The sequence below is a fragment of the Rousettus aegyptiacus genome, unplaced genomic scaffold (assembly GCF_014176215.1).
Source record: "Rousettus aegyptiacus isolate mRouAeg1 unplaced genomic scaffold, mRouAeg1.p scaffold_m13_p_15, whole genome shotgun sequence".
In the NCBI taxonomy this organism is placed as follows: domain Eukaryota; kingdom Metazoa; phylum Chordata; class Mammalia; order Chiroptera; family Pteropodidae; genus Rousettus; species Rousettus aegyptiacus.
Genome location: NW_023416290.1, coordinates 52,593,426 through 52,737,604, shown reverse-complemented (window position 1 = coordinate 52,737,604; position 144,179 = coordinate 52,593,426).

The window sequence follows — 144,179 nt, the reverse complement described above, 5'->3', positions numbered from 1 at the left end:
GCTGGACCAGATGAACTGGCCTCAGGTATAATGGATGTGAGATTTGAGCTGCTCATAGCTTGTTTGTATTTCTCTCTAAAGAACCAGCTTCATGCTTTCCTGTACTAGGTTGGCTTCTGACAGGATGGGGAACGCAGTTGCCAACAAATTGTAAGCTTAATCTATCACTCTTCTACCATCATAGAAAGTCTACATATCTTTTCTGCATTCAACCATCCCTGGGAAGGTCTCTGACTGGTGCATTTTGGGTCATATGCTCACCCCAAGCCCAATCCACTGTGACCACAGACGGGGGCAGGGTTCTGATGCATTGATAAAGACACAGGTTTCACCATGATGGTTTCTTGAATAAGAGAGAAAGGGCTGGAGTTACTTGGATCAAGCTCACCAGGACCATCATATTGTAGATATAACCAAGAAGTGAATTATCTAACTAAGCATCACTTCGTGCTGAGTGCCAGGGCTCCTTGTTTTATTCGACAGGCACAGTTAGGGGTCCTTATTTGAGCCAGCATTGCTGTGAGCACTGAAAATACAGGGGTGCTTAAGACAAAGTCCTGCTATCATGGAGTTTACATGAAGTAAGGAAGATAAAAGTATGTAAACAAATAAAGGAGAAAATCATAGGCAGTGATAAACACTAAAGAAAGTATTGAGATAAATAGTGCCAAGAAATGGGTGGGTGAGTACTTAACTGGAGTGGTAGGGAAAACCTCTGTAAAGAGGGGATATTGAGCTGAGAACTGAACAGTTTCATGGCAAAGAGCATTCGAGGCAGAGGGAAAAGCCAGTGTGCAGGCTGTGTGGCTGGTATAAGCCTGGCAGGCTCAAGGAATGGAAAGATCATAATGGCTACCGTGTTACAGTGGTGGCTCTGGGTTCAGCGGGTCTGAGAGGCTCTTTATCCTCTTTGTCCTTGTTGCCTGACTTTGCTCTGACTGAGGCAAGAACTAGCAGGGGAAGTTTCCCTGACTCTCTTTGTGCTTCAGAGAAATGTTGAGAATATTACATCCCCAATATGTATCTTAAGAGTCCACCTTGCATACTTTCAGCGACAGAAAACTCACTACCATTTCATTTTTAGACAGGCGTAGCTGTTAGAAAATCCTTTCCCTCTTTCGAAAACACAAATCTTATTTTACCTTATCATATTTCCTGCACATTGGAGCTCATGTTGCTTTTCTTAACAGGCAGGATGAAGCTAGTCTGTCTTCCACCCAACTGCCTGTCAAATATTTGAAGTCGATGACTATATCTCCTTCGGCTCTCTTCTTCACAAGGTGCACCTCCAAATATTTAAATGACTTTTTCAGGGGTTGGTTGTGAAGACTCTGGCCGCCCTGGATAATGCTCCTCTTTTAAAAGGCGTTGTCTGCAGGGTGTGGCCTGGGGATTGATACTTGTCTTGTTTTGGGCTTAAGATGTCTATAAGGTGACCTAAGGACTGAACGTTTGGGCAGCATTGACATCCTACTGTCCCACGTACGCCATCCACTGACACGCTTACAGGCTTGCCTTGCATTTCAAGTGCTTGTTTTTGGCATCAGGAAACTCTCTCTGGCATCCAAGTTTGGGAAATCAGCCTGAATATTCTACAGTCGTGATGCCTGCCCTGCTACCGCCACCCAAGCAGAACTGGTGGAGCACTGGGCTCCTCGGCTATGTGGGTTCCAAATCTCTAAGCCCCAACAAGCCAGGAGCAGAGGTCCTGACAAGGACACAAGCTGGCAGGAAGGCTTCAGAATATGTATTTTCACATACATTCATAAATGTATTATTAAACTAGAACATATATACTCACATGTACACACATACTGTATATGTTTGTGCACTTACATGGTTCAGTGTGGGTAATACAAGGGACTGAACCATTCAGTAATTAAAATTATAATCCTGACAATTTTCAAAGGTCACATTATTCAAGAGGACATCAACTGTTTTCAACAGTGGGTTTTGATGAAGTTTGGAAGTAGAGTCCTTCACATGACAAAAAATTGCAATTGCAGGGAATGAAATAAAAAGAGACGTTGGACTTCCAGCGTGAGCTTAAACATTTGAGTCAGTAGTGCTTGCTTCTGCTGCCTGACTTTATTCTACGACTCTGATTCTGGGGAAGGCGGGGGCGGGGCGGGGCGGAGATGAGGCGATGGGATGACACTGGTATTGACTGAGTTGGACTTGGTGCGTGGTCTTCCTTCTCACAGTCGCTCTTCGAAGGGGATTTTACTGCTCCCATTTTCCAGGTGAGGAAAGTGAGAATCGAAGGGCCCCAGACTTGACCTTGTCTGGGTGAAGGCTGCGTTCCCTGACCTGACTCGCTGGAGGGACCTTTCAAGCCTCCCACGTGTCAGTCTATGGAATGCTCTGTCAAGTGCTGCTTCCTCAGCTCCAAGGGCAGAGGTTGCCAGAGACGGACTGAAATGACTTCATTTCCAATTTCCAATTTTTCTTTGCCTTTGTCTCTTTCCTCCATTTCACCTTTCAAAATAATTTCTCCAATCACATTTTCTTTCCAAATTTCATCCTGGCCTATGCATCATTTCCTCTTTTATGACTACAGCAAATAGCTCCCATCCTAATCGACAAATTAGAAGAAATAAGCTATTCCCTGAGAAATAACTCTTTGTTAATTGTATATTTGGAAAGGATTAGAGAGAAGGCTTTTTTTTTAGCCTACCCAGGAATTGCAATATACCACTTAATTTATCAGTACAAAATGGTTTTGTTTTAGTGGATGTTTTAAGAATGATGTCAAAAGTGGCAAGAAGACCCCACTTTTTTATTATTTAAAATAATGTAATATTAAAAGCCTTTCTAAAGAATCAATACGGTGGAAGTTCTTTAGAATAAAATCCCTGAGATTTCTGAGTTTCTACATATTTTATTTTATTTAAATATTTATCAGTTGCTATTGCTTTAGTTTTGTGCTTGATAATATATTTTTGAAAGTCCTAAAAAATAGATATACCTTCAATGACAAAGCATATTTTACTAAATTCCTATTCTTTTCACATGGCATCTACACCTCCTGGTAAACTCATTCATTGACTTCAACGATTAATAAATATTTTTTAGACATCTATTGTAGGCCAGCCATGTGCTAAATACCAGTGACAGGGTAGTGATAAGAGAGATGTATTCCCACTCTTGTGGAGTTTACAGCCGCTAGGGAAAGAAGCTATAAGCAAAAATAATAATAGGTAATAATAATAAACAAACTATTACACAACCATGACAGATAAGAGCTATGCAGGAAATAAATATAGGAATAATGAGGTTGGGTTCATGCCACTTTAGTCAGGATTAGGATGTGGCATTAAGACTGAGAATAGAATGGGGTCCATCATGCAGGAGAAAAGCAAGCAAAGGCGTCCATCCCTCTTGGAAACAAAGATGAGGCCTTATTTAACAGGTGACACCAGGCGGCACAGCACAGAGACGACCACTGAATCTGTACAAACCAGCTGCACAGTGGAGATTAGAGACGTCAGAGATCCTGCTTCCTGACTCTGGCATTTTGTCTCTTCTCTCTAGCCTGTTTCCTGTTTTCCCTATTTTTGCTCTCTCTTGCTTTTTTTTTTTTTTGGCCTTTCTCTCCCTCCCTGCCGTCATCTCCAGGGTCCAGCTAGATTTCCCTTTTCTCTACCCTGGACAATATAGTTTGAAAAAACAAACTGAACAGGACAGCCTTAGACATGTTTATAGGGTGTGCTGGAGAATCTCAAAGGCAAAGAGTGACTGAAGCCCGGAGACCCTGGGCCGGGCAGGCTTCGCATTGTCTCTGGGCGAGAAGGCGGGTCTCCTGCTTCAGCTGGCTTGTGCCTGGTTCTCTAATAATGGAGTGTTATCTAATTGGTGCTTCCTTTACATAAATGGGAATAGGAGCACAAGACACAGAGACAAAGCCACATGTCAGCAGTTAAGTATAAGTGAGGGTTCAAACCCGTCATTCCAGGGGCTTTGCGGTAATATTTAGAACAAGCCCTAATAACTGAGGCATACATCCTTGGGCGGGTCAGCTTCACACAAGCCATCTGGCATGTGTTTTCTGGTCTAAAATTACAGCAGTCCCCCCTCAAGCAATTTATATTTCTAAGAAGATGGGAGAGAGCTATGACGAAATACCATCCCACAATTTCTTTGTCACTTCGATATAAAATAAAAATTAAAAGTCCAGAACTGTTATTATGTTAGGGTTTATAAAAATACACACAAGTGAAGGAAGTTTGCCAAAATGTTAACTGTAGATTTGTTTCACTTTCTTACCATTCTTGTGAATACTATGCATTGAGAGAGCATCGGCGAAGTCATGGTTTTTTAATTAAAGTAATTCCGGAGTCAGAGGATATTATCTGGTACATGAAAAGCTTGACACCCTCATTCCCCATTTTTAACCGCCTACAAACAATTAAGTCAGATGGTTCCTCTCTGCTTCTCTCTAAATCCTTACGAGAAACCTCACAGAGCAGAAGGCAAAGAAAATCGACCAAATGCAGGGCTCGCCCAGAGAACTTCCTGAGGCCCTCACGGCAGCTCTTAGCCAAACCTCGGTTGTCGTGAGCAGCTGCCAGATGGGAGCTGCACGGCATACATGTCAGCACTGGAAGGCAGGGCAGGGTCTCGTCTGTGATGGGCTAGGCCGGAAGAGAAGAGAGTGGAGGAAATGATGATGAGGACTCCTTTGGCATCGTAACAGTGGACGTCACTTCCTGCGGTGGACCCCGCTGTCCAGGAGACCCACGCTAACTGGCTGGTGATCAAGGTGGTTATGCTGAGCGGGAATTACCCTTCCAAAGACATCAACTGGATTAACTTTTTTAATGTTATGTGTGAAGGATCTACCCAGGAATCCTGTCTTGCTTTTTGCTAGCTCCCAAATGTCTTGGCTTGAATTGGCTAACAAGGGCGAAAAATAGAGGCATCTTCCCTAATGTCAGTGGCCATCAAATTTTGTTTCTCCTTAGAATCCTATTTCGAAATCTCTCCTGTCTCCATCTGTGACTCAGGAAGAGCAGGGCCACCTGGCATAGACCAGGCAGAGGGTCCGGTTCCACGCTATTATTTCCCCATCACTCACTGTCAGGACCCCTAAGGTGTCTTTGGGCATCTTGAATGGAGTTAGAAACTTTAGAGAAGTGCTGGCTTTCTGCTCATAGCCTTTTTGCCAGTTGAAATCAGTCAATATTTGTTGAGTCTTGTCTATCTGCAAAACACCGAATGAAGGTCTCGGGGGCATGTAAATGTGAAAAATAGCCTGAGCCTGTTTCCTATCCCCTCCTTTGCTCCACAGGAGCATTATAAACTTAGTCCTACTGTGATATCAATCCGTTTCCTCTCCAGGTCAGCTCCACTATGCACCCCATCACAAGTGGCTTTCTGCCTGGAGGTGTGTCCACATGCGTGGTGTGAGCGCACCCGCCACCAGAATCCTGTTCCTGGGTGTCTCTCCTCACTCCACGCCTTACACCAGTGAGCTCCCTCTGCTCTGCCCTCCGGTCTTGGTCCTGCCCTTCGGGTCATCCTTCCCGTGTCCTCTCCGATTGCTCCCTTGGACCTTGCTGTCTTTGCTTCCTCATCCCTTTCTCAGGACTCGGATACCAGTTCTCCTTTGCATTTTGACCAAAGATCAACACCAACTATTCCATGCTCAGTTCTGGTCCTCAGGACTCCAGCATGAACTTGGACCCATGGCTTCGCCTTTGCAGAGCAACCTGTATGCATAACAGGCGACCTGACAAACAAAAGTCATGGCCGGATTCTTGTGGTAGCATCACCACCTTGAGTGTGTGTGTGAGTGTGTAACTATCCCTCACTTTAACTATACATGTCCTTAGCACATTTTTCTTTTGCTTCTGAGATGACCAATAACTGTAGGATTGCTGTTAGAACATTTCAGAATCTGTCCCTGGGTCCGCGTTAGACAGCTGACTCACTATGAACGTGATCTCTCCTGGAAAGGGCAGGATCCATTGCTGGCAACTCCAATACTTCACGTTTTGGGAATTCTAGCCCACACCATTCTCCTGACACTTACAGGGTCTGACCCTCACCCACCTCTGCAACCACCTCCATGCCATTCTCCACTCTCAGTTCCTATGGTCCCCTCACCTTGTCATCTGTCAGTCCCTAAAGAGTTTGCTACTCTTCTGCCTAGAATGCTCTTTTGAAGAACTGGCCCTTTTCCTTCATACAATTTCAATTCAAAATGTCATCTCTTCAGAACAGTCTTTTCAAATAACCCCATCTAAAATAGACAGCCCCATCTACATTTTCTGTAATTATAAAAAATTTACATATATACGTATATAAACAAACGTATGTGTATAATAGGAAACTTGGAAAGTATAAACATATAGAGAGGAAAGAGACCTCTAATTCTGCCATCCAGATATATATATACTATTACTATTTTAATATCTATCCTTCCTTCTACAAATATCACTACATGGTATGGATATCTTAATTCAAATATAGCTATGTCCTATTTTTTCCCCCTTAATTTTTAATCATGGCTTCTCTGTACTTATCAATAACCAATTTTTACTTATAATTTTAATAGAGTATAATGTGCCATTTTATAGAATTATTGTAATTTCCTAACTATGCCTCTCATTTGACATTAATGTTGTTTTCACATCTTTTAGAAATAAATATATAGCACTGTAAAAAACAGCTTTGCATATAACAAAAAAGCAGCTAAAGATAAAGTCAGAGCCTGGTATCTCTATGTGCTGTTATTTGAATAGGACTGACAAGTTTTATAGATGATCTGTTGTAAGTGGAAGGTATATAGTCCTGAGAAAGCTCTTTGAGTTTAAAGACGTGTTTGTGCATGTGTGTGTGTGTGTGTGGGCGCACATGTGTAGTAGTAGTAGTAGTAGTAGTAGCAGTAGTGTATCAACAATTTAGAGTAAGAAATATTAACTCTGGTTATAGAATCTGATAATCTGAGAGGTCAATTTAATACATATGCAACTATATTAAAAATAACTACCTTTTTAACATAATTAAAAGAAAGGCAAATTTATTGAGAAGATATTCCAATGACTGAATTAATCCAATATTCATATCTAACTGGAATGGATGAAAACGGAGAAAGTATGTCTTTCATCCTAGTGATAGCACACATGCGCAGTTACTTGTACTCACCCACGCACTCATACAAAGAGCAAGGCCTTCACAAGAAGAGACATTATGCGTATTTCAGTTTATGGATGCTACTTAATTGAAATACAATTATAACATGATAATTGGAAGAAGGGATTCTGGAGTCCGAATGTCTGAATTTAAATGCCAGCTCCACCCTTGCTAACTCTGTAAACTTCAGCTGATTCTTTCACTTCCTTACATCTCAGTTGTCTCACTATAAAATGAGATTTAATGTTACATAGGTCATAGTTAATTCTTTGATGTAGATATAATGAAATAAGCCCTTGGCTCATGGGAACTCCTCCATTGATGGTAGCTATAATTGTTTTATTAGACTCACTTCCTCCATTATTTGTGGAAGATCCAGTTTTCACTTCAGTATGTGCTTTGATTTCTATAAGGCGAAATCTTCCAGGAATTACACCAACTAGCTTCTGCTAGGGAAAGGCAGTTGGTCTGACTTTGTCCTCCTCAACATCACTTTCCTCTTGAGTCATTAATTCATTCATCAAATGACTGTTGAATACCTGCTACGTTCTAGGCACTGTGATGGGTGCAAGGGGTTCATAGAACAATAAAGACACAGTTTCTGATGTTACAGAAGTTTCACCCTTTCAAACACTTAAAATATTCCTCAGTACACATCAGTACCTCTGTTTCTCGGAGTCATGCCATTCTCCCTTTAAAATCCTGCTAAGCTTGTGCAAAACTTCTCTGTGTTCCCAGGGCAAACATGAGGTTCAATGACATTAAGAAAAATACTTACTAGGGAAGGACATAAAGGAATAGAAGCAGAGAGTACAAGCAGTGTCTGGTTAGGTATCTTTCCAAAGAGAAGGCTGCTGTATTGAAAGAAACCATCTTGAGCCGCAGTCCTGAAAGCAGCATTTTGTCTAGTTCCCATCCTCTAAGACACCAGCTTGTTTCTCAGAGGTCACTGATTCCTGGCTCCTTCTCAGCCTCTAGCCTCCACGAAGCCAGTCATTGACTCTCCTTGCCCTGTCTCTAGATGCAAAAGACTTCCTCCCATGACTGCAATGCCTTTTCCTAACTTATTCTCCCCAGGATGGGTTTCCTGTGGTCAGAGAGCAGTGCTGCCAGATATCCTTCGAGTCCCAGTGATAACCTCTCCACCTAGGTTATCCGCCCACCCACTCTCAACCCGACCACTATGACACAGCTCGCCATCCCAGCAGGTATGTCTCTGATCCATCGAAAGGCTCACAGCGGTGCTGCTCAAGAGAAATATAATGTGAGCCACATGTGAATGTAAAACTTTCTAGTTGCTACATTAAAATAGTAAGATGACCCAGATAAAAATTAATTTTAATAGTATATTTTATTTTATTTAAATGATATATTTTATTTATTTGAGTATGTAAGCAAATATAAAGCATTGAGATATTTTACATTATTTTTTTCATACTAAGTCTAAAGTCTTGTTTGTGTTTTACACTTATAGTATATCTCAGTTCCGACTAACCACATTTCAAGTGCTCGGCAGCCACATGTGACCAGCAGCTACCATGTTGGACAGCACAGACCCAGGAAATTCAAAGTCCTTCACGACACAGCAATGCTAACATACATACTGCAAGAATTCTCCCACCCACCATTACGGGAGGGTCATTCTCTCATAACCTCTTACTTCCTTTCTCCCATGCGCCCTTCCAATATTAATAAATCAACTCCTTTTCCAAGGATCACATCCAAATGATGTTTTCCACAATGCTCCCAGGAAGCTTCCATCCACACAGCTCTGCCTCTATCTAACTCTCCCTATCGTAACCCAGTGTTTCACATTTTTATAGCAGATGCCTCAATATATCATCTTCAGCAAATACCATTGAGAACTGTGTTGTACATAGTTCTGGGCTAAATATTGATTACAATAAGTGAGAGTGGGATAGTCTACATCTATTTTTGATCTGATCATGTCTATAAACACAATCAGCTTTTCTTTGTCTTTGCTGATGGCTTCGTTCTGTTAAATATATTTTTTGCCCAGTTAGAAAACATTTAAAAGATGAACAGACACACAGGGTTGTTATGTTACTTGGCTGAATTGCTTGGTCCTTAAGTCCAAATAATTAAGCCAGTCTTGTGAGCAGATAAAAATTATTACCAAGAAGATCTCCTGGGACCCGAGCCCTGTCACACACTTTCACAGAGCTACTTCTCATTTTCTTTTTCTTTCATCTTATTTTTCTTTGAGAAAAAAAAAAAAAATGCAGTGGTCAAACAAGATCACATGCTAGTTCATGAGAAGTAGTTTGTTAACTTTCCTACTCAGGCTTCTCCTCTTCTGAGAAGCCTTGCCTTGCTTACCCTGGGTGTGGCAGGTCCCTAATCTGTGTGGCCATAGATTTCTATGCACATCTTCTAAGCCTCCTTCAACCAGAATGTAATGACTGAAAGCATGGATTCTGGAGCTGGGCTTCTGGGTGCAGTTCTAGGCTCCCTATTTATTAGCTGTGTGGCCTTGGACCTGCTGTTTAACTTTGCTGTGTCTCAGTTTCCCCACTCATAGTGTTTATTCTTAGAGGTGTTATGAGCATTAAATGAGTTAATAAACAAAAGATACTTATAATAGTTGTTTGATGAGTATTAAATGTTAGCTGTTATTACTTCAGAAATACTTTCTGGATTTTGTTTTCTCAATGACCACAGTCATCTTCAGATATAACTAGCTCAAATGCTAACAATTTCCAAACAAGACAAGTTTCCCCACAAGCTTTTCCTTGTTCTATCAATGTTGTCATCATTCAGCCATTTAAATTGACTCAGATCTTCGGAGGTGTCTTTGATCCCCCTCACAGTTCGCCCATGTTCAGTTTGACATTATGTCCGTTGATGTTATACCTCCTTAATTGCTCTAGGAAAAATCAACAGAAAGGTCACAGGATTTAGATTACAATGAGCTACCCTAGCTCTAAAATTCACGAGCTCAGTAATTTAGAGTAATTTTTCAGCCTTTGATCCTCAATCTCCCCTGAAATGAAGATCATTTTAACACCTCTTTCATATTTTAATTGCACCACATCTCTGAATACATGTCCAAGATATTTCCCAAGCACATGTACCATACACACATTAAAAATTGCTTTGTGTGACTCCCAAGCTCAGTGGATTCAGGGGTGGGAACAAATCACACTTCAGAATATTTTATTTCTTTCTTCCCTTCAGAATCCTAGAATCTCAGTACTTAAAACCACCTTAGAAGTTCAATAAAATAAAAAGGCAACCTTCTCCTGAATGGGAGAAGATATTTGCAAACAACACCTCCAATAACAGGTTAATGTCCAAAATACAAGATGTGGTTCATATATACAGTGGAATACTACTCAGCCACAAGAAAAGATAAAATACTGGCATTTGTGACACGAATGAATCTTGAGGATATCATGATGCTAAGTGAAATAAGTCAGAAAGAAAAAGTCAAGAACCATATGACTTCAGTCATATATGAGATGTAAAACTGAAAACAACAAATGAATAAGACAAGCAAAAAACTTATAAACACAGACAACAGTAGAGCAGGTACCAGAGGGAAAGGGGGTGGGGAGGTTGAGGGTAAAGGGGATCAAATATATGGTCATAAAAATATATGGTCATAAAAGGAGATCTGACTTTGGGTGGTAAACACACAATGCAAAATGCAGATGGCGTATGAGAGAACTGTATGCTTGAAGCCTGTGTAACTTTATTAGACAATGTCACCCCAGTAAATTTAATAACATAAAAAAGTTATCTATTACATTTTACTTATCCAGCGCTTTTATCTATCTATCTATCCATCCATCTATCTATCCATCTATCTATCTATCCATCTATCTATCTATTTTCTAAAAAGTTGCCTGCTACGTGATTTGTTCAGTCCCTGACTAGGAACTCTTTCAGCTTTCTCATCACTACGAAGCTCTTCCCCTACTCTGTAACTCATCAATGAATGGATCCACACTTCTTCAGATGTCTTTAAAAATGACATGCTACAATAACTACTGTATAGGCCACATGCTGTCATCTTAATGTATCTTAAGTCCAGCTCTGTGTACGAAGAAAACATTACCTACGTTGAGCGATGCCAGCCATGGGCACAGGGCTCAGTCTGAAGATAACTGTAGTAAGACCCACTGGAGTGGATGTTGAGGTGAGTGAATTGAGACAACATGACTGATCTTTTGGACTGCAACTTTCTTAGTGCCCAATAATGGTATTTATTCTTCAAAATTTATGAAAATATTTTAAGAAATGTAGCCAAGCCAAATGAGTCTCAGGAACTTTGTGAATTATTTCTACTGCCTATAAAACATGAAAAAACAGATTTTTCTCTCAAATCTCATTAAATTATCAGACATTTTTCTGCTTTTTCTAGTAATTTCTTAAGGCATGCATGTCTGTGTCTTGATAATCAGCTATAATGAGAGAAGAAATTCTGGAAAAGGACTAGGCAGTTTAATGAGAATTTGTGACATTTGTTTTCCAAGGCCCCACCATGGACTGAAGCAGCTCATTAAATTCTGGCGGTGCTACAAATTCAAAACTTTCTACCTCAGACCTGCGCTGGGTTGAGTCCTGAGGTTGCTAATGTTTCTTCAGTGGCCCCAACATTTTGAGTAGTTCGGTTTTGTGATCCGACCCTCTCAATTTCCCAAGACTTCATGGCGTCACTACATCCTGGAACCAAATCTTATGCTCTGGGAAAGGCGGGAACTCCTGGTATTTCGACCAGGTGTAAATGTCATCGTTTCAAAGGCATCCCAATTTTCAGGCTGAAGGAAGGGAGCTGGTGTGGTGGGATTTCGAGCACAGTTTTGTTGTAACCTTTCTGGTTCTTCTAGATGACTATTAAATCATCTGACGCTGGCTGTCAATGGAGTGTCTTCTGATCCCATTCGAACACTTATTTTCTGGGTCTTCTCTCGAGACCCTAACAGTACTTGCTTGGGTTGAAGTTCCAAACTATAACTTCAGGTGAGGAGCTGCTCTGCTCTCTGGTATTGGAGATATGTGGGGGGAAGGGCGTGCAGTGGATGCGGGTGCAGGGCATGATGACAGAAACCACGAAGAGCAGAAGTGAACAGGAAGAGGGCTGACAATGGGGCCCCGGACAGACGTCGCAACAGCTGCTTAATTACATGTTATGCCTTTTAATTTCTTTGCGTCCCTGACAGGTGAGCATTATCACCCCCATTTTATAAATGAAAGGAACAAGTTTAAAGACGTTAAATGACCTGCCTAAGTGGCGGTGCTGTGATTAGAAAGCAGGTCTGAGGAACTCCATGGCCTGGCTTTTCTGCCCACCCGATTGAACTTGCCCCTCGCCTCCCCTTCCTCTGAAAAGCTCGAGGCCACCTGGAGGGCTGCACCAGGACCTTCGGGTTACGGGCCCTCCTCGTAACACACATACGCCGGAAACCAGGCAACAGGGAGAACCGGCGCTCTGTCCTTCCTTACCGAACCCCAGAATTAAATGGGTGATAGGTTTGCTCCACATCAGGCTCTTCGCCTAGAAGGAGGTTTACTGATCTTCTTCGTCATAAATGGTCATAATTTGTCACAAATTATTGTTTAGAGAGTACACATAGTTGACCAATAGCAGCATGGCGTGCTGGATACGGTGCCACTGCTCTTATCTATTAAAGAAAGATTCAGCGCCTACGTCAGGGATGGGTGAGACCTAAACGAAATCCTGTCTGTAGCTCATAGGGGGAGTCCACTGAATGGCATGTAAGCATTATTATCATTAATAACATTACAGTGAGAAATGTTATGCTTACTCCGTGGTAGGCATCGTTCTCAGTACTTTATAGAAATTAACTCATTTAATCCTCTCAGCAACACCATGAAGAAGGTACTATGATTATCATCATCATTTCACAGTTGAGGAAACAACATAGATGCTGATGATTTGGAATAGATAGTAATAAGCTGCAATGAGTGATTTTTAATTACATTTAATGATTAACAATACCATCTCATATATTGTAAAGTAACCTCTCTTGGACCTACTTGATTTTATTTAATCATATAAAGTCCACGAGACAAGAAAGCGGGCAAATCCTAGCTACCACCTCATGTAGGGACTGCCCACAAAATTTTTTGGCAATTGGTCATTTGAATGATATTTGCTACTCTCTGAATACTAAAAAATTCTTTCTTTTATGTAATTGAAACTTGCCTCCCTGTTATTTCCGCTCAATATTCCTGGGTTTGTCCTCTAGACTACGTTATTTCAGTTTAATCCTTTTTCTTCTTGATGACACTTTAAAAATTTTTTAGATGGAGATTGCATCTCCCTGAGTCTCCTTTACTCCAGGCCAAATGTGGCCAGTCCCTCTAGCTGTCCCTCACACGGTGTGGTTACTGGGTTACTCAACATCCTGACTGTACTGTTCTGGCGCACTCCAGTTAAGCACCGCTTTCCATCTGAAATAAACAGGCTTCAGTCTCGGAGTGACCATCTCCATGTACAGTGTGAGCTGGGCAAGGGGGAGGGGCCGTGCCATTTATTGTTGTCTGGTGCTGGGTTAAAGGGTTCACCCTTCTGAGCCCGTCTCTAGGCTTTACATCAGGACTACTAGTTGGTTTGTTGTGACAGCGAAGTGAGATAATCAACTATATGAAGCCACCGATCCATAAAATTAATTTGATTCGTTTATTTATTCTTCAATAACAGAATAAAGACTATTCTGCAAAAAATCTGATGAGCCAATACCATCTCATTCACAATACAGACTGAAAAGATAGACTCTTTGACCTCGTGGGACATAATTCCCCATGTATTTAAGGTGGAATAATTTGTATTATATCAAGTGTCCTTACTATGTAATTGTCATTCTATTATTGTAATTATTGGTCCTATATATTCTATAAGTTTGTTATTCTCATTTTAAAACTGAATGTCAAACTTCATTTTTCTTTATTTCACGGAATCTGGGCTCTGTGAACAGGCCACTTGGATCATATCTCAGACAACTAACTGTATGATCTGGGAGAAGTTCTTTCATCACATTTATAAACCGGGGGGAATGATGGTCTATTCCAACAAGATTATAGTGAATATTAAATAAGAACATGTGCAGAGCATTTCGATCAATGCCTGGAACACAGTAAACACAAAAGAGTTCAGACATCAGCCATTTTTATGATTATCGTCACTGTCACTGTTAGTATTAGTTTTATATTGGCCAATTATTTCAGCCAATTATTTCAGCCTGTTGGTCTCCTTTGTTTGTTTTTTAATTCAATTACCAAACATTTACAGAGCTTCTTTGAGGAATTCTCATCCTGGTAGGACAATTGCTTTGTTCCTGATCTCAATAAACGCACCGTCTAATGGAGGAGACACACATATCATGTTATAAGCATAACAAAGGCATATGTGCAGGAAGTTAAAGGATGTGAATCAAGATACTGGTTACCTAAGTCACAGGATGATTGGAGCTGTCGAACTGCAGGATAACGCCTGATCTGTGTCTTACAAGGTAAATTAGAGTTGGTCCAATTAGGCTCTTCTGACTCAATAAATAAATAAATCACATAACAATGTAAATATTCCCAAATACGTATTTTCTTTTGAGAGCAGTTTTCTCACTGTGAAATGCCACTCTCACCTTGCAGGGACGGATCGAGTGGGTTTATTTTTACAAATTTATCTACTGGCTACCGACAGTCACTTCTCATTACACAGAAGATCAGTAAATGTAGAACACTGGCCTTTTTCGGTAAAAAAGAAATGCATCTCTCTCTTTATTGTTCTGCAGCCCCTTGAAAAATTTTGCTGTGAGATAATTTCCACAGTAAAATCTGTAGTGTAAAAGAAGATTTCTACAGCCATTTTCCATTTTATGAAAATATCGCAAAAGTTTTACCTATTGATTCTTATTTAAGAGGCACTGACTGCGTTCACTGTGTTCCATACAGCATTCTCTATGCTTTCCATCTCAGCTCTGATCCAAGGGCTTGTCCATGACGTATGCGGTAAATAACTTTGAAGTGTGGTGCCTTCTGCAAACTTAACACCATTTTCCCCCCTTCACTTCTCATTAGAGTGCCTGCTCTAACAATGGTTATATTTATACACTTCTTCCATAAAACATTGTGTTTATTAAGTTAGCTATGTGTGTGAAGGCATCTTTGCTTTCTAAGGTCACATGCGAAAATTTTTTACATATGCTTTAATATAAGTAAATGAGAACCTAGAATATTCTATAAACAGAAACATGTTAGAAACATTTGTACTTTCATTTCACAGGACAACATTCTGTTTTGCAATTGCTTGAATGTTTATTTCTTTAAATATTTAGCAATGTTGTCTCTGTATAGCATCATGGCATTTGCTGACAAAGGAATACATTTGTCTTGTTACCATGTTCTTTTCCAATTATTATCTCAGCCTTTTTCATTGTCCCAAAGTAATACATGACTTTTTATCTTCTAAAAATCAAGAAATTAAACTTAACCTTCTAAATCATTAAACTTACTAAAATTTCAGGAAATGATGAAATGAATAATGGATGATTTTAAAAATTCCTGAAAAATATAAACAAAAAAACCCTATTAAAATGTGTCCTCATATTGTCATGCTTGCTTATTGAATGCTTTGCTCATTGTGATGGCTTTGTACTGTTATTAACTAATATCTTAAGGCACAGATAGGTACCCTGGAGGGGAGAGGCACGGCTAATGGCAGTGGGTATAAATTCATATTTTAAATATACTTATGGATAATGTCAGTGTTTTGGGCTAACTTCCTGTCAGATCTGATTAGATCATCCTTGCTCTTCTTTCATAATTTGGATAATAAAACCTTGTTGCCGAATTAGGGGAGGTGCCAGCTCTGGAATTTTCTTGTTGTAGCTCGGTGCTCGAATGATTAGTGTTTTCCAGTTTCTCTATAGGAAGATTTTTAAGCCAATTGTCCACCTCGTGAGAGTTAGTTTAATTCAAACATGATAACAGTGTGTCTCAATTCCCAGAGCACAGCCCGGGTAGCTGCAGCGGGCTGGCAGGACCTCCGCTGGCTGCCGGTTATTGGGCAGAGCATTCCCTCCCCGACTGAGAACTTCCCTTATGCAAAATCTCATTAGACAAGAATTTACATCTGTATATTTTTTGGCAACGATGAACATGCTGGTTCCAGGAAATGTGAAGTTTATCTTGTCTATTATGGATAGAGAAAGAGGGAGCAAGGGTAGGAAACAATGATAAAGCATTGGCAGCACAGTAAAGAGCATTTTTTCTGTTGTTGTTGAAGCTTTGAGAAAGGCGATGAGGAAAACTAGAACCAGTGTTAGAACCGTGGTGATTTTTGCTATGGACTAGGTGTAGGAGGTGCAATTAGGGGCAGGTCCCAGGAGGCAGGCGGTGGGGCTGTTAGGACAGCAAGCATCTCTGCAGTTATCAGATCCAGCAAGCGGAGATGAGGCCGGCCTCGGGGAAAACATAGGAGAGAGAATGTCCTACTATGTGCTCAACCTCAATCAAGCTGAGGGCGTATTTGAAACAAAGCAGAAGTTACTTCCTGAAGAGTTTCCAGTGGCAATGAATTCTAACTGCCGATGAACAGGGAAGGATTTGCTATCACACATTTAAACTGGGTCAAATGTTAACATTATCTTATTTATGATATCCTTATTATATTGTATATTAGCAAATTAAATATTTATTCATAAGGAGTTTCATTGATTTATTAGCAAACTCAGTCTTTCATTCCACTATCCTTAGGTTCCCGAAATTAAATTAACTAGCTCTTTGCCAATTCTTACATCTAACTCCTATGTTTTGAAGGACATACTTTTTATCAGCAATATCACTAAGCACTTTATGCTCTTTAATTTAATCCTCACACCCATTTAGAGCCTAGGTGAATGTCAATCGCTAGTAAACAATTACTCTGCACACATGTGCTAAACTGTTAAAGTATGATTTTCAGCATTTCAGAATAGAAATCTGCGGTCTGGAGAATTTGGAGAAATACTAATTGAACGAGAATGTAATCTGTATTCATTTCCTGTGGCCCTTATGACAAATTACCATAAGTTTAATGACTTAAAACAACACAATTTTATTATCTTACAGTTTTGGATGTCAGAAGTCCGAAATAGGTCTCACTGGGCTAAAATCGAGGAGCTGGCTGCTTTCCTTCTGGAGGCAGTAGGGGACAATCTGCCCGTCTCCACTTCTAGGACTGCTGGCATTCCTTAGCTCGTGGCCCTTTTCCATCTTCAGGGCCAACGATTATATCACTCCGACCTCTCCTTTTGTCGGCACGTCTCCTTTTATTAATCTGACTTTCCTGCCTCCCTATCACTTATAAAAACCCCTGTGATGACACTGGGTCCACCTGAATATTCCAGGCTATTCTCCCCATCTCAGGACACTTAACTTCATCATATATGTAAGGTCCTTTTGTCATGCAAATTAACATTCACAGGACCTGGGGATAACATGTGGGGGTTTTGGGGGCCATCACTCTGACCAACATTTAAACCCAGATTTATCTAAAGGTAGTGCCTAAGAAACTTTTGTTACATTAATTTATCGATTCAACATTTTTCTCATTCACGCTTGCTGTTTGCAAGACTCTGTTCCAAGCCCTGAAGATATAATGCTGAACAACAAGACAGGCACGACCTCTGCAGCCTACCTGATCGTCCCTCACCTCTCCGCTCTCCCAGAAACTAACCCATAGCAATGCATCGAGTCTGGTGAATGGATACATCATGTTGGGCAAAAAGAGGAATGGAAGATGTATGAATTAAGATCTGCGGTATGGAAGATTGTTCAGTGTAGATGGGAAGATGAAACGCATACAAAAGAAGACAAAAGCAAACAGGAAAAAGCTATAATGAAAAAGATATTTTTGAAAGTGTCCGGAGTAGAAGAGATATAATCTGAGCTTGTTGAGGTCAGCAAGCAAAAAGGCTCAGAGAGGTACAGTTACCCTCATGAATAGGAGGAAAAATTATTAATTTGATCCTGAAAAGGAGGTAAAAACAGATAGAAAAAAAGAGGAATGAATTTGCCTCTGATACAAAATAGATTTGGGGTTGGGTTCAGGGATGTGCCTACGTTTGGGGTCAGGAAACCCAAGTTATGGGGAGAAAGAAAGATAAAAAGATTTGTCATCGTAAAGGTAAAATGAAGATAACTTTGAATATACTCAACGCCTTCAAAGGGTAAAATGTACCCAGTAGCAAACATCTGAATGAGGAGAAAACCTATTGCTTAGTTAGTGTTAAAATAATTTTAATGCCAGCATTTACAAAGCCTACTTGTTCGATCAGCAGTGCATGTTATAATCACGCTACTAGTCTCCCCTTAGCAAGTAAATGGGATTTATCAACTTTAAAAGTACTTCCGTGGCCCACAGAGAAATAAAATTTCCACAGGGAGGGAGAGGACTAGTCAGGCTGAAACCTTCCAGCTAAGCAGACTCAGTCCACAGGAAATCCCAAGAGCTAAGCCACTTCTGATTAAACATAGTCATGTCATCACTTGGAGCTCAGAACCTGCTTCTGACTGCAGGCAGGAATGTTTGCTCGTTTCTCTCCCTGAGGATATAGCAACTTTCGGAAGTTAATGATGAACTTGACAACTAACATCCAGGTGGAGAGCAAAAACAGCTTTATTAAACCTGCTGTTTAGAATACATGACACCGAACATCCAGATGTCTGGAGGCATCTGTTATTTGGGGTGAAGCTTTTCCCCTTCTACTCAGGGATCTAAGAAAGATCAGTCTAGTAATGGGATATCAATCTCCCTTTGGAGAATCTGACCTGGCATCTGACACGCAGGCAGGTGCGTGCAGTAAGAGGGTATTTGACTTTTGTACCTGGTGGAGAAGTTTTTGCTGATACTTTTCTATAGCAGACAGCTCAGGCTCACCTCTGGACTTAAACACATGACGCCTCTTACAGGGGAAGGCTTCCGATCTGACAATACGCCCATGCAAGCTGTGCTTAGCCTTTAGTATTTCATAAGTTCCAGGAAGCCTCTGCATCCAGAAAGCTACTCTACGCTGGACTTGCCTTGCTGATTTTTCTCTTTTCCGTGCATTCCTAGCACCCACTTTGCTCTCGATGCTATTGTCACATACCATTTATTGATTTCTTCCACCTACTTCCTTAACACTTCTTGCTACATGTGGTTTCCAATAACTCACACTTTCCATTAAGAAATTTCTTGTATTATGGGTTTCTGACATTACATCCGGGACGACAACAGGTGCTGGGACCAAAGCTCACTGCTTAGTACTACAGTATTTTGGGGGTAAATCTTGTCAAATGATAACATTAATTATAGTTAATCAATTAATAGAAAACATTGATTTATTCATTTCTCTTAAAAGTAAACCTATATCATAAAACATAGTTTTATTTACTAATGTAAATTTTCATATCGGCTTAGGCTAAAAATATATAAAATATCTTATCTGGGACAGGGGGTAGGATGCATGAGTGACATCTTCCTAACTCTTGTGTTTATCATTATTTCTTACAGAAAGTTTTGCTTTGGTATTTGGTGCTTGGATTTGCTTTCCACATGCATTTCCAGTTAATTGTGCAACTTATACATTAGTCTTGGCTATCATCAGTAGTTCTATATTTTATTTCAGTATTAGTCTATCTCTCCCAGAAGTATCAAAGTATTGAGTTTGCTTTACACTTTTATTATTATTATTATTATTATTATTATTAGCCACAGTGACTTTTCAACTGTTCTGAACATTAACTTGTTAAAAGGCAAATTCCCGACCCTCATCTCAGAGGATGTGATTTCTGACATTATGGAAGGTACCACCTTGTGTCCTCATATCACTCTGCGTTTCTCTAATCAAAGCATGTATCACCCCACGTTGAGATGTGCCCCTCATCAAACCATAGGCACAGGGGAGAAGGCTGGAATTTTTAGCTTGTTCAACATTAAACCTTCAATTCTGGAAAGTTCCTGGGGTATCACAGAAACTCAGAATATTTGTAGAATGAATGACAAATTGAGTGAGTGAGCAAATAAATGGATGAATGAACTAGTTATCAAATGAATAAATGAATTACTAAGTGAGTGAATAGATACACAACTGAGGGAACTAGATATTTTTTTTCTGAAGTGGGAAAAGTGAAAAAGGACAAAAAATTGTCTTAAGTACGGGAAAGATTATTTTATAAAGAAGGCAGTAGGTTTGTTTTGCTCCAGATGGCAGAGTTAATCCCTAAAGTAAGATGCTTGGAGTGAAGTTTCTGCTCAAAGAATTTTTCTAAAAATAGAGCAGTCTAACGATGAAGCAGATCGCCTAAGGTGGAGACACCTGCAGAGAAAAGATGCTGTCGGGGACGTATGGGGATAATCAGAGAGGGAGGATGGGAAACTAGGGGGTTGGGGATGTCTGCTACATTAAGAGGACTAGGGAAGGCAGCTTATTTAGTCATCGCTCATTCATTTACTGAGCACCTGGTCATCACTGGAGATTAAAAGCTGAATAAGATCCAGTCACTGGGATCCTGATACCAAAGCACATTCTAATGGAAAAGAGACACGTTGACATAGAACGTGTAGAAACAGCTACGATAGAGGTATCTTCGGGACAGTAGGGAGGCCGGGAAGAAGGGACCCTAATCTGCCTGGCAGAGACAAAGGAGGAAAGAAGATGCTGGGGTGGCTTCCTATAAGAAGAGCTCACTGTACTAATCCCCAAAATGTAGCAGAGTAGGAGCCAGCCGGGAAGGTGTGCTGGTAGAGGCAGAGGTGGTGACGGGAGGAAGGAGGTGGATATGGGAGGAACAGAGGAGAGAATTCCATTCAGAGATCAAAGCTTATAAAAACACTTTAGTGTTCTATAGTGACAAGGCCAAGGCCAGAAATCAGTGCCTACAAAGTCCATTTAAACTCACAGTTCTCTGAAATGTTAATAAGTCAGACAAAAGCCCCAAGATGCAAACAGCTGATTTGCTTTTTCAAGGACTAAATCTTGAGGGTTCAGTGTGCAAAAGCCTTAAAGAAGAGTCCTAGTCCAGAATGGATTCTGTCGGAGCCACCATAACTTTATTATGGCTCCTGTCCCATGCCCAATACTCTGAGGATGTGTGATAGAACAGGACATTCTAGCACCATCTATGAAAAAATATCTTCTAGGACAAAGGTCTGGCATGCACACCCTACAGCAACTGCAGAAGACGGGTGAATGGCTGCAGGTTCCAGTCGCCTCGGGATGTCAGGTGTTTGACGAGACCGTGGAGTTGTGAAGAGCAGTCTTCACGGTGAGCCTCACAGGCATAAAAATCAGAGGAATTACCAAAGCAGTGACTCCATCAAGGTGTGGTCTACCAGAGCTAACATTGTCCCAGCATAAGTGACAGGCACTGTTCTAAGTGCTTTACATTCAGGTCAATTCTATTTACCCCCATTTTACAGGTGAGGACGCTGAAACCAGGGCACAGAGCTCTTCCGCAGTAGAGCTCATTCTCACTCAGGCAGTCTGGCTTCATCGTCTAGCTTCCTGATTGCTACTGTACTCAAAAAGCTATCTCTTGGAAAAATAAAATGCCATCTTAAACACAATAAGCAAACCAGATTGGAATTGCAAAGGAGAGTCGGTCTCAAGAAAGGAACATGATAATCTGTCATATTCGTACACTGATTTGCAAAACACATTTACCTGTGTATCTCATTTGCTGCTCATGACTACCGTGACTGGTAAGGAAGATGTGGTCATCTCCAGGCAAGGAAAATGGAACTCAGAGAATCTGTTGGGCTTGCTCAAGATCCCGCAGTTTGGAATCTGTGTGACAGGGATTCAAATGCAGGATTTCTAACTCAGAAGCCCGAACCATGGCTTCCCGTGAAATCCAGTGGCCCTGTTTAGCAAGGCATCCCTGCTCAGGTCAGAAGGACTCAGACCTTACTAAGGCCACATCCCCTCTTGCTCCTCATGGCCTTCTGATAGGTTCTGGAACATGCCAGGCTCTTTCTTACTTCAGGGCCATGGTTACAGTTGCTCCTTCTGCTAGAATATCCTTCCTAAGCAATGCGTGGTTCCTTCTCAATTTTTAAATATCAGATGAAATGTCACCTTCTCAGAAAGAACCTCGCAGACCATCTTGATGTGCCCTCTCTAACTTGACTCTCTCGTCACAGCACTGTTTCATAAGCTATATTTACTTTCTAACGTGCAGTTTGCTATGGACTGAATGTTTGTGCCCCTCCCCCAATTTGTGTGTTAAAGCCCTACTCCCACAATGTGATTGTATTTGGATGTGGAGCTTTGAGGAAGTAACAAGATAAGCTCATAAGGGTAGGGACCCTATGATGAGGTTTGTGTCCTATAAGAAGAGCAAGGAGGCAGCTGTCTGCAAACCAGGAAGAGAGTTTGCCAGGAATCGAAGCTGCACGATCTTGGACTTTTAGCCTCCTAAACTGTGAGAAATAACTGTTGTAGTTCAAACTGCCCAGTCCACAGCATCATGTTATGGCTGGCAGTCCAAACTGACGGGTGCATAGTTTACCTGTACATTATTTGCTTCTCTACATTAAAACATTCCCCAGACTAGGCCCACACAATTCTTTAAAGGAAGACTTCACAGCTATAGTTTACCACTGTTTTCCCAGGACCTAGGAAGGAAGGAAGGCCTGCTCCTGGGAATTTATCTGCCTTGAGGGAATCTACTAAGTGATCTAGCTATCCAGTTATCTCCTCAGCTTCCCAAAGAATACAAGTTTTATGATGTTTAAGTTTTAAAATATCTGTTAACTCAAAAGGGATAGACTAGGTCATCCCCTGAACTTTAGACATCTCTTCCGCAACTTCCTGAATGTTAGGCCATCGGTTCCCAGAACTTCCCAACTTCAGCAAGCCTTCCCTCCACTGCACTTCAGCCGCCCTCCCCGTGGCTCAAAGCTTGCCCTTGCTGTCATCTGCAACTTTCTGATGCTAGAGTCTTAAGCACTGGCATCACTGTTTTGTACTTCAGCGTCTAACCCTTATGGTCTCTCCAACTCTCACTCACTTAACTCAGAGATTTCGGGTTCTTGCAAGCCCTCACTGGAAGTCGGGTCTCTTCAGATCTCAAATTCAAAACAAATCCGGCTCCATAATTAATCATCTATATCAAAGGCTGATTAACTATGGCCCACGGAAGCCTGCACCTGTTCTTGTAAATTAAGTTTTATTGGAACGCAAACGTGCTCATCCATTTACATACCTTCCCTGGCTGCCTGCATGCTCCAGCAGCAGCGGCCGTGTGACCCCCACAGTCTAAATTATGTATTATCTGTCCTTTAAGCTCTGATCTAAATCAATGATCTCCAAAGTGAACAGTGACGAATGATCCCTTGGTATCGAAAAGAAAATGTTAGAAATTCTATTTCTAGTTATTGCTGTCAAAAGAAAAAAGAAACAAATTGAGTTTTATTTATATTTAATTACACATAGGCACTGATGCTCTGAGTTCATCAGAGAGACAATCATTTGTCATAGAGGATAGAGAAGCCGCCTCGAGGGAAGAGAGGATGGGCTGCATCTGGCGGCGTTTCCAGAGGCATCTCCTTCCGTCAGTCCCCACCGCACCTTGTAACACTGCAAGGTTCACACGCGTCTCCGTACGCTGATTTAGATGATATATTATCTAGTAATATCTTAAATAAATGAACAAATATCTTTCAAATATTCCTGCAGGGAAAGAGTGGCTGAAGATTATACTAATGATGGAAAGAACAGGCAAATAATGAGAGTGCGGAAGGACGCAAGTGCTTCATCAACTAGAATATGAGGGAAAAGTCCTAAGTTATCAGGGTGACTATCTGATACATGAAATTGTATCTACTATAACTAATGTTGAGATTTGTCCTAATGTTATTTGTGCCTTGAGCAAGGATAGCATAAAGCCATTACTCTTAACAGGACAATGAAATTTCGGTATCCACAACATGAAAACAACATTGTATCATTTAGAGGTGATTTTAAAAATCACTTAATATTTGATTCAATATTTTATTAAATTTTACTATGCTTTGTGACATTTAGCAATGTTTTTTGAAGTTTCTTAATAAGACAGGAGTTCCTTACCACTGGTAAAACAATTTTTCTCCTTGTCACAATAAAAAAAAATGTCAAAATAATAAATGAGAAACAATATGATGATAAGCTAAAACACATTTCTTTTTCAGCAAATACTTTTAGAAAATTCTAATGAATAATTCTGTAGAAGTTTGCCATGTATGCATTATGTGAAAATACAGGTGTCTGAATATCTCAGCTAATAGTATTTTTTTCTAGATACTGTGTTAAAAGTAAAATAACAACAACACTTTTCAGAGTGCCACTAAAATACTGAAGCAAACAAAAGACCTACTGGCTACAGAAAATTACTTCTATAATAACAACGACAATAATCATAACAACGTTAATAATTTTTTCTTGCTCACACTGAGTTAAGTTCAATCACTATTAATGAAACTAAAACAATAGCAATTACAAATCCAAAGAAACCCAGGGGATATTTCCAGAGACACTACAACATTTTAAAAAACATTTCCTGCATCACTCAGATTCAAATGAGCCTGCCCCTCCCCCGCATAAGAAAGTCAGAGGTGCTCAAAGAAATACGAGAATCATTAAGGATGACGAGCGATGATGATATGAGTGCTTGAACATTCAGGTTCTCCTAAATACAGTTTGCAAAAAGTTTCAGAAACTGACACTGCGTATTAAAGATTTCCAACTTATTCTGAACAGAGCGTAACCAAATTTAGAAGATTTATTCCCCAAAAAGGTTACTACCTTAGAGTACTTGATATGGTTCCTAAGTCATTCTTCAAAGAGTCATTCTTCAACTAGTATATTCAAATCTGTTCATAGTGCAATGCTGAGTATTTTAATTCATCATCTGCTTCTTAATTGCAAAATTTTTAAAACTCGTTCAGTTTTTCTCTTTCTCTCTGTCTCTCTGTTTCTGTCTCTGTTTATTTCTCCTTCGCTACAATGGATCATTTTAAATACTCAAAGAAATATAGGAAAAAGTTCAACACGCTCCTACATACCCATCACTCACGTACAACTCCCATCAATTCATAGCCATTCTCGTCTCACCTGTACCCACAGGTACCGCCTCATCCCAACACTGGTTTATTTGCAGAAAATCTCAAACATCAAAACATTTCATTCATAAATATTTCAGTATATTTTCAAAGACAGAAGTTTATTTTTTAAAATATAACTATAATCCTATTATTACACACACAAAAGTAATAATTCTCCATAGATCTCCTAATCAAGTATGTAAGTTGTTAATATAATAAGGTTATGCACCACCATATTCATATTACTACCAAAACCCCTCAGATGATCGCATCTTTAGTGTTGAACTCTTTTACTGAATTTGTAATAGCATTCGCAATGACGTAAATTACCTCACTTTTGGAAGAATGCGCTTCCAAACACTTAACTGTGGTTTCATGAATTGGAAAAATAATTAGATGACTGTTGAAATGACTTTAACTGATTTTCTACTGGAAGGCTTTCATGACACGAGTATAAACCTGCTGTCTCTTTCTAGTTTACTAAGTTCCTATGTTCAGGAAATCAGTACACATACAGTTGTTATTCCAGTTTTCATAACTAACTGCACAGGAAAATACAGAATTGAAGACAAGTGAAATTAATACAGATAATAGAACCATTGGGTCAAAATGAAAAGCCATGCTTTTTATAATGATATATGTAAACACACCTTATTCATTTCAAGTGCATCTAACCTATAATTTCCATGTTTCCCACTGACCCTTTAGATAGCCTTTGGCAAACTCACAAGGTTGACAAAGGATCTGGGACAACTGGCTGGTATATCAGGTGACTATTGGGGGCAGCGTCCCTGAAGACCTCCGCTTCCACCAGGAGGAGCCAGAAGCAATTCGCTGCCCTCAGCCCTTCTGATCCAAGTGCAATTTATTTTACCAGGTTGTACCCAGATTGTGCTTGGAAGGAAGGCATTGGGAATGCTGGGCCAGCTGGAGAAGGTCAAGAAAAGACAGAGAGAGTGCTGTTCTCTGAGCGTGCACCTCACACCCCCTCAGAGGAGACCAGGCAAAGGGCGAAGAACAAAGCGGATGGCTGCTACCCTCATCTTGACTTACTCCAAATGCAAATTAATAATACTTCACTTCGGAAAAGGAAAACTCTGGGACAGATGCTAACTAAACCAGACAGGGCACTAGAACGATAGGCATGAATGAGATGGTCTCACGCAAACTATGGTGTATGTTCACTTACTCTTCAAATTTCCATGACCAAAAATGCAGAGATAGCTCAAACCAACTTGTTAAGCTCTTGAATGTAAGAAGCTGGATGTGGAAGCTATTGGTTACAAGGAGTTGTTGAGGCTTTCTTTGAACAACTTAATCGAAGAACGGTTGATTTCAATAAATATTAGGTACTGAGGAGAAAACAATGTGAATAAATTATTTCTTACTATAGTGAAAATGACTGTCAGATAACACTCCTCCCAGGGTCAGCTTTTCTCTAAAACCTTTTTCTTCCTTGGTGTAACTTCAAAATAATTTTGAGCAGCAATCTTTATTGCCATCTCATTTAGGCCCCAACTTTTGTTTTCCAAAATAAACCAACTGCACCTAAATCCCAAATAGTTGCAAATTCTACTGTGCTAGTAGAAGTTAAAAAAAAAAAAATAGTTCTCACTTGCTCTTCTATTTGTCAGCCTCAGGCTTGCTGGAATCTGCATCCTCTCTGAGACTGGTTCATCAATTCTTTTTAGCTTATTAGAAGTGTTTCTATGAAAGATGCTCCTCCACCCAGTTAACAAGATTCCTTGCTTGCTCTTTCCCTTCCTGCCACTTTTCCTACATTCCTTCCTCTTCCTTTTGCCTCATGGAGATTAATCCAGGATGAAAATGAAGCATCCAAGGAACCTCAAGGACAAAGGTCTCAGCTCATAAAAACTGCATCGTACACATAACATGCCACCACCACAAACAGGGACAATCCCTCCACCAGCGGGAAGCCATAAGTTTCTGCATTAGATCATCACCTGGTGGCAGCTTTGAATCATAAGGGGCTATTGCTCGGTAGATAGAAGAAATGAAAAGAAGAAGAGAAATAATAACATGCTGAATATACTCACTGATAAGTGACTGAGCATCATCTCATTTAATCCTCACAATTTATAGGCACAGTGAATATCATTAGCTAAATTTTATCAATGATGGGGAAGCCTTGGAGCCCAGTGTGAAATAGAGCAGGGGTCTGTCACAGAAACCTCCCATTTCCCTGGCCAGGGACTCATTAACATCCATTCGTGAAATTGTTCCTCCTCATGGGAAACAACTAGACTGTGACAATTGTGAATGTTACCCAAGACTTGTGCTTTTGCAAAAGAGCAACAGTAAAGAAATCCCCCCATCCCTTTATATTCTGGGAAATGGCTTATTTCAAAGATTCACCTTCCCCACCTGAGTTAAATAAGAATCACGAATATCCTCACTGTTTAGCTGTGACAAGACCAGATGCGCATCCTGTAACTCACAGTCCTTGCTTCATAAATGATTAGCTAAACTGTTTGTCCCCACTGATCAAATCGGACAAAATGCCCATTAACCTGACTTAATCAAATTTTGGTTCAGCTTTTTACTTGCCTCTCAGAGGCTAGAAATTTGTTCCATCTTCAATCTCAGGCAGCATACAGCCCTTCCTAAGGTCACCTTCCTGAAAGACAATGACCTCAGGGTAAGATGTTCTCTGACCTACTGTCCAATCAGACCACCACCTCCCAGCCTCTCACTTCTCCCCTGGGGTTCTTCCTAGTCCTGTTAACTCCTCCCTGATTTAGCGGGGTCATCACTTTGTGAGTTATAGATCTCTAATCGCTATGCTGTACAACCGAACCGAATATATGATTGTCTGCCAAATTATAATTAAAAAAAAAAAACTCATTGAATCGTATTGTAAATATGAGCAGCTAATTGTCTATTATATTTCAATAAAGCTGTAAAAAAAAAAAAAGAAAGCCCTTTTCTGCCTGAGTTTTGAGATGTTTGTAGATAGTAAGATAGTTCTCTCTATTGCAATAGTTTCTTTCCCCAACTTGAGATAATAATCCTTCAGACAAAGTCTCTACTTACCTAAAATAGGATTTGTTTTATTTTTAATAGATTTTTTTTTTTGGAGCAGTGTCAGGTTCACAGAAACAAGGAACAGAATGTATAGAAAGATTTCATCTACTTTCTGTCCCCCATTATCAGCGGCCCCACCAGAGTGCACCGCTGGTTACAAATGATGAAGCTACACGGACACATCATCCTCGCCCCAAGCCCACAGCTTCTGTGAGGGCTCGCTTGTGGGGGTGTATGTTCCATGGGTTGGGACAAACGTGCAACGGCACACGCCTGTCACTGGAGTGTCAGATGTACTTTCCCTGTCCCTGTCCTAAAAATGCTGCGTTCTTCCCACCCATCTCTCCCTCCTCCCTAACCCCTGACGGTGACTGATTCTTTTACTGTCTTCACAGTCTTGCCTTTTCCAGAATGTCATGTCGTTGCAATCATACGGTACGCAGCCACTTCAAGTGGGCTTCTTTCATTTAACGCGCTGGCTTTGTTTTCTTATTTGGTGATTGGCAATGAAGAACAGGGATCCTGAGTAGCATATTCTAAGACAGGAAGTTGACGTTCCTGCAAGATGCCTCATACGTATTGCAGCAAGGGAAGGGAGCATACAGCATTCGCAAAGCTCCTGTGGAAATGCTCTTTAGGCAGAAGTTGCGCTCACTTGCTGTGTGAAGTTTCTGTTAGAGATCGAAGGAGCCCCCAGATGAAAGAAAGTTCTGATTGGAAGTTGCCTCACGGCCAGCATTTCTGCCCCCGGGGAGGTAATGAAAGGGATGACTGGACTCGCCACCAGGTCATGCGCACAGTGCTTGCCCGTGGGCACAGGTGGGTTCGCTGTGAGGCTAATGTAGCAGAAGTTTCAAGGCCTGTCATTTTGAAGTCACCTTTCATTAAGACGGAAAGGGTGAAGTGTCAGTCAGATGAAGCCAGGAGTAAAACTTTAGAAAAACTCTCTCTACGTGAAAATAAAGGTGCCAAGAGAACAAAAATCTCTCCTATCACAATCCTTTAAATAAAACTGTGACCAAAAAATATATATATTAATATCTCCAATTTACCAATTTAAATAAAACAAAACACAAAAAATCCTGAGGCTATTGTGGATTTAACTCCTTGTCCCACGGTGACATTTATTAGTGGCAGAGGCTCCCGGGACACCCCGACCCTAAGGCCCAGGCTCCGGGGCTCGCGGCAGGGCACAGCGGAAGCAGGTTCATGATGTGCAAAGTGCTGCCGCCCTCACAGGCCCGATTCACTCTGCAGAAGCCCCCAGACACTGAACCCGCCGTCCCCGGTGGCGGGGAATTCTATTCCGGGCTCACTGGGAGAGGTAATGCTTATTTCTTTTTCTTCTTCTTCTTCTTTTTTTTTTTTTAAATTAAAATTGTTAGGGTGATATTGGTTAATAAAGTCAAGTAAGTTTCAAGTACAATTCAACAATATGTCATATGTATACTGCATTGTGTTTTCACCGCCTAAAGTTAAAGTTAATTAAAGTTAATTTAACATTGAGTGGCAAGGCTTATTTCATCGGGTGGCTGTAAGAATCGGGTGACATGACGAGCGTCACACCCCTGGCACACAGTGAGATAACACTAATCGTCTTCCCCTTCCCCACCATTTCATAGGCAGAGAGATCTCATCATTCCCTTTTACAGATGAGTAAACTGAGTCTGCGCAAGTTTGGGTCACGAGCTCAGAGGGCTTACGTCTGGGCTGTGAACTTGGAGTTTTTGAACAAAGTTCTTTCTGATTTTTCCATTCAGTCAAATAAATGCTAAGAAATATCCACATATATGGAACTGGACTTGTACCTTGAAAGATCCTAAAAAAAAAAGAATGATTCCCTGAATTTTGAGAAAATTGTTATGAAAAGTCAAACCAAAAGCTCAAATGGACCCCGGATCCTCTCTTTGCCAAGTCACAAGGGGGTGAGGTGAGGGTGGGGGTGCTAGACACGGCCAAGGCCTAGGAGCCTATCTCATCTTCAGTCTGTGTTTTGCAAATGGGGCCTGGAAGCTTCTGTATAAAGGAGATGGACCTTGCCCAGGATTTTTCAGTGACTGAACTGGGACTAAAACTCAGTGTCACCTGGCATTTTCCCAGACATCTGAGAGGCCTCTTCTTCCTTTAAATACTAGCACGTTTGGGACCCCCCTTTGCTCATTCATGTGCATATGCAGTGCTCCGGCAGAATGGTCCCTTCAAGCCGTCAGTCTGGCATTTTTCTCTCCTGTGTCCCTCACCAGCTCAAGGTGCTTCAACTCCTCTGCCTCTTCAGCCTTTTCCTAAATGCTACTGTGCCTTGGGATAGGCGGAGTAGCTTCGAGGACCCAAACATTTTATTCTCTAAAATTAAACTGTGAGGTTGAAATCCCCTTTCCCTCCACCAGGATCAGAGCTATCCTTATGGGTTCTAAACATTTTTAAGGTCATAATAATAATCAGATCATAATATTATGTTAATTCTGCTGAGAAAACAGATCACATGTCTCTACAGCATTAAATGCCTCTCGATGCTCCGTTTAGCTCTGTATTTCTATCACTGTGAAAGAAATTCCTTGCAAAACTATCCCCATGGACCATTCTGTCACCATCAAGCAGTATCCAAAGAAAATAGATTAATCAGAAACCTGCAGTTATAGGCTTCTCTGGGTAGTTCCGATGGATAGTTCATTAGGAGAGGAGAAAAAAATCCACCAGAGAAATTGTAAGATGTCATCTTTGGGGAGGAAGAAATTATTCTTTTCAAATCAATAACCTCGAATTTAATCTCTTGGCAAGGTACAGGATCAATTCAGGTACTTGGGGGTAATAGTATTCACTGTTAGGAATTCATAAGAAGAGATACAAAGAAAAGGATGTGTGTCTTGTATTTGTGGTTACTTGGTTTAGTGGAAAATGACATAGGCCTCGGGGTAAAATAGACCCGAGTCAAAGACTATATAACCCTGCGCACGTCTCAGTTTAATCATCCCTAAAATAGGTTTATTAACAGTGTATGCCTCTGAACCATCGAGGGATGAGATTTCATGTGCATATGTATACATTAGATTAAAGCCCCGCACATAGTAGGTCTAAAATAATTGTAGTTTCTCTTCTCTTTAGAAAGGTCCAAACTTATCTGCGGGTTGAAAGCACTGCTGCTAGTCTACTATATTAACTATCTCTCAGTTACCCCTCGATCAATTTATAAGGTGGACCTTATGGGGTTGGGGAGGGCTTCCTTTGAAGTTTAAATTCTTATTTCTATTCTGGAATCGCCTTCTTTGAGTCTATAGCTTACTTTAGGCCAAGTATTTTTTTCTGAGTATTTTATAAATATTAGTATGTTTGATTCCCTCTACTTTCAAAAGTAATACTTTTACTGTACCCATTCTTTAAAATGAGGAAACTCGGGCACAGACAGTAACGTGGCCAAATCATAGAGCTGGTAAATGGTGTGGTCAGAATTTGAATTCAGGAAGGAAAACTGTTCTGTATCACTACTTTGCTACTTTAATTGGAATTTCATTATGAGAAAGGTTAAAATTAATAGTTTTTTTTCTATTTTAATCTATTTCTATATCCTGTACTATATAATAATACTATATATTATATTTAGCTATCTATCATATGCCCAAATATTCAACCATTTTTCCATTTATGTGGTTGTCTACAAAGATTATTTCTATTTTGATTCCTTAATGTTTATTTTTATCTTTATGACGATCTTCAGCATGGACATTTAAAGCTGATTCGATCACTAGTAAGTCTCCTGGGGAAGTGAGAGTAATCAGCCTGCAGGCTCTGACCCCTGATGGAGTGGCTTGCAAGTGCACATACCACCCACGAACATTGTGTTCTTCACAAGCTTCTCGAATGTGCTGCACTTCAGTTTCCCCATCTTGAACATGAGAATAATACCACCCTCCATCTCCACACGAGATTGTAAAGACTAATGAGTTCATGCATTTAGAACTGCGCCAGGCACGTGGCTGTTCTCGGTAAAGAGAGTTTTCATCATTGTGTATATCTACGCCATTACTCCTCATTGATTTTACTGCCTTACTTTCATAGAGAAATATTCAGCTCATAAAGTGCTTTTACATACATTGACTGGATTTTCAACTTCAAATAACACTAAAAATGCACCTGTTTTTCAGACTAAATGATCAGAATATACTGGGGGTTGAATTGTGTCCTCCAAAACTGATGCGTTGGAGTCCTGATCCCCATGACTGATGATGTGGCATTTTTTGGAGACAGGGTCTTTACAGAGGTGATCAAATTAACATGAGGCCGTTAAGGTGAAACCTAATCCATAAAACTGTTCTTCTTATTAAAAGGGAAAATTTGGATGCAGGTGTGCACAGACAGACAATGTGAGGAAACTCATGGAGAAGACGGCCATCTAGAAGCCAAGGAAAGAGGCTTGACATAAGTCCTTCCCTCGCAGCCCACAGAAGAAACTAACCCTGGAAATATCAGCAAGATGGCAGGCGTGGAGACGCCCAGACTGTGTTCCCTCATGGAAGCGAATGTCTGACAGCTACCCACAGATCAAACTCTCTCAGTGGGAGCTTTGGGGTCCAGGTAGAAAAAACTTAGGAGAAATGGATAAATTCCATGAAAAATACAACCTGTCAACACTAACTCATGAAGGAATAGAAAATCTGAAAAGACCAATAATGAGTAGGGAGATTGAATCAGTAGTTAAAAAACTTCCAATGAAGAAAAAGCCAGGACCAGATGGTTATACTGGTGAATTATACCAAACATTTATAGAATTATAGAATTAATGCCACTCCTTCACAAACCCTTCCAAAAAAAGGAGAAGGAAACACTCTCAAATTCATTGATGAGGCCAGCATTACCAAGACATGTAACATATTGTTTTCATGTATGCAAATCCAGGCCTTGAAAATCATAGAATATAGACAGACTTAGAAATGATTAACGGCAGACTAATGAGATTGTATAAGCACACAGTCCATGAATAGAATCTTATAAAAAATGAACTGCTAGTCAGAAAATATTGCATTTTGCCTAAATGCCATTCCTGTAAGGGCATCATGTCCCATTATCGGCTCGGCAGCATCAATCACGTGGACACCATTGTCAAAGGTGTCATTAGAGTGACTCTAAATTCTGACAAGCTAAACTCGTCCTTTCACAGGGCTTATTTTAAAGCATCTTGGTTCTTTGTCTCATTCAAGATCTTGAGAGCTTATCTTAAAGAATGGTTTTCTCACACAGTGCAGAATCTAAAATCTGTTATTCTGAAAAATTCTCCAGTATTAGCAGAGGTTCTCTCGTTCTGGAGGGATGTTCGCACTGCCCATATGGGACATATATTTGAGTTCTAGGCTTTATTAGCTATCGTCAAAGAGAAGAGGGTTAGTCTGCTTGCCAGCATGTCATGACACTTGGCTAGGGGGTCAGAAGCTGGGATTCTTTTAGTTTCAGGCCCAAGATTGATGCCTTTAAGACAAGAGTATATGACCTGACTTCAGAAAACTTGGATTCTCACTCCAGCACTGTTATATTTTGACCATATATCCTTGGCAAATCATTTATGTATTTAGAACTTTTTCCCCCTAAAAATTTAGTTCAAAGAGTTTTGCATATATATACCCCTGTCATCCACACATAGATCAAGGCATAAACATTTGCATCACGGCAGATAGTTCGATAGTCCCCTCGTGTCCCTCTCCAGTCAACCCCCTACATCCACAAAGAGGTACAATTTTCTCACTTCTCTCACCATGGTCCATAGATTTGTTTTACCTGTTGTGAAACTCCACATAGTACGCACTCTTTGTGTCTGGCTCTTTTTTTACTCAATGTAAGGTCTGTGATAGCGATCTACTTTGTTGCATGACCAGTCACTTTTTCCCTTTTATTGCTGAGCAAAAGTCTTTTGTACGAATGTATATATCTGAACCTTTATTAGTTATTAAAATAAGTAGAATAATTTGAATTTGAAGCCTAGATCCGCTCTACTGGCTCTGTGACTTTAGACAATGTGTTTGGGTCTTCTGATTTGTTTCCTTGTCTAGAAGACATGGAGAATAATCTCACCCTTCTTTCCTTGTTTAACAGTTTGTAACAAGGATTAAACTCACCAAAGGCCTCTCCCTCACCACTGTCACCACACTAGTCCGTCCATCATCCTCTCCTGCCTGGACTACTGGCAAACCGCACACAAATCAGAGTACAGAACATTGCATCTCTACAATGTATAGAAATTAATGTGTAGTTTAGCATGTACTCTTTTGTGTCTGGCTTCCTGTATCTGTGAGATTAATCCATATTAGCCTGCCAACTGAAATTCCAGCTTCCCTCATTCTTTAATCAGAAGCCAGGATAAATTTTTAAATGGAATGTATCATTTCCTTCCTTAAAACCCTTCAAGAACTCCCCATTTCACTTTGAATAAAATAGAAAAACTTGCCAGTCCTTACCTGGACCTTCCTCCGCCTCCCCCATCTCGCCTCACTTCTTGCCATTATCTCTTCACTCAACATACTTTCTTTCTGTGTCTCCAACATGTTCCAATCATTCCCACTATGGAACCTGAAGAATACTTCACACATCACAAGTACGTTTGTTTCTCACATTTAGATATCAGTTTAAATGTCACCTCCTCGGAGATGCCTTCTCTGACCTTACCAACTCTCTAAGGCAGAGGGTCATGTTGGACACACAGAAATTTTCAGTTATTATTTGTTGGATTAATGAATGAAGAGAGTGAGAGGGTTTTGCAGACTATATAAAGCATAAAATGCATGAAAACATTTGTTTGTTTTTTATAAAACACTTACATATAAGATATACGCTCGTATCTTAGACCAAATCTTTGTGGTACTGAGAAAAAAGACTGGTATAGACCTTGCATTCCAGAAGCTTACATTTAAAATGTGGAATAATAGAAAGAAGGCTGGAAATTATCTAATGATTTAGAAATGATAACTGAAAAGTACCTGAGCAAGTGTTCTGAGGGTGGATGTATGACATGTGTGCATCTTCCTATAGTTATGAAGTGGGAAGAAGTCTTAGGGTTTGTAAGAAGATCGAAATGAAGTTTCATGAGATAATGGGTGGGCAATAACAATAAAATTATGACTGCCGAATTATTTTCCTTTTTATCTTTATAAATCGGAGTGTTAGTGTATAGATCATAAGTGAATAAAATGTAGTAGAATGGGTCCTAAATAAAGCCCACTTTCCTGCTCTTGAAGTTGACAAGGTATCGCTCTCCTGCCAGTCAGTCTGCTGGCGGATACCACCCACGCGCCACGCTCAGGCGGGCGAGCAGCTAGCCTTTAGTCCCCCTTCACTCCCATGAGTCTCTCCGCGCCAGGGAACTGTTTTTGATCCCAAACCTATGCATTCGTGTTTTACTTATGTTTTAGAAGTTGCTGAAATATGAGTATAAAAATGAGTTGTTGCCATGAAAACTAAGTCGAACATTTTGAAAAGAATCAATAATGGTGATTTGTCATTTTTCCCCCCATTGAAACGGTGCGGGCAATATAACTGTAGAAGATTTGGAAGGGGATTTAAAATCCTAGACGTTCTGCCCTCACACGGATTTATGTGTCTTTAAGATCTTCCATAGTTTAAGGAAATCGGAACAGAAATTCAAATATTTCCTTTTAAGAAAGTTTTTTCTATGCAAAGAAAAATTCTGGATTTACACCACAGGATTAGCAAACAAGTCTTCTGGTTAGGGAACCAGCGAAAGGTGTATGGGATGCTAGCGAGGGGCCGCGTGTTGACAGAGCAGTGCTCTACGCCTGAGGTGCTAACCCCCATCGCCTCACTCTAAGTTGTGCTGCTGCTTCTTACACGTTTCCTTTCCGATCTTCAGTGCAGAGTGCGACGTGTGCTGACTATGAACACACGATCCTCTCTGAGTCTCCGCTAAAGCAGAGTCACTGCTTCTCCTGAATTTCCTTGGGCACTGTAGAGAATGAAACTTATTGAATAATGCATTTCATCCTTAAACTACCTGAAAGGAGCTCTGCTTAATGCAATAGAAATTTTCAGATGATTCTTTCTGGAGCCAGTGATCAAAAGCACAGCTAATGGGAACAGGTGAGCTCAGGTGATTGATAACTTTCAAGGGACAGTAAACAAAATCCCTATCACTAGGAAAGAGGCTGAGTGATAAAACCAAGCGTGAGGCAGGCAGAGAAACCTTTCCCTCCATTTAGGCTTGAAAATAAATTTAGTCACAGTCCCCTGTAAACCTCAGACTAGACGTCACCATGTCTAAATGGATCCTACGACACAGGCATCACGTTTCTGGGGCTGAGCTGATAGTGCCTCGTGGTGTTGGTGAATGAAGCGGGCCAGGAGTGAAACTGACAGGGCCAGGAAAACCTCAGAAATCGCTCAGAAACACAGCGAAGGGGAAGGAAGCCAGCCCTCATCAGACAGAAAGGAGGCGATTCTCGCAGGGCTCCTGCATGTGTGTCCCTCGGAGGGACTGCTTCGTTTCACTCGGCTTCCATGCCAATCAAAATGCCCCCTTGGCAGCGGATAAAATGAAATAAGGAAGGCAGAAATAAATGCCAAAACAAATGCATGCACAGAATGACCTTCCAAATGCTGCAAGGCCCGGCTAAGCTGTCCTCTATCAAAACGAACTGAAAGGGCAAAGAAAAAAAAAATCTATAATTTAACTTCAACTAGGAAAATCTTGAAAATGAGCTGAGGTACAAATATGTTCACCAATTTCTTCTTTCTGATGTGACCTAACATCCCATGAACGTCTCATAATGTGCCAGGTATTTTAGATGCATTTTCTCACATTATTTCACAATCGCATTGTGAGATGGATGTCATTGTCTCTGGTTCATGTTTGAATAAAAGAAGTGAGAGGTTAAATAAATTGCCCAAGGTCATGTTGGAAAGAAGTGCATGTGAGATATTTATTTTTGTTTGACTCTAAAATGTATCCCATTTTTCTCCCATATAAGACAACCTCTCAAATTTGTATCAGAATAATAATAATAATAAAAAACTTCATTCAATGCTTCTAAAAGTTCAAGTCCTCTCTCCCCTTTGTTTCATCCCAGAAAAGGTACCGTACTTAAAATGGTTGACTGGATGCAAAATGGCTGAAGACAAATGTTGTAAAGCATACAGGTACATCTTTTACACATCTAGTTTAATTTAGGTACAAGAACATTGGTCCACAAGACTAAACTGAGGTCTAGTGGTCTAGACCTGTATCTTCAGACGTCACTCTGGAGAATCTACTCTCTGGTTCATTCTGCTTGGGTGCTTACCAGCGAGGGCAATACAGTTGAGGGCCGCCTGCCAAGACATATAAACAGCTTTCCATAATCCCGGCAGACAAAGCCATCAAGAGTCCAAGGGCGACTCAAGAAAAGAAAACCCCCTGTCAGCAGACCCATTGCATCATGTCAGCCTTGGAGAACGAATGCAGTAGTTCTCTCATCATTCCAGTGTGAGACCCTGGTGGAAATTCACCCTGAGAGGGGAGATGGCCTGTGTCGCCTTCCTGGGCTCTGTAGGGTTAGGTGGGGCGAATCGCTTAGCAACAGCCATGGTGATATTAGAACTGATGCAACTCTCTAGGCCTTTCTCCACAAGATGTCTTACCTCTCACGTGTTACCTTTGATAAGCAGAGGTGACCCCCTCCTCCAGCCCACTAAACAATGAAATGAAGAGCAAGAGGTTTGAAGAGTGAGTTAACTCAGAAGATTCCAGCAGTGATAGGTCATTAGACAAAAAAATGGAAAGCACGCAGGGCTTGGGGTCAGGCAGACCTGGTTGTAATCTCGACTCTGCTGCCAAGCAGCTGAGTGACATGGACAAGCTACTTAACCTGTCTGAGTTTCACAGGGTAGTTATGAAAATCAAACGACGTAATGTTTTGAAAGAGAAGCAATATAGCAAGTGGCCGAGAGCACTGCCTTTGGAGTAAAAGCAATCTGGGGACAAGTTCCATGACTTAACTTCCCCTGTGATGCTAAGCTTGGAAATTTAGTTTTCTTCAAAAGCCTCGAGTCCCTCGACTTGTGAAATCAGACTAATATGAATTCCTTGAGCCAGAGGAGCACAGAGCAGCATCAGTGGAACTGAAAACATAACTCTACCGAAGACATAAGAGACAGCTACAACATTGTCACCATTCACACATTGCACATTATGCAAGAGCCCGTTTGAACAAAGAACGCGTAAATGCAGTCGAACGGTTATCTACGGGATAGGGGAGAAATGGGATTGGGCACAGAAATAAAAAGGAATAAATGAATTATGTGAAAGGGGGCCTTGTACAGATAAATGCTTTTCAGTGGGGAGTGTGATTAACTCAACCCTCTGAATCGGAAGTCTCCATAAACCAACAATAACATCAGGGGTGATAACTGGGTGTCTTTCCCGAGGTTGTTGGGGAGTTAAGTACGGAAAAGCTTGGGAAGGGTGTAGCAGAGTATCTGCCACATGCCCAATGATGGTAGCAGTTCCGTAAGATCCTTTACTGTGTAGCAAGTCTCCTTTATTTCTCACTATGAAGTCTGGACTATTTTCTGAGGGACTTCCCTAGGTCCCTCTTTTTGAAATGCAAGTCTCCTTTCCTGTAGCCAAAGATGTCTATAAAACTCAGTTTTCCATCTTTTTCAGAATTCAGGTTTCCAAAAGTGAAAGACTACCCCCCCCCAAAAAAAATTCACTCATCTATTTGCAAAGGACATGGGCGAAACACTCTGGTGTCTCCCAGAAGGCGGGGCTGCCGCCTGTAAAACTACGAAGGTGATACCAGCTGAAAGTGGATGACGTTCAGTTGATCGTTTTTCATCTTTGATATTCAGAACGGCTTGGCTATGTTACATTTATTTATGCATCAGACTATTAAGGGGGCACAGTGGTCATGTCCCCTCTAATCCTTTATTAAACCAAAATAAAAAATAATTTCTGAATTCTATTATTAACATCCTCCCTCTGTGAAAAGTATCTCCCTCTGCAGGCCCTATTGACATTCAGTCTAGACGCTGCCGGAGGAACTCACTTCATGAATATCAATAAATGTGTGGCACAGAGATGGGAGGATATTAAATTATTGCCGAGCATTTGACAGTTGACGAATTGTTAGTATAATAATTAAAAGCGCAGGCTGTTCTAACGCGAGGCGGTGTTCCTTAGCGCGGCAGTGCACTTGGCCATGAGGCAGCACCTTTGTCATGAGGGAGCTTAAGGATGAAACCGGACCCTACCTTCAGGTCATTTTGGCTTTAGATCTTTACTTAATCCTACAGGGAAAGAGAGAAAGGGGCTTCTTTTCAAAATGTCACGGACAGCCTAATTTGGGGGGCGGGGGGAGGAATTAACGTGTATAATTTTTGCCTTCATTTTCTTTCTCCTTCCACAGCAGAAAATTTGATTGATTAGAGGACAAAAGAGGTCTAGATGGTTCTCCCCTTCACTTCCGCCAGCCATTCTAACCCTGATCTGATGCTCTCTCCCTTCCCCATATTCTTATTCACTTGTTTTGGGAAGAACCTGTGCTTCAGTGTCTTTTCAAAAGTTCCCGGGTTCTTTCTGATGTGCATACGAGGCTGATGCCTCATGAACTGGAGCACTGGTTCTCCAACTCAAGCGGGCCTAAGGTTCACCTGGGGTGCTTGCAAAAAACACACGTTTCTAGGATTCAGGAGAGTTCTTGGGTAGGATTACGAATCTGCATTAGAAACAAAAACACAAACAAAAAAACACCCAGAGATTCTGATTCAGGTTGTCCAAGGAACAGATACTGAGAAAACGGGACTGGTTGCATTTTTTATTTTGAAGCTGTTGAAGGAACGCAGAGCAAAGGGCAGGAGGACACTTTGCTGTTCTCAAGCCAAGAACAATTTGCTGAAAACATTTGCAGGAACCAGCCCAAAAGAACGTAGGGAAAGAGATCTAACATTTACCAAGCACTTAGTATGCTCCAGGCGTTTTCCAAATGTTCTCTAATTTAAGTCTCAAAGCATCCAGGTAGAGAGGTGTTGCATATCCTTCTTCAGACCTGGCTACTGAAGAGAAGAGAGCTGGAGTTGGCCTCATGTTCTCTCTAAATCCAACGTCCCTGGGAGTGGGGGGTATAGGGTGATGGGTTGGGACATCCAAATACTAGTCTCTGGTTCTGACTCTTCCTCTTCCCATATATTATGAGGCAAGCACCCAAACTCTCTCATTTTGTATTTCAGCATCCGTCCAGGTCAAGGAGCTGGGGATGAAGGGGTGGTACCTGCCTCTGCCTATGTCAGTAAGATCAAGTGAAGGTGACGATGCATGCATGAGTTGGTACATGTGAGAGCACTTAAGATTTGTTGTGGGGGGGGGGGTGGTGGAAACACTATGTAGATATAATAAAATTTAATTTGTAAAAAGAAAAATGCTAACATAGTTGGGTACCCTGTGCAATTCGTTCATCTGTTCATTTATTCAGTCATCAACCACTATTTGAACACCTATTATTCACAGAACTGTGAAGATTGGGAAAGGTATGGGTTCCTTAAAGGCACAATATTTTAAGTTAGGCGGGATGGGGAAGAGGCGAAATGGATGAGAGACGGCGAGGAATATAGGAGATCGAGTGGGGAAAATAAAGAGGGAGAAGAAAAGGAGGTGGAATGCAGGGAGAAGAGACTCAAGCAGGAATAGAATGTATTTATGTTTGTATAAATGTTTTACAGTTTACAAAATATATATATTTTTAATCTAATGCATCATTTAAACCCCTTCTTCTCAGACTTTAACATGTAGAAGAATCATCTTGAAGAATATTGTTAAAACAGATCCCTGAGCCACACCCCCAGAAATTCTGATTCGGTGAGTCTGTGCTGAGGCTGGTGGTTATGGGTCGGTGGTGGTCCATGGTCAGACCACACTTTGAGTGGCACTGATTTAATTCTCGACACAACACTATGAGGCAGGTAAGGCTGGCATTATGATCTCTATTTATCATTCCCATGTTTTGTAAAGAGAACATGGAAATTCAGAGAAGTTAGGAAACTGGTTTAAGGTACCAAAGCTACCAGGACGTTTTATTTCAAGTCTTGGGCTCTCGTCTCTATGTGAATGATTGGAGCTCAGTGTTCTTTGTGGTTGTGCATGGGGAAATCTGAATGATGGCCATGGCCTTCAAAGTGGTGAGAGTTGCCATGGATACAAATGTTGTCTTAATGGATTGTAAAGAATTCCTTCTAACAATAAATTTTCTAAGAAATAGTCCCAGCAAGATATAATCTATTTTTGCTCCTTAAAGAATCAACATTCCCACAGCAGGAGAAAGAAATCCCAGTTTTCTTTGTGAAAACAGACACAATCTATACTCTCCTTGCAGTTAAGTCTTAACCACCTCTGGGACTGTTGTGAAGATTAAATGAGGATTATCTTGATCTAAAGTACTTTTGGCAGCTCCTGACACGTAGTAGGTGTTCTATAAGTGCTAATTCCCGTGTTCCTCTTTTCATTAGTAATCCAGCTAAAAATAATTGAGCACTAGTAAAATAGTGAGAACTTAACGTATGCCAAGATGTAAACGAGGTACTTATTTACATTAACTCTCACTCCAACCCCAGCAAGCTGGTGCCATTAGCATTCCCATTTTAGAAATGAGAAGACTAAGACACAGAGAGAAAGAAGGTCGTTTCCTATTCTCGCACTAATTAGAGGCAGCGCTGGGAATTCGACCCAGGGATCTGAGTCCTGAGCCTGCTCTCCTCAAGCATGTTGTCAAGTTGCTTTCCCAGCTTGCCAATCAAGATTTTTCGATGAGTCAAAAGGTGAAAGTGAAGGGATGAGAGGAGCGCTTGGAGAGCTTGCCTGCCAAGCCCGACCTTTTCACCAGCACCAGTGCGTGGTTGGCAAAACAGTGCCCAGTGTGTGGTTTATGCTGTGGAAGCGGCACCCTGTTTATTTTCCTGGGACAGGGACCAAGGAAAATGGCTCTTCGCTTACTCCTGTTCTCACTTCTTTTGGTCTTGAGTCTTCTTGGCAGAAAGTACACAACTGTGCTATTTAATCCCTGCAATTCTTGTTACCTTACTTGCCAGCTCTTGAATTGACAACAGGATCTGTCTGCCATTTACTTATTCATCCTAATAGTTCTTGTAAGTTTATAGTTCTTAAGCGCTCTCTGTGTGTGGGCAGTGTGGACTTCGGAGGGTACGAGGCGGACCCTGTGCCAGTTCTTACAGTGCCTTCTATCTGGTGAGAGAGATAGAGAGACGTACTAAAGAAATAACTGCATTACTAGCTGTAGAATTTCAAGCTTACATAAGGATGCTGAGCAAAAGAAACATGGTTTGGTGAGAGAATATGAGACAAAAAGTGGACTTAGGTTGTCCATAAGTTAGGAAACACAGTGCAGAGGTCAGGAAGCTGTTCATGGGTGAGCGGGATTTGAGCTGAGATTTAAAGGGTGACTAGAGATCAACTAGGCTAAGAAGGGTAGGAGGAGGGGAGATGAGAGATGGAACGTCACTATGGTGTGAGGGAACAGGGCAAGTTCAATGAACTGAAATAATGCCTGCCTATATAAAAGAACACTGGCCTAAAGAAAGCCAACTTAGGAGAAAAATACAACCTCAGAATATGTATGTGTGTGTGTGTGTGTGTGTGTCTGTGTAAGTATAGTTTTGGCAGCTCCTGACACACAGTAGGTGTTCTGTAAGTATACACACACACACACACACACACACACACATCGTTCTGTTTTCTATATTACTTATATATATAACAGAAAGAACATAAGGTCTCTCGTCGATGTAATAAATGTGTATTGAATTTGCACCATGAGCCAGTATCTGTGCTAGATATAGGGGATGCTACAAAGATGAACGAGACATGTTTGGAACTTATTATAAATTCTTCTAGGACAGGGTCATGTTTTACTCATTACTGCACCTTGTATTTAGTAGGCTGCCAGTGAACATCTGTTGAATAAAAGAGCAAATCTGGTCACTACCTCAATTTTATTTATTGATCGAATAAACATCAAGCATCGATTAATCCATATTAAGTGCAAACGCGTACATATGTATTTTTATATATGTTTATATCTCACACACACACACACACACACACACACACACACACACACACGTACGTGCGTGCGCCTCACCCCAGATTGAATAAAGTTCAATCCTCAGGGAAGGAACTTTGGCTCCTGAATTTAAGTAACTGGAAATGATTCCCGTGCGCAGCTATGGTGAGAACCTGGTGGATGTCAAATTTAATTGAATATGTCCAGACTTCCACTGTAATATGCAAATATTAGAACTCAAACACATTTCAAGGGCTGTGGTTAGCCGTATTTTCCTACCCCCTGAGACTTGAGGAACGCCATCACGGAACCCCGGCAGCAGCGGTGAGCTCATGACCACGGATGGAGACTGGGAAGCAAGCCATCCTTTGGGGAGCACATCAAGAACGGTTTGGACTCTACTCCCCGGACCTCCACAACGGATCTGCTGAGGACCCTCACAGGAGCAAACGCCCTGGAGAGGAATTGTTTCTGCAGGGAAATTCACTTGATTTCTCATTTGCTCTTGTATCCCTGGTGCCCTTCATGTAAGCAAAACTTATGCCAACCAAACAAAATAAACTTTGACAATAGACATAGCATCTGAATCTTACCGAATGGATCTGCTTCTCTGCCTATGCCCTTAGCCTCCACTTTGTCTTTAGCCATGGCAGGCGAATGTTCATATGTAGCTTAATTAGTTACCATTACTTAAGTGTTGCAAGAGCTCATCAGCTTGGCATTAAAGGACAATTACCCATCAACACTGAATTCCCAGGGCACTTGATGAAGCTGAGTCATCTACCTGTCCATGAGCGGGGGAAATTAGGCCAGGGCACGGTGTTTTGCTAAATCCCTGGAGAACTCTTGAGCACACAGCATGGTCTGCCTAGCTTTTGAAGCGCAAAAAGCCAGTGGTGAGAAACCCATCCGGAGAGGCAAAAGTCAGGTGAAGCACAAACATAAACTTTCTTTTAGCCCAGTCTCGCCTCAGCCGTGTGAGCTCCTGCAATAACCTGGACCCGCTCCACCTGTGACTGGCTCCGTGCGTTTTACAGGAAACCTGCCTTTATGAAAGAGAGATGCTAAGCTTTTCAATGCCTCCAGCGAAACAAGTTAGTGCCTTGATTCCAAGGGTGTGGATCACATAAATCTAAAGGAGCTCTGGTTTCGGTGGGAATACTGAAACCTTTCTCGGCTGACGCATCTAGGAATTAGAGAAGCGTGACAGCTTTGAACCGTTGTCAAAAGCTGCACGGAGCCTCATTTCTGAAAGGGGTGTTCCATTTTCTGTGACTTAGTCTGAAAGCATCTCCTCTTAAATCCTGCCCTTGTTTCCTCCACCTACTTTATTTCTATTCTTTTTTTTTTTTTTTTTTTTTTTTTTTTGTGGTTCTGCCAGGAAAGATTACAATGTCAGAAACATGGACGCTGAAAATAATTTAGGGAATCTGATTATCATTACTTGGTGTTGGCAAAATGTGAAATTTCAATATTTTGTTAAGAGCTTGGTTTTGGAAAGTTTTATATGTCTACCTACATATATCTACACCTCATGTACAACTCATTTTTTAAATTTCTGGTTATTATTTTTTTAGAACAGGAAACTACAAGCTTGAGAAAGAAATCTTGTCACTACAAGTGACTATTCTAATTGATATGCTGATTCTCCTGTTGGAGAAAAGTATATTGTTGAAGAAAAGCACTAGCTTTTATATAAGCACAACTGACTGACTTTTCAACTTATCACTGAAAAAAGCCTTGATATTTTGTGTTCATTTGTTCTTTCATGCATTTGGCAAATTTGCATTTAGGGCCTACTTTGTGTCAAGACCAGTTTCTAGGGATAAAGAAAGTGTAACAGGCAAAAAGAATGGAACACTTTGAAGATCTTACAAACTCCTGAAAAGGAAGAACTCTGTACAATATGTTCTAAGAGAGAATATCGATTTCCCAGGAAAAGTACAGACAAGTGCTCTGAGCATCGGTCAGAGGGAGGCTCTGGCTAGGGATGCAGCAGATGGTTTCAGGCATCACTTCGGTGAGAGAAAGGCAACAGGCTAGGCCTCGAAAAACAGTAAAAACACAAGAATACTGAAATGGTACAGGAAAAAAAGGCTCCTGGAGGAATACCGTCAGGTCAGGGAGCAGAGTTGAGAAACTGATTGCTGTTGGTGACCTTGAACTTATAAGAACACCCATCTTATCAGTGAGGTAATTTATTCTCAGTATGCGGAATACAGGAGAAAAACACAGAAAAGGCAGCAGGGAGTCACCCAATGATAGGGTGAGTGTTGGCAAAGGCCAAAAGGAACAGACAAAAGGATGATTGAATAGGTGAAGTATGGAATCTACGATGGAGAGAATCTAAAAGACGTGGGATATGGGTGGATAAACAGCTTGTATTTAGAGGATTTTAGTGAATGTGGTATCTTTAAGGGTCAGCTAGATCTCATTGAAGGCCAAGAAGGTAGAAGTACAACAGCTGAGAGTGTAGATGGTCCGTGTAGTTGAAAAAGGGACATTCCACAAGACAAAATGAGAAGAAGGGGTAAGCGAAAGGGAAGAAACTCACAAAACTGCGGTGAAGAGGAAGTATAAACTGAGGGCCTCACTTCAGCGGCCAAGGGAAACTGCAATGTGGGACAAAGTAGTGAGTTAGTGAGATCAGACGACCGATGGAGATAATGAGACTCAATTAATAGATAATGAGTACTCTGCACCTTTAGAGGAGAACCGACAGTTCCGGTACGGACTTTGGCTTTCTTTCCTCTAATCCTTGGGTGAAATGGGTCCAGTGGAAGGTAAAAGAGAAGAGAATTTTGAACAAATAGTGCTCAGGGCCCTTGTGTGTGACAAAATAATGGCTCTCCAAGGATGCTCACATTCTAGTTTTCCCAGAACCTGTGAATACTTTACCTACATGGCAAAAGAGTCTTTGCAGATGTGACTAAGTTAAGGACCTTGAGATGGAGAGATTATCCTGGATTATGCACATGGGCTCAGAGTAATCATAAAGTTCCTTAGAAGAGGGAAGCAGGGTATTGGAGCACAGAGGTGATGTCACACCGCTGGCTTTGAAGATGAAAGGAGGGGATGTAAGCCAAGGAATACAGACAGCTTATGGAAGCTGGAAAAGTCAAGGAAATGGATTCTTCCCCTGAGCCTCCAGAAGCATTGTAGCCCTGTTGTCATTTTGATGTTAGCTCATAAGGCCCATAGTTGACTTCTGACCTCCAGAACTATAAGGTAAATTTGTGTCAGTTTAAGTAACTAAGCTCATGGTAATTTTTTTTTTCAACAGCAGCAACAGGAAAATAATATATTGGGTGTAAGTATAATGTTGAAAAACAAATTCTCAGGTAGCAAATCTTTGCATCAGCTGGAGCGAGGCCAGGCATAAGTGATGGTGAGCATATTGCTGGCACCAAGCAATGTAGGTGCAGAGGCTGGTGCAGCAGTAAGGGAGAAGATAGGGGTAAACAAGAGGTAAAATAAAAATGCTTATCTCCGATGCTCTGAGAGGTGGCGGGCAAAATTGCTTAGCACGGTAACCTGGAATAACATGAGTGCTAAACATGTGGTTTAAGAATGGGTGGTCAGAGTGTTGACTCTCCTGTGCGAAGGAGTTCGCTGGGAGGGCGCCGACCTCAAAGAACGCGTTGTGTGGTCCTCCCCGAAGACAAAAACTGCAATCTGTTGAATATCGAGGGAAGCCTTGAAGTGGGGAAAGACTTTTGTGCATGAACAGGAATGGGTAAAAGAAAGGACAGCAAATGATGGGCAGCTTTCTCATCCTGGTCCTACCTGTTTTCCTAGCTGACTGATTATAAAAGCTTCTTTGCACCAGCTGAGCATGTTACTTCATTCCACCTCCAGCTGCCGTCCTGAGTCATTGCCTAGTTTTCTACCCTGCAGCAATTGCCTGAGATGTCTTTGAGATAGATCCTGGGCTTACTCATCTCTCTATTGCCATCACCTAATACAATGACCAGCAAATAGCAGGAGCCCAATAAATCTTCATTAAGTAAATGAACAAAGGGACAGGGTTCTACTTTTAAAATATTTCAAGACTCATTGCGGTGAGAGGGTATTACAAGGCAGTGAGTAATCTTATGCTCAGATTATTCGTGGTCCAGATGAAAAGTTTCCAAAGGCTGATCCACACCAGTCCACCAACTGATGCCAGACCAGTAAAGATGCTTGGTCCCCACCCTGTGGATTATGATTCAGTAGGTCTGGGATAGGGCCTGAGCATGTGTTTCTTTGACAACTCAGCAAGCATTCTGCAGGTCTGTGAATTCTTGGTCTTGACCTTGAAGAAGAGAGATCATTATGGACTATATGGACTGCGGTGATCAGGGAAAGATTCATTGAGAAGTTAGGATCTGAATTGAGCCTTTAAACATGGGCAAGTTTGGGTAGGTGAAGAAAAGGAAAAACAGCAAGCACAGAGATACAGAGAGGCAGACATTATAAGAAACAGTATTCTGTATCGTTTGGCCTTTCTACTCGAAACACCATTCATAATCTATATCACTTATTTTTTGCATAAGTCACCGCAAAACCTACGGTCTTAAACAATAATCATCATCATTACCTTTCGGTTTATGAGGGTCAAGAATTTGGGAGCAGCTCGGCTTACCTGACTTGGGGTCTCTTATGAGGTTACTTTCAGATAGCGATTTGGGGCTGAGCTTATCCCAAAGTATTCTTTAGTCTGACATCTGCTTTAGAAAAACTCAAAAGGCTGAAGGTTACAAGAGCTGGGGCTCCTCGGGCATCTTTATCTCTGTGCTGTCTCTCTATATGATCTCTGCAGCCAGCCTGGTGGCTTCAGAGAGTTGGGCTTCTTATATGGTGACCTGGGGCTCCAAAACCACAAGCCTGAGCGAGTGCACTGGGAGGAAGAAAGGGAGACAGTGGTGAGGAAAGGCTAACTGGTGGTGCGCATATGCAATCTAAACAACACACGTGCGGAGGAAAAGACGGACAGCGATGGACGAGGGACACGGAGCCTTCAGAAGCACCGAGTTCCTTTAGCCAAGCACCAAGACGGTATTTGGTGCGTCTTACTGGTCAACAGGACTGTATACCACATAGAAGAGTCATCGTAAAAGATATTAACTTCAAAAAGCAGGAATAGGGATTTATCACAAGGGAATGCAATAAATTCTTCAATTCTTTAAGCAGTGTTGAATAATCACTGAAGGCCAAGAATCATATTTATAAAAGAGTTAGTTTTGTAAAGCTGACAGATCCCTATTAACTGAGGCAAATACTTGAGTCTCCTCTCTGCTACTTGACAAATTTTGTGATCCCGAGCAAGTCTTTAACCTCCTTCCTGATCTGGTTATGTCTCCAATTTCAGCTCCTTTTCTACCTTTCCTCAAGCTTCCAACCCAACTTTGTATACCACTTGCTCTTTCCCCAAAGCATAAAACTCATACCTCTCTGCTTTTTGTACATGCGTGCCTGTAACTCCGTCCTTCTCTATCTCTCCCTGTCTCTAGCAGGTACCTCCTCCTGCTGTTCAGCTCTAGTATAGTCACGACTTCTTATTAGATTGTCAAGCTGCCCACATGGAGGAGCCCACACTCTGGGCTCTACCAGTGCTTTGCGTGTATCTGTACAGTGCTCAGGTCTTGTCATTTTCACTACTATACAAAGAGTTCCTTCAAGACAGGTCTAGGCCTTAACAATCTCTGCCATGTCGGCAATGGATATAATTCTTGACATATAATAATAATCTGGCAGTAAACATGTATTGTGTTTAAGTGAATAAATGAATGCATAAAGGCAAGAAAGAATGAATTAAAATGCGGACCATTCATTCTTTGGCTTGATAGGATGCTAACGTCTTGGATTTCAGAGGACATTGGGAAAATTACTTTTTCATGGTTAAGGCATTGTCAAGATTGAAAATAAACAATAAGAAAAAAAAAAACTCGTGTTTGCATAACACAGCAAAGGCTTCCCTGCCCCCCCTTTTGAGTCTGTAATGCTTTTTCTTGCTGAGATTTCTGTGCAAGAATGAAGGCAAGCCTGGGGAGCTCCACAGCTGACTAATTTCTTTGTATCAAGTGCATAGCCCCATGTATGTTTTGGCTACTGGAGGTGGCACACAGCTTTTTCCACTCCAGAAAGATGCAACAGAAGGTGAACTCATTCTTGGTAAGCTGCGGATGCCTATCGAATAAAGGTGAATGGTAATCTGACTTCCATCTCACTCGACCTCACTGGGGTAGAGCCAGTTAGGATGGGAGGCCTGGCCCTATTTCTTTCCCACTCCAGCAAGGTGCTGAGATAGAATGCGGACCTGGGGCCATGTAGATGTCTGTTGTGAGCTTGCCATTGTCATTCAAAATAGCAATTTGATTTCACTTTTCAGAGTTTCAGTTTCTTCATCTTTTATTTGGAGATCGTGACCTCATTGTGCTCAGCTCAAAAAGAAATAAAAATAAAAAATGGAAACTGTTGTGAAGATTGAGATAAACATAGAAAAATACCCATATATAGTAGGTGCTCACAGATGTTAATCTTCTTTTTCATTCTCCCACTTGACCCTCTGCAGAAGAGAAAATTCTAGCCATCCATGATAAAGAGGTCACTACTGGCTTTCCTTTTTTGCTTAGTAAGGATAGGGTAGGGCTCTGGTATCTTGTGTATATCTCTATGGCTTGCATACCCAGGCACACCCATCCAGAGGGCTTTGTTTCTTTAACCTCAAGTTATGTAATGAGTAGGTGTAGGGCCCTGGATTTATTTCCACAAGGACCTGTTTCAAAATCCCTGCTGATGGCTCCAGGCTGTGAGTGTGTGTATGAAAGAGAGAGGCCCACACATGTTCCCTGCTTGAAGCGCCAGGCCTGAATTAGGTCATGCAATCATTGCATTTTTCATAATTTCACAAGCTGCTGCTATGCTAGCAGGTTAGGACCACAGAGAATAAAGCAAGAACAGGTAGTTGCTTAATCTTGCTCTGTATTTACACATACATGTTTGCAGGGAAATGGTGACTCATTCCCCTTGCTGGAATACAAGGGATAGGCCAGCTCCTAATGACTTTATATCAAAGGCTACGTTCCCCCACCTCCACAGCTGAATTTAATCTCTGGAAGGATGTGTTAGGAAGAGTAATAACCTGTTCTAAACCCCTAGGGTACTGTTGGGTAACACTTACGGAGTATAGAGGTGGTATCCACGAAACTCTCTCTGAACATGTGGGAAATGAAATAAACAATATTTGACGATTGAACTACTGACGATCATTCTCAGTCTTTGGTAGTGATGAAAATTACTACCTACTATGTGTCAGGTGCTTTGTCTACATTTTCTTTAATCCTTATGTCGACCCTGCTTATTTTGTAAATGATGCTCAGGCAGGTTAAGTCATTTCTCCAAGGTGCCAGTGTTAACAAACTGCAGAGTTGTGACTCAAATCCAGACATGTCCAAAGCCATGTACCTTACACTCTGTCACACCACCTCCCTGTGGTTAAAGCTGGGTGTCGTGACTGTCCTACTGCTCATCTCTCTAGAATTGCCATTACACTTGGACCTACCGAGACTGCCAGTCACAGTGCCCTCGTCCTCTCTCTGCCACTCACAGACTCTATTCTAGTATTCTGGATTTAAGTCTCACTTGTTGAATGAACATGAATTTTAAAATACTCCTTATGAGATTCTGTTTCCTTGGTTACTCTTCTGGATGCCTGGTTTTTCTCTCTTTCTTTGATTCTGGAAATTACCCGTAGATAAACTTCTGGTATAATCTAGTTTTCGTTTTCTTTTTAACTTACGTCGGCCTGGGACGGTTTCTGTTGCATGCAATCACAGCCCCTAATCAATAGATACACTGTGGAGTACACTGAGACGAACTTGGTTGAATGCAGCAGCTCCACATCTTAAGATGGTAATTCTCGAACTTTAGCAAGCATTAGACCAACCTGGAGGGTTTCAAAACACTGACATCTGAGCCTGGTCCTCCGAGTTTCTGATTCAGTGCATCTGAAGTAAAGCCTGAGAATTTGCATTTCTAGGAAGTTCCTGGATGATGCTGACACACAGCAGGTCTGGACCACACTTTGAGAATCACTGCCTTAGGACATCCAAATAAGTATTCACTAATGGCCTAGTGACTAGAAGTAATTGATAGGTATGGCTATGCCTTCCGTGTCATCAGTTCCTCTAAAAGCTATCAATAAACTCGTAAATTCAGAGTTAACTGCCAGAACTCACCATCACTCTGGTCTCAAACTTACGGACCCACTTTTTTGTATATCCTTTTTGTAGAAGGCAAGAGCCGGAGCTTCTTTTTAAAAATTCCAAGCCATATAATTTTTTTTTTTTATTAACAAACTTTACTTTTTAGAGAAGTTTTAAGTTCACAGCAAAATTTCAGAAGAAAGTATAGAGAGTTCCGTATATCCACTGTCCCCACCCCACACATTCCCAGCCTCCCCCACCACCCTGCGCCACAGCAGTACAGCAGGACGGTTAAAATCTAAGAATCTCTAACTCTTCCAAAAAATCGAAGAAGAGACAATACTTCCCAACTGGTGAATATAGATGCAAAAATCCTAAACAAAATACTAGCAAATCAAATACAACAATACATTAAAAAGATTATACATCACAATCAAGCACAGTTTATTCCAGGGCTGTAAGGATGGTTCAACATATGCGAATTGATTAAAGCGATACACCGCATAAACAATATAAAGGATAAAATTTTCATGATCATATCAACAGATGCACAAAACGTGTTTGACAAGATTCGGCATCCATTTATGATTAAAACACTTAATAGAATGGATATAGAAGGAAAATACCTCAACATAATAAAGGCCATATACAGCAAACCCTCAGCTAATATCATAACTAAAGGTGAAAAACTGAAAGCTTTTCCTCTAAGATCAGAAACAAGACAAGGATGCCCTCTCTCACCACTCATTCAACATAGTATTGGATGTCCCAGCTAGAGCAAGCGGGCAAGAGAAAAAAATGGAAAGCGTCCAAATTGGGAATGAAGAAGTCAAATTGCCACTTTTTGTAGACTACATGATTCTTCATATAGAAAACCCTAAAGACGTCACAAAAAAATCTATTAAAAACAAGAAACAAATACAGCAAAGTTGCAGGATACAAAATCAATGTACAAAATTCCATTGCGCTCCTATATAATCTCAATGAAATTTCAGAAACAGAAATGGGGGAAAAAACCCAGTTTCTTTTGCAATCACAACAAAAAGAATAAAATATCTAGGAATAAACTTAATGAAGGATGTGAAGGACATATACATGGAAAACTACAAGACATTATTAAAAGGAATTGAAGAAGATAGAAAGAAATGGAAAGATATTTTGTGTTCATGGGTTGGAAAAATCAACATAGGTAAAATGGCCATTTCACCCAAAGCAATATATAGATTTAATGCAATCCCCATCAAAATGCCAATGGCATTTTTAAAGAAATAGAACAAAAAATCACCAGATTTGTATAGAATCACATAAGACCCAACTAGCTGAAGCCATCCCGAGAAAAAAGAACAAGGCCAGCACCAGCAGTATCACACCGCCCGACTTCAAATTATACCACAAAGCAATAGTATATAGAATAGTTTCACTGGCCTAAAAAGCTATATGCGCCTATTCATCTCCCCCTCTCCCAACCCATGACAATGACTGATCATTTCACTGTCTCCATAGTTTTGGCTTTTCCAGAATGTGATACAGTTAGAACCCATCATATACTATGTAGCCTTTTCAGACTGACTTCTTTCACTTAGTAATATGCATTTAAGTTTCCTCCATGTCTTTTCATGGCTTGATAGCTCATTTCCTTTTGTCACTGAATAATATTCAATTGCCTGGATATATCACATTGTATTTACACATTCACCTACTAAAAAACATCTTGGTTGCTTGAAAGTTTTGGCAATGATGTATAAAGCTGCAATAAACATCTGGGTGTTTCATGTAAACATAATTTTCAGTTCTTTTCAGTAAATAGCAAGGAGCACCATTGCTGAATTGTATGGTAAAAGTATAATTAGTTTTGCAAGAAATGCCAAACTACCTTCTGGAGTGGCTGTACCGTTTCGAATTCCACCAGCAATGAATAAAAGTTCCCATGGTTCTACATCCTCACCATCATTTGCTATTGTCAGTGTTAAGGGTTTGGGACATTCTAGTAGGTGTAGTAACATCTCACTGATGTTTTAATTTGCAATTCCCTAAAACATATGTCTTCACAGTCACCAAGCATCCTGATTTCCTGGGGTAGAGTTCAAAATGTCTCCTTTACTTGTCAGCTGTTTTTCTGTAGTAGATGCAAATACACAGTGATTTTGAATTCTAAAGGAACATCGCCATCAACAAAAATGACCAATCAAATCAGCAAAAATAAATACCAACCACTCCAAACTGCATCTTAAAAGAAAAGATCAGAAAAGAAAGATGCCTCTGGTAATGTGTCATGTCCTCTGAGCTGAGTTTAATATATTAAAAAGTTACTGTCAACTGTCATCATTTGCATTAAGCAATAAGACTAGCATACTCAAGATCATTTGAGAGCATGCATGTGTCATGAGGTAAGGAGAGAGTGTGTTTGTGTGTTTTAATATCTGAGTCTTGGCAATCAAGAAACAGTAGTTAGTATGACTCCAAAAAGAGGCATTAATGCATTGAACCAAATGTTCTACCCCAAATCAATTCATGCTAAGATTATTCTTCAGCAAAGGAGCTGTAAGAACATGAAATAGTCTTAATAGTAGTATTATATATAACAGAACAACCTGAAGGTCCTAAGTGGTTTACAAATTATGGTCGATTGTGCAGTTTAAGAATAATAATCTTAAAGGCTGTGAAAGCATATAGAAATATTTGTAACACAATGTCAGGGAAAAATAGCAAAATACAATAATACACACACTGGAGCTCCAAATATATAAAATGGAGTGAAATGAAAAAATCTCATAGGAAGAATTTAATTTTCCCCTTCTCTAAAATGCACCACATATTACAAAATAAGCTTTTCAGTGTTAAGGAAAATAATGGATGTTCAATATAAAAGTCCCATAATTGCTGATGATGTTCAATTCTGGCACAATTAGCTCTATATTGGTTTGGAAAAAATACTTATCTGGTGGTCTCAGAAATTAGTATGAACAATTAGTTCTCTAGCCACATGGTTGTGAATGGATATCTCAGCCTAAGCCTTGGCAACCTTGGAAGAGAGTGAACTCACTACAGCAAATATCAAGGCCTACGCCTCTGCACAATCATGTCATGCTGCATCATCCCTGGATTGTATTAGCTTTCTTGCTGCCACCTGGAGACGGTCTGAGATTAAGCTCTCCTAAAATAAAAGAATAGTGAGAAATGGGGTTGTTATATCCCAAATGGGCACATTATTATTTCATTTTCTTGGTGGTGAAGAAATAATACAAATGTTCATTTCTGATGTGATTTTCATATTGGATCTAGATATCAGTTACTTGAGCAACCCCAATATTTCAGATTATTAAGGTCACTCTGTCCTTTATTAAATAAACAGAATCAAATCAAGACTTGGTATCCCATAGAGAGTGAAACCCAGTGTTCTACTCAAACCTAACCCTGTCACAAATATTTCTCAGATCATCATGGGGAGATTATATCTTCAGGAATTATACTTCTAATCACCTTTGTCTCATTTTTTTTTTCTTCCGCTCTGTGTCTTGTCTCTTTCTAGTAGTCTTCCTTTTGGGTTCTGTAGAATTTAAATGTTCCTCCTTCCCAACATATTTGACTAAAGTTTTGGGGCAACAGACATAGGGAATAGGAAGCATTTCACAAGGCATCACAACAAGCCATTTAGTGTTGGCCATCAGGCATCATAATTCCTCTGTCCCTAGGTTATTCCTGCTCTTGAGAACTTGTTGCTGGCTACCATTTCTCCCCATTCCATAATTTCCCATCATCTTGCTAAATCCTTCTGTTTTCCATCTTAATTTCCATATTTCTCATCTTTCTTGGCCCCTTCAACCCATTCGCTTGGACTGCCCTGAAGTTAAAAATTCTTATGTTAATTTTACACAACAATTTAATTTTCTTTGTATTCTTCCACCACCCGCTAGGTCATTCTACGAGGTCTCTTAAGTATGTGTACAGGGTGATAATTTCACAGATCATCAAGTCCTGGAGACTTTTGGCTTTATAATCTTCCTGCAATCTGTCTCTTCCCTTTCAGATTTTATTACAGGCAACAAGATGAAAGCAAGGTGAACTTTCAATATTTTGCTTGGAAATCTCAGTTAAATATCCAAGTTAATTATTTATAAGTTTTGCTTTCCATATAACTTCAGGACACAGTTCTGCTAAGCATTCTACCTCTACATAAGAAGGATCTTCTTCTTCCCATTTTCCAATAACATTTCCATCTGAGCCCTCGCCAACACTTTTAATATACACATTACTACCAATAATCTATTTAGGACAATTTAGGTATTCTCCAAGAACATCCATATTTTTCCTAATAGTTTGTTCAAGAAAATGTAATTTTTCTGTCATACTTCTTGAAATTCTTCCAGCCTCTTCTCATTGGCCAATTACAAAACAACATCCACATATCTGGTTACAAAAGTTATGATTTTTATCATTCAAAAGAGTCAGGTGTATATATTTTAAAGTATTTCTAATAAAAAATCCAGTGGTGATTTAAATTTAACAGAGTGAGAAAGGATAAATAAGAATATCTAAGAACATGTTTAAAAAGAATAAATGAGAACATTTCATACCAAATATTAATATAAACTGTAACATTATAATAAATAAGATCTTATTTCAGTGAATAAAATTAAAAAGGGAGTAGTCTAATAACAACGGTTAGAACTTATTTATCACTTAATGCCTGCTAGATACTATTGTTAAGTTTTTTTACACAAAGGAATACATTTAAAATGCATAATAGACATTTCACATATGCATATACATGTATCCCTACAAAAACATGGATAAAACAGACACATCCCTACAAAGCTTATAAAATCTGACTCAACAAGTAAAAAATTTGATTATTCTTATAAACATTAAAGAAATCAAACCAATAGTTTAAAAGCTCATTACAAAGAAAATGCGAGGTCAGATAGTTATCTAGATAAGTTTTGCCAAATATTCAAGGAACAAATAATTCCCATCTAAAATAAACTCTTTCGAATATAAAAAGAAAGGGAATACTTACAAACTCATTTTACAAGGCTAGAAACATATGATAACAAAACCTGACAAAACTAAAAGATTAAAGGGAAATTACAAGCCACATCCCTCATAAACATAGATGTAAGACCTAAACGAAATATCAGCCAACCTAATCTAGTAATATATAAAAATGAAAATGTATCATGACCAACTTGCTTTTATTCCCCCCAAGAAAACTAAGGTCAGTTTAACATTAGAAAATTAATTTTTTAAGCTTATCACATTAACAGATTAAAGGAAAAAAAATCTTATAACTTTCTCATTAGGTGAAGAATAATCTCTGATAAATTTCAATATCTTAACGAACTATAAAAGAGAACTTCCAGAACTCGACAGCCTAATGCAAACATCAGATAAGGAGCTATTTGGATTATATCCACAACAGATGATAGTGTCATGCATTAGGATGGTGGCCTATATTTGGGGGGTGGTAGAAGATGGGAAAAATAGATGTGGTAGAATTTATCATCTCTGCGATAGACCCATCACACATATAAGTTAAAAAGCAGCTGACCCAGGGCTCTGCACGTTAACAGGTGTCTGAACATGCTCATTGACTGATAGGTAAGGGAGTATCATGAGACATTGCCATCGTTTCAGTGTGCTGTAGCTTGGAGATTATTTGAGCCTCCAGAAGCTTCTTCCTTAGAGTCCTGGGTGCTCATTGTGCCAAATCATTATATTTTTCATAGTCAGCTATCAAGAGACCTCATTCATTCATAAACTCAAACTAGAATTTTTCAGAATAAATTCATTCTGGATAATTCCTTTCTTTGAATAAGAGCCATAATAACAGATTGCTCTAAATAATGTAATTTTTCTTTCAGTGATTAAAAATTATTGGAAAAACAGTTGGCCTGCAAGGGCATCATGAGGTGGAGTAGCAAAAGCACTAAATAATGCCTGAGGAAACTAGGATTTTAGTCCTGCCCGGGTTGTTAACCAGTGATGTGAACTTTGGTGGCCCCTATTTCATAATGTGAAGTGCACGACATGATTTATTTACTGACTCAACAAGTTAAGAATGTATTGCATATTGGGAATTATGTTCCTGCCTATGTTATATAGGTATTGGAAAAATCAACAGTACTAGGATTTATGAAAAGTACATCGTGGAATGTAACTTGCTATGCAAAAGGGTTTGGGAGTATGAGAACCCAATAGCTCCTGATTTATCAAATAAGTCTCAATCACCTCTTATGTATTTGCACACTGCTAGGCTTTAGGGAGATATCGCCAAAAAAAGTTAAGTAGTAAACTCAAAACCAGGACCATTCACTTTCTTTGCAGAAATAGAGGAAAAAGGATGAATCCTAGTCTGCCTTAACTACATGCATGACCTTAATCAAATCACTCAACTGTCCTATGATTTCCTGAAATACACCTTGAAACAAAAACTTGGAGCAATGAGTTTATTTGGAATTTGATTCCAAATGATGGAGGGGATAGAGAAAGTTAGACAGAGAGGGGAGATAAAGCAATAAAGAATGTCTGAATGATCCATTGTCACCATGGGCCTCTGGAGCACAATCCTTCAAGACACCGTCTCAGTAATCCTGTAAAATGCAGCTCAGAAGTGCCCTGTCAAGTGACAGAGCAGCTAAGAGATTTAGCCCCTAATTCTTTTCTCTCCCTGTGTGAGAACTGCCCCTGGCACTTTGAGGCTGCTGTGCGTGGGAACAAAAAAGTACTTGAGGTAAGAAGCTGTCAGCTTCAGGTGAACTCAGTGGGCTTTGGGGACATGGAGTAGGAAATCAATATCATCTGTTATAGTAGCCAACTTCAATTTTGATTTCCCGATCTACAAATAAAAATTCCTTGTACGTTATAGGACAGTAGTGGGTATTAAAATTTTCTATATCCATTTTTGTTAAGAAGGAAAGTTTGTCCTAAATGCTTTGGAGAAAGGGCGATAGCTATGAAAATATACAGCAGCGTGGTTCTCATAGCTCATGAATCCTGTGACCTAGGAAGCAGGGGTTACAAACTCGCGTTGTCTTCATGATCTCCTTTGAGCATGATCCAAGAAAAGATTTTGATAGGAACTTGATGAAGGAGGCCACATAGAATAGTTTGGGTTCGCTGCAAATGTTTATTTAACTGAGACACTTCAAAGGCATTTATTGGAGAAACATTTGCAGATTCATGTCAGATGAATCAACATCCTTCACCCATGTCAGAATCATAGCCTCCGGGAGTAAATTTAGTTAGCTAACCCACAGCTCACATGATGTGAGACTTGTCTGAGAAGCCTTGACAATCCAGGGTCAAGTTTCCAACTGCCTTTCTCATCCTGGTGCAGGAAGGGCAACCTGAGCTGGGCCTGATAAAGGACAGTGGTTCGAATGTTCATCAGAACCACCTGGATAAGATTTTAAATCCTGGATCGCTGGGCCCCACACCCGGAGTGTCTGATTTAGTGGGTCTGGAGTGGGGTCCAAGAATCGGATTTCTAAAAAGTTCCCAGGTGATGCTGATGCTGCTGGTCTGGGGGCCCTGTTTTGAAAACTAGTAGTTGAACCTGCAGGTAAACACAAACTGTGAAAGTGTACCTGTCCCGTGTCAGGCAGTTTTTCTCACACAAACCACAACCAAATTTAAAACCTAACTCATAAATGATATTCAAATATGTACTTCCTTACCTGGCCCAAGAAGGAAATAAGAAGAGCTTGGAAGGGGATTAGAAGGGTGGGGAGTAACTATGCCATTTGGTTGCAGCTCATTTGCATAGGGAAAAAAGATATTTGACTATGGAGTCCCTCGCACGTGTAAAAAAGGATGCCAGCCTCATTAAAATTGTGTAATCCAACCTGTAAATTAAAACGATGATATCTTCTTTACATAATTCAACACAAATTTGTTTTTCTTTTAATGATAAGCCCTTGGTGTTGCTAAAGTTAAAATCTGGATCTACCTAACTTATGCAAATTACCTAAAAATAAAGAGTATTGCATACTGAAAGGAAGGTGTTTTTTTTTTTTTTTTTTTTTTGAGGAGGGTGATATTTGATGAAGCAGTTTTCAAAGAGTGCAGAACTCCTTCAGTGAAGGAACTCAAACGGCAAAACATTAAAAATGAATTCCACATAGAAGGGGCTTGCCATCCAAAGCCCTTGCTCTCTTATCCTGGAAAGCATTCTGGAACAAAGTGTTTGTTATCTGAAATCATAGATGGGTGTGTATGTATGTACATGTGTGCACGCATGTGTGCGTATATATGTACATGTGTGCACACATGTGTATGTGTATATGTATATATGCTTGTATGTGCCTGTGGGCATGCATATATATGTGTATATGTATTGTGAGATGCATGCTTGTGGCAAAACTAGAAGGGAGAGCAAAATGGAGCTATTTTAGAAGCCTGAAGTCCAAAAAACCAAAGAGGCATCTACTAAGATCCCCTAATGGAGGGAGAAGAAACAGGCCAAGAAGGGTACAGGGCCAAGAAAGCAAAACCCGGGAAACAGGTGGAGAAGCAGCACGTGTTTCACGATGGGCTGGCCGGCGGGCGCACCTGGGTTCCTGCCTATACCACTTACAAGTCGCTCTGACTGAGAGAAAGTATTCCATGTCCCAGAATCTTGGCTTCTTGATTGGTAAAACTAAAAGAATAATACTAACATTATAGAGTTACTGTGATATGTAACTGAGATAATATATGTAAAATATTTCCACAGTTCTCAGGATCTAAATGCAGGCTGGTGTTATTGGGAAGTAAACAGAACAAATGCAAAGTAAATCCATTCTTTAAACTGCATTTTATGTGCTACTCAGGGAATATGGGATATCGGCCTGAATTAAAAGGCTTAGAGAGCAGCCGTATAATGTCACTGTGAGGTTTAAATAAAATTACACACACGAACACAATTATATATAATTGTCTGGCACATGGTAAGCATTCAGTAATCCGTAGCTTTTATTTTTATTAAGAAAATTTCTCTTGCATTATGTTTGTACTTAAGATTAAATATCATGCTAGAAAATGATCTTGTTATGAATATATGTCACAAAAATAAAAAATAACAAATGGATAATAAACAAGAAAAAACGTCCAACGAAAAATAAAGACAATGATACCATTTTTCACACTATGCAACACAGATTATTTTTTTCCTTTTAATGATAAGCCTTTGTGATGTTAAAATTTCATTAAAATAAGGGTGGTTAAACGTTACTTTTGGGAATGTAGATGGCAATTAGCCTTTGGAAAGTCACTGAGTAGTACATAATAAGAGCCTTCAAGTGTTCAAAACCTCTGTCCAATAACCCTATTTCTTAAAGTATAATCTATGAAAATAACATAAAATACAGAGGGAAAAATAAATGTGCTTTCCTGTCGTATTTTTTCCAATAGCAAAAAATGAGGAACGACCTAAATAATTAACAGAGAAAAAAATAGTGCTTATGAAACTTCTACTCTGGCACATTTATTCGATGAAATATTATGTAGCTATTAAAAATAATGCCAATAAGGAGTTTAAAATAACATATTAAAATAAAAGCTTACGATGTCATGTTAAGGATAAAAGAAGGGTATAAACTTGTTTAAATAGCAGGTTCACAGTATATAAAACACAGTATATTAAAAACTAAAAGAAAATATACTGACTTAATAGTGATTGTCTGAGGATGCTAGTAATTTTTCTTTGTTTTTCTGTATTGCAATGTTTTTCTCTAATAAGCATATATATTTTTTCATCATAGCAATAAAAGTCCAATGAAATTTCCTTTAAACATTCCAGCAGCAAGATTTTCTAGTACAGGGGTCAGCTAAGTACAGCCTGTGAATTAAATCCACCTGCCTCCTGCTTGTGTAAATAAAGTTTCATTAGAGCACAACTACACTAATTCACTTATGTTTATGGCTGCTTTTGCACTGAGATGGCAGAGTTGAGTAATTGCTATAGAAACTGTATGGTGCACAAAACCCCAAAGAGTTACTATCTGACTCTTGAAAGAGTCAGTGCAATGACCTGATTTAAAATGCTGCACCCAGAAGATCTGACATAGCCCAAGTAGATGTTATTCAACCCAAAGAAACATTTCATCATTCCAGTAAACACTACTTGTCCAAGGATAAAACAGTTGATTGTTTTAAGACTGTTGATTTTCCTTTCCTATTTTACAACTTCTACACAGATACCTATAGATTCCTCCATTTGAGACAGGCTACTGACATTATATGCTATTAGTCCATTTAGCTGGGCAGAGAAGCATGCAAGAGTGAGAACTGCAAGGACAGCTTTCACTGAAAGGTGAGGACGATTCCCAGCAGTTTCATTACCCAGATGTGTGTTGGTCTTGCTCAGGCATCCTGATTCCGAGGCCGGACAGACATTTAGAGGACATATTATGAAGAAAGCCCATGGGGATGGGTCAGTGCTGAGCTCTCTCAAATGTACAATGTGGGAAGAGGGGTTGAAAAGATGGAGTCTGGGGAGAGTTGAGAGTCAAATGAAGGATCCATCACTGACCACTTGGGATGGTTAAGCCATCTAACTTCAGTGACATCCTCACCACCTGACTCTGCGTCATCTGTTTACACACCACCAGAGATGGGGAACTCCTTTTGGAGGCAGCCCATTTCCACAAGCCACCCTTATTTACAAATACCAAAGAGCTTACCTTGTACTTTTTATACCCCTTAACCCTTGGCATGATCTTGGGAAGTTCCAATTAATGTCTCACTTGAAATGATTAAAGGCCATTGTAAGCTCCAGCATCGTCTCCTTCCTCCCTGCATCTAGCCCTGTGCGCCTGCACTGAGACTTGAAGGTGCGAGAGGAAAAGAACACAAATGTTTCTAAATGGTTAGTGTCTCTGCCTCTTTGGCAACACCTGTTGCTCTCCTTGGCCTGGCCTTAGGCAGGGCCCCAGTGCTGGCTTTCTGCAGGGCCTGAGTGAGTTCTTGGTCAAGCCTTGCAAGGCCTTCTACAGTTGCCTAATATAAGACATACCATTCAATCTCTTTAATCTCTCAGGCTTCCCTGTTGGCTGTACATCTTATAGCTTTTGATACTGTGGTCTTCTGGCCACAGCCCACATATTGCATGGCTCTTTGTACTCAAGGGACTCCCTTCTTAGTTCTCATCTGACCTGTTGGAATTCACACTAAAGGGTGATGGTAGAGGATGTTTTATCTTTTCCCCGGTCCTGCTCCCAGTTCTCCTACAGAGGTAGACACCAGTGCAGAACAAGGTGCCTAAGCAGCATTCACTATCTATGTGTGGTTTCCTTGGAGCCACTCCCTTCTCTTGGCTTCAGAAGGTATACAAAGACTTTACTGTACATTCTACTAATCCAGCAACTCATGACTCTGACAAATTTCCAACTCCTTTCACCTCTCATTCAAAATGTCTTCTTACATTGATTGATTTGGGAAGTACGTGGGACCTGGGGTGATGGTAGGAAAGAGAAGAACTGCCTAAGTGCCTCTTAAGAAACTGCCGAGGGACGTTTTTGTCTGTGATTATTTGTGGCTCTATATAGATCTTTCGGGGACCTAATGATTTCTTACGGCTTTGGTTCCTAGTCATAATTTTGGAGCAACAGGCAAAGTCTCGCTCAACAGTTTATTATGCCATTATTGACTGACCAGATCACGGTTCGCTAAAGTAAGCTTTAAGAAGTCCAGTCTCAGGAAATGCTTCACCCAGAATTCCCTTCACAGAAAATTGTTAAAAGGCTTTGACAAGTCCTATAATTCAGCTTTCTTTAAATGAGCACTATTTCTGTGGCCTACTTTGCACTGTATAAAATATTTTCCTTCATATATTGCTCTTGTTCATTCATCTATTTATCCATTTAACCACCCTACATTTATCGTGTACCTACTCTACTCTAGATCTGCAGTAAATGCATCTACTGAAATAGTTGTCTGCAATGTCATTCATTCTTCACTGCAGCACTTTGAGACAGAGTGGAAAATAATATACTATCTTTATGCCAAAGATGAAGGATCTGGATATCAGAAATGTGGATCACTTTTTCTAAGGTTATACAGCCTTAGAAAGAAAGGAAAGGAGTTGGAACCTCACTACTGTGGTATCCTAGACCTTGTCACACTACTGCTTAGGAATGTATAGGAACAACGCATATGTACAAGGAATTAAAGTACAGAGGAAAATTTGGGATTCTCATACAAGTCTGACATTAAGATAGGGTACCAGGACAACATGAGATTTTCAAACATAGTTCCAAGCTACCATTTTCATGTTGCAGTGACACAATTTAGTAAACACAGAGTCTCGCTTTAAAATTTTTTAATTCTTCTACTTTAAAAGAGTTAATTATATGATTATAAATGCCAAAAAGCTCCCTTTGGACTTTGGTTAGACTGAAAAACAAGCAAAGGAATGACAAAGATCAAACCTGTTTGATTTGGCCAAGCAACAATAGACAGTCTCCAAGCTATGAAGCCCTAACTGGTGTCAGGTTATTCTGGATTTGGTGAGAATCTTTGTCAAAGCAAATATCAGCCATAGGAGAACTCCAGAAAATCTCTTTATATGAAAGTATGAGTGTTGGAACTCAATAGCAAGGGTTGAAGATGTCTGAAACTGGAAAATGAAGTTTCACACAGAACTAAATATAACTTCCTGCCAGGCAGGTAGAGGCTGCTTGCCAAATTTTAGTGGTTGTCAAGATACAAAACTCATGAAGAAGGCCAACATTTGGATAACTGAAATTGCTTTCGATATGAGTGTATTTGTCCTATTTAAGAGGAGACAAGGGTTGAAGGAATGAGTTAATTATGTCTCACTCCAAAGCTTTCTAAACTTTAAATATAGGAAACTCATCATTTACTTTAGAATAAACAGAATCTAAGTCAAGATAATGAAATGACCTCTTAGGTTGACAACATACATTTCCATGGAAAGAAAACTTGGAAAATCCATTTGCCAAAATAACTTAAAAAGGAGATAAATAGAAACAGATGAGGAAAGCCCGATTGTATCAAATAACGTCAACCAAACAATGATTGTGAAAACTACTACTACTACTCCTGTTTTCTATTTCTGTCAGACAGCAACCTTTGCGAGGGCAGGCGAGAGATCTGCTCTCTTCCTTGCTGTATTTCCAGCACCCACGAAAGAGCCCCACACATCAATAGCAGCACTCTCATATTCATACCTGCCAGAGACCATGCCGGGGTAATTACTGAGTCTGAAAGTAGCAGAACGGTTAGTGTGACAGAGATGTTTACATTTACAGGGAAAATGTGTAGCACTGAGTATGGAGTCAAAGCATTCTTCATTTTTTCAGAAATAGAGTTTAGCTCCCCCCAGAAGGAAGGCAGGCAGGGGGGTTTCAGAGGTTAGCAAAGCTGAACTTCATTTGGCTGTTTTTTTTTTCCCCCAAGAGGCATTATCATCCCAAATACCTAGCTTCGGCAGGATGACCTTCTGAAGCTCAAGGACTGGGAAATTCAGTGCCTCCTGCTTCTCATTCCTTTAAAGACTTCTAACTCGCGGTTTCAAATTCAAGTGTGACACAGAGCTAGAAGAGATAGCTAACACGCTAGACGACAATATTAGGGTAACAAAACTATTCAGACAAGTCAGGTTGAAATGTATCACACGAAACAGATGATAATGGCCCACATTTTGATTTTTAAAAGTTTATGATTTAATATTAAAGTAGAAGACCAATGTGGTTAGCATGTTAGGTTGAAAAAATCTAGAAGGAGAAGAGGTGAGGTGTATATTTTACCACAAGGTGAAGCCAAGACTGAATGTAATATAACTTGGTAGAGACAGGCGGGGCAGGGGGTGGGGGGCTCTGGAAAGAAATATGCAGGACATTCGAAAATTGAATGGTCACAACTAAGACTATCACAAGGACACTTGCTCTCCCTCTTCTTGTGTCATGTATTATCTCTAGGCCTCAGGGTTTCCATCTATATAATAGGTATAATAAAAGCAATGGTGGGTGTTTTATTCCCAGTGTTATCGAGGAGATTAAAGGACATAATGAAATTAAAAGTTGTTCTGATAATTAGTGTCGTTTTTAACAATAATGATAAAATCAAAGTTTGAGATATACTAGAACAATCCAAAGAATATTGGAAGAATGAAAATGGATATAGATGATCTAGTTTCATAAAAGAAGAACTTGGTAGAATATGTAAATTATAAATGTAAATGTACATAATACAAGTTTAAAGTGTACACTGAACTATTCTTTTGATTGCATGGGATTTAACCTGGCACACAAGACACTTTGGATAGTTCTCTGTCTCTCCAACTTTCTTTTCAGCCATCTACTGCCTACAATTGATATTCCAATAACCATGATACCTTTTGCCTTTAGGCTATTCTACCATTGGACCCCTCCACCTGGAATATTCTTCTCTTACCCTTTGGCCTGTGTAGCTCTTCAAACTCCTCACCCCCAAAGAGAAACTGTGTGTACCGATTTATTTTGTAAGTAACCACTGGTTGTATATTTTAGATATGGAGAATCTGAAATAATTTTTGACCACTGGTTTTAGGTTTCTTTGCTGCAGAAATGCTATAAAACAGAGTTTCGCGATCTAAAATAATTACACTCCAACTTCCCACTAGTGTTTAGGAGACTGGAGAAACTCTGACTCACCATTTCCCACATGTAAAATGGCATATTATTTTGGAGAGAGCCTTGCAAGAAAATCTGAAGAGCACCTTTTAGCTAGAGAGTTTGAAAGCACTTTAGGAACATGAATACACTTATTCTTATTCATAAAAAAACACACACACATCTATTGATGCTGATCATAAACCCTTTTCTTAAGCATTCCTATGTGCCCACACTTGCTGATACCTTTTCTCACTGGAGTCCAGCCCCCGTTGTGGTCTCCTGTTCTGGGCTGTAATTCAGTAACTCTGCCCTTCAGAGTGTGCTTTGCCTGCCTCCAGGAACAGTGATTTCTCTGTTCAAATCAACAGAGCATAATGAAACATTGTCTGCTACAATATCAAACCTGTGAGGTTTCCGCTGAACTAATTGGTAGGGAAAACATTTTGCCTTCATCAAGTGGCAGGGCCTGAAGTCAGAAAAATGGAAATGGAAATGGGGTTGGGTTGGATGAGAAGGGTAGGCAGATCATCTGAATAAGACTGGAAGAAAAGTCTGCTGTAAATTGAAAAGCTTCAGCTGGGGGCTGAAATGAAGATACCGTATTTTGGTTGGTTCCACCGTCTATGATGGAGAAGCAGATTAGGGCTAAAGAGACTTGAAGTCTAGACAAGACTCTTCCACTAACTAACCTTGATTCAGTTTACTCTTTTGCCAAATTATAGTAAGTTTGTGTACAGAGACTCTTAAACACATAACTCTGCATAGAGCTCCCTCAGGTAAGGCACTAAAATAGATATTGAAATGCAACAAACCTTTAAAGCAGTGGTTTTCAATCCGGTTGGAATTAGAATAAAATCGAATTTACATTAGAAGCTTTTTGCTAAAACATACGCCCCATTTCCTCCTTCATTGCCTCCTTACCTTTGCATTAAATTTTAAAATTATTTATATGAAACATTATATGCCAACATAGTAAGAAAACAATAGCAATAACTTCAACAATGCAACCACATAAGACAATATTTTTTGGGTGTGTTCTATGTGTCTGGCACTGTGCTAAATCATTTAAATACATTGCATCATTTAATTCTTATCACAGCCCATAGGCTGTATGGTATCATCACCTTCAATTTCACAAATCAAGAAGCTGAACAAATGAGGAAGTGTGTTTAACTAACTACCAGTTACAGAGAATCACTTTGTACACTTCAAAAACTGGGAGAAAAATAATCACGTTCTTCATTTGGGAACCCCATACCAGGAAAATTATCTCAAGAATAAAGCTCAATGTCCAGCCCTGCAACTCTAAACTCCATCTCCTTCTGTCAATTAAAGAACACTGAAAAGTTTGCTTTACCACAACCCCTTCTTAAGAATAGCTCTGCTTTCAAGTAACTGAAAGAGAACTTAAACCAATGTTTCCAAAGATATATTAGTAGTTCACTGGACTGGGAGCCTGTAGACTCAACTTTGGTAACCCTCTTCTACAGATTGTGACCTTCAGTGGATCACTTAATGTCCTCAAGCTATGGGCAGTGGAGCGGGGGGGTCTCCTCTTCTGTAATATAAGGGGGCTCAGCTGGATGGTCTCTAAGTTTCCTTTCTACAATTAACATTCTCTGTCAGAGAATTTGACTTCTTGGTCTAGATGTTAGAAACCATCTGTGTCCCTATTATGGGATCAGATGGGCAGTAGGATATGGGAGGCCAGGAGCAAAGAGAATCCCAAACACCCTCATGATCTTACCATGTCAATGGTTTTCAGGTCTGCTTATGTGTCAGTTGGTCATATAAAGCAATCAAATTAAGAATGCAGAATGAGTCAATAAAAAGATAAAAGACAAAGGAATAATGTGAATTCAGGTACTAGCAACTCTCTAAGTCAAAGCAAGATAGTATCTAGTGGTTAAGGGAACGGATTTTGAGGATATTCTTGCAGCTTATAAGTACATAATTATTTTTATGATTACTTAATTAACATTTGTCTTTCTGTTTGAGCTATAAACTCCACATAGGTAGGGGTTATAACTGTTTGTTCACATATCACCCACATGCATAATGTCCAATACCAAAGTGTTAAGACAATGAATAATAGATTCAAATATCAGCCCTCCTTCCTACTAGCTATAAGAAACTCAACTAGTCATCTAATTTCTGCTATTGTCGAATTCACCCATAACACAAAGATCACACTAATGCCTACCTCTCTGCAATTTTTCACAAGAAAACAAAACACCTAGTTATAATAAAATGGTGGGTATAGCAAGAATAATACATTTAATATTTTGTCAAATTAGTCACACCCTCTGTCCATGAATTTGGAATGGAGAACTCTGCTTAGGCCCAAGAAAAAATAGGCCCCCATCTACTTCTCCCAGAAATGAATCAACTCAAGACTGGCAAAGCCATTAATCAACAGCTGGTCTCTCTTACCATGGGAAGAAACTCATGGCGTGCATTTGACGACTTGTCCATCCCAAGAGCTGGCTGGATCTGAAAGAGAATGGAAAATAGAAGTGGGTTACATGTGCTCAGGACAACTTAGCCAATCTCTCCCATGTCAATCGGTTTATACATTCTATGTCTCTTAATGAAGAGCGAGTAGGTGGGGGGAAGGGGAACAAGGACTTCAGAGCCTTCCTAATTTTCCCAAGAAGACAGAAGTCCTTATGTTATGAGTCTGCTCAGAAACACAAGAAGAGAGAAAATAAAATCAACCCCTCACAAATAAATGTACTAAATTCATAGGATTTGTCATTAAATTTACATTTGAAGTAGAGTTGAAGATTTTTTTTTTAATGCCTTCAGCACCTGGTCTTCCTAGGTGGTCTGCCATCCAAGTACTAACCAGGCCAGACCCTGCTAAGCTTCCAAGGTCAGACATCGGGCTTGATCGGGGTGGCATAGCCATAGACAATGGACCATGGTTCCACTGGTGTGTTAACTCAGGACCTTCTGTGTGTAAAGCAGACGTGCTAACTGCTACACTATGGAACTACGTCTGCAAGGTCCTTTAACTGACTTATTAACTCCTTAAACTATTCTGACTGAGTTCCACAATAACCTGATGCTGGTTTCTCTAGGCCAAATTCAAATATTTCTATTTTTAGCAGTTAAACTTTATCTGTGCCAACAATCAGTTCTATTGACTCCCAAAGTTGTCTGTACTGGTGGAATTAATGGATTAATCAAGGCTATGTACTTCAAAATATGATTTTGAAAAGAAAAAGGTTTCATTTCTATGAAAATAAGTGAATATGTTGGAAGAGATGAGAAAGCAAGATTCCAAAGTTGTATGTGCAATACTTTTGTGAAATATTGGGGAACACTTAATCTAGGAAAGTTTTGTCTTCAGATTTCTGTTCATGCTCTTTACATTTTCTTTCCATTCGAATGGAGCAAAAAACAAAAAATCATAGGTATTTGTATAAATGTATTATGGGTGTAGTTTAGGAAAGAAAGATGACCCAGAAGTCTATTTCATGAACCCATATCTGAAGGCAAGGCCTCAGGCCTTCATTGAACGGCTGGTGGAATAAATATTGACCTAAATGTTTAAAGTTAAGATATATTTTCATTTTTATGACTTGCTGAAGAAGGCTTCCACTGAATGCTGCAAATCATTTGTAAAGAGAAATTATAAATATTGCAGAAGTTTCAAGGAGTGACTTCCTTGAATTATATTCAAAGACAGTTACAAAGATCTGGCTTAGATACATTCACAATGCAAGAAGAGAGAATTAACCAAGATCACAACACCACAGATAAAAAAAATATATAGTTGATTTTAAAGTCCAGGAATTCAGAGAAACTCAGAAAAATTCATGAGCCTTGGAATGTCTTTGCGAAAATGAATCTCATTTGATTATGCTGGAAAAGTTCTGATTGTTTCAGAAAAAAAATGGCCTCTACTTTATTATTAACACAGCATTTGGTGTCTATCAAGATGTTAATAATGATATGTGTTTGTATATGGAGTAGTTCTTGCTGTATTTACCTTTGCCCTCTACCTAAATGCAAATTTTAAGAAGCTATTTTGCTGTCATGACTTTTTTCTTCATGTATTTCTCCTATAAAACCAGCACTGGTTATAATTGCCTGCCCAGAATAAAAATGTTCCCTTGTAAATCTATTTTTGAAGATGAATGATCACCCAACTGTTTACTTAATCTTTCCTCAAGTTCCCATGTGTCCATCAATGAACAATATTATAGCTGATCTGCTAGATCATTCCTTAAAGTAAGGTACACCATAAATTCAATTAAATTCCATGAATATTTTATGAGATTCATTCACTTAGTTATTTGCTAGGTTCTTATGATTTGAAAAGAAAATGAGAGGGAGGGAGGGAAGGAAGGAAGGAAGGAAGGAAGGAAGGAAGGAAGGAAGGAAGGAAGGAAGGAAGGAAGGAAGGAAGGAAGGAAGGAAGGAAGGAAGGAAGAGAAGGGGGGAGGGAAGGAGGGAGGGAGGGAGGAAAAAGAAAGAAAAGTAAACTGCTGCCTTCCAGAGCTTATAATTGAGCTAAGTATATCAGCATAGAAATAAACACCTGTAAGCTAGGGTTTTACAGAAGAGGCAGAATGAAGTGTAAAAAGTTTCCTGTGATTCTGACTCTGCCTGGATGTTCGGGAAGAGAGGTAGTTCAAAGATGGGCCAAGATTCTTTCAAGAAGAGTTTTTGGTTGTTTATGTTGGTCTTTCAGTACAAGCAGAATTTTGACTTATTAAAGTTAATAAGGAGGAACATGACATATTAAGCAGAACTGAGAAAGAACAGGGAATACATGCAGAATGGCTGTTGGTTGTGTGCCTGAATCGAGAAGAAGAGAAAGTAGAAGCAGTAGAAGAAGGACCTGGAAAAGCAATTTAATATTTAGTATTATAGTGTAAATATTGTAATATCCCCAATATATTTCTCACTATAGAATTGGTTTATCACCACACCTAGTGTTCTCAAAGTAAATCCCTAGACCAGCAGGATCAACATCGCCTGGAAACTAAGAAATGCAAATTAATAGACCCTATCCCAGACCTATTACATCAAATATTATGAGAGTCAGTCACAGCAATTCATGTTTTAACACATTACCCAGAGGATTCTGATGCAAGTTTGAGAACTATAGCTACAGGTAAAAGTATTATTTATAAAATATTAAATAAGAAAACAATATAGTAATATTTGAGTTTTCTAATAGTTTTCCTTGACCCTGCTAAAGGGAGAGAGAGCTTTAGAATGACCTGCTAAAGAATGACCTGAAAACAGTGACCCTGGAGTCAAAGTGAGAGTGGGAAGGGAGTAAACATGAGTGGAGGAAGCAAGGTGGGTAGGAGAGACAGGATTGAAGGTGTATAGTAGTCAAACCCATAAAACTTCCCTGCTGAATGGGAGTGGGAAATTAAGGTGGTAGAGAAGATGGGAGGGATCAAGTTGAATCTTCCTCCTAGTCTGAGGGATTAGATTGGTAGTTATACCCTTTAGGGGCTGCAGATAGAAGAAGGGAAGCTTCTTCAACTAGGTAAGTATGGAGCTCTTGCTCAGGCTCATTAGGACATGAACCATGAATGGAATCTACCTCACTATACTCGTTTATTCCTTTACTCATTCATACAGGTAACATTAATTGAGCATCCATTGTGTCAGCATTTTGATGGTCACAAGAGACAAGAGAGATGAATCAGAGCTTGATCCTTTCCTCAAGGAGCTTTTGAGCTGGCTGGAGAAGGACACGTGTAAGAAAGAGACAGATGTATAGCACAGAGGGGGCCAACCCACTTGGGGGACAACTCCCATTTAGACTGAATGTGATCATGCTCATATTTTTGTCCTTGCTTTTTATTCAGCTTCACCTTTACGTCAGGATCTCCTCTGAGGTGCACAGAAGGAATGCAAAGCCTGTTGGGAGTTGGCTGAGTGGGCATCAGGCACTCAGAGGTTTCTCAGCTTACAAAAGGTCAACAGCAGCATCTCCTATGGTCAGCTTTTCATGAGTCTACATTTCCTTCACCCCTTAAGATAATGGAGAGGTAAAAAGGTGGAATGGAAATTGCTCAGGCTCACAGATTAAATCTCAGGTAAAATACAAATTCTCATGCCTGGAGTTTATTTATAAATGAAAATATCCATTATAGGACCCAAAAAATCAACCTGTATTCCTATAGATTTATAAATCTTAGAGAGAGCTTTAGGAACTTTTGAGTATTATTTATCCATTTAAAAAAAGATGTTGATATTTATTACCATGAAAAGATGACCATGATAAATTGTAAAGTGTGAAAAAATCAGAGTACAAAGCAGATTGTGCAGTATGATCTTAAACACTACATTTAATATGCATTAACACAAATATACATATGTGTATTAACAATATTACTCTTAGGTGGTAGGTAGATTACTGATGATTTTACTTTATACCTTTCTGAATGACTGATTTTATTACACTGAATATGCAATATCCTTATAATCAAAAGAAGCAATCAACCCATTACCATTTTGAAAATGAAGTACATTAATAACTTCTAAACATATGCTAAAAGGAATAATATTACAAAAAAAAGGAAAACCTAGAAAGACCAGTATCGAAAGTAAAAAAAAAAAAAAAAAAAAAGATGAGAAAGAATCATTTCTCTTTATATAACATAACAAATGATCTCATATGACTTTCATGTTAATAGTTTTAAACAATTACTAATAATGATAATATAAAAATAATTTCTATCTTGATGGAAAACTATGCACTATGGATAGCACATTAGTCTGAGTTAACTAATTTTGCTTCTCCGGGAACTATTTTACAGCTCTGTATATTATAGATAACTGGTAGCAATGCAAACCAATTCTTGTCCATACACATGTAAGTTTGGTCACTTATATCCAGTGAAAGTCTAATTGCTTTCCTTCCCCTACTGCAGAAAAGACTAAATTTTCCTCCATTTACATGTTCATTTTAACATCTGATCTATAAGTGGGTTTGTTTTTTGAAATCTCCTGTGAAATGGTTATTAACACCTCACTAATTCCCTCATTAATGCATTAAATGAAATCTTTAATATGGGTTTATATCTACATGAGAGTCGTGATTTTACAATCTTTTGGAAAATTATCTTTTAACAATTATTATAATGTTAGTTAATATTTACTAAGAACTTCCTATTTTTTAACCCTATTCTAAGTCACGTGTAGGCCTGTTTAATTTCATTGTCGCCATTCCTCTGAGGAGCTACTGTCAACTCTGCTTTCTAGATGAGCGTCCAGTGAAGTTAAGCAATTTATCCAAAAGGAAAACAGGGGGTATGTGGAACAGAAGAATTCAAATCCAAGCAGAGTCCAGTATACGCTTAACTATTGTTCCAGATTGTTCCAGAACTGAACCTCAGCAAAGTTGGAGTATCTCTTACTTTTTACTTATTTAATAAATATTTTGAATACCTTCTATGAGTCAGACACTGAGCTGGAAACACAGAAATGAATAAGATAAGTAGACAAATTTCTTGACTTTTTATGCAGTCTAGAATCTGATAATAGATGACTGCAAGCCCAATGCTGCTGAAGCCGGACAACCTATTTCCTTTAAAAGTTTATTTTCCTCAAGCTTCTTTTTGTACCCACTTCCCGTCAACAAGGAACATTCAATGGACTGGAATTATAACTTCTAGTAAAAAACACCCTGATGTCATCTTGTATCCTCTTGTCACTTAGTGAAGAATGTATTCAAATAAATCCAGAAAAAGGAGATGACTAATGAGTTCCTCGCAAATCTCCAAGAAAAGCATCCTCTCCACTGAAAACACCATGTCTTCTGTCTGGAATGCACCTTTCTGGCCTCCCTCGTACTGGATCCCTGCTCGAACTTGACCTTCAAAACTCTATTCATTCTTCAGAAATTTTCTGTCATCCTCTCTGACTTTACCTCTCCCTTACCCCAACTTTATGTATTAGCTTTTCTTTTTTCACTCTAGCATCCACTACCTCTTAGTTATTTCTAGCTGTAAACTCCCCAAGATGACTTACTTATTTATCTTTGGCTGCCAGCACCTGGTACATTAAGGGCTTGGAATGGCATGAGGCAGTGACTGGAAAACAATTCTTCCCATACGATTTACGTGGATAAATTTTTACTTCTCCCAAAAGGGTTCTCTCATCGCTACATGTTTGTATTCACTGATCCTTAAGTCCAAACCTCAACTCCATTTTATCTCCTACAGTTCCTAAAGATTTCTGTTAAGACGTCAGCTCTTTCCAAATATTTCCTAACCTTGAATTAATTGCCTCTTCTGTGTACTGTCCTATGACCTCGAACTTCCCCCATTATATCAATTTTGCCCCTGGAGTATAATTCCCTACTTATATATATGAATATATGTATATTTGTTTGTAAAATTCTTGAGGGCAGGAATATATCTATTTCACTGCTGTAGCTTCAGATCCTAAACCAGTATAAGTATGTATAAACATGCGGTTATTAACATATATGTAAATATATGTCAAATGAGGAAAAAAAGTGAACTTATTCATGTTTTCTGCTACCTGGAAGGAATCATTCTTGGGGTTCAGCATGATGAAGTAGAAAGCTCAACTTTGGAACATGGATTCTACTCCTAGCTTGGTCATTTATTAGCTAAGTGACCTTGGGCAAATTATATTAATGTGTTACACCTTAATTCTCTTATAATTAAAATGAGAATAAAAATCTCTACTTTGTCCTTTTATTGTGAAGACTAAATGAGATAGTGTATGTTGAGGCCCTGATGCTAATTAAGCTCTCAATAAATATTCATTTCCTTCCCTTTCTATTTGTGGTGAGTGTTAAATTATAAAGACAGCATTCAGGCACATAACAGGATATCCCACCTGACCAGGAATGGCTTCCCAGGAAAATAGATGCTGTTGCCAACAATAGTGAAGAGAATGAGAGGAAGCTACCACATAAACGAACTTTCTCAAGGTTTCACCCTCAAGGGTTCAATGTAAGGTTCAAAGGATGACTTTGAACATTAAACAGCATCATGAAAAACCCAACAATGTTCCCAGGTGTTGTACTTAATCAACACACATGCCTAAAGGTGGTGACGTGGCTGAGTGAAAGGCAAAAGACGTGGAGTCAACACTAAGAGAAAGGTTAACGCTGATGCATGGTATGCAAAGCACATGCCAATGACAACATTAAGTCCACCTTCTTTCTACTCTACCCTTGCCCTGAACAGGGACTCAGAAAGAGTGGTGTAAGCTTCTTGTATGGGATTGTGAGCTGCATGCTCTCTTCCCTTCGGGAGTGTTTTAAGGCTTCCAAATTGTTATCAGGCTATTTCCTCTATAGCACCTTTGAAAAATGTCTACATGTTGTAACTATATGGTAAGTGACAAGCAAAACTTCTCCTGGTGAGTATCATAATCAGGACCAAAATGAAGGATGTAACTAAAGCAACGCTTCCGGGGCTGCTGAGAACCTACCTTTTATTTCCAGACAGTGGTCTCTAATCTTTCAGCTGTCTTGGTTTAAGAGAACCGTACTTTTACGCCTAGTGCGCAACCAGGCAAAATGTTGAATTCATGCTGAACAAGCCATACCCTCATTTTCTGGTAACAAAAAACTGGAGACTTAAACGTCTTGCGGGAAACAAGCTAGTTCCTGGAGGTGTGCGGTCCTGTTCCCAAAGCGTCTGTGCTGGCTGGGGCTAGTGTCACAGCTTGAGAATGTGCTTCTACAACACTGAAACGAACGCAGCGAAGTGGCAAACTCAGCCAACAGGGAGTTGGCAAAAGAGAAGTAGCAGGCTATGGCGGAAAGGCTACCTGACTAGGAATGCGGGGGCTTGGGTGCTTTCTATACCTGACTGTTCTGCTGACTTGGTGATGAGCTTGGTAAAAAGAATCACACATATTCATGGCTTACTTCACATTGGGTCCTATGTTATGTCCTTAAGTATACACTTTTTATTTTAATCTCTTGCCAACACTAATTATAATATCCACTCCAGACATGAGAAAACTGAGGCTCAGATGGGTTGATTAATGTGTCCAAGGTCAAAACTTGGTGGATCAGATTTTGAACCCGATTCCATTTTTTTTTCTACTATATCATGTTGCCTTGAAAATAACCTGCAATGCTTTCTGTTTTGTTTTGTTTTGTCTTACATCTTCCATTAAACACTAGTAGCCACCTTACAACCAACTTGAAAAAATAAAAAAACCAATCCAGTGGGCATGGACTAGGTAATGGTAAGGTAGACATAGCCCACTTTTACCTCCTGGATGCCTCACATGCATTTTCTCATTTGACTTTCAACGAATCACTCGCCTGGTCTGGGTCATGTTATATACTTTCGTGAAACATGAAACTTAAACTAAACAATTCCTTAGATTCCTTTCAACTGTCACATTCTACAGTGAAACGTAACCAGTCCAGTGATGTATTTCATACATAGGTACATACTTAGGCTCAGTGTTTACAGTGTTTACTTTTAAAAGAGATCGGAGTCCTCCTTTTGACTGTGGCCCCTGGTGAAGTTCATCCCATTTTCACTGTCCTTTCTCCATTCTTTCCCTCCTACCTGGAAGTAAAAGTTCTCGAATCTGATGTTTCCTCTAACTTCATCCATATCTCATCTTTGGCACTAACCACCCTCTGCTTCCTGTGATAGTTAGTCGTGGGCATATCTTATCTCCCCTACAACCTTGTAAGCTCTGTGAGCTTCCTCATTTCCTTACCCAAGCTGGTATTCCCCAGGACACCCAGCTCAGTGTCAACCTCGGGGAGTTGACAGTATTGATATTCTTCACCTATTTTTGTTGAAATAGAAATTGGGAGTATCACAAGATTTTTACCCAATTTACACAAGAGTTCCACACACAGTATTTTGAACAGGAAAGGATATAATTTGAGAAGTCCGATAACAGAAATTTCGAATAACAAATAACATGTCAATGTTATTTTACATCAGGGCTTTTCTTGTTGTCTGAGCTGAAGGATTCAGCTTTAAAAAATAATGTCCAATCTATTACGGCTTTATAAAGTAGAAGAAAATGAATTACTAGAAAAATTAAAAAGATATTAAAATACAAATTCAAAATCCGTATTACTAGATTCAATGGAAACAAACTACTCTGTCAAATTGCTATAAAGTTTCTAGACACTAGCAATTTCTGTACTTATTTCATGAACTGGCAGCAAATGGCTACTTATGGTCACCACCACCTGACAACGCTCGGAGGAACGCCAACTGCTTTACCATCTATACAACAGCTTTAGAATTGTGAGAGAGGCTGGATTATATCACCTGGGTGAAATTTTTAGGAATCACTCGAAAAAAACCTATATATACCTTCGGTCTTTCTCTCAGGTCTTTAAAAAGGAAGATGAAGGTAAAGGTCGAAAAATCAAGGGGTTCTGTCTTTATGCTTTGCAGTCCGACTGAAGACAATAAGAACAGAAATCACTTCTAATTAAATGCAGATCTCGCTAGGGCGAGATCAACAATTGATGTCTGTACCATATTCTTTAAAATTTTTTATTTTCAATTAGAGTTGACATTCAATATTATTTTATATTAGTTTCAGGTTGTACCATTGTCTTAATAAATAAAAGGATATTTATTATCTGCTTACGAAGTTATGAATAAATCTTACACTACCGGCTCATTTGGAAACTTTTCTCTGTTACTCATTTGTTAGAATTTCTAATTTATTACCCTTCAAGACACATTCACAAACAACATTTCGTTTAACCCTCCCCCTAACCCAGAGAGGTGGGTGCTAGCGATGTGCTTATCCTACAAGTGAGAAAAGTGCCTCGAAGCTGTTAAATGACTTACCCAGTTACTAAGCAACTGAGCTGGAATTCATGCACAGGCCTATCTGACTCTGAAGCCCATTCTCTGTCTAGCGAACCCATTGCTTCCCTGGCTAATCTTCTTGTGTAATACTGCAGACTTGAAATATACAGGGAGTTACAGGAAATGTGTTTTTGTTCAGTAAGCAGGAAGAAAATGTCTTCCCACAAAACCTTGAGACAAGAATCATAAACATGCTTTTTTGAATATTAGATGGTCATATAACCATTGTATCTTATAACTTTAACCTCCACGGAGTGAAATCAGATATATAAGCATCATACATACATTCTTAATAGTTAAGCTGCAAGTGTTACACTTGCAGTCTCTCATGTATAGCATCTGACCATCATTAATGGATAGTTAAGAGTATTCAATGTGATTGTCTAAAGCAATAGAAAAATGAACCCATTCATTATAATGATTCACTTGGTACCTATCAAGAAAACATCTAGTATTTTAAGTTCCTTAAAACTGACCACACATTGTCCTAATTTACTATTTAAAAAAAAAAAAAAAACATACCCATTCAAGAGACAAGGCATGTTTTCATTTGCTACTCATGTGCTGTGATTGATTTACTCTCCTTTCCACCCAAGTGCATCCTCAAAGAATGGGGTAAAAGTGTTTGACATAAGTCTTATGTTGGAATCTCTTTGTAGAGGCTCTCAAGAAATGATGATAACATAAAGAATGCTTCTTTCATGACACTGTGAAGAAAAACCGTACCCACGTGCTACTTCAAGAGTGTGGATTAGCTGCTATGATTGAAGGCTCTTTCAGCCCATACTTTAGGTCCCAGTACTATCTTTAGCAGATATTTTCCAACAGAACAAACTTCAAATTCTAAGATACATGAAATACAAAATATTTGGGTTCAAATGGGCTCCATTTATAGGTGAAAAAATTGAAAGGGGTGAACTGACTTTCTTAACATCATACAAAAACTACTTAAGGTGAATTGGAACTGTCTGACTCCACCTGCCAGGAAGAACCCAAATTTATCTTAAAACATAAACTGACTGCACATACCTCTATCTCTTATTTTTATTTGCAAAGACCGTATCCACTTACTCATTTCTCTATCCTCTGTACTAGGTACCATGTCTGGTACTTAATAGATGCTCATTAAACATCTGTTATATTGACTTAAATAAGCAAAAGTATGAAGGTGAAATCTTTTGGAACCTATTGTGATCATACACACCTGTCGTCTTGTCCGAGTGTTGATAAGGTGGGGTAGAAGCATGTATAATTCCTCCCACCTTTTATAATCTCTGTTGTGAAGAAAATATACTAGCACTCAAGATTCCTATTACCATTGTCAGAGGGATGAATAACTCAAACACCTATAAAGCTTAATGTACAATTAATATTATGCCTCGCTTTTGTCATGGGCTCAGTGTTCTACATTCTGACTGTCTAGACAGGTATCTCAACTTTGACCTTCTGAGCTAATGAGACTACAAAGAAGGAGATGCACAGAAGAAAGAAAATCAAATTATGGTAAATTTAAAAGCCAAAATGCAATGTCTATTACCATTCTATCCCTCAAAGAACCCAGAAACATCCTTTCTTCCATGCCTCAGAATTGAAACGGAGGCGAGGCTGAGACACTGTATACATCACATAGATATCCCAACAGCAGAGATTTTAAATTAAGGCGTTATTTAACCAAAGCAGCCACTTGGACTTGTCCAGATATGATTGGTTGTGTGTATAATAGTATATGTCACATGAAGGCACTTTACCTTTCTGACTGTCTAAGGGGCTATTTGTGACTCTTGTACAGTTTTCCTTCTATCCTCTTGGTCGAAGGGGATAAGTCAATGAGTACAGACACATACACAGATGTGCACAAACACATACACAGAAACTGAAAAAAGTTTTTAGGAAATACTTACAGTGAGTCGGAAACTATGAACCAAAGCTCACAGTGAAGAGGCATTTGATTTCTATCTGCTACTACATCAAATCATGTCTTCTTTTCCTGTTCTTAGAAACATCAGAGGACCATGTGCTGAATCAATAACAAAGCATATTATGAGACAATGTTGCAGGACACACACAAAAATTCATGTTATCTGAGACTTTAGAGGGGTTTTAGGTAATTCCGTACATATTCAAGAAAGAATCTACATATTCTTCCATGCATACATGCATACATTTATGCATCCATCATCCACCCATCTGTCTGTCCGTCTGTCTGTCCGTCCTTCAGTCCATCAGTCCATCCATCCATCCATCCATCCATCCATCCATCCATCCATCCATACAACATTTTTGACCCTCCACCTGTATGCCAGTCAGTGTGCCAAAGACAAGGAATACAGTGATGAATAAAGTAGAAATGGTCTTTTATTTCCAGGAAAGGCAGACAGACACATGGACATAACAAAATCAGGTTGTGAGGCTGATAAACAGGGACTATTGTGGGAGTATGTAAGAGATAAGTTTCTCTGAAGGAGATGATGTTTGGTCTAGTACCATGGATGAGGAAGCGTTAGACAAATCAAAACAAACAAAATGAGAATATGAAAAGTAAGAATATATTTGAGATTTCAAGTTTACTACACGTTTCATGTCAAATTAAACAGTCTTGAGAAAATATATTTGGGAGCTATGAAGAGTTCAGTCTAGGGAAAGGGGAGGAAGTAGCGAACAATAATGTGAAAAACACTACACTTGGGCTCTGCCACTGAAGCCAGTGTGTGAAGCTCAGGAAGTTTCCTTCCTTCTCTGGGCCTCAACTTCCTCATCTGTCAGCCACGGAGGCTTATTTAGATGACACCTCATATCCTTTCCAGATCCTGTAGTCTTATGAAATTTCTCACAAACAATGGACCTCTTGTAATATATTTAGCCTCTAAATAAACCAGAAAGCTGGCAAGCAAAGGATTCAAGTGAGCCTCTCAAGTGATTCGTTTACTAATCAAATTCACTGCTTCCACTTGCTTCATTTACAGAGAAAGATTTCCTTATAAAGGACTAGCTCTCTTAAAATTTTTCTTGTTGTTCCAGAGCTGTCTTGAGCCACTGCTGTGATAGAGAGATGGGGGATGGGAGGAGTGGGAAACAAAAGTCCAATGAGAAAGAACTCCTAAATTTTCTTCCGAGAAGAGAAAACCCAGAGGCAATCATTCAGTGGGGTGGTATTGGGGCAATGAATCTTCTTCAGATGTTTCTTTTCCCCTTTTGACCCCCCCCACCTCCCCTCCCAAATGACAGAGATACCTCTCAGTCTACAACATCCTCTTGAGGGCTTGGACAGAATACCTTGTTAGCACTTGAGCTAAGAGCCTTAGATTTGTCATGCACAGAATGGAAATGGCAAAACCTGCACCACAGGATTGAAGGAACATGGAAATCCATATGTCTATTGTAATATGATTTGCAATAGCAAAAATATGGACGCAACCTGGATATTCATCAATGGATGAATGGATAAAGAAGAGGTGGTACATGTATGCAGTGGAATATTACACAGCTATAAAAAATAATGAAACCTTGCAACTTGCAACAACATGGATGGACCTAGAGGGTATTGTGCTGAGTGGAGTGAGTTAGAGAAGAACAAGTATCATATGATTTCACTTACATGTGGACTCTAAAGAACAAAATAAATGAACAAACAAAACAGAAACAGACTCACAGACAAATACAGAGATGGTTGCCTGATGGGAGGGGAGTTGGGGGTGAGTGAAAAGGGGAATGGATTAAGAAGTATAAATTAGTAGTTATAAAATAGTCATGAGGATGTAAAGTAAAGCATAAGGAGTGCAGTCAACACCATTCTAATAAATATGCATGGTGTCATATGGGTACTAGACTTATCAGGTTGCTACTTTGTAAGGTATATACATGTCTAATCACTCTGTATACCTGAAACTGGTATAATATCATATGTCAATTGAATTTGAAAAAAGGAAAAAAAACTTTTTAAGAAGTAGTTATTTAAAAAAAATAATAAAAGGTTTTGGCCAGCTTCCCTTCATGGGGTCTCAGCTATTGGCTGCTACATGACTAACCCCAAGGCCTAATATGGAATCAGTGTACCACGCAGCAAGATCATTTCCACACTTCACCTCCCACCCTTCAGAATGACTGCTGTGCTAATCATGTTTGCTTTCCTCTTTGCATCAAAATGGTGGTTTTTATTCTAGATTTTTATTGTTTGTCGCAGCTTGGAGAAATTCTTATTCTGGTTCTGGCCTTGGCTATGTTTCAAAGGCTCTAAAACCTCTAGTCGAGCTGGCTTCATTCACTTTCATGCGTCCTTCCTCTAGAGGAAAACAGGCTCTCTATCCACACCTTAAAACAAGCTGATAAGAAGGGGAAAAGTTCTCCGTAAACTAAATCAGGAGTGAAGTTGGCTAGGCATAAAACAAATTTAAACTCTAATTCTTGTGTGGTAAAATTAGCTCAAATTATTATCTTCAGATTTCTTTTTATCTCCAAAATTAGAAATGTTACTCATCGATGTTATTCTGTAAAGACACTTTAGAGTTTACAATTAAAACAATACTTTTTGCTTCCACAGCACAATCCACCGGGAATTCTCGATGGCCTCTCTACACTGTAGAAACAGCACAGAAGGCACCTCTCGACAGCTAGCTGCCTGTGAGGGGCCCAGGAAAAGTCCCCATACTCCAATACTTGTCTTAATAATGATATTTTATAGGACCGCATAATATTTTTTAAAACCTCATTTAAGCCCCATCATAACTTTGTGGCACAGTTATTCTCATTATGCAGATATATCAAACTGAGGCTCAGAAAATCAAAGTATGTTACTCGAGGAAGGACCAGGCAAGACAATAATAATATCAGGTCCCTCTGAGACTGAAACTATCAAATTCCTCATATTATCCTATGTTGACACTTTCTTTTCACTCCCTTGAGAAGATTCTGATTAAAATGAAAGGCTAGATAATATTTATTGAACATATACTATGTGCCAGGCACCCTGCCAAGAACTTTAATTGATTTTAATTACTAACTCTTGACAAATAATTGTATGAAACGTTTACTGTGATAATTGCTAATTTACAGATGAGGAAATTCACATTTTAAATAATTTCTCAAGATATCACAAGCAAAATGTGGCCAACATTTCAGCATTTTCAAGAAATTTTTATATATCACCCTTGTAGTCAGAGGAGACACAGCTATAAACAAAGTAAACCAAAGACTTTTGCCTTCGTATAGCTTGTAAACTAGTAAGTGGAAACAAACAAAGTATGCTACTTAGAATGTCATAGCTTTAAGGACCACGGAGAAAAAACAAAAGGACGGAAAAGGGAGTTACAGCTGAACTCTCCAATAACTGGAATGCTACTTCTCTCTTCTGGAAGGTGAAGACTTATGAGCTGCTGATAATGTTATCCCTCTAATACAAGAAGGAATCATGTTCAAGATTGGATGAATGGAATGTTAGTAAGCCTGGCTTAGATGAAGTCCAAACCTTTAGAGTGAAATTGTAGGAGATCACACTGTAAAGATGAGTTGGGGCCATGGCCTCAAAATCAGGTTAAAGGTTCTGGACTTTATTTGGCAAACAAGAGGATTTTAAAAAATGGAATAATGTCTTTAAAAGAGTGGTGGATGAAAACAGAAATCTACCATGAAGAAAGTGTTGAAAATACTTTGGCAATTGATTGTGGGAAAAGAAAGTGAAAGTGAACACAGGGAAACAAGAGTAGAGGAACCATGAAGTTAATAAGTTTATGGATCGCTTTGTAAATTATATAAATGTCTAACCACTATACTGCACACCTGAAACTAATATAAAATAATACTGAATGTCAACTGTAATTGAAAAATAGAAGAGAAAAAAGAAAAACAATTCACAGCCACTCAGTTGCATAGACCACTTCTAAGGCCCTGGCAGGGACCCTGTCAGTGTTAACAAGTGCTGCTAATTCAAAGGATATTTAAGATTAATTACTTCAAAAGAAAAGGTAAAATTCCATGAAAGAATTTAGATATTTTTTTCAAATTTGACAAAAATTTCTGAAAGTTTACATGACATTATCGATGTGTCGAGATGTCAAAAAGACTCTAATAAACTATAGGTTACAAAAACAAATTGCTATCAATAATGGTAAAAATGACAGAATGATTACATGATAGAAATAACACTAAGTTATATTTATTTTTCTCTTTATGCAGCTAAAAATGTAAGAAAATATACCACAGGTATGTGTCAGGAAGTTAAAAACATAAGCTATATTTTTCTGCATTGTGTGACTATAGTGTTTATCCAAATTTTGCATTTTTAATTTGTTTTAATTACTTTCCTCATTCTAAATATTTACTTTTAAATGTAATTTGTATTCTTTATGCTGTATTTTTAAAAATTGTTAAAGTTTCAGACCCCATAAAACTTGGCTCTACCGATGTAGAGAAATCATAAGTCAATCACCTAAGTAACTAGAAAAATGGTAACAGACATGTTTTGAGAGAAAAATAAATAAATTTCAATGCTATGCATGTTGGGCTTAGGAGCATGTGGGATCCTGAGGAGATGGTCAGTAGGCAGTTGGATATCAGCCTTTCAACTCAGTAGAGATGGTGAAAAAGATGAGAATATGTGTTGTGGGGAAACCACATGGTGTTTATAGTTGAAACGATAGAAGTAGCTAAAGTTTCAAAGATAAGGTTAGAAAGAGAAGAAATAACCAGCAGGGACGAAAATCTTCCTAAGATTTTATCTTACGTCATAAATACAGCCAGATCAAACACCTCCAAGAAACTTAGGTTACGCCTAAGCTAGCTATGAATGAAATCTGGAAAATTCAATCAAATATCCAAATTTGTGTCTGTATAGGCAAAAATGAGGCATTTTAGGAACATCTGGATGATTTTTAGTCTCAAGCACCAATGCGTACCACTGTCTGGCCTTGTAATTGAGCCAACATTAATTCAGAAGATGAATTTCACAAACCAGTGCAATGGCAATGACATAGGATTTGAAGCTACGGAGAAGAGATCTCTGTTTTTATTTAGTAATTCTGTGGGCAGGGGGCAAAGACAATGCACTGTGTTCATTAGACTCATTTCCTTTTCCTCTTGGTTTCACAGACAGACTACATTTGCTGGATTCCCCGGCAGTGAGATGAGCCCATATGACTGATTCTGATCAATGGAATGTGGGTAGAGTGATCTGGACCAGCCTCTTCCAGCCTGGTCCTACCCAGAGTTTTCCAGGAGACTCACAAGCCTCTCTCTTTCCTATCTGCAGACCTAATGTGAAGGATCCTCTGGAAGACTCAGAGTTCCTAAGATGTTGGAGCCATTAGGTAGAAGGAAACTGGGTGTCCTTGCATCTCCACTTGGAAGGCCGCCTGCCAAATATCCCATCCCATCCATCAGACTGTGATCTGAGAAATAGATACTTTGTTGTGTGGAAATATTGAACCTCTGCGGTAGTTCGTCATAGAAGTTAGCCCGCATTGACTGCTAGAGCAAGTTGCTTAATTTCTTTGAGCCTCACTTTCCTCATATGCATTATATTTCATGAGGTCCTCATACTGACTGGAATATGTAACATTGTCTAAATATAGTATATTCTTTGTTGGCTCTCATTCTTTTTTAGCCCGTGTTCACATTTAGATTTGGTCAGGGCTAGCCCACTGAACACCTCCAGAGGGCACTATTCATTTCTAATTGATGAACATATATGTCAAATATATAGGAACCATGTCTGTTGGAGTTGTATAACTTAGCCAAGCCTTGTGAGTTAAAATAAAAAGCACATTTCCTTCCAAAATGCCCATAACAAAAGAACTCAATATTATCCTTAGTAAAAAGATTAAAGCAACAATGATTTGAAAGGTAGAATAATTTATAGCTTTCCCATCGTGGTTTTATAACCTCTTTGTAACATAAAAAGGAGATTTAATCTTTTCTTTAAATTGTTTGCATCTTTTTTCTTATCCTCTGATTAAAAAAAAAGAAGAAGACAGAGTTTAAGTGTCTCAGCTGATAGAAGGTAGGCAAAAGAAAATCTCCTGATCAATATTCAGCGTTGGCATTTATGTACATTTTACACTGATTGGGACTTAAACCCCTACCAGCAGCTCACACTGCCAAAATCACATTTTCTCTTCAGATGCCTGAGGTTGGAATTGAGTGTGTACCAACTGGAACTGATTGCTTGAAACTTGAATAGTTCAGAGTTTAATTTCCCTAATTTGGGTAAATACTACCTGCCACCAGGCTGTCTTTATTTTCAAGTGTTCGTAGTCACACAGGAGCCAATATTTGAGGCAATGCATAAGGGAGGCATTGCCACAGTGCCGTGATATTCTGAGAGATGGTGGTGAGCCCTCAGAGAGTATGTAAACCCTCAGAAACAAATCAGTAGAAGCAAGTGGAAAGGAATGCGCTGTTGGGAGCTGGTTCCTCCAGCCATTTACCTTCCATTTACATGAATATCTGAACAGGAAAAAAAAAAAAAACGACAACATTATGAGATTGTGACATCTGGAAATTGTGAGGCATATAGTTTCTACACTAATTTAACGCATATTCTCACATTACAGTTGTATTTAACAGTTACCCGTGTGTCACTCAAAGAGATGCATTGTATAAGAAGAATTTTGGCAATGTAGAACCTCCTAGCTGGAGTATGAGGTAACAACAAATGAAACACTTTGCACAGACTGTCTACTTAGCATTAAATCACAGCTAGCCTCACAGAATGGCAGAACAAGAAGAGGACTTAGAACCACTCAGTTCTAACGCTTTCATCTGAAAGACCCTGAGATGGGAAGTGACCTGCCTGACAAGGGGCAGAGAGAAGTGTTGTTAGAAGCAGCTCTATCTGCCCAGTCCAAGATGCATCCCATAATACCATCCTATTTCTTTCAACAATTGCAAATTCTCCTTTTACTGCTGCATTTCCCTTTGGACACAGACCAGACAGAATCAACGCGGAGGGTAATTTCAGGTCAGGGCTCATTCGCGTTTCTTATTTGATTAGGTGAATGCCTGGCAGGAGGTGGTTTTTACATCTCAGCAATCAACGATGGAAAATGTGTAGCATAGGATCATAGTTTTACATTTTTAAGACAGTTTTACGACCCACGTGCTGTGAATCTCTCCCCACCCCCAAATGTTTGTTTAAGTAATGGAAGTAATGGGTGAACGGGTGTACTGTACTAGAAGCCAAGAGACCTGGTTCTGAAAATCAGCTATTAACTAACCAGGTGTCTGTGGGCAAGTCCCAACTTCTCTGGGCTATTTTCTCACCTGGAAAATGAGAAAGTAATTCTGAGGATAGCTAGGGTCCTGTGAGATTTAAAATGCCATAGTTAAAAAGAGTTCATCTTATATCCATTCCACTACATACACACTTTTCTAAAGTAAATGCAATAATTAAGGTGTCCCAGCACTAAGCTAGGAGCAAAGGGAAGGATGAAAGAAGCAAGACCTAGTTGTAGTAAGTGACAGTCCAGTGGGACGAAATAACAGACTCGTAAAGAGAAGTGTTACACGATTACGTGCCTAGGAGAAGGCCTTTGGAGCACTTGCCTTGTGTTTGGACAGATTCTAATCAGAACTAAAAAGTAGAAATTAATTTCACTGAGTATTTATTACCTGTGAGGCATTATTTTAAGCATAACACATGGAAAAACTCATTTATTATTCATAATTGTATGAAATACATATTATCATCCTCATTATGTATATAAAGAAACAATGGCAGGTAAAGAATAAATAACTAGCTCCAGGCCACTGGGCTGGTTGAGCAAGGATTCAAATCCAGAAAATCAGCTTTGGAGTCTACTTAGTTTTTAATCACTCTGCAAAGTTCCTGTGACAAGGAAGGGACAAGGAAACAGAAGGAAGAGGCCCAGACAGCCACCTGGACTGAAGCAGTATTATAGTGATAATAATAGCCACCGAGCATTGGGCATTTACTTGGTACCATGCACCATGTTCTGTGGTTTACCTGAATTACCTCGTTTGATCCCCCACTTAATCATTCATTCAACAAACATTTATCGAGGGCCTAGAATTCAGTAACCATTTGTCCAAGGAACTGTGAGGAAAGTTCTGGAATTATTCACATTTAATTGATGAGGGAACTTTAGCTCAGAGATATTATGTAATTCACCCAAGGTTAAGGTCCAACCCCGATGCCTGGGCCTCTGCTTTAGACCAAAGGCTTTTTGATGTAAATGTACTTCGTCTACAAGAAAAGAATTGTGAGCAGCCCAGGTCCTAAGTTGCCTCTTTGGAGGGCAAGTTCTTGATCATATCAGCAAGCAGCACCTCTGCCCCACCTATGCCCAGTTCCTGGAAGCTGCTGAAGTCAGCCTGAGAGGAGATGGGGCCTGAGGTGAGAACAGAAGCTGGAATCTGGGCACAGCAATTGCCCTCCCTTTTCTTTTCCATGTTCTCTTTAATTCCCACTCCTTGGCTTTGGCAGGGACAGCTAACAACTTGGAGGTGGGGGCAGCGAACTGTAAAGGAGGAGGAGGGCAAGAAAACAACTACTGCTTTGTCCCAAATGCCAGCGATGGAACCTCTTCGCTTCCTGTGGGCGGGCACCTGAGCGTGAATCAAAGGACAGGGCGTTCAGCTGCGATAGTAAATAGATGTGCAAGCACATCTCGATACCTTCAACACTGGGATGTCCAGTGGTTTCCTACTGCCTGCCATGCACACTTAGAAAGGCTTCCATACATGCATATTTTAGAGTTCCCTCGAGATAGCTCATTTTATGAAATATTGTTTTGTCGCATATTCTCGCTTTCCTAGCACTCTCAGAAATATCTGAAATAGAGGACAATTGCTTTTAATCTTCTACCAAGTTAGCATTACCAAGTATTAAACCTGTAGATATTAGGGATTCCCAGGGGACATCGGTGTGTAAAACGCTTCTGTCTCGCTCACAACCACCGGTCTGCATTCATTTAATGGAAGGAGGATGCCAGCTATGAAAAGCTGCTGCTGCTTCCACTGTCCCCACCTCTTTGAATTCTCCAGAACACCAGTGCATGGTCTGAATTTTGAGAGTAAACGGGAATTTCTCCTTAGCTCAGGGGATGGAGCAGAAAGAGATGATCAATAATTGCTCATTAAAGTAAGCCTCCTCTCCTTTCTAAAGCACTAAGAATTTAATGTTAACCCTTAATAAGATAATTTGCATTTTATTCAAAAGGTCATGGAGAGAGGGTCAATGAAATACAGAAAACTGCTATGAGTGGAATTTCAGAATGACATGAAAAGACCTTCCTGGTATTTGTCAAAATCATCTTGAAGCGACTGGTGTCTTAGTCTAGATATAGGACTGCCATTGTGTTTTGGGATACTAGTGGAACGAATGGGCTTAGGTTGACTGCTTTATTTATCATTTTACTTATTTATTAAGAAAATTCAAATCCCCATCCATCATTTCTAACTTGGAGGTGTTCGGAACTTACCAAACCTTGTGCTATGAACTTTCATACTCTCTATCATTTAATTTTCATAACAGACCTGTAAGAGAGGAGTAATGTCATCCCAGAATCACAGATGAAGAAAACCAGAAGTTCAGTAACTTCCTGAAATCATCTGGCTATTAAATTCAGAGTCAGATCCGACCAGGTCTTTTGTGTCTTAAATCTAATGTTTCCACAGGAGACCCTAGCTGTCTCCCTTAGAAATCAATCATATTCGTAGCCATCTTTTCCATTCATCATCATCATCATTATCATCATCATCGCCATCACCATAATCTTCATCCACAGGTATCATTTATTAATTCTGTGTCTTACAGTGCACTAAAAATATTTCATAAAAAATATTTCATAAAAAATTTTACTTTTCCTGTGGGAAAGGAAATTTTTATCATCTCCATTTTGCAGATTAGGATATTATGGCTCTTTTCCATTTGATTATGTAACTATAACTTTATTCTGACATATAAGAACCAATAGACATCCATTCTTGGTCTATTTCCATATCTTCATAATGTTGGCAGTCATACCAGGTAGATGGCTAGATATAGCTTAAAGATTTCTAGATATAACAAAGAAATTTTAGGGCTCCTTTTCCATGCTTTCTGCATAAACAATTTATCATTTGTTGGTTCTCTCTTACTTTTAATCAAATTTTCTCTCGCTAAAATAAAAAACCACTTCATCTTGTTTGGCCCCCAGAAATGGCAGAATTTGTCATCCCCTACCTTTCTTTCAATGGTAAACTTCACATGTGTTATTGAGCTACACTTTGGCTCGATAGTAACAGCCCCCAGGCAAATTCAGACTATGAATAAATGTAATACAAGAAGAAAAGGAAGAAAGTGCCTAGCTTTCCTAACTGGACTGAAAAGTTTTGGGTAACAAACAGAGCATCTTTGTTAGGGGTCATTCTCTAGAAATCTTTTGTGCTGCTTTTGCACCAATCAAGAATGTGTGGGCATTTCTTTGCATCTGCTGCGGAAGCTCTGGAATTGCTGATCAGTCTATATGATTCTGCCCCTGGCACTCAATAGACTAGAACAGAAAGTTTGCATCTTGGGCTCTCCATGGGAGTATTCATTAGGGCTCTTGTGAAGGATCCAGAATCCCCCTACCAAAACTGCAGGTGTCCATGCGACTCCTGTACTCTTCTCACAGCCTCTCAGTGCAGAAGCTGGGCAGTGTCAGAAGTGGTTAGTACTGAGGTTAAAAGACACAAGTCCCACTCGCCAACTGTTCAAGGTCTAATGATCCAATTTAACTCAGTTCAACAAACATGTTTTGGGTTCATATGCTGTGTCATTCACCATGTCTGCTTCTGAAAGTAGAGAGATTAACAAGACTTAGCACCTGTTCTCAAGGAGAGAGAGAATGCATATACATGTGCGCTAACAAAAATGCAAGGGAGGGGGGAAAGGATAAATGTCACAGAAACATTAGATAATGTGCAACTGTCACACAGTGAAGGAGTGATTAACTCTGAGTTTGTGGAGGAGGAATTTGCAAGGGACCTTGAAGAATGGAGAGGATTTCAGCAGTCAGAGACAGAGAAAATATTCTAGGTGGTGAAAATAGCAAGAACTAAACTGTTGAGAAAGAACAGCCTGAGGCACAGTGGGTTGTGTGATTTGGCTGAAACGCCCTATACTGAAGGGATAGAGCAGGAAAGCAACTAGAGAGAAATGCATATGGAATCTCCTTATTTTTTCCTTGAAGGCAGAGTTAGGAGTTCGGATTTTATTCTATAGGCAATATAGAAGCCATTAATAGCTGGAAAAAAAGGGAGATATATAGATATATTATCAATATACCAGTGTGCCTCCAATATAGCTCTATATACTGAAATACAGCAGTAGCGATGTGGCTTCTCAGCCTCTGAACGTTTACGCCAAAGACAATGAATCTTCGAGCTGCACAGGACTTCCGATTCTATCCATCAGTAAGGCATTCTGTGGGCAAACAGTTGAAGGTTGGAACTGTGGGGTTTTTTTTCCCTCCCTTAAGAAATCAGGAGAAGAAATTCACATGCTAAAGGGGTGAATTCAATACATTATTTAAATTAACCACCTATTGGAGTTGATGACAGAGATCAGATGAACACAGTCTCTATCCTTCAAGGATTTTCACTTCAGTAAAGAAAACGGATGTGTAGACAGATATTTATCACCAAGGTTCACAGAGCTATGATGGAGTGATGGAAAATAGTGCATATTTGCAAGGCACAGAGCACGAGCCCAGTGGAGACAAAACCAGATTTTGCTTGAGGATGGTTCCACAGAGGGGGTGACATTTAACCTTGATCTTGACAAATGAATAATGCCTAGAAAAGATGTCCCAGGCAGGAGGAACAGCTTGGGCGAAGGCTTGCCTGATCTCTGCTCCCAGCAAGCATCGGCAGCACGCACCAACCAGCGAACGAGTCACGAGCACCCCACCTGCACGTGGCGTGCAGAAGCGGAGACCCGCTCCGCACCTGCTGGCGGTCTCGCGTTTGGCAACTCACTGAACCAGTCCTAGGCTCAGTTTCCAGATATGAGTTGTTCTTCCTCTTCTTAACCCTGAGCATTTTTGAAATGGTATATAGAAAGTGCTTAACAGAATACCGATACATAAGGAGAGTTTAATCACATTACTTCTATTGGAATGCATCTCCAGGCATTTGTTCAAAAAAAAGAAGGTATTGATTCAATGCCTGCATATCTAAGGCACTATGAAAATAAGGTAGAAGAAACTGATCCTCAATTAACTTAAAGTCTAGGTGTGGAGATAAGCCACAAACATATTAATCATTAAAAGATCTAAAATAGAGAGTAGGCCAAAGTAAGGTAGGCTAAGGTAGATATAAATTCCCAAATGAATTACACTGACAGTTATGACTATAGGAAGAAAGTATAATATAAAAGGTGAAGAAAACACTTAAGAGCTTAAATATTTAATAAATATATTTTCATTCTGAGAATTAAGTCATTCTCTGCTGAAAAACAAGGACTGTCATTAATAAGATGATGGACTCCCATTCTACCATGATTGGAGAAGGTGGGGAAGTAAAGCCTGCATTCTAGAATCAATGCAAAGGAAGAAAACTCTTCAAAATTAATTCCCCTTGAAAATCCATTCAGAACTTTGGGAACTGGTATACCTACAGTTCCCAGTTCTATTATATCCAACAAAACCATTTTTTCCCTACAGTTTTTCAAGAGATTGTCGTATCTTTAATTGAGCAATGAAATAGAGGGCTTGACTCTGTACCCCAAAAATGCAAATTGTAAGACACCAGAATGGTACCAAGAGGCAGATGATGGCCACAATGAGAAACCAAGTGGGCCTTAAGACAAGATTACAAGAGGGAAGGACAGACTCTAAATCATAGCTACACTCACTCTAGAAAACACTTGTGGAGTTAAGTCAAGGTGGCATTATTTGCCATTTTTAAATGACCAATTTCTTTCTGTCTTTTTTTTTTCTTTAACAAATGCTGAATGAATATGGTTGTGTCTATGTAAATTACAATGTATACAAGAGGCAATTCTACAGTATCTCAGTGCAGTGTTATAGAAAGAATACTAGGCTTTGAGTTAGAAAATAGGGGTGTCTTACCAGGAACAAGTAAATTATTTTGGATATACGATCTAACCACTCTGAATTTCAGACTACTCCTCCACAAATCAATGGTTTGTGATGAGATATCTAGGCAGGCTCTGATCCCAGGTATTCAATGACTCCCTCATGTTATCGGAACATTTTCTAGTGATCAAGTCATTGGTTTATGTCCTATACTAGAGCAATAATAATACCGGGAGTTACATAGAACATTTTCTTCCCCCATATTCTAAGGATATATTTGGGCTCTAATCTCCATGGCTTTAAATTCACTGGCACTGACAAAGAGAAATTCTTGGAAACTCTGAAAGACAGATGTTAGATCACTGACACCCACAATCATGCCAGAATACAGACAGCTGTTCTAAGAGCACCAGTACACTAGCAGTCTATAAAAAGTGATGGTGGGGAGCCTATCATTTAATTCACAAAAATTAGGCCCAAGAGGAAGCTATGGGTTTGGGAAACAGCTGTGGTGCAGAGGCTGGAGCCTGGAATCCTGAATCCAACATCCAGAATCTGATGGCCTGGTTAGAGTCCCAGCTCTACACACCTAGCTACATGACACATGACAATTTACTGAACCTCTTTCAGTCTCAGTCTCCTGATCTATAAAATAGAATTAATGATGATAATGATGATCATGATGGCAATAATGACAAATGACTCATACGGCTGTGGTGAGGACTATATAAAAAGAGGGACATAAACAATCATTATAGCAATGAGAATATCAGACAGTTTTAAAGGCAACAATCCCCACAAGTCCTAGCACTCAGTAAATGTTCATCAGAAGTTCACAGATTGATGACCTGGCACACAGGCATGAGAAAAGATGCTCTTCTAACTTCCTTAAACCTAGCAAAATACGTGGACATTAAGCAAAGATAATTTATAAACAGAAAAAAAAAAAAGGACAAAAGGGTGTGGGAGGAAAATGAAATGACGGATCTCAAACTTCCCTTTAACACGTTTAAATGATGTGCCTCTATGTTAAACTGAGTGAAATAAGTCAGACGGAGAAAGCAAACACCATATGATTTCACTCATATGTGTGGAATCTAAAGAACAAAATAAAGGAACAAAACAAACAGAAACAAACCCATAGATACAGAGAGCACTTTGATGGGTGCCTGACGAGAGAGGGGGTTGGAGGGAAAAGGGAAAGAGGTTAAGGAGTGCGAACGGGCGGTTAAAAAACAGTCACGGGGAGGTAGAGTACGGCATGGGGAGCACAGCCACTAACGCTGCAATAACTGTGTGGTGTCAGACGGCCACCAGGTTTATCGGGGTGGCCGCCTGGTAAGTTACATAGCTGTCCGATCACTATGTTGTACACCTGACAGTAATATAATATTGTATGCCAACTGTAATTAAAAGATAAAAGAAATCACTAAGACAAAATAAATCAATGAATGAATGAATGAATGAATGAATGAATAGACGACGTGCCCCTAACCACGATGACAATGACCCTGTTTCTGCTGTTTCTATTTTCAGCAGTCATCACCTGCTATCTGGAGCGGAGATAGCTAAGGAAGGATAAGGACAGGAAAAGGGCTTCGGGTGGCGTAGATAAAGGTGCATTGTGTTTGTCAGGACCCCATCTCCACAGCATAGACATCACAATGGGTGTTTTGGTCGGCCCAGACATGAAGTCATTTAGTGATGCTGACAGTGACTTCTCTTCAGAGAGTTCACAGAGAGTTAATTCTGTTTGTAGCACGATTGCTACAAAACAAAACAAAACAATAAAATTTAATTTAAAAATTAAAAGGTTTAAAAAAAGGTTTTCAGGAACAATTTCTTAAACGATAGATAAAGTGTTCCCCAAATATAACAACATTGGGATATATAACTATATCCCCCATCAAAAACCTGAAAGATTGTTTCGGAAAATCATGTCAAGGAGATGGTACACCTTTACATGCCTCTTCGAATCGAAGCCCCGGGGGAGCCGTTCCAAGGGCAGCATGGGGGGCCTGCCCCACCTCACTTCACTCCCAGGCTCCCGATCTTCTCCTCCTGTACAGCCTTCTCTGCTCCCTGCATGCAACCACGTTACAAAATGGATACAGGCTGTGTTTCACGGCACTCTGCTTCATGGCGCTTCACAAGATAGCGTGATTTTTACATGTTGAAGGTTTGAGGCAACCCTGCATGTCAAGCGAGTCTAACGGTGCCATTTTTCCAGCACACTCAGGTGATAGTGAGCATTTTTTAGCAATAAAGTACTTTTTAATTAAGGTATATACTTTTTTTTTTTTTTTTAGGTATAATGCTATTGCATACTGAGTAGATTATAGTGTAATGCAAAAATAACTTTGATATGCACTGGGAAATCAAAAATTTCATGTGATTTGCTTTATTGCAATGGTCTGGAACGGAACCCACAATATCTCTGAGGTCTGCCTGAATTCTTCTTTTTTACAGAAAAGATAAAACAATCCTATGGCACAGAACGTGGCACAGTCTAGGTCAAGGGTCAGTGAGCATTTCTCCTAGGGGCCGGACACTAAGATTTTAGGCTTTGTAGGCCATAGGCCTCTGACAACAACTCCTTCTCCTCCTCCAACCACTTAAAAATTCAAGAACCATTCTTAGCTCCCAGGCTACAGAAACACACAGCTAGTTCTAGCCTGCGGACAACTGTTTGCCAATATCTCACCCAGAAAGTAAAATATTAAAAAGTAATAGTGGCAATATGGAATTATAGAATTCTAGTTAAGTTGCAAAAAGTTGTGAGAATTCATCACTCTCAGTGTAACAATAAGAACAAGCTGTAAAAACGACACAATTATAGTTGGTACAGAGATCTCAGAAATCGGAGGATGATAAAAACCTAAATGACCTAAATTCCAGATAGTAACAAGTCCTCCTAAAAGCAAAAAGTGCCTCTGTTGCTTTCATCTATGATGCTTGGCAAGAGGAGGAAGAATCCCCATTGAAGAATAAGGAGAAAGCATCTCAAAGTTTAATTAAGTTACAATGGTAGTGTAAGCTGACGTGAAGATTTGGAACCCCAAGGAACCTCAGCCACAGAATGAGTCTGCGCATACCACCAATGTTCAGGGTGAGAATGGAGAAACCCTTCTGAGCCATTTCAAGCTCACAGAACGTATGAGGCAATGGATGACAAAATCTGAGCAGAGAAGGAAGACAAGGCAGAGGTGTTGAAGGCTGGAGATCAGGCGAGAGACAGAGATTTCCTTCCGAGGCTCCTCTCCAAGCCTTCACAGCATGGAGAGGTCTCTAAAGGCTGAACAAAGCAGCAGAAAGAGAGTAACTTCCCCCAAACCAGATATCCAGGAACATCTTTGAAAGAGAAAAGAACTCCCCCAGAAACCTCCAAATCTGGCAGAATATAATACAAGGAGAGATTTCCCATGGTTTGAACAGCTGGAGGGCGGGCTGTAAACCGCAGAGAGATCTCCAGACTCTCCAAGGTGCTCAGATCCTCAGCCAGCTGAAGTTCCTGATCCTGACCTCAAATCATTAGAAGCCAGTGGTGTTCTAAGTTTAAGCAAGACAAACGAAAAGCCCAGGCCGAGCTCAGCTACAGGTAGAATAACTCAGACTTCTAAATTAGCAGCCTTAGAGAAGATATGTGCCCTTTTCTGGGGGTGGAGGGTGGGAAATTGTTTAATTCCATATCTACAGTTATTTACACATATCTGACATATAATAACAATTAGGAGGCATGTGAAGAATCAAGAAAATGTGAGGTGAATGTAAAAAAGAGTCAGGATAAAAAAGATGCAGGTCCAAAGATGGCAGATAGTAGATATAACAGATAGACGCTTTAAAATAAATATTGTAAAAGATCTAGTAGAAAAATGGACATGTGCTTAAGAAAGAGAGTCATTAGAATAGAAAAATGGGAATAACAAAAATAAAAATTAGAAATTTAATATGATATTATAGATGAAAATTTATTTAATGGGATTATCAGCAAACAGGGTTAAAAGGAAAAATGATGGATGAACCTACAGGCAGATCAGTTGAAACTATCTAAACTGAACCAAAAGAGCAAAGGAGAGGGACAAAGCAGACGGGACATCATCTGTGGGACAACATCACAGGGTCTAACCTATGTGTAACCAGAGTTGCAGAAAGGGAGGGGAGAAAAAGTAGGACGTATTTCATGAGATTATGAACAACGATTTTCCAAAACTGATGAAATAGATCAATTCATAGTTCCAATAACCTCAATAAATCTGAAGCAGGATATAAAATTTAAAAAATACACAGCTAGACTCTTCATACTCAAAATGATAAAAACCAAAGGAAATTCTTAAAAGTAGCAAAAGGAAACATACACAGATAAGATTGATGGCTGAGTAAATGTATGAACATTCATTTACTCCAGATCCAGTTGTTAAATTCCCAATCCCATTTAATTTACTTGTCTACATTTTCTATCCATTACTGAGGTGGGAATGTTGTAATCGCCAAATCTGACTGTGAATTTCTTTATTTCTATTTTCAATTCTATCAGTTTTTGCTTCATGTATTTCAAAGCTTTGATTTTAGGTGTTTATATATATCTAGAATTATTCTGTTTTCTTGATGGATTGACTCCTTCATCATTTTGAAATGTCTCTCTTTACATCTGGTAATACTCCTTGTTTTGAAGTCTACTTTGTCTGTTATTAATATAGCCACTCCACCTTTTTTTTGATTAGTGTTGTTTAATGACAGAAACAAATTTTAAGTTTCAGCTATTGTGTGCAACCGGCAAAAGATCTTCACTCTTTATACATCATTAAGCAGTTAGAAAATAGATCTACTCTTACTTCCTCTGAAAAAATTATGCAATCTGAACTTATCTGAGAAAATCCCAAATGATGAGAAGGTAGACATTATGTCCTTCCCACTCTTCTGTACATGTTACTGCATTTAATCCTAATAACAAATGGAAATTAGGTGCTATTATTTCTACAGATGAGGAAATTTGGGCTTAGAATGGGTTAATTAATTTGTAATCCATCCCTTTTTCTCTTCTTGGTAGCGTGACTTCCTAGGACTACCTGTTTTGGTCCTCAAATTAGTTTATCATCTTTTGAATCCATGACTTTCTCATTCTGTCTAGATTTTACCAAAGCTAAGAAAGAAGCCCTAGACCACCCCGGGCTTAAATTCAACCAAGAAAGGCTGAAGTAAGATCTAGGAAGCCGGCCAAAGGACATTGCTAAGAGACTGCCTCTCCTTTCCATGCACTTTTATTTGAATTTTCACAAGGATCTTTCTGTGCCTGGGTGGTGAAGATAGAATGCTGTAAATGAGAAACTTTCATTGCCGGCCAGGAGAAAGGTGTGCTAGAGATCAAACACGCATACACACAGCCCTCGGGTGCAAAAAGAACAAAGGAGCAGAACTCCCTTCCAAGCCAAAGAAGAGAGACAGTGCACAGAAGAGGTGCCTTCCAAATCTAGAAAGAAAAAAAAATTAATTAAAGCTTGAGACCATGGAGAGGAAGAGTCCTGATAGGAAACTGGATTGAAATGGAGACGACGATGTGAGAGCCTTCAAAGGTGATGAGGAGAGATTCAAAAAGAATAGCAGAATATTCAGCTCTCTAGACATCAGTGGGGTTACTTAGCCATCCATTCATTCAGCAGGCACTTGCTTAATAATCTGCTATGTGCAAGGCACTGTGCACGTATTGCCGGGTTGTCTAGCATTGGCCCTCCATAAAAAGACTACCAAGTAATGCTGCATTTTCATAATTTTAAACAGAAGTCACTACTGATGCTATGATCTTAGTCATTAATATTGATTGATGGAAACTAAGTCCTAGTGATGCTATTTAGGTCCAAACTTGAGGAGCTGAAAGCTAATTTTATAATTTCATCATTTTGTCTCCCAGTTCCACCATACGGCCTCTAGGGACACGAGCACCTTGTACTGGACATTGTGATCCACTGCCCAGATTCCCCTTCTATGGACAAAGTCTTATTGTCTCAGCTGCTGGAAGTGCTGGGACACACAGCCCTGATCTATCAACCCTTTTTGAAAGCACCTCTGCCTTGCCAGAGGTATGCCTCTTCCTGAAGGAGACGACATGCAATGACTTAGGATAAAGTCCTATCCATCATGTCCACTTCAGGACACCTCTGAAGGGTTATCTCCTCTAGAATCCCTGCAGGGAAACCTGAAGATTCTATTGAGACTGCATTGCAATGCAACATCTCCCATTTCCGAATCCTACTTCCTTCCCTTTACCTGTATAGATTCCAAAACTACTTCGTAAGAAAACATCTGCAGGCTAATTTCCACATCAGACTATTTCCTGGGGAATCTGACCTATCATACATTTTCTCGATGACTCTGGGTCATCACCTCTGGAACCTAGCCTACTTTTCTTCTGCCTTGTCCTTCCTTCTCTATGTTGGCTTCCTTCTCACTGATGTGTCTTTGTCTGATTATCTCAACTCATCTGTTCTATTCTCTTTTGTTCTTTTTTCCTACTATCTCTATCAAAGGCTCATGTTACTTTATTTTTTCTCAGAAATTCATCTCTTTTTTTTCTTATTTTACCTATCAAGCCAGCTACAAAATCTACATTTCACATATAAGGGCTTATAAGAATCTGTATTTTTTTTTTCTCAGTCTCAGAAGATCCCTGAAGTCTGGAGCAGGGGCTGCTATAGGGAGAGATGAGATAGAGTCTCTAGAGCTTTCTGCTGAATGCCCTCAAATAGCTCTAGAAAGGCAGGTAACGGTTGAAGATAACAACTGTAACGTGAGAGCGAGCAAATTTCCGTTGAACTTCAAAAGCTGAGAATGACATGCACGAAATCGCGGGAAGTTGTTTCAGGAGATGGAAAAAAGGACAGCGTGAACAAGACACAGAAAGAAAGAAATGGAGTATGTAGGGCACACTAGCATGATGAGTGGAGTGTACGGTAGACAGGAACAGCAGGGAAGCAAATTGAAAAGATCGACTGGGATAAAAGTATTCTAAAGTTTAAAAAGATATAAGTGGATAGAACTTAAAAAATTCTGTGTGAAAATATGATACCATACTAAAATTTTAAAATTGAACAAATAAAGCTGGGAGAGGTGTATGTTATACTCCTTTAATAAATAGAATGGTGAATATTTCTAATGATATTTTCCCCAACCCCAAGGATTTCCATTTCCAAAGTGTGGTTGTAGTAGCCCTTTTAAAGGGCATCTCTTGAGGTACTTAGAGAAGTGTAAGAGCAGACGCGGGACCCCTCCGGAGAAGGATACTAGGCTATTTCTCTGAACAACAACAATACCTCCTGGCGCCACCATTCACCCACTCACTTCACCTCAACTCCTCAAATTAACTGAAGCCCCTCCTCTTCTGAATCTGGCACGCAAATCTCTCGGCCGGCCGTAGACTCGCGCTCCTTGCAGGCAGGAATTGTGCCTGAATCATCTGAGTAATCCTAACATTTAGCAATACTAAAACAGAATGAGCTCACTGAAAATCAGCTTAATAAATGAATGAATTGCATGACCCGTTTCATATGACTTGAACTTCAGGACAAACAACCAAAAGAACTACAGGGACTTCAGCGTAAAGATGTTGTGGCCCTTTTTGCTCGGGTGATGCCACAAATGTGACTGTTCCTACTAATCTCAATCCCTGCGTCTCTCATTTTAATGTCGAATTCCTAAGTGGGAGAGTCTGACTGCTCCATCTTTGGTCAACAAATCCCTCTCCTCAGTTCAGCATAGCTGGGGATCACATGGTGAGGAGGACGTAGCCACAGTGAGGAATTATTTGGATATAAGCAGCTACCCTCGAGAGTGCCTCCTCTGTCCCACTTGCCCAGTGAATGAATACTCTCACGCTCTCTCCCTAATGTGTCATGTCTAACACAAAGGGTCACTTCTTAGTGTTTTACATATACTGAGTCCTATAATCCTCCTAACAGCTTACAATGTGGGATAATTGTTTTCATCATTTTAAAGATATAGAAACTGAGGTACAAAGAAAATAACTTGCCCAAGATTATCTAATAACCATTTGTCCAAATCCAGGCTTTTTTTTTTTTTTTTTTTTTTTTTTTACTTCAGAGCCTGCACTATTAAGCAATATGCTGGAAGGCTTAGAGTCAAAGCCATATTATTTTGTACCTAGCATATATGGTCTTGACTCAACACCAGATTATAAAGTCTTCAAAAGCCATCTCACATCTTTCTTCTCTTCAAGTCCCGACAGTACAGAATACAGGGTTGGGTCCTGGGAGGCTCTAAATAAAACTCGCTGACTGAGGCCATAAAATCATGCTCCACCCACCTTGTTAAAGCTCTCTTCACAGCCTTTTCATAGCTGCATCACATTCTTTCTTTTCATTAAATACTGCTGTGAGCAGGTTTCAATCCCCCCTCCATCACATCTATTTCCTGGAGATTTCCAGAATTACACTGATATTTACAAAATGTAGGTATATCTTTTAGTTATTCATTTGTTCATTTCAATGTGACAACTAAGCGCCAAGTAGCTAAAAACTGACAGGAAAAAAAACAAGGTTAAATAAGTCTAAGCCATTGTCCCAAAGGAGACAATATAATCCGACAGGGGAGAACATGTAACCCCAATATAACATGAACTTCTACCGCCTCCCACTCTATATCCACCCACCCATCAGCATCTGTTCTCAGCGGTGAACATTCACGTTCCCTGTCAATACAGACGAACTGACTGTGCATTCCCCAGGCGAAGGCCACCCCTGCACCTTGGACAGACTAGCTGTCTCACCTACCCAAGGGTGTCACTCCAGAAATTCAATACTCTCTCTTCTATCATCAAAATTTTCTTTCTGTTGGATTATTCCCTCCAGCATACAATATTATTCTTTCTTTCAATCAAACAAAAATAACAACAAAACTCCCCCCACAACATATACACAAACCCCTCTCTCTTAAACCCACCTTTCCTCTCCAGTCATCCCATACTTCTGTGTTCCCCTTCATAGCAAACCCCTAAAAGGTATTCAGTTCCTCTCCCCTTATCCTCTCTTACACTCAGTTCCATTAGGCTTTTGCTCCATTGAAATCTCCTTGTTAAAGTTATTAGTGAGCTCTATCTTGGCAAGTCCAAGGTTCAATTCTCAGTCTTCATTTAACTTGATCTGTTAACATGCTCCTCACAAGATCCTAAGGCAGATGATTCTATGGTGGTTTTGTTTTAGCTGTCAGAATATTTCCTTTAAAGAATTGAAATCTCCCTACTTAAAGCTGGTACCAGTTGGACCCTGCTCTGACTTTTGGAACATCGCTGAACCAACATACTCTCTCTTTCAAAGGCATATTTTACACTACTTGAAGTCAGCTCTTACGTCCCAGTTCTGACATCCCTTCTACCTAAACATCACAGGTACTTAATAGAGTCAACTATGATCTAAATGCAAAGAGGAAAAGATTGTTTGAAAACTATTCATTTATTTGTTCAACAAACAGATATTCCTTGAGTGTTGACGTGTGTCAGGCACAATTCTTTGTTCTAAGGACATAGCAATGAGCGTGGCAGACATCCCTCAGGGAGCTCATGCAAATTCTATGGAAAAGTAATAACACCCTGGGTTATTCTGGTGTTTTATAAATATTAATTTTACATTTAGTGGGGCAATGATATGAATTATGACCAAAAACATTTTTTGTCACCTTTTCCCTTCATTTCCAAGCCACAGGCTGAAGAAAGATGACAGAAAATAATCCAGAAGGAACAATGAGTCAAGGAGATATTTTACCCCACAACAAAAACAATAGTCATAAAAAATTCACTATAGCCAAGCATTTGGGAAATTTCCCCCAAATATACATTTAAAATAATAAGAGAAAAATCTGTTGAACTCAGAACAGGGAATCTATGTATGAAATCTAAATGGGAGGCACCCCCACTTACTGGAGTGTCATCCAAGCTTGCAAAATCATTTTGAATTATTTCTGTAGGGCTCTGGGAGAAACTATGGAAAGTCTCCTACTCACTGGTGAGGACACGGGGACCTTTGACACCAATGAGCCGTAGGGTTTCACTGCTGCCACCGAGCTGTATGCATGGAACTCGTGTCCCCACAAGCACAGACCTCTTCCTCTCTTGTTGGTATTCTGTGCCTTCCATTCTTTCTCCAGTTTGATTATTATTACTTAGAACTCTGTAGCAATTAAGAGCTACATTTGAATTCTAGTTCAATCACACTCTAGCTTTGTGACCTTTAACAGGTAACTTATTTGCCCTGTGCCTCAATTTCCCCATTGTGATCAGTATACCTTCTTCACAAAGCTGTTGGGAATATTGAATAATATATGAATTTGCAGGGCTTAGCTCACCACCTAGACTACAATAGTCAATAAATTTCATGTTTTAGTGGTAGTATTAGCTTTATCTTGTGTGTGGCATATTTTCGGTCTACTCCAATAGGAGATCTGATCATCATTGACAACTCTAAGAAAATTGGTATGGCCAAATTTAAGCAACCACGTACAGCTAAAATAGCTCACTTCTCTCTGGAAAGATCATCGCTTCTGTTAGGTTTTCTACTTAACTGCTTTTTTTGTTGTTGTTATTGTGAAAGCTCTATAAAAGATACCTGAGAAATTTTCTCACATGCCAAATCCTCCAAACTGATTTCCCTGCCTCCTGTCTTATCTCCATCTCATAACCTCTGAGTAGCCACAAGAGTGACCCACCTGCAATAGGACCAAGTCATGCTACCCACATGAAATCCTTTAATAGCTTTCCAACACATCCTTCAGGCAAAAGTCTAAGTTCCTCAGCAAGGCAAATACAGCCTTTCGTTATCAGGCCCCAGCTACCTTTCTAACTTCATGTCAATTCAATCCCTGCCTTTTAATCTATGTTTATCTTTCCTTACATTAAAAAAAAAAGTTGGTTTTTCTTCTTGCTCCTTTGCTCATGTTGTTCTTGCCACCAAGAAAGCCCTTCCTCCATTTTATGCCTAGCTAACTCATTCATTTTTTAAGAGCGAAGTTAGATGCCACCTTCTACGGGGACCCTTCAAGAACCCCCGGGGTTTGGTTGTGTTCCTCCCCATCCGTGTTCCCTTAATTAATATCCCCACTTTGAATCCCACAAAATGTACCCAAATTATCTGATTACAGATCAATTAGATTGGGAGCCCCTGGAAAGCTGAGACATGTCTTATTTTAAAGATATATCCAGTGTCTAACATAGTAATTTACACATTAGTAGTTATTTAGTAATAATTTTAAAAGCTCTGGGTCATGCATCAGATAACCTAGTATTTGGTTCTACCTTTTTCATTAATTAATCACATTATTTTAGTTAAATAACTGAAATTATTTGAGGATATTTCCTCCCATCTAAAATGGGAATAATTTCTTTAATTTCCCACATCTTATCTGGTCTCCTTAAGAGTTACTGTGGAAAAGTTAAAACAAATTAGATAATCTATATTATTTTAAATAATTACAAGATGTTATGCAAATACAAAATATTGCTAGAGAAAATATTTAATTTGGTTGAAACCATTTGAGATCACTGTAAAAATATGTCATAGATGTAACTTAACACTCATTCCTTTCAACTGGAATTAGGAATAACAATAAAATCAATCACAGAACTAGAAGCTTCTCAGAATTTGCAAAACTCAAGTAAATGGACTGTAAACAGGAAGGTTCTTAATAACTACCTGTCCCTGTTTCTATAGGGAAGGATTCTGAGATTCAGAGATACTATGAGACTGCTAAGGGTTACTACACTGGAGCATGTATAAGAACCAGGGCTCTGGATCCCTGCCTGGTGTTTTCTATGACAAACAGAGCTAAATCTAGATTAGATGTCTATTAATTCATGAGTGAAGAATACCATATAGGATAACTTTTATGTTTTGAAAATTCTGCAGTCTTTTAAAATGTCACACTCTAAATCAAATAACTTTCAATGGCTCACAAATACTCTATGAGGAACTGATACTTTGATATAAGGTCCCAAGGATGTGTCCTCAGAGGGCATCAGTTTGGGACAGATTTACCTTCCTAAGCAAACAGTGGTCACATCTTGTAGAAATACTGTGAGTGATTTGGAAACAGAGTATGTTTTTCAGGTAACGACTGCCTTCACTGTGGCCCTCAACCTCTATTCACTGACCAGGCTATTCACCATCATCTCACAGGGCAGCCAGTTTTCCTCATTATAGGGAGTCCCATGCTGAGCCTAGTCCCTGGTGCCTTAAGCTTGTGCAAGGGGCTAGGAAGCTGAGGTCAAACATCTGCTTTTGGTTAAAATTGTCTGGCTTCCAGGAACTATTTACACAATGAGCCCCTATGAAAGTCAAAATGATTTTTGACCATTCAGTAGGTGGATTGTGGTTGTCAGGATTCAATCATTGCATCCAAGGGCTAGGTATTATTCTGGGTGCCAAAAAAGAGAACAAGACAAATGAGGTTCTGATTCATGTCTGGCTTGTTTGCAATGACTTATCTGTTTATCAGCAGTGAGTCTGAACTTATAGATCAATATTTTGATTCTAGTTTTGCTATTAACCATTGAAAGCCTATGTGACTCTCACTTTCAATTCACACATCTATAGAGTAATAATTATAATCCCCATTTACAGGGTATCTGTAGAGATCAAATAAGATTCTTGGTGTTTCAATTCTCTGAAACACAAGAAGAGTTATAAAATAGTATGTAAAAGCCTTACTATATATTATTCTTTACAAGTTTACCTCTGAGTGTATTTTCTGGGTATATCTACTTTTGCCTTCCCAGAGAGAGCTACTCTTCAGCCAAACCCATTTTCACTCTGCATTTCTTTACTTCTTATTCTCCATTTCTGCTGTTTTCCCTTTCTACCATGACCTTCCTATTATTTCTAATGCTCTATTTCAAAGGTTGAAAATTTAGTCCCCATAAGAGCTAGGTAGATAATTTTTAAAAAGTCAGCAAAGACTGTCTCATATAAATGAATAGGGAGTTGTAGGAATAGTAGTAAAAGAACATACACATTTTACGTAGTTGATTCTCACCACCTGTTAATTATTTCCAAGTGAATATCAGGCTCAGTAAGACTGAATATATTGATACAGTTGATGATGTCTCACAGATCTTTTAACTGTAGATTTTCATTCTTTCATTATTTTTTCTTTCTGTTCCTCAGACTGGACAATCTCAATTGATATATCTTCAAGTTTGCTGGTTCTTTCTTTGATAATTTCAAATCATTTGTTAGGCTCTTATCATGAATTTTTAAATTCAGTTACTATACTTTCCACCTCCAGAATCTCTATTCGGCCTTTTTATAGATTTAAAATTATATTAAGTATGTTCTCTGACAATAATGGAACAGAATTAAAATTCAGTAACAGAAGGAAATTGGGGAGATTCACAAATATGTAGAAATTAAATAAGACACTCCTAAATAAACAATGGGTCAAACAATAAATAAATAGTGATATTTTAAAATACTTGAGTGAATAAAAAATCAAAACACAAGATACCAAAAATTATGTGATGCAACTAGAATAGTATTTACAGAGAAACATATAGCTCTAAACACTTGTGTAAGAAACAAGAAACACAAAAGAAAAAACATCTTAGATAAAAATCCTAACATTACACTTCATGAACAAGAAAAAAAAACAAACTAAATCCTAAATAATAAGGAAGAAAGTAATAAAGATTAGAATAGGAATAAATAAAATAGAAAATAAAAAAACAGACACAAAACCAAAAAATTGTTTTTCTGAAAAAAATTAACAAAATTGACTAACCTTTACCATGACATAAAGAAAAAGAGAGAGAAGACTCTAATTATTCAAATCATAAATGAAAGGATCCACCATAACTGATTTTACATAAATAAACTGATTAAGAAAATGATATAAAAATGTATGCCCACAAATTAGATAACCTAAGTAAAAGGGATACATTCCTGGAAAGACACAGCCTACCAGAATGGACTCAAGAAATAATCAAAAATCTAAATATCTCTATAACATATTAAGGTACTGAGTTATTAATTAAAAAAAAAAAAAAAACTTACCACAAAGGAAAGGACCTGCCATATGTCATTATAGGTGAATTTAATCAAATATATTTTTAATACATTTCTTCACAAACTCTTCTAAAAATTAGAAATAGTTTCCAACTCATTGTATTATACTGATACCAAAATTAGATAAAGACACCATGAGAAATAAATTATAAACTGATATTCATTATAAATATTTTAAAAATCCTCAACAAAATACTAGCAAAACAAATTCAAAAATACATAAAAAGAAGTTTGCACTATGACAAAGTAAGATTTATTCTAGGAATGTAGAGTTGCTTTAACATATGAAAATACATCAATGTAATTCACCATATTAATAGGATAAAGGATAAAACAAGTACATGATCATTTTAATGGGCATGGAAAAATCATTTGACCGAAACAACACCCCTTCGTGACAAAGTATAAACTAAGGATAAAAGAGACCTTTCTTTCTCAATTCAATAAAGGGCATTTATTCAAAACCACAGCTAGCATCATATTTACTTTAATAGTAAAAGACTAGATGCTTTCCCTCTAAGATAAGTAAAAATAAAAGATTGTCTTTCCTTGCCACTTCTATTGAATATTGTACTGAAGTTTCAAACCAGGGCTATTAGGATAGATAATGAAATAAAAGACATCCTGATTGAAAAGAAAGAAAATAATCTCTACTTTCAGATGAAGAATGTTTTATATAGGAAATCCTAAAGAAACTATGAAAACTATTACAACTAATGAATTAGTTCAGCTAGGTTGCAGGATATAAGATTAATATACAAAATAGAATTTATGTTTATATATTAGAAATGAACAATCCAAAAATTAAACTAATAATTTCACTTACCACAGCACCAGAAAGAACAATATACTTAGAAATCAATCTCACAAAAAAAGTGCAAGACTTATACACCAAAAGCCACAAAAACATCATTAAAATAAATTAAGAAATATATGAGCAAATGGAACAACATCCCATGGATGTTGTTTATAGATTGGATGACTTAATAGTGCTGTGACGGAAGCATACCAAGTGGATCTACAAATTCAACATAATCTGTACCAAAATCCCAGCTGTGTTATTTGAAGAAATTGAGTACTGGTGAATTCCGGTCAAGATGGAGGAGTAGGTAAATGCTGTGCTTGCCTTCTTCTGTGACCATATTAAAATTACAACTAAATTATAAAACAATTAACCTGGATAACCGTCCAAGACTAAGTGAACAGAAGTCCTATAATTAAGAATATAAAGAAGAAGCCACCTCGAGACTAGTAGGTGTGGCAGAGACACAAATGTGCTGGCCCCACATCCACCTGTGGCAGTAGAGAATTGGAAAGATTAACTCAGTTGCGGAGTATCCCTCTTGAGTGAGGGATCTCAGCCCTACACGGGGCTCCTCAGCCTGGATGGAGCACCAGTGCTGGAAAGAGGAGCCCACACAATTTCTTGGCTGGGAAAATCTCCAGAGATTCTGCATGTCAAGGTAAGACGAAATGCATCTGGAAACCTAGGTGTCCTCTTAAAAGGCCCACACACAGACTCTCACTCCAAAGCACTTACCCTCAGCTCCGGCAAAGGGGCTGTGGCTCAGGAGGTTGCAGAGATATACAGAGTGACTGAGTTGTGTGGCTTCAGGGCAAGGACTAGAGGGAAAGCCATCACTTTCCCTGTGTTGAGCACTACTCCCAGGAAGCTGGCAGGCAGACGCCATCTTTCCTGTGTTGAGTCCTCCCCCGACACGGCCAAATCTGAACTTTCATTGGCCTAATGAGCTCTGGTCAGTTCACCCTGGCGATTCTCTGTGATTTCATCCCACTCAGTTTTGCAGCTGGAGGGAGCCAATGTTAGCTAGCCCATGCTGTAGTCTTTTTTAGACAACTCACAAAGGTCCACAGGCCCCAGGAAGGTGGCAGCTGGCCTCAGTATGCTCCGAGATTTTGTGGAGTGAACCAAGGCTCAGAACTGGTATTAAATGTGAATCTTCATTACCTGCTGAATACCACTCTCCCCGTGTTGGTGAAACCCCACTGCACCCACCTCACACATCACTGGAAGCTATTTCCATGGCCTGCGGGCAACTGCAGTTGTTGGCCTTGGCTGCAGTCTTTCTTGGAAAACTTTTGGGGAATCTGCAGGCCCAAGCAGGTGGTAGCTGGCCTCATCATAATATAAATGCCAAGGGTTAAAGACAAAGCAGGAACCTTAAAAGCAGTAAGAGAAAGGCAGTTAATTAGGGAGCTCTCATAAGACTATCAGCTGATTTCTCAACAGAAGCTTTGCAGGCCAGAGGAACTGGCAGGAAATATTCAAAGTGATAAAAAGTAATGAACTACAACCAAGACTACCATACCCAGCAAGACTATTATTTAAAATTGAAGGACAGACAAAAAGCTTCCTGGGGGGGGGGGGGGAAGCTAAAGGAATTATCACCAAAATAGTATTACAAAAAATGTTAAAGAGATTTATTTAAGAAGTAGGGAGTGGGAGAGAGAATATAAATATAAATAAGAAAATGGCAATAACTATGTACCTATCAGTAATCACTTTAAATGCAAATGGAATAAATGCTTCAATCTAAAGACATAGCATAGCCAAATGGATAAGAAAACAAAATCCATACATAAGTTCTCTATGACAGACCCACTTCAGATCGAAAGACATGCACAGACTGAAAGTAGAGATGGGAAAGATATTTCATGCAAATGGAAATGAAAATAAAAAGCCGGGTAGCAATACTTATATCAGACAACATAAACTTTAAAACAAAGGCTATAATAAGAGACAAAAAAAAAAGGATATTTCATAATGATAAAGGGATCAATTCAACAAGAAGATATAACTGTTGTAAATATTTATGCACACAACATAGAAGCACCCAAATCATAAAGCAAATATTAACTGACATAAAGGGAGAGATTGACAATAATATAGTTATTGTAGTGGACTTTAATACCTCATTGATATCAAGGGATACATCTCCCAGACAAAAAATTAACATGGAAATAGAATCTTAAATGACACATTAGATCAGATGGAATTAATTGATACTTTTTACAGCATTTCACCCAAAAGCAGCACAATATACAGACTTTTCAAGTGCACATGGAACATTTTCCAAGATAGACTACATGATAGGCCACTAGGCCACAAAACCAGTCCCAATAAATTTAAGAAGACTAAAATCATACCACAATGGTATAAAACTAGAAATCAATTACAACAAAAAATTGAAAAATACACAAACACATGGAGGTGAAATCACATGCGACTAAACAATGAATGAGCTAACAATGAGATCAAAGAAGAAATCAAAAGATATCTGGAGACAAATGTAAATAAAAACACATTAACCTCAAAATAATGAACACGGAAAAAGCAGTCTTAAGAAATTCATAGCAATACAGGCCTACCTCAGAAAAACAGAAAAATCTCAAATAAACAATCTAACCCTACACCTAAAGGAACTAGAAAAAGAACAGCAAACAAAGACCATAGTGAGTAGAAGGAAGAAAATAATAAAAATCAGAGCAGAAATAAATAAAATAGAGTCTAGAAAAATGATATAAAAGATCGATGAAACCAAGAGATGGTCATTTGAAAAGAGAAACAAAATTAATAAACCTTTAACTAGAAAAAAAGAGAGAACTCAGATAACTAAAATGAGAAATGCAAGAGGAAAAGTGACAACTGACACCACAGAAATACAAAGAATTATAAGAAAAAACTACAATTATATGCCAACAAATTCAACAATCTGGAAGAAATGGATACATTTCTAGAAACATACAATCTTTTGACACTGAATCAAGAAGAATCAGAAAATTTGAACAGACCAATTACTACTAATGAAATTGAATCAGTAATCAAAAACTCCCAACAAACAAAAGTCCTGGACCAAATGGCTTCACAGGTGAATTTTACAAACATTCTAAGAAGAATTAACACCTATCCTGCTCAAGCTATTCCAAAAAATTCAAGAGGAGGAAAGGCTCCAACTACATTTTATGAGACCATTATTACCATGATTCCAAAGCTAGACAAGACATTACAAAAAAATAAAATTATAAGTTAATCTTTCTGATAAACATAGACACAAAAATCCTCAACAAAATATTAGCAAACTGAATTCACCAATACATTAAAAAGATCATACACCATATTCAAGGGTCAGGTTTGGTGGTTTAAAATACAAGTATCTATTCTAGTTCTTATTCTAGAGTGAAGAATAGAGAATGGTTGACAATTGAAATAATTCCAAAAAGAGTTTAATGCTTTTGGACAAGTGACAAGAACCTTTTCTGGTACACAGTTACTTTTGTCATGAGTAGTTCTGCAAAGGTGAGAACCTCATGCACTATTAACTTATGCCACAAATGTACTCATATGTTTCCCAGTGGGCACTATTTAGGATGAATTTAGCTTTCTAAAAATAATAAAGAAATACTTGAAAGTAGAGAGATAGAGGAAGATGAGTAATTAGCAATGATGAGATAGGCCCACAATAATAACATCAGTCTTGTCTTATTCATGCAACAACTGTACCCAACATGCATAAGCCAGGTTCACATTAAATATATCTTGAAAGAAGGCAAATATTGAATGAATTGAATACTTATTCAAAGAATCCATAAAAATCCATGAGTCTTCTGTTTAGAGACATAATCTTTTCATCAAAGAATCCATTTCTGGAAGGGATTTTAGAAGTTATCAGACTGTTTCCCATTTGCTTTAGGATACCACTTTCTCTAACCCCATTAAGTGGTAACCTAATGCATACTTGATTGTATTTCTTGACACTAAATTTATTAACTCTCAGGATGGTTCATCTTTGAAAATTTGACTATTCATCCTGCAGTTAAAAAACTAATGATTACTGAGGTCCTCCTTCAGGCCACTAGGCATTAGAAACAGCTGCACATAAACAAGACAAAGATCCTGCCTTTATGAAATTTCGTTCTAATAGGGTAGGAGGGAGAGACAGAAATAAGTAATTAAACAAAATATATTTTGGTTGATTGTAAAGGCTATGGAAAAAATAAAACAGAGTAAAGGGAATAGAAAATGCTGAGGGATGGCTGCTGTTTTATATACAGTGGTCAGTTCAGGACTCTGATAAGGAGACATTTAGGCAAAGATAGTTTAAATATTTGGACTAAACCTAAGTCCTGCCACTAATTCACTGTGTGGCCTTTGAAAATTACTCTCCCTCTCTAAGATTCAGGGTTTTCTTGTATATAAAATAATTAAACTCTAGGTTCCCTTCTAGCTCTGATATACTGTTGTTCAAGGGAAAGGACCATTACTCAAGGACAAGTGAAATACGAGTAAATACTGTGGCTATATAAGATGTAGGGAAAACTGCTGATCAGTTTCCTGGTCGGTAATGAAATCTCTTTCATTCAATGTCAGTATAACTCCCTTCTCTCCCTTCTATTTCTCCTTTGTCTAGAACATTTCTGTCAACAGCTTGCTCAACAGATGCTTCTGTCTTGGTGGATTTTTGTCCTTTCCTTCAAGGATACAAATGGCTTAATTTCTTTTTTAAAAAATTTTAATTTTTTTAATTAAAATTATCTGTGGCATTGGTTAACAAAATCAAATAGGTTTCAAGTTTACAATTCGATAATACTTCATGTGTATATTGCATTGTGCATTCACCATTCAAAGTTAAATTTCCTTCTGTCACCACATATTTGACCTCCTTCATCCCTACCTAGCCCCCACTCCCCATGCCTTCTCTCGGTAATCCACTGCGTCCATGAGTCTCTGTTTGTCATGTTGTTAATTTTAAGTTCAGGAATTGGGAGTAATTACAGCATGGCTAAATTTCTTTGGGAATTAATACAGTTTGAGAGGGTCTCTGGTATAGTCTAGTTGCCCTCGAATTTGGCTATATGTATAAATCATCTGGGAAGCCTTTAAAAAATCCCAATGTTCAGGCTGTGCCCCAGAAGGACTAATCAGAATTAAAGTTCCCCAGGTGATTACAATGGACAGCAATGGCTGAGAACTCTGGTTTAAGAAGAGCTTGGTTTGGACAATATGCACATCTAGGTTTAACATCTGATTTCAGCACTTGCTGCATGTGTGCTCCTGGGTAAATGTCTTAACTTGATTCTCATTTTCCTTAGTTGTACAATAGAAAATATATTTAACACCAGATAAATGCCTAAACCAGAAGGCAATCAATTATTGATATATATTCACTAATATTTAAGTTCTTACTTATTAAACTCCTAGCTTAAGAGAATTTTGTACTAGTTCTGTGCAGATAAATGTATAAGCCATATTCTTAGAGCTAACAATCTTTATAGAAATGAAAAGACTTGGAGAAGACAGAAGGACAGTGTAAACAGATGCCACTGGCAATCTAACTATAAAAAAAGCACATCATAATAGCCTTACTATGGTCATAATTTTCAAAGGTGGATGTTTCCGTTATCTATTGCTACATAACAAATTACCCCAAAACATAATGTCTTGAAGCAACAATATTTATCATCTCAGTCTGTAAGCCAAGAATTTGAGAGCGATGACCTGAGTCTTCTGGCTCCGGGTCTCTCACAAGGTTGTAGTCATCTCAAGGCTCAATTGGCAAGGCTTCTGAGACTGTTGGACTGAGGCCTTGGTTCCTTGTAGTTTGTTAATCAAAAACCTCCCTTGGTTCCTTGCCACGCGGGCCTTTTCATAGAACATCATACAACATGGCAGCAAGTAAACAAGAGGACAAAAGAGAGTGCCAGTAAATGAGAAAGTGCTATCAGGATGGACATCATGGCATTTCGGGAACCTGATCATGAAGGCGACATCCTATCACTTCTGCCATATTTTATTCATTAGAAGTAAATCCTGAGATCCAGCCTGCATTCAAACAGAGAGGGTTACCCAAACCCATGAACCAGGAGGAAGGAACCATTAAGAGTCATATTAGCAACTACATAGCATAATAGCTGCCTGGACATTTATTTTTTTTCTTTTTAATCAAAATGTAATTGTTGGTTCTCAGAGGGGAGATTAACGACAGAAATATCAGTATTACTTCATTCTCATTTACATTTCCAAGAGCCAATGCCCTTCCTCTCCCATAATTGTTATTGGGGATTCCATTTACTGAGCCCCTACTGTGTACACAACATAGTTCTAAGGGCCAACAGGTGATTTTAAAATGAATAAAATAGTTGCCTTCTTAAAGCTCACTAGCAAATGAAAAAAATAAACAAAAAGTCATTCCAAAACAAGATAGCAAATTTTACTATAGAGAACCCATGTGCTATGGTATTGTGGCATTGAAGAAAAAAAAAATATGACTATTTTGGAATGAAACAAAATTTAAGCTATGCCTTAAGGATATAAAGGACTTTGAGAAGTGTACATTTGAAAGGGCAACCAAGGTGGAGGGTAGCTGAGCGAAGGTACAATGAAACGAAAACTAAGGGAATATTTCAGGATTTGTAAAGATGAAGCATAGGAATCAACTTACCAAACAGAGAAATAAAGCTTGGTCTAGTTAGCAATGACAAAGGTGAAAACAGTGGAGGGCCCACTGAGTATTTGATAACCAGACATCGATCTAACAAAACCCCTGTTTAGGACAATCAGAATGGCACCAGGTTAAAAAAGAGATTGGAGTAAGGACCACTGGTGGGGGTGGGGATGTTGGAAGCAGGGAGACCAGTTAGAGAATCTTTGAAATCATTTGGACAACAGATAAAGGGGTCTCTTCATAAATGGGGGAATTAGGGAATTAGGAGTGGAAAGGACAGTAAAAGCTTAGGGGGTCACTGTGGACACAGCACCAACAGGATTTAGGAAGACCTTTGAGAAAAATTTAAGCAAGAGAAGTCAAGGATATTTCTTGGTGTTGATTTTTGAATCACCATACAATACTATAAATGTTCATACCTGAGTGACTAGATTTATAATAGTTCAAGGGGAGCATTGGAAAATATGAAGTAAGATAAAGGATATATTATTTGATACATTCATCCCTTTAACATGGTTCTCTTATGAGAAACAAGCTCCTCTTTTACCAGGGAAAATAAGAATTAAAATGTTACGGTGGATTGTGTGTGCTGTTATTTGTTTGGAGAGATAATAAAACATACAGCAGATTCCAAACCACACGGGGAGGGTGGTGAGGCAGAGTGAGAAATCGAATTTAGGTCTCTTTGATCCTTTCCACTACTTTTGGACCTTTGGATCTTTGGGGTCCTTGATCGTCACACTGAGACTATATTATGTCCCATAGACAATGAGTAGCTAAGGTGACTATATTTTTTTTTCATCTTTGTGTTTCATTTTATGAGGACTTTATTTTGAGTTGGTTACAATTTCAGAGCTTCATAGGCATAACTACTCCATTGATGGATTTAACATAGCATATCTAATGAATAAGAATTAACACAAAGATTGCAGGAGAAAGGAATGTCTGTTTTCATCCAAGGGCATTTGAAGAAGCCAAGATGGAATTTCGGTTTGGCTCTTGAGAAAGAGCATATGTCTTTACTGTACTGCAAAGTCGCCATGCAGAGAGAAAAAGAATATTTGGCTGGTGATTCAAAAACCAGCACCAGGAAATATCTCCATGGAAAAAGCAGAAAGGAGGTTGAGAGTGGAATAACTGAGTGATTTAGTTCTAGAAAGAGTGGAGCTGGTACGGAGCACAGGGTTTTCCCAATGTCCAATGCCCGGGCAACCAGGTGACCTAGTCAGATGTGTACAGACTGCGGAGTGTCACCAGAGAGAAAGAGCTGCCTCTTTATATCCCCACGCCAACAGGAGACCAAGTCCTGTTCAATCTACCCAGAAAGTGTTCCCATCCAATCTTTCTTCTCTGTATCTATTTCATGACTTTGTTTAGGCTCAACTTCTCTCCCTTTCTGCATTACGTTTTCCCTGAAGTTAAAACGTAGAAAGGATTTACAGGCAAAGAGTTTATTTCAGAAGTGATCCCAAGAAGCACTGGTAGGGAGTGCAGATGTCAGAAAGGGAAGTAATCAATGTGTCCTAAATGGCAGGTTACCTCCATAGGCAATTGGGGCTCAGTTACTCTGAGGACCTCTGCGAGGTAATGTGGAACAAGTCTCAGTTACTCCACTTGAGGAGGCAAGGAAGCTAAAATATTTATCCTCCAGTTTCTGTTAATCATCAGTTTGGGGTTACTCTTGGAGGATGTCAACTTCTCAGCACTTCTGGCCAGCCCCATGCAGAGGCTGAGTGCCGTGAGGCCAGCCCAGACGAGGGGAGTCCCAGATGCTTGCAGCTGGAAGCCATCGGCATGCATGGCAATGACTGGTGACAAGAGGACGCAGCAGAGCACCCACAGCTTCAGTTCCACTTGGCCTAAAGGCCCTCCTCAACTGACAAGGCCTAACCTGTTCCTCTCCAACCACACATTTATTAAGCACGTACCATGTCACAGCCACTGGATAAAATGCTAAACAAGGCAGACATGCTCCCTGCCCTTATGGTTCCTACATTCAAGTAGAGAAGACATATAATTAAGCCAGCAAGGATAATCAAAATTTACATTGTAAAATTTTTGAAATGTACAGAAAAGTTGAGAGAATTTTATAATGGACACCCATTTGTCCCTCATTCAATTGGATGGCAATTGCTAGCATTTGTCTTATTTGCTTCATCTTGTTTTGTGGCTTTTGCTAAATTATTTTAAGGTAAATTATAGATATTATAACATTGATCTCTATGTACTTTAGTGTGTATCTCTCTCTCTCAAAAAAAAAAGAGAACATTTCCCAGTATAACACAATAATGTTACATCTAACAAAATCAAAACCAACAGGGCCTGGTATTGAATATTCAGTCTTTCACATCATTTGGCATGCAATTAAGCAAACTCAGAGAATGTACAGACTGGTCCTCTTGTTCAATTCAATACTCTAACTTTATGTCCTGTAACTTATGTTATGTTTGTGGTGATGGGGAGTTAATTTGTCTGAAATGGGAGTTGGAAGATTTGTGTTTAAGATCCGCCACTCACTTGATGACTAATCAATTTTATCAGAGATCAAACTGATTTAAACAAAGGATAGAATTTACTGGATCATATAACTGAAAAGTCCAGTTAAAACAAGAGTAATAATAATAATATTAACAAACAGTTTTTTAGCACTTACTACAGGCCAAGCCCTGCTCCGAACACATAGACACACACACAGACACACACACACACACACACACACACACACACAATCATTCATTTCTCACAGCAACCTTGCCAGATAGGTTTACATTCATTATCTTCATTTTACAAATGCGGAGATTGAGACTTACACAGATAAACTGACCTGCCCAAGGTAGCCACGGCTTGTTAGTGGCAGAGATGTTATTCTAACTCGGACAGTCTGTTTCCAACATCTAGCTTAAGAAATGCTGGGTCTATGGACTCAAATGATATCTACAGGACTCAATCTTCCTCTCACACCCTGCTAGTTTACTTATTGTTTGGCTCCATTTGCAAGCAGAGCTTTCTCTCATGACCGAAGCTCGGCTTTCACTTACTCTACCTTTAATGTCAATCACCCTAGTAGAAACTATGTCTCTTTTCCCAACACTCTCAGTGCAAAGGTTTCTAATTGATTTTCTTTGTCTCCGATTAGCCTAGCTCGAGTTATGACCCATCCCTCAACAAAGCACTAAGTCTGTGGAATCAATCGTTCACTCCCAGAGCTGGGACTGTGGTCAGCTCCTTTTAAATGGATGAAAAATGAGAGAAGCATGGGCTTTCCAAAGAAAACCAGAGTGCTGTTACCAGATGAATGGGAACTGAATGCTGAGTGGAAAACTGCTCAGAAGCAACACTGGATCCCAGCAAGACCTTGCTGCACAAAGCCTCAGGTTTGTTTTTGTTTTTGTTTGTGTTTTTGTTTTTGTTTCAGTTGCAGAGTGGACGTAGTAGAACACCATGATTCCTAGAAAAGCCTTTTAGGTCTAGTCATCTAAATTCTATCCAATTTGGAAATGAAGGCTAAGGGAGGAAGAAGTGATTAATCAAAATGATAGAGATAGTGGTTGAATATGAGTTAAAATCTGAGATTCAAAACTTCCAGTCCAGGACCTATTTCTTTCCATTTCATCTCCACTGAAATGTGCGGGGCCCTCTCTAACACTCTATATGCAAAAGATATAATTGTTGGCCTCAGTTGTAAGCTTGAAGGAGCTGTGGCTTTGATAAAGAGGGAAAGACTATGATGTCTGAATGATAACTTTTAGACCAACAATTTTTAAGAGTGCCCAAAATATACAAAAGGAATTTTTCAGAGAATCCTCCAAGAAGAACCTGAGTTTCCACAGGAATGCAGGGCTGATATTGCCAGGTAATACCTGTCTGATATCATCATAGTAGCTACAGACAGCTTCACCTGGCTCAGCATCAAAGCTGTTGACAAGCAAGCGAGAGAAAGTCGACCCAAGCTCTGCACGTCTGGATCTGTACAAACTCGTGTCGAGCTGCATCTCTCAGTTACTTTGAAGTAAACCTTCCTAGGTAATCTACTTAGGGACCACCTCTCACCTTGGACTTGAGAGAACAGAAGTCAAACTGCCAGCTTTAAAGAACAATAGGTAATGGGGTATTGCAGCTCTGCCCCAGCCTTCGGTTGGATGGAAGACTTTTGTAAGAGATGAGATGGGGAATATTGAGGCAGAGGGATTAGTGAACTCGATATGCTACTAAGATTCTTGTTATTTAAAAAGCAGGAACTCACTGGAGCCACAAGATAAAGGCCTTATGACAGCACGTCTTCTCTTTGTCCATCAACTCTAATCTCCCTTGGTTGGTCGACTTCTATTAGCTCCGATCACAGAGGAAGCAGGTTTGGTACTTGGTAGTTGTCAATCACCCTTGACATCAAACCTCCATCCTTAGATAGAGGCTATTGTTGAGTCAGCTACCCACCCACCTAATGCTAGCCATTCTGTACCAAGTGGAGTCTAGAGATTCTTTAAAAAAATAAAAAAAGATGTTATAATTAGGGAAATTCAAATGGAAATAGATGTGAGAAAAGATAAGACTTTGTGACAGTTTGGTATACCTACTCTTCTTCAAGCACAAGCCAAAAACTGATTTTCATTACTTTCTTCTTATGGCCATTTCTAAAATATTAAAACAAACATCTACATCAATGTCTGTATCCTATGCAAGCAAGAAGCATGTAACATCTGGTCACATTGTGATGCAGACATTTTCCTTTCACCCTTCCAGGTCAATAATGTTTTGGTGTGAATATTCTTATTCTCTTCTTCTTTATTTCTTATATAAAACATTCAAAAATATGATGTTTACCAGTTCCACACCTCATTTGCAATCAGCCCTACTGCCATTTACCCCTCACTAAAGTACAAAATTATACGGTAGGAAGGAAGTAAAAGAGAAACCTAATATTTATTAAGCATCTGCTCACTATCAGAAATTATGCTATTAGGTCGTTTTCTGTCTCCATATATTCTAACAACAATCACAAAGTAGATCTTATCCTTCTTATATAGATGACGAAATTGAGACTCAAAAAGTTAGTCTTTCTTTTTTTTTTTTTTTTTAAGATCACATAGTTCAGCCCTGGGATTCAAATTTGTCTATATAGCTCACCATTTATGGTCCATCTGCACATTATCTACTTCTTTTGCGTCTCTGCCCAGTGTCATGCACAATGCCAGGTGTTAGGAAAATGACTATAAGGATCAGGAACACATCAACACCAGCCTCTCATGACTATCTATACAAAAAGGTTCTGTGATCAAATGAGTTAAATATATCTGCATATAATATTTCTCCCATAAAATTTGTAATGCCATTGGCATATTAAAGATTCTAAAATGCCCTAAATAATACAGTTCTGTTTCGTTTGGCCAGTATTTCCTAAGTCAACTTGATCTCAGAATGCTTTTTCAGATAATATCCATTAACATCTCATGGACACAGGATTCCATAAAACACTCTTTGGGAAACATAACGTCACATATTGTTATTGTCCCTTCAACTTATGAATGACAATACTGGCTGAGAAATAAAGTTGTCATTTATGAGTGACAAGAGTGACTGAAAAGGAAGGAATAATTTGTGTTGGGTCCTACAGCTGATGACTGATGGAGCTGGGGCCAGAGGTCAGAGCTCCTGGATGCTAGCAGTCACATTAATGAAGACTTGGCATAAAATAGTCATACATCTTTGTTCCTTTTTCCTGTTCTCCTTCCCCTGGATGCCCTTCGTAACATACTCTCTCTCACTCTCTCTCTCTCTCTTTGTGTGTGTGTGTGTCAGAGTGTGCATCCCTCTCTCATAAATTTTTAAATCACTTAGAGAAGAGCAGAAAAATAAAGAAGGAAAAACAAAGTTACTCCTCCATTTTGTGCTGAAGGCTAATTTCTCTATCAAACAGGGCACTTCGTGTTAAATGTAGTCACAGTTCGACATGAATTTCTTACTACAAGTTCACAATATTTCAAGTAGCCTTCATAGACCCTATCATACTGACATGCAAGAAAAAACATATTTGCCATCTCAAATTTAGAGTACAGTTTTTTTCTATTATGTGTTGCCTTTCCCCTTCTCTGTTTTTAAATTTTGTTCATAAAGGCCAAAGAGACCCTATCTTTGTTCTTAAATTTCTCAGGGTACTTAACACATGGTGGAAAGTGTTATGTAAAATTACGGACTCAAATCATAACATTTCATAGTGCTTAAAGAGATGGTAACATCAGAGAATCAAAAAAATTTAAATCTAGATAAAGAGAAAAAGAAAAACTGTAACAAAGTGTGAGCCAAAGACCTGAATATACAGAGAACAGGCATGGTAACAACAGAGTTAGAGTTTGGGGCCCTTTGAGCACCAACGGCCTAAGGAACTTGGAGATACAATTGCTTCCTCTGTATTTCTTAGCAGCAGGTGAGTAATCCACAGGAAAATGAACCAAGCCTGCAACCTTTCAAATTCCTCTGAGACTAACATGAACCTCTGGGATTTGTCACTGTATTGGTGGACGTTTTCTTCAACCTATGACCCCCAAACAAGTAAGTCTCTCTCAGCACTTTCCTTCCCGCCACAGCATACTTTCTCTTCCTTCTAAACTTTCAAAATCCTACTGAGAACAGACAAAGGATATGAACATCCACTTATAAAATACCCCAGCTCTGAGGTACAGGTTGGAAGAAATGGTTTTAAAGTCCGTATATAAAGCAAATAGACCCTCCAGGTTCCTCTCCTTGCCAGCTAGCTGGGCCTGGGTTCTCTCACTCTTTAAAACCTTGGGTTGAGCAATTCTCCCAGAAGTAGAACTAAAAACACCGAGATAGAGAATGGGAGAGAAAACAAAATGAAAAAAAAAAATGATCCAGTAAATTAAAACATTTGAATAATAAAAATTCAAGAAAGAATTATCCGAGAAAGTGGATTAAAAGAAAACATAATCAAATTGTGAGAAAATTTTCCACAATAGAAGGACACGGGTCCCCAGGTTAAAAACCTCAGTGCTCAGTACAAAAATGTTGAAAGTACCACTCTGAGACAGGTAATAAAGAAAATGTGAAAACACTGGAAAGAGAAAACTGGAAAGCTTTTTTGCCAAACCCACAGCCAATTCTCAATTATCAATCTTCTTGATCCATCAGTTGCATTTGACGTGACCGATTATTTCTTCTTCTTAAAATGTGTTTGTCAATTGTCTACTATAACATAGTTCCATTTTCATTTCTGTCCTATCTCTGTCTCTTTCTCCTTTCTCTCTCTTTCTAGGTCCTACCCATACTCCTGAACTTCTTGGCATTGGTAGGTCCTTGGTGATTTTATCCAAGCTCACGGCTTTAAATGCATCAATGCACTGATGACCGTAAATCATTCTAGTCCTCATCTATTCCAGGAAGTCTCAGTTCACATATCCAACTGTCTATTTGCGTTTCCACTTAGATAATGATAGGAAGTTAAAATTCACCATGTTCAAGATGAAACTCTTGATTCCGCGTGCCCAAACCTGCTTCTTAGCCAGTGCTCTCCATCTCTATCAACAAACCCACCTTTCATGTTGTCGTCCGAGTCCAAATAAGTCAGCTTTGATGCTTCTCACTCACACTCCACATCTAATCCATCAGCACACTCATTTAATTCATCCTTCAAAATATATCTTTAATTGGACCAAATCTCATCACCTCCACCACTACCACTTGTAGTTTTATTTTTCATCTGAGATAATATCTCCGAACTGATGTTTTTACTGCCACTCTTGGTCTGTCATACCTCAGAGCAACTACAGAAACTGCAGTAACTAACTTCAATTAAGTCTAACCAAATACTGTTCAAAACCCTCCAACAGTTTCCCATCAAGCTTAGAATAAAATGGGCTTATGTGAATAGATACCTTGGGGTTTGAATAAAATATCAGATGATTCTTCAACCTCGACCTACAAGACCTAGGTAAATAAGTGATGAATCTCTCACAAGCTTTCCCTTTGTCTTGAGACATGCTTATTTTCCTTTTGGTAGGTTGTCAATTAGTAGATGTCACCCTTCGAGAAAGCTGTGACTCAGCCACTCAAAGCTGATAATATGATCCCGATTTTGTTTATGCACAAAACTGACCATCTTTGATGTAGTAAAGTCAGACAGGGAATCGATCAAAATGGTCCCTTGAAAGTTCTAGGAAGTCAGATCATATGCAGAAGGCAGTAGACCAACACTATTCAATGTACTCAAACTCATACTCTCTTCCCAGAGCAAGTATTTTGCAATGCCTCTTTACTATCAGAAAGACATTTCACAGATAACATATTCTCACTCATACTTTTAAAAATCTAACATTATAAAGATATTATAAATGGGAAAAATGGAAAATGATTTAAAATAACAGGTACCTTCCCATGGAAATACACTATAAGGCATTATGAAGTAGTAAGATACTTATAAATATTAAATCACCAAGAATATAACCCTGCACAGGCAGACCGATAGAAGGAGGCTGCACTGGCAACCACTATTTTCCAAAATAGTGAATGACTCTTGATAAATTCTGAACAAAACAATGGTGATAATATGTCTATAGCAAGTAAGGTGTGCTTGCAACTGTTCTAGGCACTCTACGTGTATTAGTTTAGCCCCAGGATATCCAAATGACATAGTTACTACTATGATTCTCATTTTCTATGTGAAAAAATTGAAGCCCAGAATAGTTAAGTTACTTGCTTAAGGTCACATAGTTGGCAAATAGTAGAGCTGAGGCTCAAACTCTCACAATCTGGTTCCAGAGTCTGTGCTCTTAACCAATAATCTGCCTTTCTTGATTGACACTGAAATTTCGTTTCCGGGAAATTCTGTGTATACTGAAATTACACATTAAGAATAATGTACATGTAAGATGTATGTACATATAAAATGGACATATGTTGCAGGGTCACTCAATTACAAGTGGGTTTTTTAAATAACCTAGTGAGGGATTCAAAGCTCAAGGGGGACACAGGACAATCATTGATTGTAACTATATCACAGCATCTCTAGCATCTCTGACCTCCATTCACTAAATGCCACTTAGAGTCTCTCCTTCATTAAGACAAATATCCCAAAATGTCCCCTCCCAAATTCCAAAACAGTTCCTGCAAGTGCTACCTCATAAGATTAAGGCCACAAGTTGTGACTTGTTATCCTCGCATTTCGCCTAACCCAGTGCTTGACCTTGGACAAGTCATCATCCCTTCCAGGCCTCAGTTTCCTGTCTTCTCATTGAAGGTACTATACTAGTTCAAGGGTAGTCGAATTAAATGCCAATGGGGAAGACAGATTAACATAAAGGGTGAGTCAGATGTAAAGAAAATATCACACAGTTTGGTTCAAATCTTATGACCCTATTGTCGATAGATGCATGGGTAAGAAAAATAATTATTATCTTAAACATTAAAACATAAAAACATCAGCCACAGTGCAGAGGCAACACAACGGCACAAGGGGCAACTGACCCTTGGCCTCGATGCTGGGGACGCAGGGGGAGGCGTGAGACCAGGTAATGAGAGAGGCTCTGCTCCTGCAGGAGGCGGTGGCTACTGCGCGGGACCTAACTGCTGTTACGAGGGGCACTGTCAATCCAGCATTGCCCTCTCTCACTTTTTCAACATAATCCCAAAAGTCAGATTTTTAAAATATGAGATTTATAAATAATTAAATGTTGGTTCACGTCCTTTAAAAATCTCACTCGAGTCAAGCAAGACAAACATATAAGATTTGCCTCAGAGGTCTCCGGTTTGCTCCCACCGCCTTTCCTTCCCTCTCTGAGAATCATTCTAACTCGAGCCCTGTTGTGTTACCTTTCTAGAGGAAATTCCTGGAATTATAAAACAAACAAACAAACAAACAAACAAACAAACAAAAAACCAAAAAACATTTGTTACAGTGATAAGAGGTTAGTCCAGAAGGCTGGAATTTGGTGCCTTTCATTTCAACATGAAAGCCAGAAAGTCAGCTCCAAGACTGTTTAGAAACCAAACGGCTTATCTGACCATTTAAATTCGCCAGCATGCCAAGGCGGGGTTGCAAAATGTGCAGGACTTTCTTGTGAGTTTATTTTACTTTTTTTAAAGAGAAGGGCAGGATGCAAGGCTTAAATTTCCTTTAAATATAGCACCACCCCTGACATTGTTTATACTTTCCCCTTTGCAAAGCTTCCAGACACACTTTAAAGGAAAGCGATAAGAAGAAAGGAAAAGGGAAGTCACTTAGGCTGGAGCGAGAGGAACATTCGGAGTCTGCTCCAGCGGGTGTGGATGAAGCCCTTCAGCTGCCCTGGCTTTATTTATTTATTTATTTTGTTTTGTTTCGTTTTGAGGGCCATAAACTTCACCCTACATCTGGGGTGTGCATCCTCGGAAGTGTGGGAGTGCCGTGAGTCTTCCCCGTTCAGGGTCGCAGCGTCGATGGGGCGACGAGGCAGGCTCGGCACCTCGGGTCTGCGGCGTCCAGCCCGCCTGGTTATCAGCAAGCGGAAGGAAGCTGGAGTGCCGGGATGTGGGCAGGTTAGAAAATAGCTTATGGGATGCTAAGAGACAATGCCCAGCTCCCCTGGAAGGCCGGTTTTCCTCAGACTTTTCCAAGTTCAGACGAGGGGTCTGTTCGAGCAGGGGCCGTGGGAGGGAAGTCGGCCTATTTTCAGAACAGCTCTTTTGTGCCCGGCTTCCCACTTCCAGCTTGGACAGGCAGCACAGGGCAATGAGTAGACACTTTAGTGCTGGGCGTACGTGAGTTCAATTCCTGAATCTTCTAGTTGTCGGCTTTGCGATTTGGGAAAGTTTGTTCATTTCTTATGTAGTATATATTATTTCCTCACATGCAAAATGATATGAATATTTGCAAATGTGGCTTTGTAAGATTAAAATGCCATAATGAATATTAGACAGAAAGCATATTCCCTGATAATAAAAACTTAGACTTCTTTCTTTTTTTCTCCTTCGAAGAGCAAAAAGAATAGATTTATCGTAGATACAGCTGCCTGGGTAGTACGTGTTTTGAGAGGTGATAGGCAATACACTTAATAACAGTATCTTTAACCCAGGTTTCCATCGTTATGGACTCAATACTTTGTCAAATTTAATGTCAGAAAAGCTTAAAATTGGGAAGGTCACTACATAGCATCTACTGCAAAGTTGTATCTTGCCCCAGACCCTGCTTGCCCCAATCTCTTCCCAACTGACCTATAACGAGGAGGTGTTCATAGTATCCCTATTTTCCCGACAAGAAAACTGAGGCTCAGAAAGCTTAAATAACTTGTCCAAGGTCACATAGCTATTAGGTAGCTAATGTCGGATTACAAACCACATCAGTCTGAATCCAGGGTTTGGAGACATGTCATGCAGATCAAGTGGGTTCCCATTTTTAGAAAGGGGGGTCTGAAAATTCTCAGCCATGCCTTTACCTGGTGGCATATGGAGAAATCATTTGGCCTTCTGTGAGAGTATCATGTGGCAGCTTCTCTGATGAGTCCCTAGGTCAAAATCCCCATCCAGTGACTTCACCTTCTGTCTAAACCCCCAGAAACTGTTCACCCTTCCAGTTCCTCTGAGAATTGAACCTTTAAGCCCAGCTGGTTGGCTGGGAAAATGGTGTTCATATCCCCACTTTCCTATAAGCCTTCTCGGTTTTAATCACCCTTCCCCACAAATATCGATCTTCAAATCTGGGGACTAAGGCCTGCATTTCTCTTGTAATCCATTCTAAATGTGAGCTCTCTCATGAGGCTTCTGTAGCAGACTTCCGCCCTTCCTTGGCACAACTGATTATCACAGAGGACAGAGAATTTTAGAAGCAGACAGCCCTGGTTTGAATCCTGACACTACTAACTGCTAGCCATGCGATGCTGAGTGAGATGCTTGAGCTCTGCACGCCTCCATAGCCTCATCTGTAAAACGCTGCAATCAGTCTCAGCGGGTTGATGTGAGAATGAAACAATTATATCTTTTAAGATTTTATGTAGTGACGGTCACTTATACGGTGAATGTTATCTAGCTGAATCGTTAAGTCAAAGAAACCAGGCCAAAAAAAAAAAAAGTGTATGATTCAATTTATATAAAATTCTAGAAAATGCAAATTAATCTACAGTGAAAGAAAGCATATTATATTTTGCTTTGGGATGGGAGTGGGTAGGTAGTCGTGAGGGAGGCGTTACAAAGGGTCATGAAAAAACTCTGAAGATGATAGATATGTTAATTATCCTGATTTTTGTAACAGTTTTATGACTATGTACTAATGTTAAAACTTATGAAGTTGTCCAATTTGATAATGCACAATTATATGTGTATATGTAAGCTAACACTATTATTAAGTGGTAAAGCCATCATTTTAACCAAGGCTGACTCCAAAATCCATGGTTTTGGTCCTATTTCTTTTTTCCTTTTTTGGCCTCATTTGAACCTTGCAACGTCTGAGTGAAGATTCAGCATGCAGGAGGGGAATGAGGTAGTGGAAGGGGAGCCGGACTGGAAATGAATCCATCTAGCAAGGCTGACTCAAAGGCATGCAGCAGGAGTGGAAAAGAAAGAACGGGAGCCCTGAAGAGAGTTACTCATCACTGAGTTTCAGACACCTGACAAAGCGTTTTTGAGTGACTGGGGTCTCGGCTCCCTTCTTCCCTTTTTGGGGGACCCTCCCAAACACCCAGTACAAGTGGCCACAGACACCATTCATAACCATCTCGGGAAGGGCACAATTAAAGACCCTATTTTGTTTCCTTCATGGCACTTAACCTCATCCGAGAGTGTCTTGCTTATTTCCAGGTTTACGAACTCGTTTTCTGTCTTGCCCTGCCAATTCCATGACTGTTTTCCAGTGTGGCGAGCCCTGCCAGCCACATGGGAGGCGCCTGCCGAATAAATGTGAGTTGAATGAATGAGTAAATGAATTCATCCGTTGCTATTTTAGGTCTTGCATTCAGTTTGGGGCTTGACAATCTCCCCAAATACCATTTGCCAAAAACTTTTCCCATTAATTTCTAACCCCACGTCTGTTAACAAGGAAATTAAGTCCAGATGTTTCTGAATCACCGACCCTGGACTCGCCAGAATCTGGCGTTGGAAGGAGGGAAGATGCAGTGTGGAACTTTCCCTTTGGTAACCCAGCGTCCGGAGAGGGAGACGAGCAACCCCCAGGGGTACAAGGTTAAAGAGGGGAAAGGGAGCTTGAACGTTTCTATAGAGCATCTCTCGTTGGATGGGAGTTGGTGGGGGTGGGGATTGGGGTGCGGTGGGAATGGCGTCTAGTTACCTCTGCCCTTGGTTTTCTCTGCCAAGGCAGAGCAGTGTCCTGGGGGCCACCTTGCTAGGAAACCTCATGTTCTCCAATGAACAGTGAAACTTTCTGCCCAAACTTTTTACTCTCAGATAATGTCGGGGCAGGTTGCCATGTCCCATCCTCATTATAAACTTTACTTGATAACATTCCTTTGGGGGCGGAAATGTGGTTGAGATGTCAAGATATGGGTGTCATCCGGTAACAGATCTTTCAAGGCAAGATATAGAAACAGAGTAAGTCTGTTTGGAAACAAGTCTATTTGGGAACTACCAACCCAGCAAGAACCTGAGGGAAAGAGCAATAAGGCAGGTAAGTTTTGGGAAAGGGTCTCGAGAGGAAAAATTATCATAGATCCTGGGTCACAGGAAGGAAGCTTGGTCTGAGTGAAGTGTGGCTGTGATGGGCCCTGAGCTACCAGGCAGTCCTGAGAGGACCTTGGACCAGAGCTTAAGGGGGAATCTGAGTACAGATCCTGTATGGCAATCTTTCATTTTTGTTTATGTTTTTTCATTTTTTTTTTTAATTAAAAAGAAAGAAACCTGTATATTTACTGGTTACGTGATATTGGGCAAGTCATTTACCCATTCCCATTTGGCTAAGTCACCTATAAAAAGGGAGCTGTATCGGCAACTTCTGGTGAGTTTCCGATGAGGTAAGGTGTGCGTTTGAGACTAGGAGAGGTATTACTTCAATGACTGACTGTTTTCTTACATTTCTTTCTCCTTTGTAACTTTTTTCTGTAAGGAGCAAATGAGAAGACATGAAAGTGTTTCATAATGAAGATCGTCAGACAGGTAAATGCTCTGTGTGTGTGTGTGTGTGTGTGTGTGTGTGTGTGTGTGTGTGTTAGTGAGTGGCAATGTGGACATCTGATTTCAGCTAAGTAGGCAGAAGAATGCTTTTTACAGCCACATAGTTGTATTTAATTCCTCAGGATGTACCAGGCTCACTTAGAAATCCCTTGGCCCCTCGTGTGGAGCCCGTTTCAGATGCTGCACTTTAATGAGGCTCTGTCTAATCCTCCCTGCAGAAACCAGTCCCCCTCTGCTGTTCTCAGCACCTTCCTCTCTGCTCAAAGCACAGGTCCTGGGCCGCCCTGTAGCAGCTCTCCTGTTGGACCTGGGTTGGCAAGCTTGATTTTTTTGGGGAAAAAAAGGCCACCCTTGAAATCCCTCGGGTTATAAAAAGTTATTGTAGGAAAACGCTGTAAGAAAATCCCCCAGAAATACAGGGATCTCGACCAGGTCTCACGGGAGCCAGAAGCAACCCCACGATCTGGCCTCCAAGAAGAACAGAGATGGTCACACATTAAGGCCTCTGAAAGATGGGAACACCTTTGGGAACATGAAGGTCACCTGGATCCCAGCAAACACTCTTCACACAGACAGTGTGCACACCCGGGCAGCCCCCCTGGCCCGGAGGGTACTGTGCCTCTGAAATGAGGTTGCCTGTGGAGGCTCTGAGCCTGAGCTCCCTTCATTGCGACTCTTCCACTCTCTCTGTGCCCCCTCTTCCTTTTCTGCTGCCTGCTCATCTCTAATGGAGAAAAATCTGACTGTCGAGGTGGTCGCCGTTGTGCCCACTGGCCAGCCCTTCCATAGTCTGCCGTCCAGTTGACTGTCCTTGAGTTAGGTGTCTACCCCAAGCAAATCAACTTTGGCCCAAGTTCTGGACTCAGAGCTGGCACCAGCAAGACTTGTCCTCTGAGTGGGACCTGTCTGTTTGGGGACTCTAACAAAGGTGGCTGTGGCACAATAGGCATCTGAAGCCAGGACTCACTAGTGAACAATCTCATCTCCATTACCTCCCTCTAAATTCCTTTTACGAAATAAGCTGTCTCTTATATATCTCTGCATCAACAACAGCAGCTAATAGGTACCATAGGAACACCTTTAAAATCCAATTTCACTGATTTCTCACTAGATTGGTTTTAGCTTTTCATTCATTCTGACTCTGGTTGAATAAGGGTCTACTTACTTGTGCATGTGATATGTGTGTGTATGTGTGTGTGTGTGTGTGTGTGTACATACCACAGACAGCGTGAAACACATTAGAAAGGTATTACATCCTTTACAGAAAATCAAACAGCAAATAAGGGTCTGATACAGTTTAAAAATAAATTTTAACAAGATGCCTCAGGGCGACTCATCTAGAGACAACTTTGAGTAGACATATAACATCTTCCTTAATTTATATTTTTCTTACACAGCTGTGAAATACACTGATGGCTATGGCCCAGTTTCTATAGTTAAAATGACAGTCATTTTACATAAAAAACATATAAGTGTTTGGTATTCATGCTTCACCCTCTCGGCCTACTTCTTAAAGTGTTACCTTAAATGCGGTCAGAAGAAGAAGATAATAAAATGAGAAAGAATCCCGATACGGGAAGACTGGTACATCCCAAAGCCTCGGAGGCTGGCGTTCTCAGCTGCTAGTGGTGGTACCTCTCCAGGGTGATGGATGGGAAAGAACACCTACAATCATAGTTACACCGACTTTTGCTGTTCTTATTACACTTCATCATAACATGATTAGCACATCTTCAATCACACTAATCTGCATCCTTCATCTTAATATCCCCATCATAATGCTTGCTGCATATGGGGATTCAGTAAACCTTTTCTGAATCGTTGAATCTTCAAATACACAAATGCGCTAATGAATGAATGAAAGAGCTTTGTCACTTTGTTATCACTATTCATCGTAGCCATCACCTTCTTGATTTCACAGGTTTTGCTCTTGTTCCCTACCTCACATTTGTCTAGTCACACCAGATATAGCCAATGCAAATAGGGGCCACCCAGTTAAAATGGAGTTTCATATAATTAATGAAAACAAGTTAGTGTAAGTATGTCCCATGTGAATTTCTTGTTTATCTGCAATCCCAATTAAACTGAGAGTCCTGTATTTTAACTGGCAACCCTAACACATGCCAACAGCCCCAATCATTGAAGCCTGTTTTCATGCCGCAGTTCTCCACATGCCATTTCTGACCACCCGCGCCCCACTGTGGTCCTGGCGCTCGCGATGACCACATGAGGCTGGAGGGTCAGCCTCCAGGCTCCTGGGAATGGCTCTGGCTTTAATGAAAGGACATGTGAGCTGTCTGCGCCCCTCCAAAAGTGGACACGGTCTCCAAGAGCTTCCTAAAGAAAACAGGGGCCGCCAAGGAGCAGGGAGGCACCCTGACGGAACATTCGCCTCTTTTGTCTAAAACAAAGAAAAGCGCTATTCAGCAACCAAATTGATTAAAATTGAGGGAAATTGCCGGACCATTGATAATTACAGCTAAAGGGCAGTGGTCACTCTGACTGATTGTCACTTCAGAGGGAGCTGCAAACCAACAGCCAATCAAAGGCATTAGTGGAGAGCAACCTTTTAGTGACCCACAATTCCCTCCTCGGAAGCATTTCACACAAGCCTTTAAAGCCAGGCCAAAGCATTCTCTGCACCATATTTACCTTTAATTCCCAAACCTAGAGGGACCGAAAATCATTCAGCCTCTAAATGTCTTTCACATGCTTAAGAGATGAATTAGACTGGCCTCCACCACAAAGCCCTTCTCCATTCACCAGCCTTTGTAACATGACAAGCAGGGAGACCTCACGGCCCCCACACATTGCAGGGCCTCTGGCCGCCCACCTTCCTGTACCCCGTTCACCAGTTCGGCAATGCTGCTTCTGTTCGACACGGGGAAGGCCTGAATGCTCGCCTGGTTTGTATTTTTTTTTTTTCTCTTATGTACTCCCACAGTGGCACTTTGACAGAGATAAATCTTTCCTCGATTTTGAAAGGACTCTATATTTATAAACTCGGTGAAAGAATTTTGACCTGGGACCTGGGAGCTGGGGAGTGGTCCTGGCTCAGACGCAGGCATGCTGAAGGGTTTCTGGCAAGGTGGAGAACATTTCTAGACAGTAACTTTCTCATTGAGGAAATAAGTGAGTTGGACACGGTCCACAGGTCAAAACTGTGCCAATCACTGTAATACCTGGGAACTCCAAAGAAAAAAACACTACACTTTATATATACATGTAAAATGTTTAAATAATAGACTTAAAATAATGTATAATTAATATTTTCTTCTTTGGAATTGCCATATATATTAAAATGTTTAAAGATAGATTTAAAATAATACATAATGTTTTCTTATATATAAAAATGTATATATAATTCCAAACGGGGGTGGGGGGAATATATATAATATATATGGCAATTCCAAAGACAATGTTTTACTTGTATTTGTGTGTTTGGGATCACTGATCTGTATCGTAAACAAGCTCTGTGGGTGATTCTGAAGGTTAGGTGATCACGACAGATGAAGGCCACCAGTCTTCTCCTGGTTAGCGGGTCATGGCAGGAACTCTGAGTGTTTTCCTGTCTTATCTATTCCCAGGAACCTGGAGGCTGTGCAAGTAAGGGAGCAATTGAGACAGCGCTTGGAAGGATGTTTAAGAGGTCAAAGGGGTCTTCTCTAGGAAGGGGAGAGGAGGTGCCCTCTTTCCCCCAACCAGGAAGCCCCACTCACTTCCTCAGAGCAGAAGGAAGGGTGAACACCCCGGATGCCTCCAGGCAGGGAGAGGCTTATCACAGTCATGTTCCAATTTTTTTTTTTTCAATTTTATCTGCGAACATTTATCCCTCATGTTCTATGCTCCAGGCACATTGATGTGTTCACTATTTACTGTGTTTAAAACATCCCCTGCCTTTTCGTAGCCTAATGTTATTTCATATGCTATTTACCTCAATCTGGATTCAGTTCTCCCAATACATTTCTGGTGAACTCCTACGTATCTTTCAAGACTCAAACTAAATATCTTCACCTGTGATAAAGTTAATTTGTCTATCAGGACCCACAAAACAGAAGCCACACCAGTGGCCCAGCCGACATTACAAATCTAAACTGAAGTCAGCGTGCACTTATGGGAACAAGCTGTTGAGGAAAGCTAACATGGACCCATCGCAATCCTCCAACTCAGATTCAGCTAGCTGACCTCGCCCTGGAAAACAGCACCTGCTCGCCAAATGGGGCCAATTGTGCCCCATTTCCACGTTACCTTTACTGATGCACGGTGAAGCCCTCTCCTGCCCCATACTCCTCAGGAACTGCACTGTATGCCCCTAGTCCAGGACTGTTTTCCCTTGAATAAAGGACATCCAATTTGTTGCTCAATTCTTTTAGTTTTGTCATTTGACACCTATGTAAAGACTATCTTTAATGCTACCCTCAAGAGTAAGTCATCCAAACCTCTATGACACCCACAGTGCATATTCTAAAACATACTACTCCCATATTGTAATAATTTATATACTTAACCTTTCTCTTCCTAGAATGAGAACTGCATTGCACATGTTATGTGCTCAATAAATTTTACATAAATTATATTAACTTCTAATCTTTCTAAAATATTTTTTTACTATTATAGCAAAAATCAGATTATAGACTGTAAGGGGTATGACTGGTAGTTTAAATTTTGTTTTCAAGTGACCAGAGTGAAGCACTTGGTTAAAAACTGACATTAAAGAAATACCGACCTGTGCGAGTTATTGCCATTTTAAATGATTGCTTTCCTTGGTTCTCAGTACCCCAAAACGCTTGAAGATCCCCTCCCTCTGCCTAATCTACCATAAAACAGTGTGAGAGAGATGAAGTAACATTCTCTGGGGCACCCAAAGACTGCTAAGTCCTGATTCTGCTTCTTCTGACTGCTTGAGACCTGGCAAGCTCTCAACTTCTCTGCATCTTACTCTGTTCAACTATAAGCATTGTTATTCAATGGGGACAAAGATTACATGACTATTTCAAAGGGTGACTGTGAAGCTGAACATATAAGAATGTTGAAGTTCTACGTGAACCTAAGTTGTTGCTTTTTTTCAACAGCTGCCACTCCTCCCACAATATTTAGTTGTGTCTTCTCTGATTACTCCCCTATTGGGGGTGAAGTCAGAGGGACAATCAGGGTTGTGATAAGGAAAGGCACACTTAGCCTCTTTAAGTAAACCTGTTAGATAGAATGAAAATGTCCAAAACCAGTTATTATTGGGAAGTTATTTTCTATATAAAAATATTTTTCATTTTGCAAGTTTCATTACATGGTTCATTTAAGTGGCAAGGTCTTCAGAATGTATACAATTCACACACACACAGACACAAAGAAAACCACACACACACACACATCTATGTATTTTGTCTAGCAAAATTAGCACAACTCCTGTCTATCTGAGGTCTATGTTCCTTAACAATGATAAGCTAGTTGTCCTCACATTCTTACACTTCATCTCTCCAACTTGAGAAAAAGGATCAAACACTGGGATATTCTTTCTCCTGTGCTGGTTCACACCTTCCCACGGGCACTCCGCGACAGCTACGTATAGGACATATAGGTCTACCTGCACCAGGAGAACACAATGACACTTAAAGATATTCACAGCACTGCAATTTCCTGTTCAATTTGCCACTGTTCTTGTTAGACTTTAGGCCCATGAAGGTGTCATGATTATTGTATTTAGCATCCACTAGTGCCCAGCATGAGGTTTTGGTAAACAGAAGAGGGTCGATGGATTTTTGATGAGTTAAATGAAGAGGAACTCATATTTTAAAATGGTCATCTGCCGGCCACGTTACCTACATGCATTAGATCTCTCCTTCTAAATTCTCCTTCTGAATTCTCCACTTTTTCCACGTCACCCTCATGGTGTTTGCGTCAGTCCATGTGGACCCGAATAGCAAATGGCTGCTTCGGTGGCATACAAACTTCTTGACAGCAGAAACTTTGTATTTTTAGTTTCCACTACAACAAAAATGCCCCCACTAATAATTTTAGCCTAATGCCTGTCACATTCTAGGAGGTCATTGCATGTTTACTGGATGAAACTGAATCTGTAATCAAAGGGTTAAAGCCAGATGATCTCTCAAGATTCTCAATTCTTGTAAGCCCTGATTCTAGGGTGCTACGAAGATGTCTTCCAAAATGTCTTCATTTGCTCCTGTATCTTGTTTAATAAGCCATCTGTGATTCATACGGTCTTTGGTGAGAAAATGCGCAAAGAAAATTTGTGCATATTCATCTACACTGTCCCTTGGAATACCATCCTTGGGGACAAATGCTTCCTTTGCTGATGGATTCAAGGGTGGCATGTACTGCATGTACCCAGATGCCAATGAGCAGATTTTAAACAGTGATGCAACATTGCTTATTTTATATTTACTTTATTTTACTTTCTTTGTACTTTATTCCTCAAGACTATAAGACTGGTAAATGGTCATTCTTGAATCCAACCAAACACATCTCAAATTTTCCTAAGTAGAAGCCAAACTATACTCTTCCATCAAAGGACTAAATTAAAAAATCCTTACATTCTTCAGAGTATCTAATATAAACCGTATTTCCTATAGATTATGCCAGGGAGATCTTTTTTTTTTTTTTTTTTTTCCTGCATGCAAAAGTCAGAGAGCACTTAGCCCTTATAGTAAAATGCTATTAGGGGTCAGGATGCCCAGGAAACTAAGTTACTGCCAGGGTAGAACATTCTGTGGTACTTACAACTGGGAGTTGTCAAGTCAGCTAAATCAATTATTCACCATTTGTTCAATCTGGCATTGTATAAATCTTCATTTTCTCACACAGCAAACTCCCAATCTATAGTGAAGCCATACACAGTCAGTAACGAGGACCGAATGCCAAACATTAAACTGAGGACAGCAGCAGAATTTACAAGTTCTGCCCCTTGGCTGGCTTCATTTCTCTGTGCCTTTCGCTTGCCCAACAGCCATCATTTTGTCCGATTTTCACATGGAAGTCAGGACCAGAAACTCCATCGCATCGCCCAAAGAGCATGAATTGTGTGACATCTTTGCTTTATGATTTTGAAACCCAGAATTCCCATCACTTGGGGTGGGGGGCGGGGGGCTACCATGAGTTTAGCAAAAGCACAAATAGTAACAGTAATAATAATTATAACAACCATTTTTTATATTGCCATTATGCGGCAGTATCCATGCAAAAGCACAGTAGATACGGTATATTATTTAATCCTGACAACACCCTTTGAAGATGTTATTTAAATCATTTTACAGTTGAGGAAGCTGAGATTTGAGTTGTTAAGAAGCTTGTCCAAGGTCACAAGGTTAGTATCAGCAGAGCCAGGAATCTAGCACACCAAATGTACTTGACAAATGGTCATTTTGATCCCACCCCTTCCTTCTCTTAATTTCCCTTCTTGAGTATGGGTCATTAGGTCATTTTCTTTCTCTTGCTACCATTGCTGAGAGCTCTAATTTCAGCAACATCTGTACTCCAAAGCCTTTTTGGGGTGACCCTTTATTAACAACATGATCCGTTTTTAAGAATATTTCTGAACTCTGCCCTTGGGATCAATATCTTCATAGCAATCAAGTATAGCAAATTCTCTGCAGGGAGCCCTGAGGAAGAAAATCAGACCTAAGAGGAAGCACCTGAATAATTAAAAAGGACAAGCCCCTCCCACTTACAAGGTGAAAAGAAGAAGTGAAAGAGACATGGAAAGTGATGGAAAATTCAATCCCAAAGACCTAATCTTGGACAAAATGAATTGTTTTAGAGCTCTGAACCCTTAATTGACTCATTTTAATTGCTGAAACTTGCTGAAGTGCTCTATGGATGTTTTATGTGGGCATATGGCTCACCTGGGGGACTAGGTTGGTGACTTTGGCCAGGGACAGGCGCCTCTCGCAGTGGTACTAGAACAACAGTGGAGGCCGATCCTAGGGATGCGGCTCTTGTTGCTCACATGTGCTGACACGGAACTTCTCTACGCACCCGCTTCTGGCTTTAACAGAAGGGCGTAGGGTAGAATTCACAGAGCCAAATGCTGGAATTGCGGCTCCTCTGCCTGCTAACCATGTGACATTGAGAAAGTCACACAGACTCTGAGCCTCTGTGTTCCCTTCTCCAAAATACTGACAAACTTTCATAAATACAGACAAAGCAATGAGTCAGAGTGAAATTACATTAGCTTTGCTCACCACCAACAGATGGCAGGAATCATTGCTGATGTATTTATTACTATATCTTTAGATTTCTGATAAACAACTATATTCAGGAATTCGGTTCTTAATCAGAGCAGCTTCCATACTGGAGTTTTAGAGAGCCTCATTCATTGCGCATCAGAGCTGGAGAGCAATATCAAGTCATCTACTTCAGTGGTTTCCAAACCAGGTTCCGCTGGACACTAGCTACAATGTGACTTCAAAAGTCCCCAAGGGGGACAGGGGAGGTGAAATAGGTATGTGGCAGTTGATGAGTTTCATACCCTCCATCCCTCTTTTAGGGAAAGCACCTGTTACATAATAAGAAAAATATATTTGGTTTTATTGCAGTTTCTGACACAGAACTCCTAAATCCCTTGGAATTTCCTGGGTAACAGGGGCCTCTTATGTTCTAAAGAGGTGACTCTTAGTGGGCTCTATGATAGCTTCAAGATAGGGGGTGGTCACCAGAAAGAGCAAGCCGTGATGAAAAGGTTGAAACTTTCAGCCTCGCCTTCCAATTCTGAGGAGTAGAGAAGGGCTAGAGATTGAGGTAACAGTCAACGGTGCTTATGTGGTGGAGCCTCCATAAAAATCCCCAAACTACAGAGTTTAGAAAGCTTGTGGGTTGGCAAATACACCCAACTCCAAAGGGGCAGAAGGTCCTGTGCCGAGGACCATTCCAGACCTCACCATATCTATCTCTTCATCTGGCTGCTCATTTGTGTCCTTTGTTCTAAACCAGTAAAGGTGAGTAAAGTGATTCCTTGAGTTCTCTGAGCTATTTTAGAAACTGTCAAACCTGAGGAGAGGTTTGTGGGGACCCCCAATTTAAAGCCAGTTGGTCAGCACTCAGGTGACAATGCAGACTTGTGATTGGCATCTGGAGCGGAGGGCGGTCTTGTGGGACTGAGCCCTTACCTTGTGAGGTCTGCACTGACTCCAGGTAGATAGCATCAGAACTGAATGAACCAGAGGACACGAGCTACTATACAGAGATGAAGTAGTTGCTGGTGTAAGAAAAAACCCACACATTTGGCGTCAGAAGTATTTTGAGTGAAAACAAACAATTTTCCTTTCGTACTTTCATTATTATTGTGCCATATATTGAGATTCTGTGCAATTTTATTTGCTTTTGGGGACCTATTGATTAAAAAGAAAAACAAACAAACAAACAAACAAAAAACAGGAGTGAAAGAGGGACTGTTTCATTCCCAGAGTGAGCTAAGTAGCCTGGCCAAGATCACACTAAATGGTCGAGAGCAGAGCACAGAACAGAACCCAGCGCCACCTCTCACCCTTATCCCCAGGGCTATGTTCAAGGCATTCACTGCTCACTACTCCTCTCCAGGTGCTGAGTTAACGTTATTGTGCGATTCCGGCCCTTTACGTTGGCCTGGGAGGGTCTGTTAGGACCACTTGGGAGGTCCTTGAGGTCACAGATGGGTTGTAAGGAAATAGCTTGGATGCTTGGCTCACTGGCTCAGGTTGGATGATATTGAGTTGGTGGACTTAGGGGAACAGGGAGGAGGAAATACAAAAAGCTTGGCATTGTTCTCTTAGCCTCTTAGCTTCCTCAGCTGACTCCTTCGGGGAACAAAACACAGGAAGAAAATACAGAACACCCGTGCCTCATTATGATGATAAAGTGCTGTTTGGGGCAGCCTGGGAAGTCAGCGACCAAGAGTGAGACTTGAGAACAGGTAGGAGACCGGCACTTGTTATTTTGTAACATTTCTCAAAACCGGTTTTATCATCCAGATTTTAAAATGCTATTTAAGAAAATGTCAATAAAAGATTGATTGGAAAATAGTATGCCAGTTTCTCAAAATATTAAACATACAATTACCACAAAGGAATTCCATTTCTGGGCATAGAACCAAAAGAATCAAAAGCAGGGTCTTGAACAGATATTTGCACACCCATGGTCATAACAGATTATTCACAATGGGCAAAAGGTGGAAGCAACCCACCTGCTCACCAATGGATGAACGCAGAAGGAGAATGTTATAAACACATTATAGCATATTATTCAGCCTTAAAAAGAAATGAGATTCTGACATGTGCTATGGCATGGGAAAACCTTGAAGACATTATGCAAAGTGTAATAAACCAAACACGAAACAACAAATGCTGTATGATTCCACTTAGGTGAGAGGTAGCTAGAGTCACCAAATTCAGAGACAGAAAGGAGAACGGTGGCTGTCAGGGGCCGGGGGGAGTGAAGGGGAGATTCTTATTGTTTAATGGGGACGGAGTTTCAGTTTAGGAAAACGAACTAGTCCAGGAAGTGGATGGTGGTGATGCTTACACGACGTTGTCAATGTACTTAATGCTACTGAACGGTACAAAATGTTCAAACCAAACGTTCAGAATGGTGAAATGATAAATGTATGTTTTGCCACGATGAAACAATGATCAATGCCGGGCAGCGTGTGTCCACGCGGTGAGCAGCGGAAAGGGAAACCCGGAGTGCGGCAGCCGCCTGTGCTTTGGCCACTCGCTCCATTCCCGCATCTTCCAGTTAGGACTCGATCACAACGAGGACGGTAAACAGGATGCCCACTGTGGCGGGAACTGGATTTCTGGGGAAGGATCCCGGATTTAATCTTTTCAGGAAAAATCGCGTAACTCTGACTTATTATTAGCGTCTTAATGATGTGAGTTATTGTAAAGAGATCGTGTTTTTCTCAGCATCCACCTGGAGGGAAGACATGGCTCAGGCCTCACGAATGAGCGCACCAGAGACACGGCCCCTTCCTGCAGCTCTGGTCCGGCCCCCTCACAGCACATTGTTTCGGCTACATCCTTATCTTTTTCAGGGAAAGCTTAAGAGAGAAACAAGGGTCTCTTCCGATCCAGGTCATGGAGAGAGAGGCTAAACATGAAAACAACGTAAGTGAAAGTTCTCAGCAAGAGCCCAGTGCACAACCGGCACCCAAGGAACATTCTGAACTTACGCTGTGATTGTCCACTACTTTCCACACATTTTCAGATTCATTCAAAAATCATAATTGAATATCTACTATGTGGCTGGCTCTTTACAAATCACAGATGATAAAACAGTGAATAAAATAAAATCTCAGCTTTCATGGTGCTTACACATTGCACACTGCCAGTGGAGATAACGGATAAGAAGATAAAGCAGCAAAGCAAGAGAGAAAGAGAATGATGGAGAGGGTGCTCTTTTATCTCGGGCAAACTAGGAAGGGAGACTTTTAAACTTGGGATATTTGAACAGAGACCTGAAAGGCAGGTAGGGAGCTTTGCATCCGAGCAGATGAGCGAAGGGTGGCCTGGGTGATGGGAGCGGCGAGCAAAGTCTTCTGAGGTGGAAACACGCTTGGAAAGTTCCTGAAATTGCATGGAAGTCAGTGTGGCTGGAACAGAGTAGGAGAGGGTGTGGACAGACTGGATTTAGGGTCTGAGAGAGAGGAGTCGGGGATGACAATCAACGTGACAACCTGGATGACAGCAGAATGAAGCCAACATTTACTGGTTGGGAAAGGCTATAGAAGGAAGAACTGGGGGGAAAATCAGAAGTTCTCGTTTTCACTCACATGCGAAATTTGAGATCTAACAAGCATCCAAGTGGAGATGCCGAGTGAACAAGTGAGTGTGGAATTTTTAGAAAAAATTGGAACTGGACACATAATGCAGAAGTCATTGGTGGTGGCAGGGGAGGAAATTGAAAGCAATGGGATGAATGGAATCGCGCCAGGTAACAGATTAGAGAGATTTGTCACGAAGAGTGGGTGGTGCGTCCTGAACAACAGGGCTATGCTGGGGTTTCAATTAAGGCCTTGGAGTGGGTTAGCCTTGGGGCAAATCCCGAAACTCCCTTGTTACCCCTGCATTCTTGCGCGAGTTAGCCAGTCTCCCTAAGCCTTCCTCTCCTGGACTGCATCTAACTCACAACATGGTTGCGTGAGGATTATAAAACCCTACACCTATCAAGCTCTTAGAAAATCATGTCTCCCCTTGCTTGTCACCTGCAATGCTCTCTTTATCTTGAGGTCAGTGATCCCTGGCATGGCCTCCAAGGTATCTGCTCCAACCTTTCTTCTCTCTCCTCTTCTCCTGGCTCTTACTCATCCTTTAAATTTCAACTTAAATGTTTCTGCCTTGGCCAACGGTTCCCTGGACAGGCTGACGTCACTACATTGAGCAATCCCCAACACAAACACCTTCACTCAAGGTGAAAACAGGACTCGTGTCCATCACCATCAGCACATATTAAGGTGATGTCTATTTTACTATCAAATGGAGAAGGGGAAGGAAACCGATGCTTTTAAAGTTTCCATTTGATTTCAGGTACTGTATCATGTACTTTCAGCATATTTTATCGACTAATCACCCAGAAGCTCATTGATGTAAATGTTTGCATCCTTCTTGGAAATGTGAAGAAGCGAGGATCTACAATGTCTAGGTGGCACCCAGGGCCACAAGGTTAGCAGGTGATGAAGTGGTCCTTTCAAGCTGAGTCTGTCCTGCCTGGCCTGTTCCCTGGTGCCGTACCACACCACACTGAAAGATAGACTCTGTTCACGCGCGACCTCGAAGCCCGAACTCTGGGCCTGAGAACAAGAGCTCATATGACTTGCTATGATATCGCCGACAAGAAGCACTTATAAAGACAGCAGGGAAAAGCCCCGGGCCTTTCCCCATCCCTTTTCTTGGCCCCTTTATTGAGCAAGGCCCTTTAGCTCAATTCCTTTTCATGGTGCTGTAGGTAGCGCCACACTGAAGCACCCTGCCAAGGGACCACTGCCCCTACATGCCTCAGAGGAGGCAGCCACCCTTTGGCTTCTGGGGAGAAATACAAAAGTACGTCACACTTCTGTTAAAGGCATTAAAAAAAAAAAATTGCCTAAAAACAAAAACGGAAAACAGAAATGAGACCCCTGGCTATGTCCACTGGTTTCGCACCACAACGTAGAAAGGTGTTCAGCCTTAGAAACAGCGAACCACCATCTGAGGCCATATTTTGCCACTTTCTGGTTGTATGACCACAGGAAAGCTGCTGTCTTCTTCCTCAGAGTCTCACTTTAATCAAAATACCGACTTCACGAAGTGGCTGTGAAGCTTAACTAAGAATAGCTCATCTTGTTAAAATTGCCACGCATGGTACACGATGGATGCTGAATGAATTTAAAAGACGTGAAACATTGGTCTGGTAACGACTCTGCATCGTACGTATCGGGCCATCATCACAGCAGGAGGCCAGCACTCAGGCGCGCATGCTCTCACCTCCAACTCGAAAGGGTCGTTTTGTTCTCGGACAAGGTATAATCGCCATAACTCTCAGCTATTTCATCTATAAAATGATGTGACTGGTGCTCCATCTGTCCCTCCCCCCGTGTGTCACAGAAGACAACCACGTCAGATTTCCTTCTACATTCGAATTTTATAAGCCTATTAAAAAGAAAAAAAAAAAGCATTTACTTAAATCTAAGTTGTATAGCAGGAATTTATCATTTTTCTCTCACCATCCAAAAGAGTTAAACATGTTTGTGATGCTTTTTAGCCATTATATCTATTGTATTTATTATCTGTCTTTGTTCAAATACACTAGTAGAGAAGAGTAGCTTCCTGGAGGCTGGTGAGTTTCTTCCGGGTACTACGCCTGTAATTCAGATAAACACCACTAGGTGAAGCCTCAGATTATGTTAAATTCACCTAAAGGCATCTTTCTATTTCTTTGTGTTGATTTCTATTTAACATGAATAAATATTTTTTAAATAACGTGTATTTATTAGGACAGGTTGGTCCTAGTCTCCACTAAGTTCTATTTTCTGAACTTCTAGAAGGATAAATCTGCTTCATTCTCTTTATTCTGACTCATTGAAATAATATCAGCGGTTAGAAAATTAATTGATTTAGTCACCCTACATATTCCCATTGTTTATGTAACAAAAGTCAACTCATGATAACCAGAAGCACCTGAAGAGAGAGTAGACTTGATGGCATCACAAACATTATTAACTAATCAATATCAGGTATCGGAAAGCACTTGGTGAATAGTATGTGCTCAATAAATACAGCACATACTATGAGCCAGGTATTTCCACCTGCCTAATGTCTTTAATTCTATAAGTATTTATTGAATTCCTACTATACTATACATAAGGCAGCATGGATTAATGGGATTAAAAACAACCACCACCATGGCCTTGAACTTACAGTCTGTCGCAGGGGCACATATAATTAGATGATCAACAACTCAGTGAAAGCATTGCTGTGAAAGAAAAGAACAGAAAGCCATGACCCAGGTGACAGTGGAAAGGAAGGTAAATAGAAGAATTTGCGATATCCTTGGGTGCAGAATTTCCATGAGATACAGATGATTTCTACCTGGCAAGTAGAGGAAACAGAAGCATTGGCCATGAACCTTGGGCTTCGACTTGGAGTAATGGAGTCGATTAGGTACTATTTACTAAGATGTGGTAGATTTGGGCTATAATGGATTCTTAAGTAGAAGCTTAAGATTAATAGACAGGTTAAGTGTGCTATGTCTGAGAGGCATCCAAGTGGAGATGTCACAGGGGAGGGTGGATGAACAAGACTGTATCTCAAAAGACATATCTAGGCTGAAGAGATAAACTTAAAAGTTGTCAGCATACGCATAGTGTTTAATGAGATGATAATGGCTATTATCTAGAGAGAGAAGATAAAAAGAAGAGAGAGGAGGACCTATTTTCAAGTTCTGAGATCAGATAAAGGAGAAGCCAGCACAGAAGACTGAGTAGGTGTAGCCAGAGTGGTAGAGAGAGAGAAAAGCAGAAATGGATGAGGTCACAGAAATTTAAAGAAGACTATGTTTCAGGGAGGAGGATGCGTCAGTTGTGATGAATATAAAATTGAAATGACAGCACTTTAAGATGAGCTTCAGTAAGTGGAGAAGGCAGAAGCCAGATGAGATTGTGATATAGGTTTCGGTATCTTTTTTTATTTTAATGAACACACACAAAAAATAGTGTTAATATGAGTTAAGTAGCTCTGTCATTTAGTTACTAAAGCTTTGAATGCAGGGTTTTGATCTCAAAACCTGTGCTCTTTCCATTCAGCTGAGTAATTCTCCACCTCTATGATTCAAGCTACATGTGGAGAAGTTTGGAAGGTACTGTCAAAGTTAGCATCTCGGCCCAGGTTCCAGCAAACCTGACCTTCTCTCAGCTCTGGCTCCTGAAGTCCAAAGATGAGAAAAGCCTTCCGCTGTGAAGGGGGGAAAATAACATAAAATAAATGGCAAGATATTAATCTTGAGACCATTTACATAGGTGTTAAGTGCCCCCGTTGGCCTTAACAGCAATGAGCTTCAAATATCACTTGTACAGCAAGCTGCTTAGCTCTGCAGATAACAAGTCACAGCAGGCCTTCTTGGGTTGCAAATGTAGTCACTCCGTTTGCCAATTAACT